At 33.6% G+C, this 144,179-nt stretch overlaps 4 protein-coding genes and 1 long non-coding RNA gene across 5 annotated transcripts; 2 read left to right on the forward strand and 3 right to left on the reverse strand.

Annotated features, from left to right (window-relative positions):
• The first annotated feature begins 18,201 nt into the window (after positions 1 to 18,201).
• LOC123653847 (transmembrane protein 132E) lies at positions 18,202 to 76,127 on the forward strand. The gene is given in 20 exon segments (XM_045589825.1): positions 18,202 to 18,205; positions 62,055 to 62,886; positions 63,797 to 63,943; positions 64,948 to 65,215; positions 67,207 to 67,350; positions 67,979 to 68,153; positions 68,460 to 68,608; positions 69,554 to 69,755; positions 70,682 to 70,854; positions 71,185 to 71,353; positions 71,621 to 71,893; positions 72,280 to 72,414; positions 72,551 to 72,591; positions 73,569 to 73,752; positions 74,212 to 74,521; positions 74,640 to 74,742; positions 74,872 to 74,990; positions 75,130 to 75,425; positions 75,502 to 75,607; positions 75,788 to 76,127. Coding segments are annotated over 20 exon segments (4,170 nt in total).
• Positions 76,128 to 79,326: 3,199 nt separating this feature from the next.
• On the reverse strand, positions 79,327 to 84,850 carry LOC123653599 (39S ribosomal protein L16, mitochondrial). Its single transcript, XM_045589595.1, has 5 exons — positions 84,693 to 84,850; positions 84,529 to 84,606; positions 81,316 to 81,473; positions 80,221 to 80,463; positions 79,327 to 79,594 (listed from the first exon to the last, which is right to left on the reverse strand). The coding sequence occupies exons 1-5, from the start codon at positions 84,721 to 84,723 to the stop codon at positions 79,379 to 79,381; spliced, it is 726 nt and encodes a 241-aa protein (XP_045445551.1). The 5' UTR covers positions 84,724 to 84,850; the 3' UTR covers positions 79,327 to 79,378.
• A 7,317-nt stretch (positions 84,851 to 92,167) lies between these two features.
• LOC123654050 (glycolipid transfer protein) lies at positions 92,168 to 106,472 on the reverse strand. The gene is given in 6 exon segments (XM_045590010.1): positions 92,168 to 92,759; positions 102,356 to 102,506; positions 105,694 to 105,806; positions 106,061 to 106,116; positions 106,202 to 106,256; positions 106,258 to 106,472. Coding segments are annotated over 6 exon segments (612 nt in total). The 5' UTR covers positions 106,324 to 106,472; the 3' UTR covers positions 92,168 to 92,588.
• Positions 106,473 to 109,036: 2,564 nt separating this feature from the next.
• On the reverse strand, positions 109,037 to 111,868 carry LOC123654051 (putative zinc metalloproteinase YIL108W). The gene is made up of 2 exons (XM_045590012.1): positions 111,541 to 111,868; positions 109,037 to 111,244 (listed from the first exon to the last, which is right to left on the reverse strand). Exons 1-2 carry the CDS (start codon positions 111,541 to 111,543, stop codon positions 109,589 to 109,591), a joined length of 1,659 nt encoding a protein of 552 aa, XP_045445968.1. The 5' UTR covers positions 111,544 to 111,868; the 3' UTR covers positions 109,037 to 109,588.
• LOC123654052 lies at positions 111,289 to 111,979 on the forward strand. Its single transcript, XR_006743182.1, has 2 exons — positions 111,289 to 111,375; positions 111,533 to 111,979. It is a non-coding gene; the product is annotated as an uncharacterized LOC123654052 (long non-coding RNA).
• The last annotated feature ends 32,200 nt before the right edge of the window (positions 111,980 to 144,179 follow it).

Here is a 144,179-nt window from a genome sequence, read left to right on the forward strand (position 1 = left end):
CTCGTAAGCTTGTGGCCGTTGACACTGCAGCGTACGGGTCCCGCAGTGTGCAAGTGTGTGGTTGATTAGCGAGCGTAATACGAGGACGTCAGCTGAGTCGCGTAAACACTAACCTGACCAAGATTAACTGACGAGACGATGGCTATGCCTCCTTCGTAATTTTTGTACTAAAAGCATACTCACAGACTTGAGAACGATACCAACATGCGGCGTCTAGTTCTGCTGTTATTGACAGGTAAGAATCGCTATAGCTAAAATTGCTTTTCAATAAATTGATATTTTAATATTTGTATATCATAATTTGTTCAACATTTATTTTTTTATTTTATTGAATATACCTTTTTTATCAAGAAACTACAGAAGTCGTAAAAATCAGCTTTAATCTCTAATAAATATTTTGAATTTGGATGAACCTTAGATCGAAACGATGAAACGTAAGAATACGTATTGTAAAGCTTATGTAGAGACGTAGTTGCGACTAAAACGTTATGATACAAATTGTTTTAAAGTATAAACATAAACTAAAATGTCTTTAGAAATGTCTTGTTGGATAATTGTGTTTGCTCGCAAACGAAAAAAAAACCGACTTCACTTACATCGACGAGTAATACAACGTAGATCGACGAAAACATAGTCAAGTAACTACGCGTTATCAAAGATTACTCAAAAAGTAGTTATCAGATCTCAATAAAATTTATATGTGACCACATGACAAACACCAGCTTTCGATTAAATTAAAATTTATTAAAATCGGTACACCCAGTAAAAAGTTATTGCGGATTTTCAAGAAGTGCCCTCGATTTCTCTGGGATCCCATCATCAGATCCTGGTTTCATTATCGTGGTACTAAACTAAAGATATCTCCTTTCCAACAAAAAAAGAATTATCAAAATCGGTACACCCAGTAAAAAGTTATTGCGGATTTTCAAGAGTTTCCCTCGATTTCTCTGGGATCCCATCATCAGATCCTGGTTTCCTTATCATGGTACTAAGCTTGGAATATATCCTTTCCAACAAAAAAAGAATTATCAAAATCGGTACATCCAGTACAAAGTTATGCGGTATAATACAACGTAGGTCGACGAAAAAAGCGTCAAGTAATAACGCATTATTAGATATAACTCGTAAAAGTAGTTGTTAGATTTCAAATAAATTTAAATGGGACCAATTGACACACACCACATTTCGATTAAAAAAAAATTGTCGAAATCGGTCCACACGGGCAAAAATTCTGATGTAACATACATAAAAAAAAAACAGTCGAATTGAGAGCCTCCTCCTTTTTTGGAAGTCGGTTAAAAATAAAGGTAAAAAATGATAAGAAACTTCAATTAATGACTGTTCTAATCACGAAAGCAGCTATAGTAAAACTGGGCCTCCAGTTTCTGTAAACTAAAACTTTTATAACATAAAAAGTAACATAATACAATGTTTTATATTCTAAATTTTAATAATTACATTTAAAAAATAAAGTAATAAATAAAATAACGTTGTTTAAAAAAAAATCGCTTTTACAGAAAAAATACACATTTAGTACCTATTATATATACATATTATTTACCACATATCCATTACCTATTACATTTAATCATAACAAATTAATGGTAAAAATTAAACGTTTAACACCTAAAACTTTAAAGAATTTCAATTTTAAACCAAAATTCCAAGGTGAACTAAAAAACCTTAACAGTTTGACGACAGGTGCTAAGTGCAGGTAGACTAAAGAGGATTGTTTGGTTGTAATTTAAAAAAATACGCCTACCACATGGCTGGATGTTTTAGCCTTTTGTGTTACTTTTATGAATGAGATTTAAAAATATTTGTCTGTATAAAAAATACTGGGCAGTAAGATCGCAGAATTATGTACCTTTAAAATAAAAAGATTACTGACCTTATTACTTGCTTTACAAAGTATTTAATATTCCGTAAAAAAATATTTCTGGTTCAAACAGCATGATAAGTCTCAAAGTCTTTTTCTTGAGAAAGTTACGAAAAATTTTCCCCTTTGGTTAGCGCCCTCATCAATCATTTTATATTTTGACATCGTTTTATTTAGAGCTGAAGAGGAAACTTAAACGTATGCAGCGCTATATACATACGTACATAATAAAATGTACATGGATGTAGATACATATTTTCATACGAGAAAGACAAAAGAAATTAAATAAATATATCTCGTCATGTCGGAACTCCAGAACAGAGCATTTCAAATCACTCGGCAGCCTTAGAATGACAATTTATTTCTTATTCAGATTTTAAGTAGGTATCTGATATGTATATGTACACCTGATAGCGATCGTTACTCATAGTAGGGAGTATATCCGCCAACCCACATTGGAGTAGCGTGGTGGATTAAGCTCTGATACTTCTCCTACACGGGGAAAGAGGCCTATGTTCAACCGTGGCATATTACAGGCTGAAGCGTATTTGATATGTAGAGCGCATAACCACTCGGAAACAACGATAATGGAGATATATTTTTAAGCAATCTGCACGATAGAATAATAGCAAATAACTTTAGTTTTGTTTTTAGTTAGTCGAAGAAGTGAAGAGAGACGGAAAAGAACTTTACTTACCTACTACTGTGTAATTGTGTTATGGTAATGAATCCTTAAATTAGTAAAATTCAGATTAAGGACTTGAAAACCAAGAAAGATTTTCTTGCATTTTTGTATCTTTTTGACATTCCATCGATATCATCGTCCTTTACTGATTATTTTTTGTTAAAAAAATTGAAAATCAAAAGGTTTTAACGCTTTAAAAACACGCAGAGTCAGATGAATATAACGAACTGTACAAAAAATTAACTAGTCGTTTCGCAATACAAATTACTAGCAAATTCTTAAAGAATGAAAATGAAACACTCAACATAGGTATGTACATACATATAACGTATACTTAGTTTTCAACTTATGCTTATAGCGTCTAACAGGCGGTGTGTTGAGGCGAGATACATAGAACCCGGCTTGCAACTGCCACTTTTTTCTCATCTTAAAAGGCGGATGCTTGACGCACCTGGCCTCTAATATTTTTTTCTCTCAGAAGATCTGTGAACATAAAGTTTTATTTCAAAATGCTTGCATAGATTTATTTCCACTAGAACTTGTATTTTAGAGTATGTATAACACATAAACACATATTATAATAGGTAATTTATAAAATGAGATTGATTAAAATCGGCAAATCGTAGAGATATATGTTTAATTCCGGATAAAAATAACGTTTCCTGTGCTAGAACCTTGCAAATTTGCAAATTTTATCTATTACAACTGCAGTCATTGTAATTAAGTAATAGGAATCCGTCGTCAGTCTCTGGGTATGGAACTTTAAAAACGATATCCAAATGTTCCCACAACCGGTTCATTAAATTCCCATCGACTTATTGTCAGTGCTTAATTCTAAGCTCCTCACAGCGATATTAAGTTTATCCTCCAACGATACTTGACATAACTTCATTGTTAATAGTGTTGATAAATTTATGTTTGTGTCTACCATAAGTAGTAAATAGGTTGCTATTTTATGGGTAATGCATAATATATATAAGATATGCAACTAAATAGAACGTTTAATTAAAATTTATTTCAAATAAACAAACTTTGGTACGTCCTATAATTTATGACCTTGGAATTCTCGGTATTTCGTTATTTTTGTCAGTTAGTCTATTTTGGTGTGCTGACAGTAAGCATACAGAATGGTTTAGGGAAGCGATAAGTAGTCGGGGCGCCAGCTTTCATCTGTGTTGTAGTGTGTGCTTGCACGCGTCAGATTGCGCCAACGCATATTAAGCAGAGTACAGATTGGCGATAGAAAGTAATTTTTTCACCCTGCAATCTTATCTTATATTGAAAATTTAAATTATTAATACATGTTCTAATAAAACATAAACTGGATAAAAACATACATTCTATGTTTTATATTATTAAATGGTTTTCTTTAATAACTACATTTAAAAATTTCTAGTAGGTTTCTATGACAAGTCTAATAAGTTTTCGACATTTTCTTATTGATTCTATGGGTACATAGCTTTACCCGAAAAGATCAAGGGTCTTGGTCGCAAATGGTAGTGACATTTACTGCTTCATTCTTGCTCTCTTTCGTTCATGGGTGATGTGCCGACCGAATGCCTTTATCTTTGCAGATAACCTATTTATTTATTGCTCTTCTTGTGAATATCGTTAAATGTTCGTAATTTATGGGTGTAACCCACATTTAACAATTTTAGACCGAACATTTAACGAAGAATAATAATAATTAGTGTGTTATATTGCCAAAATGTATCTGAATAGGTCTGGATCAATAAGGTTTACCGTATATTTTACTTGGTGTTAAGACATTTTAAAGGTAGCAATATATCTTCTCTAAATAAACTACAAAGTATTCTACGCAAACGAGATTTCCCAGGTGCAAATGAATCTTATTTAATTTTCCCCGACAGCCTGAAATAATCCGGATTGTGTTACATATTACCTACACAACTTCTCTCATTCCTTCTTCACATTATACAGAAGCTTAATGTAAAAAATTGCGTTCACAATTTTATGTTTATGATTTTATTTGCAAACAAATTACTGACATGAATCACTTTCTTTTGGCTAGGTTTAGTTTTTAAGATAATTTGTTAAAATATTTGTATTTATTAATGAAAAGATCGCTATCTTCTAAGATAGAATAAGATATTCATAGCGAATTAAGTTATATTTGTTCATAGGAGAACAAGCCTAGAGACATAAATAGTAAGTGTAAATAGTGTGTGTATCAAAACGACGTTGAATAACGAAAAATTGATCCAATTTAATTTGTTATCATTTTTATTTTTATCCTAATCTTAATATATTCCAACCCCTAAGTAACTTATACTGATATATGAATTATTTTTGGGTTTTCTTATTCAGCTTTTCCAAGTCCCTTTTTTAGTGTCGACGCCGTCGTCGTAAACCAATTAATTAGAAGTATCAGAAATACATTTCTTTACAAAAGTTCTGTTTGAGCCTGACGGTTCTGCCACAATTTTTACTAAAGAATGAACCATTCGATTGAGCTTAATTACCTAAAGATTTACCCGACGGATTAAAATTACTACGCCGGTTGAAAGGGGAAACGATTTAACTAAAAAGAACTTTCAACCATGGGTTTAAATTGTCTCATATACAGGTTGAATCTATGGCAGCTTAAAAAAATAAAAATAAATACCGCCGAAATGTATATGTGTGCATAATTTCCGAACGACTGCACTGAATTGTTTTGTGATATATGGTGGTACGAAGTTCGCTGCGTCATCTAGTACGCATATGAATTTAATCAAATTCAAGTGCTTCGAGCTGTCACTCTGGAACACTACGTGTCCAAATTAGTCGAAACATCAAGTGACGCGAGGGTTAATGAAGTTATGAAACCTGTAACGCAAATTAATATTATAAACGTATTTTTAAGGACAAATTTGTTTATTTTTTGGTAAAATTATTTCATAATGTGTATACTGAAACAACTATGGAAAAAATGAAAAAAATTAAAATATACATATTTACAATTCACAACTTAAGAACTAAATATTTAAAGATAGTTATGGTATAAATCATGTCCGTGTGGAATAAAATGCACCAGCCCTCTTGTCACAAGTGTAGACAATACAGCAAGTATTGTTAAAAAAAATTAATTAGAAATTGTTTTTTGGTTGAGTAGTATTTATTTTAAGCGGCTTCGTAAACGCTCATTTTACTAGTCAATTGAGATACTTCAGAAGCTTTTACGGACTCTACTTTACATATTTCGCATAAAAGATTTTTCAAAAGCTTAGGTTTAATCTATCTTATGGGGAAAATTGAGTTGCTTTTTTGCGCGTATATAGTATATAAACTAAACAAACTTTTATCTGATTATGTTATATTTTATAACAAAATGCTTATTTAACCACAAAGTCGCAAAACCTATATTGCCTACTGAACGAATTATTATAATTTATCGGGTATTAGTATTACAAGTACTGAATAAAATGTATATTTTGTTCACATCGACATAAGCCGTTATAATTCGTGGTATTGGTTTTGAATTTTTTTATTTTAGGTAATAAAAAACGAGAAACTAAAATTGAATACGACAGTTTATGATTAATTAAAAGGAAGATAAAAATATGTCTATACAATATATTGTAGTTATTATTTATAAATTTGTTATCAGCTGCTTTATTAATAAAATTCCTTAATTGATTGTATACAATCGTAGTACAATGCATTGTGTAAAATTAGTATTAAATTGTAAAGATTTCATGAACTATCGTTTGAATCGTTTATCGTATGAAGTATCGTTTACAGTATTTTAATTACAGCAACTAATTAGTTTTTACTTCTACAATTCCATTTTGTAATCGAGTTAATCTCTTAACATCCTATCTCTTTTCAATTACGAAGCGTGTGTAGAATGTGAAAAGTATTAAAACGTTTACAGTCAATGTGAAAAATTAGGTTTAAAGTGTTTTTAGTTAATCACCTTTAAAACCAAATAACGACCAGTTTTAAGTTCCCCATATTATCTGTTATCTTTCGTAAAACGTACTTTCATAAATAGATAAATAATTATTAATACATGCCTATGCCTATACTGCCACCTATGCCTTTAAACCGTTCAAGTTGAAGCAATATTGTTTTTACGTAACAAAAGAAGTCGAAAAGAAAGGACAAAGACTGTGTAAATTATGATTATCGACCTTGACGGCCCGAGGGCTGCTTTGCAAAGTCGGCACGTGCGCTTAGTAAAACGATAATGATAGAGTAGCTGTAGGGGATTCATAATCAACTGAATAACTAATTCAAACCATTGCACTTTACGACTTGCAGAAGCCCTTTTTTGCGGCACCCTTAGCTCTTTTGTGGAAGGGCTCTGGGGCTATGTTTTCATTTGATTGTTTAAATAAAATATTTTGAAAGGTCATTAGTACAATAAAATTTTAACAGACATACGAGTACCTTTTTCTTTGTTGCTTTATCTAAACTGACGAGATGTATGTATAAATGTGGCGCCATTTTAATTAAACGCGAGACTGACATTGAACTTTATTATAAAGGGTACAGAGTGATTGGCCTGATCGAAGATTTACACTTCTAAACTATATTTAACGATATGCGACAGCAAATGTATACAAGAGCTTAAAAATGTAATATATTGCGTGTAATTGGGTCAGGGGTGAAGAACGAAGACACAGCGGGATGGGGAGGATGGTATTCCGCGGTGCGTTAAAATTGGTAGTATTCCAGGCCACGATATTACAACACCACATTTTATGCTGAAAACTTTATGGAAATTTGACTTACGATCACGACCCCTTTGGCAAAAGATACTTGGCTTCATTTTGCTTTCTCATCTTCTTATATATGTACATCTTACCAATAAGATATTTAACAAAATACATTTGTGTTATTCATCAAAATGAAAGCCTTAACTTGGCATGGAATGTGGTGTCGTGTCAATTTAATTTGACCTTTATTTATACAGTACACTAAAAAAAAATAAACGATAAAATGAGTTTGGGATTAATATTGTATCATAGGAATAGGGGTGGAATGGACAGTAATAAAATTTTATTACAGTTGATCATAAATCTTTTTTTTTCATTACCTCACTTGACATCACTGGCCTAGTATCTGGTGTGGGAGACCGAATCCCGATGTTTTGACATACATGCCTGTTGTATTTATGACACACAGCCCGTCTCTACCGATCTGACATGAGATTTATGAAGTCACCATATGTGCTTAGGCGATCGGATTGCTTTTATGCAATGAGCATCCATGTGTTTTACATTATTTAGCAACAGGTTATGAGATTTTTTTAATAGGTATAATCACTAGGAGAAATATTTTAACTATCGTATTTTTGAAGTTTTTTCGGTTTACTCTTAAGAAACGATATAAGGCACTTGGTGATCGTGTGAAACAGCTGACACTGACGCTTAGTGACGCCAACAGAGACGTTTTACAACGCTCTTATCTGTTTGTGTAAAATATTGGTAAATAAATATAATAAATAAATAAATAATATATTAGAATTTACTGAGCCGACACGAATACCGAGCGTCAATTTGGGTCTTCATTAGAGATTTTTATTAAATAATAATTTTAATTTTTATATGTCACGGTAAAAAATTAATACGAATATACCTTATATTGTTTCGTAGTCAAAGGTCGAATGTAAGGAGTAGCTACTTTTACTTAACTAACCATGTCGATGGTTAATTAGCACGATCAGTCCCACACTCATTAAATTTTGTAATTCAGAACAATTATTACCTATTAGTTATCAATCATTTTAACGATATGTCGATGATTAGTGAGTCTGTAGCAAGTTTTCTAAGTTTCAGTTATGTTTCGAGAAACTTAGAAAGAAAAGAGTGACATTTACAATTATTTTTACAATTTTTTTAAAATATACAGCATTCAATAATCTGGCGCGAACTTGGGGAGGCCTATGTCCAGCAGTGGACTACAATAGGCTAGGCTGACTCACTGACTGATTCAATAATCGATTTTACAAGTCAACTATTCATATTTTATATTTATCATTTTATTTGCAATTCTAGTTGTATTTTATCTACATGCGGGGCTCAAGCTTTTTGGGGAGATGCATTAGTGATATACAATTTGCTGACTAACGATAACTGTAGGGGCACCCTTATATTAAACTGCTGTACAATGTAAGTGTGTTTGTTAGGTTAAAGATTTATCGTTTTTATCTAATATAGTACCATTTTATCTCACATTATTTATGACGATACTTTTATTCAAATACATACGAGGTTTTCTCTCTTTTACATATCTGTTTTAATCATGTATCAAAAATTAGTTAAACATCTGTCATCTTTGTAATCATCATCATCATCATCATCATCATCATCATCTTTGCAATACAGAATAATAATTAATATATAAATTATTTAAGATTATCATTATTTAAAAAATTTGAAACAAAAGAAAAATCGTTTTAAAATAAAATACAAAACCGCACATTCTACATTGTTTTATTTTAACATCGTATTATGTTACAATCTGAAGTCAAACATTAATATCCTGCTTGTAAATGAAGTTAATGATTTTCGAAATGACTTTTATTTTTAATACCAATAAAATATTTGAACAGTCAGATAAAATGAAGGAATTATACATCCATGTGTTACTTCCGGGCTGATCGTCGGTCACCGGACGCGCCAGAACATGGAAAGCATTTTAAGCACTGATACCGTCTCGCCCATTGTTCCATTTATTTTGAGCTCGACCTATTGATCCTCCGCAATATCAAAGCGGCGTTTATATCTGTTTTCGTTTAGAGGGCTGACTAAGAGAAAAAACCTACATTTTTACGTACAAATATTACTAGATGTGCCGCACGGTTTCACACGCGTTAATTTGAGGGAAAAAATAGCCTATAGCCTTTCTCGGTAAATGGGCTATCTAACACAAAAATGTTTTCATAACTCGAATTCGACCCGGTAGTTCCTGGGATTAGCCCGTTTAAACAAACAAACAAACTTATCAGCTTTATAATATTAGTATAGGTTTGTTATAAAATTTCAATAGAATTTTATATATTTAAATTAATATAAATAATTAAAATTTACATATATAATTTAGATTAGGATAAGTATCTCGACTTAATTATTTATCCTTAATTATATTGCTGATTTTTTAACCGATTCTTACATAAAAGATTTATATCTATTTCTAATATGTATTATTTTGAATAATCCAATTTTGTGAGTAAGTTAAATTTTGATGGTCATTCTTAATTAAATAATGGTTACATTACTCTGTATCTCTGATAAATAGTAATAATAATCATTTTATTACTGTAAGGTTGACAGATAGATGATTGTCACATTTTTTCCCTTTATGAAAATGGTTTTAATTTTGTAATGTTTGTCAAAAACAGCGTATGTATAAGAATTTCTTTAGTATAATTATTTAAGCTATAAAACTTTAACTCTTAAATCAATGTGGCGTGCGTTAAAATCTCGTTCTATAAAGAGAGGCTTATCTTAATTAAAATAAAGTGAAAAAGTATTAATCGTCCGATAACCCTATGAAGTACACGAAGCCACATAATGCGGGTAGCTCAGTAGCAACCTGATACAAATCTCAAACGAAACACGAAGCTCATTTAGGGTTCGATACTTTAAGAGCCTTAATATAGTTTATCGACGTTTTCCTTGCAGACAATATATAAAATGTCTTTAAATTAAAGCTTGCTTTATATGTTATTATATAAATATCCCATATTTAATACAAACAACATGTACTTATATGCATGACCAAACGTTTCTTGTTGTTTCCCTTGCATTTACAGAAACTGAGCTGCTAGGTAAGGTACATAAATATAAGTCGCAGTGAATTGTCTTTTATCAAATGTTTTTCTATACAGTTTCCTACAAATAGGTAAAGAATAAGTAAAATGAAATCAGTGGCTTCTAAGTTTATTGAAAATAACAAACAATGCTTGATATTAGTATAGTCTATAAAACCATTGCTTTTCAAACATGATTACCTTTAGAAAGAAAAAAAAATGTAGCAAAGGTTCGTGTTTAACCTCACTGATAAACGTTGTGATAACGTTAATGATTATTACATATAGCACCCTTAAATTATGTAGTACGTTGTTGTAAGTCTTCATATTATGTAACATTTATGTAATATGGATGTATAATTTTTCCCACTGGCTATCACAATCTCGTGACATTTTAAAACAGAATATGAATGCTTAAATCACTGCAACGTGACCTACTTCAAATTTAAATTCATATTCATTTCTTATGAATTAAGAATTCAAATCTCGAACGTTTATTGATTTTAAGTCTGTAAGAGTCAGCTGAACGAAGAGGCTGTGAGACAGCAGTATCGGTATTTGGTCCACATTGTCGCCCCGACCGGCGCCACACTGCAGGGGGATTATCCCAACTTCACCCCGCATAACAAATATACTGAATTTTGTGTTTTATTTTTTCGAGATTTTACGACACATTGTCTCTTAAAATTGATACAAAGAATTCTATAGATATATAAATAATAAGTTATACGAATCTAATTTAAACATATGATATTATAAGGGGATAGAGGATTTTGTTTTTAATAAATTACCCGATGTGATTAAGGACATGTATTAAACGCATTCTTAAGAAATAGGTACTAAAAGTGTATACTTTTAAAATAAGGAAAAATTTGCGCTGTTTCAACTTAATTAATTGTATTATGTTTTATTATCAAAAACGATTTATATTTTAATATCAACTTAGAAATATTATATTTACTGTTAATACATAGAACGAATACAAACAATTTACAAATAAAATATTACGTTTATTGCGAAGATACTAAAAGCGATCGAAATTAAGCTTTCGTTACACATAAGTACAGGGACATCTGCGACCTAAGATAGAGAAATAGGGGTGACCCTTCCACCCTTGACTATTTATTTGGTTATCGACTCCCCAAAGTTATTACGAACTTATGTAATTTGTTTTTTCCTTTTGCAAAAAGTTAAAATAACAAAAACGTAGTTAGTAGAAAACGTATAACAGTACTTACTTACTTACTCCTCTGGCTCAGCGACCCGAAGTGGATCTTGGCCTCCGACACCAAAAGTCTCCAGCGGTCCCGGTCCAGAGCCATCTCGCGCCAGTCCGCTGTCACCAGCTCGCGCAGGTCTCTCCGTACCTCGTCCTCCCAGCGGTATTTGGGGCGCCCCACAGGCCTACAACCGTCAGGTTTCCCCAAGTACGCCCTCTTCGTTGCGCGATTGTCTCCCATCCTTACTACGTGGCCGAGCCAGCGAAGTCGTGCCGCTTTGGTTTCTCCGATGATATTGGGTTCAGCCACTAGGTCTTCAATCTCTCGGTTCTTTCTCACCCGCCATCTTCCGTCAGCTTCTTGGGTCGGCCCTAAAATCTTTCGGAGTATTTTCCGCTCTGCCACAAGAAGATTGTTCTCTTCTTTAAGCGTTAGTACCCAAGTCTCGCACCGTACATAAGGATTGGTCTGATCACAGTTTTGTGTATCCTAATCTTAGTTTTTCTGCTAAGTAACTTAGATACTAACACCTTATGCAGGGAGGCAGTACATCGTAGGGCATTTTGAATACGAGTATCAATCTCGAGCTCTCTCGTATTAGTGTCAGTTACAGTGCAACCTAAGTACTTGAATTTATCTACGCCTTTGTAGACTGTGCCTCCCACTACAAGATTTTTGCGTGGTACACGAATGTTTTTGAAGCGCTTCATGTGAAGGTATTCGGTTTTCTCCTTACTTATCCTTAGGCCGATCCTAGCTGCTTCCAGGTCCAAGACTCTCACCACATTTTTGGCCTCCTCTTCACTTTGTGCAAGCAGTGCCAGATCATCGGCGTATCCTATTACACTTTGTTGTCCATTTAGCTCCACGCCGCTAGAAACTGCCATGATTTTTCGTACGACGTGCTCAAGGGCCAAATTGAACAACGTAGGCGACAGAGCATCTCCTTGTTTAAGCCCAGTTACGACGTCAAATTCTTCCGTCAAGTCGTTATCCACTCGGACTCTCATTCTGCTTACACTAGTGGCCACCCGAATCATCCGAACCAACTTGTTTGGGATTCCGAAATCACCAAGGATGTTATACAGGGTACTTCTGTCTATGCTATCATAGGCCTTCACGAAGTCCACGAACACCGAATGGATACTTTGCGCGTACTCCCATCTCTTTTCCATTAACTGTTTTAGTAAGAATAACTGGTCTACAGTACTGCGGTTACGTCGGAATCCACATTGATAATCACCGAGAATTTTTTCGGCATACGGTTCCAGTCGCTTCAACAATACGTAGGAGAAAATTTTGTACGCAGTAGGTAGTAACGCGATTCCTCGATAATTCGTGCACTTTTTCTTGCTTCCCTTTTTATGAATAGAACGTATAACAGTATTTTCATTTTTAATACTCGTATGTGGACTCTGGACACATGATTCTATGATCTTATAATAATTGTTGTTATCGCATGTTATGTCCCTATTCCATCTATATGTGTCGTAAGTAAAAGACCGATATTGCTATAAACATAATTGATGTCACCGAGTTCACATTTATATTTCTTAGTGAATGACATATTATTGCACGTATTGAGATAATGTACGAACGCAATTAATAAACTAACACAATATTAACGTAATTCTCAATGCATCCGACTTTCAACATGTCACATTTGTTGATGAATATTTTCGATAACTAAAATAATCTAAATGTGATTTCATTAAATATTATAACTATTTGTAAGGGAATATGTAATTAAAACACAAACACAAATCATTTAATGAGTGAAGATAGATTTTTAGCGATGTTTAAGCTTGTTACCGAATTTTATAAACTAGAAATAAAAAATGCCTTGTTTTGAAGTCGATAAAAAGTTATAGCTAGTTAAGAAAGAGATTGGCTGTGTTTGGTATTAAATGGCATTATTACTACTATACCTTTTGTTATTACTTTTTTGTGTTTATGATTGTATGCAATGTGTGTATGTGTGTTATATACATTTTAGGTATAAAATTTCTTTTATTACATAATATGAAACATGACATAATAACTTTAGCTATATTTCTATCGATATGTGTTTTATGTTCGCATATGTCGCCGTTTTACATTTTTTGTGTCGTCAATAACTAGCGGGGCATAGACTTTCAACAACATAATGAGGACCGGTTGCACCGGTCGTGGATAAAGTTTATCCTGTAGATAAGTTACCAATAAACTTTGACAGTAGAAGGTAGAATAGCCCATTAGGACCTGTTTCTCCTTAACTAATAAACTACAACTTTTAAGTTCGCATTTGCGAATAAAAAAATAGTTGGATACCGTCATCCGTCAGATAGCATTATCCACAACCCGTAAAACAGACCCTTAGTGTAAGAGTGAGGGATAAAATTATAATCCTTCTTATGGGTTTGCTTTTTTGTAGAGTGAATAATAACAATAATAATAATAATAGTTTGATATAGATTTTTTAGCGATATTAAGTTCCCTAAATATTAGTTTTAGTTAATAATTTTTCGAATATATGAATTTTAAATATACAAAATAAATATGTAAACAAAACATTCTTACACAAGTACTTTTTTGAAAAGTTAAGCAACGCAACAAAAAGCGATTCGTAATAAATGTGAAAGAATTAACTCTTTCGAATAATTTTCTATTAGAGCAGTCTTTTTCAGTTTGTTATTTTTTGAATTGAAAAAGTTCCCTTGTTCTTTCTGGGTCGCAATCATGTTTTCCTACATTTAAAATAATCTCTTGAGGACAACTCGCTCGTAGCTTTTTAACGTTTCCTTTTTTAGCACTTTGTTTACTGTTTTAAGGTACAGTAAATAATCACTTGTAGGTACATATCTAAAACGTAGTGTATGAATAGTTTTTATTATAGCCTACTCGTTGTTAAGCTAGCAATGAGCTACTTATCGAGCTTCTAAATATAATAGTATATTTAATTTAATAAATAATCAAGTAAAAAAAAACACGATGAAATATTTCGATCTTCATTAATTTGGCTTAAATCATAAATTGTTACATTACCACACGTCGTTCGGTCCACTGCATTACAGGCTACATGCCAAAATTAAGAATATACTTCATAAATAAGCTTACATAACATTGACCTCCGCCGATAGCAGTTTTATTAAATAACTTCAAAATGACCATTTATGAAAGAGTTCACTCGTGCGCTTCTGAAAAGAAAATATCTTATCAAAAACGCATTAATTGAGAAAAATTTTGAAACATAAAATGATGTAAAAAAATACGAATTGAGCTTATTATGTCCTTAACAGAAGACCTCGAATTACAATGGGATATTTATATGTATGTACATAGTTTTAGTATATAGTGTATAGTTTCAATATTAGGAAATAGATAACCGTAGCTCAATACTAGCGATTTTTTATGTGTAATGGAGTTAATAATCCAATAAACAAGTAAGTTTTCTGCAATATAATGCTCTCCCGCAAACTGTTATGCGTATCTGGTAACATCGATAAAATGTGATAAGTGTGTTGAGCGCTTTCAAAATTGCAATGTTTGCTGCTTACGCGAATTTGCCTATACTTTGGGATATTATAAAAGATTAACCATACAAAATGACAGGCCAGCAACGTACTCGCAACTTTAATGTTGTAGGTGTCCACGAGTGACAGTAAGCAGTTATTATCCGGTGGAGCTATTTGCTCGTTTGTGCCGTTTTTTATATTTAAATAATGCATAATATTTCTCCAAAAAATTTAAACTAAGAAAAAAAAACTATTTTTATTAGGTTAGACACATATATTGAATAAAAACCAGGTATACAATTGACGTCAGTGTGTAAGAACGTGATCAAACTCGGTTTTTGTAACTATTCAAGTTCAGTCGCATTTAATTCCTGTGGAATAAAATCGGGTCACAGGGCGCAGTCACATGTCTAAGCAATAAACCACTGCTTGCCGCCATGTCTGCCGGCTTTATTGCATTTAGCTGCGATGCAATTTTGAGTCCATTAATCTTCTCCACTGTTTCGGTGTTTCGTTTCTAACTTTCGATGTTAAAAATCTTGCACCAGTTACCTATATAAATTGTAAGTAGGTAAATAAAACAGATAAAGAATAATCTAATAATACCAACTGCGCAAAGTAAAAGTCTCCGTTTTGGATCATGGTTTCGTATCTTTGATAAAATCCCACAAACGATTTAGAAATTATCTGAGAATAAATTTAAAGTTCTTATTTAAAAAAAAAAGAAATTATTACCGAAAACTTAATATTCGGTGGAGGATTACATAAATGATTAAGATGTCGGGACTTAGTGGCTTTCATGCAAGATACTACCAAAATTTGTATAAAAACACAATTTATATTTTTTAAAGAGTGTAATTGCGTATTTTTCCCGGTACTTCTCAGCAGAATCTGCATTCTAAACCGGTGGTAGCTTCACTTTTAACAATAACTAGAATTTTAATTTGTAAAATTACGATTCATAGGTGCTTTTGAGGCGTATTTGAATAAAGCTTTTGATTTTGATTTTTTATTGATATACAAGCATGGACATGCTAAACATATTAATTTATTATTTTAATATTATAATATGCAAAATAAAAAAAGATATAGTTAAGGGGCAGTAAAATCGTCAGAACAGTAAAATAAAAAATATATAAAAAAATATTTATTACTTGTAAACACATAAACTGAAATGATTTAATTATTTGAGGATAAAACAAAATAAGGAAGAGTATATGGAAACTTATGTAAGATATAATATTTCTTCGCTATTAAAGCCTGTCTAAAGATATAGTCTCCTAGCAGTTCCATCACACGACTGCTTGGAAATAAAAAAGAGACCTATAAGAGTGTTATTAGTTATTATAATGTCATGTAACTATCACAGTTCATACAACAGATATACTATTAAATGTAATATCATAGCTCATAATTATCGCTGCACTAAAAGATAATATTAATATTTAAAATTTGTACACTTCGGTCGAGAGAGCAATCAGAAAATCGTCTGCCGTCGCTTTGAAGTGCTTCAGTGGGAAGCTAGTAAGAGCCGATAAAGCGGTTTATTTATCTAATTTATAACCGCGTTAAAGTTCATAACTAACAGTCGTATGGAATACGCACTATTAGTTATTGCTGTAATTAAATATTTAACTTTTTAATTTACGTCGGATTTCTGTTGATATTACCTACTTGAGAATATTCTTCAATATGTCACGTATATGTTTCAGCCAATTAATTAAAATAGCTTTTCTATTGTCTTGCTGGCCCTTTCAATATTGTTGAATTAAACGCGCAAATGCCAAATAGTTGATTGTCTGAACACAATGTATAGGAGTCACTATGAATCACTATAGAATCGTATATATATGTATACGATTATGATTATACATATGTTTCTAGAAGAGATCTCTTCCAGTCAACCTGCGGTACTGTGTAATAGTGTTATAAAGCAGGCTAAGAAATGCACTAGGTACAGTACCTCTTACTAGTTTCAGTACTTTACAATTACTGAAGAAATAATACATAACATACATATACAATTATATATACGTACATGTGCATACACATTACAGGTTACATAAATACATAGCTATCCAATACATAAAAAATACATAATTATCATACATACATATCTATACGTACAATGTTATTACTATAGTTTTCATTAAACTTTTTTTATGGTTTTGTTATGGTTCATATTATATTGATTACCTAGATTATTGAAAAAAAAATCCTAAACACAAAATCGATCAAGTGATGCGGTAGCAATAGAAATAAACCCATGCAACTCAAAGGTGGCATTTAAATAAGCCGATGGCTTAATCACAATAATTCAAATACCAAACTATGCATGTACAGTTGAATACGTTATTCAATAAAAAGGTTATCCGTTCAATAGAACGGTTATTTTAATCTGTTCCGTTTACGCGATTAATCTTTATAGACTCACAGTCATAATACTTTTATATAAAATACGATAAATAAGAAAATTAAGGTAATATAACTAAATATTTTACACAAAAAAATGATTATAACTAATTATGGCATACTTTATAAAATAGCAAAAATAAGTTTTAAATTGCTAATTTGAGTTGGTAATGGATGTTTCAAACTTCCATTTCCTTTGAATTTTTTTTGGTACTCAAGCCTCACAAAAAGTTACTAAGTACAAATGAAAACTTTTGAACCTTGCCTACCTAAAAATACTTAAAGCATAATTCACTTTAAGTAAATATGTGCCTCCTAATGTAAAAATCAATATCGTTTCTTTGAAAGCGGAATTACTGTAAAAGACTTCTCTATACAAACGTTCCCTAGCACGAAACCACAATAAACGTTTCCAATGTGAAGTAAATGTGAGTACGCGTGCCTTAGAATTAAATAGTTTCTTTTGTCGGTTAAACGTTCGACGATTAACTCAAACGGCTGCCATTGTGACCGTTACCTAGGATTGTTCCCGTAAAGCCGAGCGCGATTAATAGCGACTTGACCGTTTTAAAGAAAAAATGTAAGTATTCACTCATTTTAATCTTCTCTTACAATCGAGTATAAATATTATTAATTATTACCACTGAACAGTTTTTACACTGCTTAGCTTTTTAGTACTTCACTTAAAGTGCTTTAACTCAAATTGAGTAATTTGTAAGGCCCAATACTTGAAACTTTTGAACAGGATTATGGGTGAGTAGAAGTTTATACGAGTACGACAACTTATTTCTTGTACTTTTTGTTATGAAAATAATTTTTTTTTCAGCTTTAAAATTTCACGAACAACATTTTACTCGTGTCTAGCTTATGTAAATAAGGAAAGTCTTAAGTACGTACCCTAATGATAAAAGCGGGCGTCCCCTATTTCCTTCCCTTAAAGTAATTACGCGATTTAAATTTATGGCCTTATTTAAATTTATACTGCATTGTAGATTGTACTTGCGATATATGTGCAATCCTACTTAGTCCTCTTTTATAGTTAGTTATATTTAATTAGGTACGGTTGTAAAAAAATTTCCCTTTTGTATCGTATTGTTTTTTTTAGGCCCATCACTTCTTTAATAAACAGGTTTTATAATGTAAAATTTTATTGACAACTCCTGAAATCAGCAACTGTATTGTTCATAGCTTTTTTATATGTAATCTATAATATATATAAAAGCGAAAGGTCATCACGAAATCTCCGAAACTATAACACCTAGAAACTTGAAATTTGGCAGATAGATTCCTTATAGAGCGTAGGCATCCGCTAAGAACGGATTTTACGAAACTCGACCCCTAAGGGGGTAAAACGGGGGTTGGAAGTTTGTATGAAAGTTCTATATTTTTGAAGTAAGATGCTAGATATTTAAAATGTATGCTCTTATAAATGATGAGAAGGTGTTCAAATAATGTATATTTAGAAATCAACTCCCTTTTTGGGTTAAAACGGGGGATGGTAAGTTGACCCACACATCACGAAATCTCCGAAACTATAGCACCTAGAAACTTGAAATTTGGCAGGTAGTTTTCTTATAGAGCGTAAACATCCGCTAAGAACGGATTTTACGAAACTCGACCCCTAAAGGGATAAAACGGGGTTTGGAAGTTTGTATGAAAGTCCTATGTTTTTGAAGTAAGAGACTTGAAATATAAAATGTATGCTCTATAGATGGTGAGAAGGTGTCTGAATAATATATATTTAGAAATCAACTCCCTTTTGGGGTTAAAACGGGGGATGGTAGTTTGACTAACTCATCACGAAATCTCCGAAACTATGTATGCTACAAACTTGAAATTCGGTAGGTAGGTTCCTTATAGGGCTTAGACATCCGCTATGAACGGATTTTATGAAACTCGACCCCTAAGGGGGTAAAACGGGGGTTGGAAGTTTGTATGAAATTCCTATGTGTTTGAAGTAAGAGACTTGAAATTTAAAATGTATGCTCTATAGATGGTGATGGTAGAGGTGGCCAAATAATGGATCGTAATCTATATATATAAAAGAAAAAGGTCTAAAACTCATCACGAGAACTCAAAAACCGCTGGAGGGTCCATCCATCCAGAATGGACACATATGAAATTTGGCAGGGAGGTAGATTATACTTAGTAGACTTCCGCTAAGAACGGATTTTGCGATATTCCACGGCTAAGAGTGTTTAATTGTGGTTGATAGTTTGTACGAAACATATACAGCAGCTATAAGTTCGCTTGATAGGTTATTTATATTGCAGCTCGAAAATAAAACTAAGAATGTGGTGTATAGAGAGGTTTTATAAATACAACTATTAAATTATACTAAATTGTGCCTTTTAAAAAGTTACTCAGTGTTATAAGCATTTCAAGTGACTTAAAAAAAAAAATAATTTGCGTTAAACATCTTAATAGTAATGCATATCTTCATAACCACGCGAACGTAGTCGCGGGCAACAGTTAATGTATTATAAAACAAAGACCCCAAAAGTGTATGTGATCGATTCCCTTAAAATCTACTGAACGGATTTTCATGCGGTTCAAGAGGAAGGTTTATGGAACGGCTAAGCCGATTTTGATGAGAGATTCACTGGAGGTTTGCCGGGAAAACTTTGTGACACACTGATTTCAACGCGGGCGAAGCCGCTGGCACAGCTAGTATAAATATAAGTATATCATTCATACATAATAAAGCCATTGTTCTCGTCAAATTCAGTACAAAAATAAGCTACAAGAAAAAAATAAAAATGATAAATATAAATTTCAACGTCTGGTTATGAAGATTCTTGTAAAAAGTCTAAACAAAAGGTCTAAGGTCTAATTAAAATAATGACATGTAACTCGTTTGGGTAATGAAGCAGTATAGTAAAATACGGTGCCGCGCCGTCTAGTCATTCACATTTCCGACGGCTGCGGTGGCGAGACACGTTACATTGAAGAAGCTGTATGCAGGAACTTAAACAAGTCAAGTATCGTACATTTCGACTACTGTAGAATTTCTAAGAAACATTATTAGTATTTTACCATTGTTCTCGGTAAAAAAAGTCTTTGTATTCCTAAACAATCAACGGTTCTTACAGACGTATAGAGGTGTATGTGCGAACGAATGCTGTTTATACTACGAGTATATCCTAAAAAAGACTTGTTTATAAATTAAGTGTAAGTCTTTCTATATTTTAGTAATTTGAAATACATCGCCAATAAACTTTTCTCCATGTACTCGTAGGTAGATACAATCTTGTAATGTCTGAATACTAAATCAGTTTGTCTTTCGGATTATAAAATAAAGAATCAGCATGATAACGGCAAGTTACAAAGTTAAGTATAGTTATGTTTAATTAATTTTTTAATACTTATAAATGTTAAATTGAATTAAAATTTGAATTATAATGTTGACCTTTTCACTGGTTGTGGATAACGCTATTTCACGGATGACAGTATCCAATAGATAAAAGTTTTTGACACATAAATCTTTTTTATATATGATATTTCTATTCGCAAACATGAATCTAAAAGCTGTGTGGTTACGGCAGTATAGAATATAGCCACCTCTCTTCCCGTGGGTGTCGTAAGAGGCGACTAAGGGATAACACAGTTCCACTATTATCTTGGAACTTAAAAAGCCGACCGATGGCGGATAACCATCCAACTGCTGGCTTTGAAATACACAGGCCGAAGACGGGCAGCAGCGTCTTCGGTGCGACAAAGCCAGCCCTGCGGTCACCAACCCGCCTGCTCAGCGTGATGACTATGGGCAAAAAACATGAGTTCACGCCATTTTGGCGTGAACTCGTGGAGGCCTATGTCCAGTAGTGTACTGCGAAAGGCTGCTGTGATGATGGTGATGATGAAGCTAAAAGCTGTAGTTCATTAATTGAGGAGAAAAAGTTCTTTAATGACTATTTTACCTCCTGCAGGGAAAGTCTCATCATCATCATCATTACAGCCTTTACAGTCCACTACTGGACATAGGCCTCCACAAGTTTACGCCAAAAATAGCGTGAACTCATGTGTTTTGCCCATAGTCACCACGCTTGGCAAGCGGGTTGGTGACCGCAGTTCTGGCTTTGTCGCACCGAAGACGCTGCTGCCCGTCTTCGGCCTGTGTATTTCAAAGCCAGCAGTTGGATGGTTATCCCGCCATCGGTCGGCTTCTTAAGTTCCAAGGTGGTAGCGGAACTGTGTTATCCCTTAGTCGCCTCTTACGACACCCACGGGAAGAGAGGGGGTGGCTAAATTCTTTAGTGCCGTAGCCACACAGCACTAGCACTAGCAGGGAAAGTCTATGTAACTTATTTGCAAGATAAAAAATTTCCACAACCGGTGACATCATCCCTAAGATATGTACAACATTTGGGTACGAAGGAACATAAAAAATTCGTATAAATATTACGTATTAATAAATATATACATATAATAATTAAAAATTACACGTTAGCGGAGTCGGCACTGTTAATGAAATAGTAAATAGTACGCGTTTAATACAAAACACACAATTTTTTAAGGTTTTAAATTTAAAAATTTAAGGTTTTTCTCACAACTATTCATCACAAAGTTGTGCGCTTTATATCAAAAGCTGATTTTCATTGCGTCGCTGCTTGAAGCTAAAGTTTTGACAGTATTTTCAGAAAACTTTGCATCTGATTAGGTCGGAAGCTTATAAGACTCATATAACATTCTATATTATTCAAGAATTATAGTAACGTTACATAGACCATAACTCAGTACTGAAACTGTTATTAATTTTTTTTTCATTTATTACTTGATATAGAAATATACTATTTATTTTACACTAACCCGGAAACTTTAAGTTAGGAATAAACATTAAAAAAAAGTGTTTCTTGGTGAGTTTGAAACATTTTGGTCATAGCCTTATATTCGATAAAAATATACATTCATCAAAATTATAAGCAGTTCTTATAGTAGTAAAAGTTGTATTCATTTGTATTACATTGAAGTGTACAAAATTGAAATAATGTAAGTAAAAAATCAAGTTACATAAAAAGTTTTGACTTGATATTTGATTACAGTATATATTTTACCTCAAAACCTTGAAATTCTGACTTTCGCAAAGTACAGAAAGATTTTAAAATGTTGCATTAACAATGACACGATATTTTACTAATTAGTAACAAATAAGCTAATTTTAATTGAATGTAATTTTCTCAGATTAAGTTTATCCCTTTACCCAATCAGACGAAACTGATATCAGCTAAATACCGTCTCAGGATGCGCAGCCTCTCTAATAGCTGTTAATTAATGCTAATGTTGACTCGAGCCATAACGCATCGCTCGTTTTAATGAAATACTACGATGTAATTCATTATAAATCCAATATAGTTTACATAAACAAATTGTTATTATTATGTCATCAAGCGATCAAACTTCATTTTCGTAATTTGTTATTAAAAATTATTACTATAATTAGTAAACTTTGATTTAAGAAAACAAGAGATATTAATATAGCATGATCTTCACTAAGTATTCTATTTGTAATAATATTACAAATACGCTTCAGCCTGTAATATCCCACTGCTGGGCATAGGTCTTTCCTCATGTAGGAGAAGGATCAGGGCTTAATCCACCACGCTGCTCTCATTCGGGCTGGCGGATAGATAATAAATAAGACTTTTATATTAGTGGTAAAAGTAATTAAAGTTTTAATGCTTTTATATTAATGAAAAAATTAAAAAAAATCTGAAGTGACTTGAAAAAACGCAGAATAATAGTAAAATTTCAACCTCTACCTATATCTTCAGCAACGGATAATAGACATTGCGCTCACGCATTTATATGTTATGTTGAATTGCTACACGTATATCGTTTAAATTTTCTTTATAATTTGATTTTTCTGATGTGAAAATACAATTACCCTGGACAAATACTATACAAATTCAATATGAACACACTCTCGCCATATAATCATCAGGCCGATCTTACGAATGACAGTGGTGTGTAAATTCAATCAAGTGGTTTACAAGGAAACCCTTGTTAATCCTATTACACTAGATTCAATTTATCTTACGTAACTCGATTCCATTTTAAGTGTTTCGATATAGGATTATTGTTCTCGCCTGCGCCGTTTTATCATTACTTGGTTTCTTCAGTTACTGTTTTTAACGCTAACGTAAATATATATTTTTTACGTTAGTCGGTTGATTTTAACTTTAAAATATACTAAGATATTATTTTTATTTTTAAGAAGATGACAAATGAATAGGCGAGTGAACATTTAATATTTACTGTACATATAGTGCTGTGTGGTTACTGCAGTAAAGAATATAGCCACCCTCTCTCTTCCCGTGGGTGTCGTATGAGGTGAATAAGGGATAACAAAGTTCCACTACCACCTTGGAACTTATAAAGCCGACCGATGGCGGGATAGCCATCCAACTGCTGGCTTTGAAATACACAGGCCGAAGACGGGCAGCAGCGTCTTCGGTGCGACAAAGCCAGCCCTGCGGTCACCAACCCGCCTACACAGCGTGGTGACTATGGGCAACACACATAAGTACACGTCATTTTTTGAGTTCGTGCAATAATGTCGGGCGCGATTTTGTAGAGACATATGTCCAGCAGTGGACTGCGATAGGCTGAAGTGATGATCATCATTTCAGCCTAATATAGTAATTTTTATTGTATAATTTATACGCGTTTTATTTTTTTTTTAGCTGATATGCATCAGCACAAAACAAATTTTTAGAAGTTTAGTTGTAAAGAGAGCTCATCTATTATTAAAGGTTTTCACAACTATCGAAACTTTTTCTTTTGTTTAAAACTTTAAATTTTCTATTCGATTTTTGAATGTTTATATCTATTCGATATTTGTGTGAAAATGAGTTATCCTTTGAATTTTTTAAAAATTTTGTTAACGGGATTGCATTTTGCAGTAACAAAAATATCCATAGAACGAGTTCATGATTTAAGTTTTTTTTTACGCTAAGACTTTAGATGGTAGTAATACTTTTATATTACTTTATATTACTCTTATGACTATAAAAATACATATACAATTCAGCATATAACATCTCGCTGCTGGGCCTCTAGAGACCATAGACCTCTTTCTCCCTGTAGAAGAAACACCGGCCCCTAATCCACCCCGCTGCTCAACTGCAGGTCCGGGGATATATTCCCTACTATGAGTACCGATCGCTATCAGTTGTATATGATAACAACCAGCACCAACAGCTTAAAGTGCTTTCCGAAGCACGGTGGGGAGTCCCACAAGGAGAGACAACCGAAAAAAAAAATTTGTACAAATAAAAATATCCATTCCGAGCGGGAATCGAACCCGCAAACCGTCGATGTTTTAGACGCGTATATAGCACACGAAGAACTACACTAGTTCTGTTGTTGTAAAAAATACATCATTATACTTTATGTCAAAGTCAAATCACACATTATAATTTCATAATTCTCTCCTTTATAGTATGAGATCTATCTCGAGAATTATGAAGGAAGATGAAGAAATTATGAAAAAAAATGATATATATATGATATATGCAGAAATGATATATACAGGTTAGAGTTGGGTCTAGGTCTAGGTCTTTTCAGGTTCATACATAATATTAGACTCATCTGTAATAGATTCTTATGACAATTAATGCCTTTTCATCTCCCATTATCTTCTCTTTATAATTTTTTATTCCTATGCTTTCGCTCTGTTTCATTTTACTTAAGGTCAATAAAGTCTTATCTATTTATTTTTATTTTTTGAAATAAGTTCTTCGGACTGAAAACTTATCAATAAAAATAAAACTATCGACCATGATGTTCAATAAAATTTATGTCAGAATTTTCATAATCATTAACTACGCAGTAAAAGAGATACCCCCCTCAAACCTACGAACAAACTCACAAACTTTACCTCTTCACAATATTAGTATAGAAGTATAGATACAGAAAACTCAATTTCAAACTAAATTTGCGGACATACAACTTCCATGACAATCTGATAATATATTATGATAGAGGTGGCCTCACGGTAGAGTCGGTAAGTGGTCATACAAACTTCTCAAATTCTAACTTAACTCTATCGTAATTGCGTTCACTGCATTTACTTTGATTAAAACGAGCCGGATAAGGATTCATCAGATTTATTTTAATGGTGTCTTGGGAAAGGTGTTTTAATTAATTTAACGATTAACTAAAATACTGAATAGACTAACAAACGTTACACAAAGTAAAACTAATTGCTGTTTTTTTTGGAGTGAGTCTTTAGAATCGTTGTGATTTGAAACTCGATGAAATTCTATGGAAGAGAATGAGATACAAAACATTACTGCTCAAAAAGCGTAAGTGACGTATTTTGCATGGCGGTTACAACCTTTTTCATAAGGCCGAGATCATCGTCGATAAAACAAATGGTAACGGCCTATCTCTCTACGAATTTTCAAAAGATTCACTTCAGCCGTGTGTGGATTGCAGACACACACTTTTTTATTTTAATTAATAAATGTTTCAAGAAATACCCTATATATATATATATATATATATATATATATATTTCTTGAAACATTTATTAATTAAAATAAAAAGTGTGTGTCTACAATATCAAAATATTGGGATATGACGAGTACGCAGTAAAAGAGATACCCCCCTCAAACCTACGAACAAACTCACAAACTTTACCTCTTCACAATATTAGTATAGAAGTATAGATACAGAAAACTCAATTTCAAACTAAATTTGCGGACATACAACTTCCATGACAATCTGATAATATATTATGATAGAGGTGGCCTCACGGTAGAGTCGGTAAGTGGTCATACAAACTTCTCAAATTCTAACTAAACTCTATCGTAATTGCGTTCACTGCATTTACTTTGATTAAAACGAGCCGGATAAGGATTCATCAGATTTATTTTAATGGTGTCTTGGGAAAGGTGTTTTAATTAATTTAACGATTAACTAAAATACTGAATAGACTAACAAACGTTACACAAAGTAAAACTAATTGCTGTTTTTTTTGGAGTGAGTCTTTAGAATCGTTGTGATTTGAAACTCGATGAAATTCTATGGAAGAGAATGAGATACAAAACATTACTGCTCAAAAAGCGTAAGTGACGTATTTTGCATGGCGGTTACAACCTTTTTCATAAGGCCGAGATCATCGTCGATAAAACAAATGGTAACGGCCTATCTCTCTACGAATTTTCAAAAGATTCACTTCAGCCGTGTGTGGATTGCAGACACACACTTTTTTATTTTAATTAATAAATGTTTCAAGAAATACCCTATATATATATATATATATATATATATATATATATATATATATATATATATATATATATATATATATTTCTTGAAACATTTATTAATTAAAATAAAAAGTGTGTGTCTACAATATCAAAATATTGGGATATGACGAGTACGTATGCGTGTGTGTGCCTATTTGTATGTATGTCTAAACAGTTAGTAAGACACGAAATGCTAACATGCCCTCGATATCCTTTGCTCATTAGAAATTTCATCAATAACTGGAAAGGAATTAGTAGCCATTTTTCCCTATTATTTTTGTTACATTTTAATTTTTTTTTAATTTATTTAGTGTTTATCTACAGATATGTATCTAGTAGCAAATGTTTCTGAAAATAAATGATTGCAAAAAACTTTTTAACAATACGTTAATCAATTATTCCTACCAATGAAACGTATTTGGTAACGAAACGCAGTACATAAGCACGAGTATGACGTCTGTCCAAACGAATAGTCGTATAAATTCGTTGCATTCGCTTTAGGTGCATTGGCCGCGTTGACATTTAATTAAATTGACTCGTGTCCGCGAATCGCTGACCCGTCTCGAGCTCCTGATGGAATACAATTCCATTTGGTTTTTACTATTAGGTCTTGGAGTCATTTGTATGGCTTAACGAAATAAATAGCTTGTAAAACGGTCGTTTAAATAAATTATGGTAAATTGTAGAGCCATTAAAGTCCTCAGCTGTAAACAGAAACAGTGTAGCACCCACTTGAAGTTTATGATTTTGTACAACATTGTATTTTAAAGTTTAGTCACAAAGTCTTGCACTATTGTCCGCGTCATACAATTTAATGTAACAGGCAATAGGAAATATCTGTTTTAATTTTACATAATATCAAGGATTAAAAATTAAGCCATTTATTTGTTTTCAAATCCGTTTACTTGATTGTTAAAACCGATTCTTCCCGATTAAAAACGTATATAAGTAGGTATATATAAGACTTTTATACTCTTGAAATACAGATATAAAAATTTTTTGTAGTATAACGTAAAAATAACTGTTGCTTCGAGTTTTTAGAACAAACGTTTTTAAAACCATATACACAGTATATGTTTAAGAGTTGTTTTTCACAAACGCACCTCGAGACAATACAAGAGTGCTTTTCGCTCACTAAAATACTGTGCCTATGTATCTTTGTCTTTATTCGGAGTTTTGTTGAAGTTCTTGTTTGGAGGGAGTTTTAAAGTATGATGTATGGTAACATGTAGGTATTCTAAAAACTTTATTAGGGCATATCTTATTTTGAATTGCTGTGAAATAAATGCAAATATTATATTATTTTGTTTAACATATATAAGAAAAAGAAGCTTAATGTTTCAGTTAAGTTTTATAAAGAAGAAATACAGAGTTTATACTATTGTTATATGATGCCTTATTATAAGAAAGCTTTGTTAATAGATATTTAAAAGCAACTATGCTTATTTCAAGTTAAATGGTTTTGTATAATAAAAGGCAGTAATTGCGTTTGCGTAAAACAAAGGAAAATAACAATTAATTCTGTCTGCAAAGGTTAAGGTCAGTGGAACAAAGAATTGAGATTAACTCATAATTTTAATTTATTTTTATACAAATCGTATTGTATTTTATTGTATAAACTCCTTAACGAATGTATTGAAAGAACTATTTATAAATGTATTTGTATTTCAATATATTATGCAAAACGGTCTTTGTTTTAACTAGGTCTGTTTATTTTATGAACAACAACGAATAAATTAAATACTTTCATATACATATGTGTATAATAGAGGGTACAAAGGCTGAGACAACTAGTTGAAATTACCAATTAAGTTGCTGTTTCGTTAGGCAAATGTTTGTGTAATTACATTACAAGGCATTTTTAGAAAATGATATTTATTCTAACCTTATTAAGTTTTTCTTATTTTGTCTTTTGTATTTTTATACGCTTCAGCCTGTAATATCCCACTACTGCGCATAGGCCTCTTTCCCCATGTAGGAGAAGGATCAGAGCTTAATCCACCACGCTGCTCCAAAGCGGGTTGGCGGATATATTCCCTACTATGAGTGACGACCGCTATCAGGTGTACATGATAGCAACCGGGACAGACGACAAACACCCAGACCACGGCAAACACCTGTATGGCCAATACAAATGTTTGTCATGTGCGGGGATCGAACCCGCAACCGCCAGCGCAACAGGTACAATTCATGGCTGTAACCGTTGTGCCAACACGGCGTCATCTCTAGCTGAATATCATACCTTCTAGCTGAGCCTCGTGGACTCACCCACGTTAATTTGAGGAAAAAGCTTATTAACATATTAATTACTTTATATTACTTATTAACATATTATTAAAGCTTATATAACCTATATAATTATAGCCTTACTCTTTAAAGTGCCGATCAACCACAAAAATATTTTTTCAATTCGATCCAGTAGTTTCTGAGATTAGCGGCTTTAAACGAGCAAACAAATCCTTCAGCTTCATAATATTAGTAAAGATTATAATTTAGAGAAAAAAAGACAAATTACATGAAGAAATTATAAATATGTATTACAATTCTTAATTTCCGTTGCAGAAGATAATCCATTTCAAGTACAGTTCATTAAAGTTATTGATAACTATTACTTACGAAGTCATTAAATAAATGCATAACTTCCTCATTCTAATGGTTTACACGCATTAACATTGGTCCATGTAGAACTTGTAGTTGTCAGCGAGCCCGCAGCCAGGACCGGGCGCGACGCACGAGACGCAGCAGATTAAATACTGTCTTACATTGAGATATCTATTTATAATACTTGTAATAATAACAATTAAAAAAAATATATAATTATGTTATAAAAATAAGTTTTTAGGATTTAACGGTCTCTATTAACACTCATTGACTAGACTTATGCTTACGGGAAGTCCTTCTGTGAACATGGCGTATGCAACGCTGCCGAACTATCAAGTATTTCAATTTCATAATTACAATAGTACTCTTTAAATGAAAGTTAATACTCTCTAATGAATTATTAATTAGTAATAAATAAAAAAATGTTAATAATGTTAATAAATGTTAATTATGTTTTCATATCCTTTATACGAAGTAATAAGGGATAATTAGGCTTTCGAGTGTTAGCTCATATAGAATATTTTAATTTAAATTAATAAAAAAAAATTAATTAAATTTTCCGATATTTAATTATAGGTATTAAGTTTAAGCAACAACAAAATAAAATCCTGTCTTGCTTCTTGTCTGCGCTCGACTTTGTACAGAAAGCAGACGCATTCTCACCCATGAGCGCGGGCGCAGGTCAACGGTCGATTGCGCTTGCGCCTGGGAACTGAAGATAAATATTTGAATTTCAACACTAAATATATGTATATACTTAGCAAATTGATTATGAAGTATTCTGGGATCCGCGGTAGATGTTTACGGTAAAGGATTCTGGGTCGAGCTAAAGTGTACATAGACGTCACGTGTATTGAGCAATGTGTGGTTTTTAGAGCTTTTAAACAGATAATCTAGTGGATCGGTTTTATTAACCATACAAAACATAAATTTATAAATAAAATCGCGGCGCCACGTACGAATTTTACTTCAAAACTATATGAAATTGTAAAATTTAAAATGAATGAGAACTAAACGCTTACAATTTATTTGCATTGATTTTGAAATTGGTCTCTTTGTCAAGCATCTATTGTAAAAATCTTTCAGAAAATCCTTATTACATTTTAAAAACAACAAGTAAAACGCATGAAAACAAAGAAAAAAATACATATTTTGAATAATATTTTATATAATCTATATAATATATATTAAATAAATAAAATTGGAGTGTCTGTTTGTAATATTAAAATAACCACTTTTACTAAATGCATATGGATGTAAACACGGTACATATACCAAAATTACATATTTTAAAAATTTTGTCTGTCTAGTCTGTCTGTTTGATCCGGCTAATTTCTAAAACGACTGGACCGATTTTGATGGGACTTTCACTGGCAGACAGCTGATTTAATAAGGAGTAATTTTGACTTTTTTTTAGAAATTTATTTATTTTATAACACTGCAAACTGAACAATAACTTTTTGTAAAATTCCACGCGGACGAAGTCGTGGGCACAGCTAGTATGTAACATCTATAATATAAAAATGAGTCGCTGAATGTGTTTCTAAGCGCAAAACTCGAGAACGGTTGGACCGATTTCGCTAATTCTTTTTTTAAAATATTCCTTGAAGTACGAGGATGGTTCTTACGGAGAGAAAAATTCTAAAAAAAAAAATTTAATTTCCTGAAAAAGTCTAAAAACAACACTTTCCTATACTCCCATACAAAAGATTTGTGATAATACTTAAAAGTCAATTTGAACTTTAATACCATACGATAAAGTTTGTGTTAGGCGATACGAAGTTCGCCGGGTCAGCTAGTATGATAATAAATTTATATTAATGTATATAAAATTATAAATTGTCCAATGCAAAAATTTGCATAGTTAGGATGTCTATATTTTTTTTTTTTGTAATAGCTTGTTACATTTAAATGTATTGTAAATACTCGTAGATGTCCTATCACAGCGCCTTACAATTAGATTCCAGAAATATTTACGAGTGAGTGAACAAATGTGGAAAAAAAACTAGGCATTTTGCATAATACGATAATAAACACGGTGTCGAGTGAATACAAATAATATTATGATAAAATGAAAGAAATGAACATGCATTACAATGAGAATGCATTGGAGATTACTCCTTAAATAAATGTAATATCTCGGCATACGGTTTTGTATGTATTCTTGTCTCTTGGTGATCTCAACTGTGACATAATTCGATTCAACCTCATTGTCCTTATAATAGAGTATTGTCACTGGAAATAACAAGAAAGCATTATTTATTAATGCTTACGTGCTCTTATTTTATATTTAATATTTCATTTATGAGCGAAAAAATTGTCTTCAGAAAGACTTATCGACGCGCGCATTGGTAGCAATTCTTTGACCTACATTTTTAAAAGTTGTAAGGTAATTTACTGCCTGCGGTTGTAACACTAATTGCGCTCATATACACGTTGACCACCAGCAAATGACTGAAATAAATATAGCCATAATGTAAATTTTGCATATAGTGAGTGGTTAGTGGTGTCATTCCCGATTATTTTTATTATTACAATCAGTGCATTTAATCATAACGTTTAATCTTTGTGTGCTTACATAATTTACAATGCTCTATTATTCAAAGCGTGTAAATACATTCATTTGTGCTTATTTTTAAATACTAGTGGTCGTCCAGTGCACCACAATTAATTTAAATTATTAGTTTGAACATTATTAAGATTCTGTTGTCAAAGACTATGTTTCTATAATAATAAACAAAAAAGTATAGGTATATGCGTGTATGTCAAATACATCGTAGTGTGTGTAATGATTTTTTTTTAATTCATTTAACGTATTTTTACGAATAATTTAAAAAAATAAATAAATAGTAATCTGCACACCTTCTCTGTATAAACTAAAAGTGTGCGAAATTTTGTACTCCTACGTCAGCGCAATTTTCGTAAAAAGGAGTACGAACTTTTTGCTTCACGTATTAATAATAGGTCTATAAAATTGCCGATTTTGATGAAAAAAGTTAACGCTCTTTTTTTTCTATATTTTTTATTTTTATTATTAAAAGTAATTACCCATGGAATCAATGCGTTTTTGCCAACGTAATGGTAACTTATTGATGCCTTTCTTGAAAAGCTCTGCTGGACGGAGTCAACAAACTCTTCAAAGGCATTTTGTCCTGCATCTCGGGTAATGAATTTTTTCCCGCCAAAAAGTTACTAAATTCTGGAAAAAGTGGAAGTCTGTACAGGCAAGATCTGGTAAGTACGGTGGATGACGGAGAACTTCCAACCCCAGCTCTTGTAACTTGGAGCAGAATGAGGTCGCGCGTTGGCGTGCAGGAGCAGCGGAGCCGAGCGATTGACCAAAGCTGGTTGGAGACGTGCGAGCTTCCCCGTTACTGTGTTTAGTTCTTCACAGTACACATCTGCAATACTGCTCATGCCATTTGGTAAGAAGCTGTGATGAATTACACCGGCGCTAGACCACGAAACAGTTACCATCACTTTCTTAGGGGTCATACTGAACCAGGATCTAACCAACTAGCTGAGCGCTTGCGATTCTCGAATAGAATCCATTTTTCGTCACAAGTAACAATGCAATTCAATATGCCTTCGTTTATGTGTCTGTTGAGCAGTGCAAGGCAAGTCTCGACGCGTATTTCACGCTGGCGTTCATTCAATTCGTGAGGTACCCATTTATCGAGCTTCTTTACCTTGCCAATTTGACGCAAATGGACCACCATTGACAACAATGACTGTGTGGCTACGGCACTATAGAATTTAGCCATCCCCTTTCATCCTGTGGGTGTCGTAAAAGGCGACTAAGGGATAGCAAAGTTCCAGTACCATCATGGAACTAGCGCAGCTGGCCGATGGCGGGATAGCCATCCTACAGCTGGCTTTTTAAATGCACAGACCGAGGACGGGCAGCAGCGTCTTCGGTGGCACAAAGTCAGCTCTGTGGACACAAACCCGCCTGCCCAGCGTGGTGACTATGGGCAAAAACCCCCATGAGTTCATGCCTAAAGTTTCGGCCTTTAGTTCCTGGCAGCTCCACTATTCCCGGCTACGGCAGTGGCCGCGGTAGCGGTGGGGTAGATGGTGCTAAAAATCACCGGGGTACGGGAGGCTGCCATACAAAACTATACCTGGCTACGTATAATGGACGCACGCTACGATTGGACCATCACCTTACCGAACCTGAAGTTGAACTTAGTCACATTAAGTGGAGCATAATGGGGTTGTCTGAAGTCCGAAGAGAGGGTGAGGACACGATGATCCTGGACTCCGGGCAGTTGTTCTACTTCCGTGAAGGTGATGGGTTTTCCCAAGGTAGCGTCGGTTTTCTGGTCCACAAGACTCTCACTAGCAACGTTGTGGAAGTCAGCAGTGTGTCAACCCGGGTAGCGTACCTTGTACTTAAACTCACTGACAGGTACTCCCTGAAAGTGATACAAGTATATGCGCCGACCTCAGCACACTCTGACGATAAAGTCGAAGCCTTGTATGAAGATATTACAAGGGCCATACATGGCACTACTTCGGCCTTCTACAGCGTTGTTATGTATGGTGTCAGTCCATATGATGAAGTTTAATTTCATTAAACAAGTGAAATAGAATAGCGGGTTCAACTGTATTGTAAAAAAATGAACGATCTTATTATTATTTCGACTGTTTACATTTTTATAACATAACTGTAATAAGTTAACATTGCAACTACATTTAAAATTTAGTTAAATGAAAGGATAAAAAAGAAGATTAAACACGATGTTGGGGTACCTACATATCATTGGTTCTAATATGTAGGTATGTGCGAAACTTTTATTCCGATGTTAATAAAAGATACGTGTAAAGCAAGATTAATTCTGAGCAAAACGTTGAATATTAAAATATATGTATGCAAGTAAAATAAATAAAATAAGCTGAGTACACAGACACCAACTCTTTCACAATACTCGTATTTTTTTAGTTATTCTAAAGGGTATAAAATTGGCCCGAACTTTGAAAATTAAACCTATTAATATTCGTAGACGTTTCCAATTAACTTTGCGATAAGGGCTTCGAGCCTTTTACCAGATCCTCAAGGAAATCTTTTTTAAGATAAAATAATTGTTTTTCGGAAGAAATAAAAATACAACAGAAAATGTTACTAGCAATTTGTTTGTAAATGTAGTAGATAATTTGAGTCTCTTTATTCCTTTACTACTTACTAAACGTTATTCGAGGTTAAATTTTGAAACCCGTCAGCGTTTTTGTTTCGTCGTGAGAGATTTTATATCATATATTATTATGTATATTATATATTTTAAAATGATATATGAATTATTAAAAGCGCATATTTCAGAGTTAGTCGTTTCCCCTAAATCTTTTCTCGTTGCTATAGGCAAATAGGCTAGACTGCAATATTCGTGGAAATTTCCACACAAAATTAGAACAAAGAAAGAAAAATTCATATGTTGAGAATTTTTATTTATTTTTAATAATATTAATGGTTCGACCCTTTACTTTTCAACAGTTTATTTCCACCTTTTGTTCATTTAGATTTACGTATTTGATAGTAAATTTTCTGGAACTCTTGATGTTACTTAAATATGATCGAATTAATTTGTGTAGTTTTATCCTTACAAAATAATGCGTGTTTGGCTGTCGGTAAATTATTCGTCCTGTCTTTTGTATAGCAAAAATAATGTTTTTTTTTAAATTACATTATTGCTCTGATATACTATTTAATAATACATGAAAGAGTTTACTCTTACCGAAAGGTATAAAACTACATACATACATCTGAACTATCTTTGCTCCACAATAAAATTATTTGTAAAATAATAATATTTTATAACATCGCCTTCGTTGTACCTACTGTATACGAATATTTCAACGATTCGTAAATGATAACAGAATTAATTCGTTATATGCAATGTATATACCACTATGGATAGGAAATGGATTTGAGCTAAAATAACTTGAACAGAAAATTGTCGAGTTAATTAGCGTGGTTGCAAGATATGATTTAGGAATGTAGGTGGTAGGTACTGCTCTCCCAGTTCAAACAATACGTGCAGTGAATAGAAATGTGAAAATTATACTACTGTCACTTTATATTAGGTATGAATTATTGAATTCAATTTACCTTTGTGGGCAAAAGAGAAATTTTCATTTATTTAAAAGTCTTATGTGTACTTGTATTTTATTCGAGCACTTCCTTTCCAATTGTTATTAAATTCCTTTGAAGTAAATATAGCATGATAAATGAAACCGTTGATAACTTTATTCTAGCAATATAAAAATATATTTTTTTTTTATTTTATCTATCATTTACTTTTTTTAGGAGATATTCACTGTAAATTTGTTAAAAAATATTTAATTTATTTATTTATAAGTTTTTACGTTTACAACTCAATAATCCAAAAGGTTTATTTCAGTTTATTTCAAAAATGTAAATAGAAAATCTTTTAGTGTAACTTTGTTAAGAATAATTTAGTATTTAAATTATTTTCGCTTCATCTCGTCTGGTAGCTAAAATTGTATAATATTTTTGCTCATTGTCATATTTGAAACCTTAAACTGTTTTATTCAGAAAGGAGACTGAAAATTTTAAATAGCGTAATTATTTTACTAAAACTCTAAAGTTTGATTTGTGTTTACGTAGATTCTCAGTGGAATCACGGTTACTTAGATCTATGTGTACGAGTATATTGTATTTTGAATCTGAATATTCCATTGATGAATCAAGTAATTTATTTGATTTTCTTTCTCGACTCTTTTAGTGTTACTTGTCAAAGCAAATTCATCTTTTATGTACATTCACGTGTTGAACAATGTATTGTTATAATTTGAAAACGTTTTGAAATGAACTCGCATTATATAAATTAATTTAAAACTATTCTCTACAAACTTGTGAACCCTCATTATAGCAGGAAACTCTAGGGGTGTTTTTCCGAGAGACACTTAATTTTTTGCTTGTTTACGTTTTTCATTATTTTACAAGAGTTCTTTAAGCGAACAGTAGATGTCATGTGAACTCATTGTTTTGTATGAAACACCGTTGTGATATCTATTGTTGGAATTCTAGTTTTAATTAGAGTTTTTACGTAAAAAGAAATAATGTACTTAAATACAAAATTTAATTATTAACTAGGACTTATAATTAATTTGATACCTTTACAAATGTGATGGTATAAAATACAATCTATTGTTGGAATTCTAGTTTTAATTAGAGTTTTTACGTAAAAAGAAATAATGTACTTAAATACAAAATTTAATTATTAACTAGGACTTATAATTAATTTGATACCTTTACAAATGTGATGGTATAAAATACACTTTTCAAGTTTTTTGTTTAATATTTGTACGCCGAAAATAATTAAGGATATATTTTCTGTAAACTGAGTCCCAGTTTGCAAAAGGCGAAATCAAACTTAAATCGTTAACTATGTAGCAGTAATTACTCAGAGTAGAGGTATGACGAGGTGCGCGGAACATTTTCCAATTAAAGTTTTCTCATGAAGTTTTCGGTACGCGAACGTGACAACGGGAATCGGGAATGATTTAAAATAAAAATATTGGCTAAGCTGCTATTTGCTTTATGAATATTATTTTATACATTTTTTGGCTTTAGGTTTATCATGAGATATCAAAAATATCTCTAGTTTTCATTCCATTTACTGAATTAAAAAATTACATTACAAATACATTATTTGATTCTATAGTACACTCGAGTAATATATTGCACACTGCAAGCACACCAGCCTTAGATTCAGACACATATATTATCTACACTATTGCATTTTGTCTCTTTTGAGGCCGATGTGTTGATGTGATGATGTGAAAACAGAAACGTCCAACATTATGCATTTACCATTGTAAAGTCTTTAATGAAGGTATACACTTATGAGTGTCAATGAAAATGTAATAATTAATTGCAAAATAAAGTATCTACTCGTAAAGCACACGATAATCAGGACCAATTTTATAAATTGGTGTGATTTCACATGATTAAATTAAAGTCATCAAGACATACTTTTAAAGCTTTTAATTAATCAGAGGAGTTCACTTTTAACTTACATACCATTAAAATACCATTTAAATAATAATTCCAATGTAAAAATGAATATTATCACTTTTCATTAAATCTGTGCCTATGTCGAGTAAAGATTTGCATCTTTATAAGTATAAAGTAGTATTAAAAACAGCAAATTCGTATTCACACAGCAATAGCGTATTCGTTTGTAATCACTAGATCTTTCTCTAACACAAAATCGCTTCCGAAAGCTTAATCTAGAACGCTTTTTGACCGTAATTTTGAAAACGTAGAGTGTATAATAGACATATTCACCTAAGCTACAATGCTAGTCAGCTAGAAATTAACTGAACAGAATCTGTCTGAACCGTCCCACTGCTTAGCAAAGACTTTCTCGCTATATGATAGAAGAGTTAGAGCATAATGCAACATGTTACTCCACTGTGGCTTTGTGGATAAATTATTTTTCATAAAAAAAAACATCGTTAGAAGTCTATGATAACAACCGAGATCGATGTTTTTACGAGCGAGCCATGATAGGAAAACAAATATTTGTTTAAATAAAAAACAGGAATCGAATCTGTGAACGTATACGTCATAATGATTTTTCGCCTACTATACCAGAACGTTTTTTAAACACAAAAGGTTTCATAATAGGTAACATTTATATCGTAAAACAAAACGACATTTTACATTATAGTGCACCCAAAACCGACATTATACATAGAAAAAAAATATAGAAAAATATATCGTAATACAAAACGACATTTTACATTATTGTGCACCCAAAACCGACATTATACATAGAACAAAAATGTAGAAGAATATATCGTAATACAAAACAACATTTTACATTATTGCGCATCCAAAATCGACAATATAAAAAAATATAGAAGAACACAAATATATGTACAAGCTGTAAATTTCATCAAAAACTAAAACATTAATAATACCAGAACGTTGAGAGATTACAAACTTTTAGAAAAAAGTAATAAAACGGTGGAAAATTCCGGTGGAACAGCAATATCGATTATGGCGCGACACGTTAGCGCGATATCATCTAAACTGTGCAGAATGTAGCCTTCATTGCTATGACTATGTTAGGATGAGGGGGACGACGCGGAGGGACCCTAAAATTACATTTAGTCACGTTCTTACACGAAAATTGGATATCGACAATGATATGAGCACAGTGTTACAGAATATCCTAAGTAGTTTTTTTTTTTAAATAGATTTGTATTAATAAATAGAAGGTTTTAACTTATGTCTCTGTTTATGATCATTGCTCCGGTTTTAATAGTCATACCGTGACACTTTAAATCTACGATACTTTGGATAATGTAGCATTCTTATAGTAAAAGAGTTAATAAATCAGTTCAGGTTTATTAAAGGTATCGTTGTAGTAAACTAATATTTGTAGCAAATAAATGAATCTTCTCTCTATAAATACATACAAAATATTTACAGCAATGTCGTTCTAATTTCAGATTTTACGTTTAGCGTTCATGCGATCGTTAATTTATAATTTTTTTTAGCAAACAAGAATTGTTCGGTTTTTTAAGTTTATCTTTTAATTAACATTTTTGTATTTTTATTTATTGCTCGTTTTAAATTAATTGATGTAAAATCAAAAAAGGTGTTTTTCTTATCAATAGTTTTTATGTTGATAAATGGCATCACTAAAGTAAAAGTTTTAGTTAACTACAGACATATTGACTGAAATATTTATAAACCGTTACTTACAATAACGAATTCAGACAAAGTCTACAATCCCTTTTCCGGTACACTCAACACGGAAACAAATCTTTGTTAATTTATCTTGTCGAGGCAGTGTCGAAAACACTCCCCAATAGCAATAGAATCCTGTCATCCTCTCAAACAAGCTCTGCGAATAGATCGGCTAAATGCGTACACAGTTGGAGCCTTCCATTTGCATAATAGATATAGACAACGATCTTCGTACAAAACCTGCTGCAAACAATTTATTGATTGCATTTCCCGGTCACACGACGAATGAATATATGAAGCTATTTAACATTTACCATAAATATACCGGTTGAACTGAAACTTTTTCATATCAGATGAAATGTACTCAAAAGCACGAAAACCATTGTGTACACTTTGTGGAGTCACGCAATTGATGTACCGATTTGAAACCAACCTACTTTTCGAATATCCGTTAACACAAAGCAAAGGCGTGGTTTATGTTTATTTTAACGTTGCAATGTTTTGAGACGTCCGTTGTCTTTCTTGTTTTTTTTTTTGTTTTGACGTGTGTAGAGTAAACTTAACATTTCACAACATTATATCCAAACATTAAACGCTTCAAAGTTTATGGTTATCTTTCAAAATTATGAAATTTGATGTCGGAGCTTGTTTTACACTACATTTTCCATTTTCGTCAGCAAAGGATCGTTTTTAATTTCAAGATAACGATAATCGTATCCTTACCTTGAATTATATAGAGCCGGAATCAATATACACTTACTACACACTATTTTCATGTAACAAATCGGTATTGATTCCGGGGACCAAAAAGTGAAGTAGGAAATACAAACTTATATTAATCACAAACAGCTTTTATTCTGAAGTAACTAAAATACAAACCAAGAGTTTTAACTTTGTTCTTCTAAATTTAATTACAGAAAAGATAGAACTTTGTATAAAGCAACTAATAATAATCAAACTTTTTACTTGAAAGTAAATTGAAACTTAACGCAATAAGATATGTATAGGGCGGGAAAGGTGTTTCGTGCGTCAGAGCAAAACATATCTATGATCAACATGTAATTACGTCTAATAAGTATCCTTAAATCTGTCAAACGTATCTACGACGAATGTATTAATTTCTTTAATTACTTATTGATCTATCGCCACCGATATTCCGATATCGTGTCACGTCGTGAAAAAATAATAATTGTAATTTTAATAATCCACGATCTTAGTGAATCTGTGTTGTAGACGATTTGTTATTAAATGAACAAACGCTATTAAATATAGTCCGGTTGACATTTATGTTTATTGACGTAATCATATAAATTGTCCGTGTCATTTATGTATTTTCTAATCATAAAGGTTATAATTTAGTTTAGTACTTTCAAAATTTATGTTCATCATATTTTGTAGAACGTATGTAAGGACTTATATGCGTGCATGTATATACATATAATGTTTGTATATGTGTGTTTAATATACACGTACACACACACACACACACACACATATATATATATATATATATATATATATATATATATATATATATATATATATATATATATATATATAAGCAATATTCCTGTCTTTATCAGGTTGTCTGGAAGAAATTGATTTTTAGCAATAAGCGCCTGGTTGTACAATTTATGACCATAATTTTTTGTAATCTTAATTTTGTTCTTTGTTTAAATGTATAATAAGGTATATTATTATTAACTTATTCTGTTATTTTAGAAGTAAACCTTTAAAATTTTCACAATTTTTTTATTCTTAATAAGTAATTTTGTTGTATTAAGTGGTAATACCGTTTAAAAAAATACACCTATCTTTTGTTTCAGGTATTTAGTAGGAGCATTAAAACCGCCCCAACCTCAAATTAAGGAAATGGAAAAGCCAATAAAAATTTATTTTCGCTTTTAGTACATTATAAGGAATCGTTTTAGGTTATAATATTACTCGTTTAACTCGTCTCGGAAAGATAATTTCAAATCATTCAGCCAACTTAAATAATTATTATTAGGTCTTTAATAATGAGGTTACTCTTTTACATTTATAAAACTTTCGTTCCATAGAATTATTTTGGAAACACACCTTTTATTGTACACACAATATTTTTTGGAACTTTAAAAGTTTTCAACGTAAGAAAATTGATACCATAGCGTATATTTTTATTGTTTTACGTCGAAAGCTATAAAATGTAACATTTATTATTCATTTTTATGAACTTGCAAACCCTAACAACGTCATTAAAATTTGGTCTCAATAACCACGTCAACCTCTTTTTATTATAAAAATAATACTTTTACTTAGAATTTTTTCCTGTTATTTTGCCTAGTAAGTTTAAGGTTACCATATTAATGTAAATGTAAAAAAGATTCAGTTAGTCAAGTCAGTCAGTTAGTTCAGCCTATCGCTGTCCACTGCTGGGTATAGACCTCTCCATTGTTGCGCCAGATATCCCGGTTTTCCGCAATCTTTATCCAGCCTTCATCAGTAATCTTACGTAGATGGTCTACTCAGCGGGCCGGAGATATCCCACACTGCATTTGTCAACAAGCGATCTCTACTCCAGGAAAAGTCTACTCCAGTGGCTATCAGTCCTACGACACAGGTGACCAGCCCACTGCCACTTCAACTTGCTAATTCTGTGGGCTATGTCGGTTACCTTTATTCTCTCGCGGATAGTCTCACTTCTAATCCTTTTTTTGAGAGAGACCTCAACCACAACCCGTTCCATTGCACGTTGAGCGACTTTAAGCTTGTGGACTAGTCCCTTCATCAGTGTCTACGTCTCGGCACCGTACGTCAAAACAGGCAGGATGCATTGCTCGAAGACACTTGTTTAAGCATTGCATAAAACTCGAAGTGGAGACTCAATGAAGTCTGCCAAAAGCCGCCCAGCCCAACCAAATCCTCCTATTGGCTTTCTTTTCGGAGCTGTTTCGGCCTAGTTGAATGTTATGGCCGAGGTAGACATAATACTGAACAACTTCGATAATGGTACCATCGACTGAAATCGATCACGATATGACTTAGTTATTAAACGTAACTTTCGTTTTGCTCTAATTCATAACCGAGACCGACTCGTCGGAAGGACTCATTTAGGATGCCCAGCAGGATAAATATTATAAATGGCCCAGTTTCTCCAATGTCTCCAAGATGACGATATCCTTAGCAACGCGAAGGAAGATAGATGTATTTGCCTTTGATATTGATGCCTCGTCCCCCCCAATCCAAGGTCTAAAAAACATGCTCGTGTGCAGTGGTAAACCGTTTCGTTGTCTCATCGCTCCTCTTGGATATGGACATACATTTCCATCTTTTGTACAGTCGGTCAAATAGTATAGATATGGTCTAAGGTACTGTAGCCATTTCGAAACCCAGCTTGCTCCGATACGTAGAATTTGTCGTGTTTTGTGGTAAGACGATCTGTATCGACCCTCGAAAATAGCTTATAGACGTCGCTCAGAGGTGAGATCGGTCTGTAATTCTTTAAAAGTGACTTGTCGCCTCTCTTGACGACGACATAACACAGCAATAACAGCTCTGGCTTACTGGTTATACTGGCGGTCGCGGGTTCGATCCCCGCTCACGACAAACATTTGTATTGGCCACATAGATGTTTATCGTGGTCTGGGCGTACGTGCTTGTGTATTGATACCCGACACAGGAAATAATCCTAGTGGGGCCATTGAATGTGAAGCATTGATTTTTTTTGTTTGCACACCGCAACAGCACCACCAAACTCCTGGACCACGCCTCTGGCGTGGTACCCAGTGGAAGAGGGCATTAAAGAGTCTCGCCAAGGACAGGTCGCCTTGCGGCCTTACGGAACTTGGTTGTAACTCCGTCATCCACCCATTTTGGACTGCTTCATTGACTTCAGTGGCGGAAAGTGACCGTGACCCAGTGTACGCATCGTCTTTACCACGTTGTCAGTCATCTCGTCCACATTGCTAGTGATTTCCAGCGAATCAAATCAATTTTAGAGTACCAGTTGAAACTACTCGGAGTCAATAGTATTTGGACAAGTGTAGGCTGGAGAGTATAATTATTCAAGCGGGCCTGCTCTTTTTGGAAGCATATATTCAGATTGCCCAGTAATAGCCAGTGGTCGCTGTCGATGTTAAGCTGATTACCTGTACCACTTTCAGGGAGTACCTGTTAGTGATTTAAGTACAAGGAACACTGCCTTAGCCGGCACACTGCTGCAAGAATTGTACAACGTTCAAAAACGATTGTTATTTCAATATTACAATTATTAAACTACTTAGAAATACCTAAAATGTTGTATACAATGTATACTATAATGAAAACAATATCTTAACGTGAAAGAAAGCCCTTAGCGTGAATTAAAACGCAACTCTTATGAGAGAAGATAAGAATAATTTACTGGTCCTGCCGAAGAATGTTATCAGATACGTTGGCTATCTCATAAACATCATAGGCTAGTTCTTGCTGTGCTTAAAATAGAGATCAAAATGCAAGGGCAACTAAGCTTTTACCTTTGGACCGCCATACTTGGGTCTGTTTTCCCGTACGTCTTAACAAAGTAACTCAATGTATCAAGTTGTCAGCTCGACATTGCTTAAGACGCAAGATGTTACCCAAAACGTTTTTTTGTCACGTAACACGATGCTACGAGTATTATTATTTCGCTCAAATGAAATTTGTGCGTCAAATCTAAACACGTATGAAACTAAAACAATTGGGACTATTATAAATAATTTTAATGAAGTTTTTGCACTATTTAATCTCTAATGGTTGTCGTCGTTAAAAAAAGAATTTCAAGAATTTTTAGTTACTAAATAAAATTTAACAAGGATTAATAAAAATAATTAGCTTCTATTTTAAAAAAAAACAAGTCAGATCGAATTTATCATCATATTTTAATATGGTGATAAATTCGGTCATAAGTTTTACGTCAAAATCATAAGTTTTACGTTAGTCTTGTTACAAAAAATATATGTAATGTCCTGAACGTGTGAACTTGGATAGTAATCGTTGAAGGTTTTTCTCGTTTTCTACTTCATTGATGTGTAAATCTTGTGTAAGGCCTCAGCTTTTTCTGACAGTGCGCCCATTCTACGTGGGAAATGAAATAAAAGTGTACAAATCACGCGTGAAATTGAGTTCGACTCGGCGCTGGAGTCATTGTGTGCCTCGAGAACTAGACGTGATTCGACCTACATATCACCTCACAATCTACCTTACTGACACTCAAATTTACCTAGAAATTGAGTTTAGTCTTATGTACTGTTTTATGACACCTATACGAGTGTCTTTGAGTGCGTTCTGAGAAATAAAATATAATAAATAATCTTGAAAGCTTTTTGACACGTCTTAAATTTATACATTATACGAATTGAATAAAAGTTAAAAGGATACTGCTACATAATTCAAGAGTTAGGAATTCAGACGGGGGCTGGAATGTGTCGCCAAGTTCCAAGTTTTCAGCTGGGACGACACCCTCGAGGCTCATTTATCTGTATAACAATAATTAATTAAAATTACTCTGAAACTTAAACTACACGTATGATTATGAGATGGAATTTTTGAAATACAAAATATTTTTACCGACCAACACGTTTGTCATTATCAAATTTATTAGTTGCGTCGCATTATAGAGATATAAATGACCTAGTTGTATTTGCCAGCGTATATTTGGTTCGTGATTGATTTTCGCCATATGTGACACGACGGAATTATTTGCTCAAACGTTAATAAGCTTCGTTTTCGTTGTGCGCGTATGCATCAACGGCGCGAGATTGAATTCAGGCTGTAAATCGAGCCAATATTGACGAATTCACGTTTAGCGCCTGTACCGTTCCACCCTCGGTGAACGACGGGGTCATTTCCATTTTATTCGTAACACGTCCGGTTATGTAAATAAGGTCTATACCTAAAGTGTCGGCGCCTGTGAGTTCACACGCTACATCATTACCATCAGTATCACCACAAAAGAACCTTTGACACATAATAAAGTATTTTATGATAATTAAATTTTGTTATAAATGAGAAGCTTTAAAAACACTCTATATAATTTTTTGACGAAATGGTAATGAAAATTGAAAAATATAATTATATTTATTCATTAATTCATATGTACAATTGTACAATACAGTAATTATATTGGGTAGTAGATAATATTTGCGTGTATATTATATTTTTAGAACTAAGCTTGCGTTGCGTTATTTTCTAGTAGGTTATTATTTTCATAATATGGTAATTGACATTGTTGATATAATAACTCTTACAAATTTAACGGTAGGATTTCTGATCGAAGTCCTTAATCTCTTTTTTGAGATAAAGAAACGAAACACTTAAAACTTAGACAACTCCTAAATCATATTGTTATGTATCAGAAGGTAAGTGTAACTCGTGAAGTCGTCAATTTACAACCATTACTAGCTAGATAGAGAGCCAAAAAAGACAAGGAAAATCATTTGCATCTAGAAACAAACATTTTTATACTATAATTCTGATGAAGATAGTAAATAAAAGAGCTTTCGTATTACACCTGCTAGTAATTAGTTGTCCGTAGATTTAGAGTTTATTTGACTATTTGAATATCCGAATTTGCTTGTGAAGGAGGTTTATTGACCATAAAAGGTTCATAAAGGTCATAGGAGTAAAACAGAAACTGTGCAAAATTTTACATATATAATAATAATAATAAATTTTTTGTGACATTATTATTTAACACATTAGTATTACTCTGGTTTCGGTATGAATGTACGTTAACGCCAAGCTATTGTGTCTTAATATAAACCACCGAGTGTGGAGCAAATTTTGCTCGTCGCTTAAAACCCATCCAGCAATTTGCATCAAATTGGATGCGCAATTTGTACAAACGACGTTGTTTACATAAGTAAGCCATACATAACGTTCATGCTTGCAATGCAGGCACAGTAAATAATGACTTTGTAGGCGTAAATGTTGTTAATTGGTCTAATACTGACGGCTGCAGCATCCTACGTACCCAATAAAGCCCGAAACCTTTGATAATGGATATGACGTTGTAACATATCTACCTATATGTCGAAGGAAACGTACACCTCCCACAGGATGGGTAAATACATTAACGCCGGTAAAATTTTAGTAATGGCTAGTGTTAATGCCATGTACGATTTTATGTATGAAGTGTACACAAAAGCTATCTAACCAAATTTAAAGTCATAAACACTTTATTGAAAACCAGAAGTTTATTATACACGATGTTTATAAACACAAAAGTATTCCTATCCCGCCATTGATCTTCAAAGTTGAATATTATTTTGGTGGGTTTTATAAATTAATAATTTAATATAAAGTTTAACAATTTATTTACAAAACTCTTTTAGATGCAGATAAGTTTGTGTTTTTCACGAATACCAAGAATTCTTTAACATTATTAGTACATCATTTCAAAGCTAGAGGAAGTAGCTCGCGTATTCTTTTGAACAAATAAAAGCGAATTCTCTAGAGGATGTCCGGAATAGCGAAACGAAGTTCCCGTTTACCTCATCGGCATCACTAATGCGCTCTCAGTTTAATTAAATTACTGCACGGACAATCAAGGAGTGCATGCTGCATCCTGGTTTAAGTCTTTGAAACATTACTTCTACAGAAATGAATTTTGATGTGATTTTAATCATATTTATGAAATCTGATATCATGATGTCAAATCATATGCTTTTAAGTTACATTACGAATGAGTAGACAGATTTCGACAACATAAAATATTATTTCCTTCCTAATTTTATAATACATACATATTAATTATTAAAGTTATTTTTATCTAGATCAGTAAGTAAAAAAATATTTTTTTAAACTAGTTTAAAACTTAATAAAAAAAAGTAGATAGATACTTATTTTCTAAAATCTAAAATAATTATATTTACAATATATTTTAGTCAAATTTTAATAAGTAAAAATACAATGTGAAATTAGAGAAATTTAAAATTTTCATTTCGAGCTAGCCTTGCGACCTGTACAGGCTGTACATATTCAGTCTGAAAGCAAGGAAGACTAACACGTGCATTTGTAAAGGCTTTGTATCCGCCGAGCATCGCGGTGCTACTACATAACGAGCGTATCAGCAATCTTGCTGATGGAGCCAGCCGCAGCTTCTTTGTCGCTTTTGATTTTCGATCTGCGACATCTGTAACACTTTACACATTTCTAATATTGAACATACCTGACGTTATGTACATACTATCGTTTTAATGTACAGTTTTCGTTAAAAATATGTAGTTGTCGTTGTTGTGAAATGTTATTGTTAGAAGAAGGTAAAAGAGAGACGTAGAAGGTGAACTGTATATTTTATTAATAAAAACCTGTATGTTTTTTGTCCTGAGTGTCTTTTGGTTCCTTAGAGTATTAGTCTTTCCAAATAATAATAGCTATAGTTACAGCCTGTTTTTAACTTGTATGTTATCCTCTATTGGGCTCAGATATTCTACTATGGAGGAAAACGATTGTAGTTTAGTCTATTACACTGCGGAAGTCGACTTCGGATTAATAAGAAAACCTTTAGTTAGTTCTATTCGAAATTGCTATTTAGCGAATGAGCTATTTAACGGTTGAAGTAACGATAATATCTTCGCTATCTCCACCGACTCTTTATTAAAGAATAATAATGATAATATAAAAAACAATGTATACATATATAATATAATTCCAAAACAACGTGTACGTGTAGTAAAATATAAAAAAGAATTAATAAATTCTAAAAATTAAATTATAAAGAAGAATTCAAAAATATTTTTATAAACAAAATAAAAACAAGAAATGAGGTTTAATTATTATTTCCATATAAAAAGTGTAGGTAAAGCTATAGATTAAGAAGTATCGAAATATGGGATTTTGGGGGGAAGGAGTGAGGGAGGGTGATGGGCGCTACCTCCGGTACCACTGCCACTCTTCGGAACCTCATGGTTATGAAGATATTATGGAGATATCCATGGTTAAAGTTTTGAGATTAGAATAAGAATTCCGCAGCTTTCACACTATATTTTCACATTTCACACGTTATTTTAACATTTTTACACGTTATTTTAACAAGCGATACAACTGATGTTTAAGGACTGAGAGACTGCTTTAAAAAAAAATGGCGCACCACTTAGCGTTTCGCTCCAAAGCATTGTTTTTGTCTAAATAACTGCAAAAGGCAAAGATATAAGACCACACAGCCTTATTTCATGTTATGTTTTTTACCTAAATATATTTCATTTTTACTTTTTTACTGTTATATACGAAAAATATTCAATATTTCAGTTTATTTTTAATATTTGTTACTGAATAGATGATGTGGTGGAAATAGAACATTTGATACATAGTATGAGCATTAAAAACGTGTACCTATATCTTAAGTCTCTCTATAGTTCAGTCTCTACTTTCAGACACAACACTTTAATTCAAATACAACAGGAATTGCATTTCTCACCTTGACTTTGTGTTACTTTGACGAGCATACCAAAGTTTGAATACATTAACCGATTGTTTATTCCACAAGACGTTATTCCTCACCAGATATCTTTCAAAAGTCAAGGAAAGCAGCCTAATATATATGTCTTCACGTGTACAAAATTTTATAGTAGGTCTATGCGAGATAATTGTGTAATCAGTTTTTCCGCCACCAGTTACCAGTTTTAAATATATAGTGTGCATCGCGAAATTACAGACATTGTATATGTAGGTGTATTGATATGTAGGTGTATCGATGTTGCTGAATATTAGATTAGTGCATTATGAACAATGGCCTGACCGTTAGTACTAAGCATTCTTTATACAACTCCACAGTAAGAAATCTGTGAGGGCTGTATCATGGTTTTGCTTTTAAAACATTCGCCGATGATAGTGGTTAATAACTTAGTTGATACCTTTGTTTGTAATACGACAAGTTTTGTTTTAATAAGGCGTAGTGCTTACTACAGTTATCAGCTACAGTTACGATAGAGAGCTCTAAGGAGATGTGATCTAATATTTAAAGTATTTTTTGCAGTCAGACCACTGTGTTCGGAGATATTTCATATTTTAATTACTTACATTTATGTCGTTGATGTTACATATTAATTACCACTCTCAAGTAGTTTTATGTTCTTGTGTTGAGTAAGGTGGCTGCTTCAAAGGTACGGTACGGTCGACAACACGCTTACGGTGGTGACGGTAAAACCGCTAACCATCAGCAGCCGTGCGCTAGACGTAGTCGTAATTTTTTTTTTAATTATATTAAACATTAATATGTAGTTAGAATTATATTTTAAGCTAATCAATTTTCAAAGTGAAACTCTTTATTCATAACACTAATACCGCCTTTTCAAGAGCAATGAGTGCTCTTTTGAATAATTTTATAAGTCTGTACTTCAACATGATATCGAACTAAATGTTTTTGAATTATCACGTCCTTATTTATATCAACGTGTTTTGTTGTATTCCGCGTATACAGTACAGCATAGCCGATTAAATATTTTATTGTATAATAATATTTATGTTCTGCGTCATAAGATTACTCACAAAATCGTCGTCGTTGCCCTCTGTAGTTTCGACTTTGATTCCCCGCTGAGAGAACGGCGTGTGCGCGGCAGGGGTTTACGTTACTTATACTGTAATTGGTTACGATTACAGTTTTTTGAAGAAAAAAAAAACTAACTTGCGTTGTTGTTTGTGTTTCAACAATATTTTTTAAGTATTAAAATTATAAATTCTCAATTCATAACAAATTGTAGCAGATTTTGGTAAATTAAGCCTGTTCTTAGATTTTGATGAACAGTGATAGATTCAATGATTCAAAATTATTCCTTTGTTAAGGAAATTGTTACAAATTCTAATATTATCCAAGTTAAAAATAAATGGTCACAGCACTGGTTTGTGTTTGTTGCGCTGATGGTTGCGGATTCGATCCCCGCACATGATAAACATTTGTATTGACCATGCAGATATTTGCTGTGGTCTGGGTGTTTGTGTTGTCCTTGTGGGTCGCCCCACCCTGCCTTGAAGAGCACGTTAAGCTGTCGGTCCCGGTTGTTATCATGTACACCAGATAGCGATCTTTACTCATAGTAGGGATTATATCCGCCAACTCGCATTGATATTATTTGTAAGCCTTATTTAATTACAACAAAACAAAAATAAATTTATAATATAAAAAACTATAAAAATTTGGATTTTTCATTTAAAGTTAAAAGTTTAGTAATAAAATTTCCATGAATTACCAAACAAAGCGGTTTTTTATTTATAGCTTGATTAATGGTAGGCTTGAATATTGAAAAGGCCTTAAATTGATGACATCTGCCCTTCATACTTGTTTGTGACGAGGGGCAAATATTTTACGAATAAAACTTTGGAATCATAAATATCTTTGTTGAAAAGAAATATAAAAAAGAAGTGAAATTAAGTTAGAAGTATATATATAATAAAAACACGACTTTTCGATTTTGTTCATCCACAATAATAATGAAAAAAAAAAAAAAAACAAGTGTGCTTTAGACCACACAACTTAAGTAAAACTTACGAACTGTCTCTTTTTCTATCTTCACTAACGTATGTCTCTCTCTCAACTTCCGTTCGACTCGCCCGATCACACTTTTCGTAGCGCCCTCGTCACGCATTCACCAGCTTACTCCCCAAGTAAAGCGAGTCAAAAATCTTGAATTCTGAGTCGCATACCGCAGTGAATTAAAACAAAACTTTATTTGTTGTTTTCACAATTACCGGCTATCGGCTGTATTTGCTATCGGGTTACATGTTCGTTGCACATTTATAGAAGATAAATACGATTTCAATTAAATGAACGTGCAACTTGATGAACGTATGGATTTATTATTAATGTTGTGCAGTCGACCGAGTTTTAATAATTTCAATTGTACATGTAATTTAAAATAAATGTAGTGCATATAAATAAAAATTACTTTGCTCACTTGCGTATATATAAATTATATGTTTACAATGTACTTACTACATATAGTTAGATTTTAGTTATCTTCCCTATTGCGACGTCAATTCTGTTCTTGCTCTCTAAACAATGTAGTGTAATAAACTATGCGACTACTTTTATTTGCGTTTTATATTTAGAATAGTCCGGAAATCGGTTCGATTCCTCCCATCTCTGCCTAATCTCGTTTTCATCCCTCACGTTAGATTCTCCTTATGGTAAACAAAGTTTAAAATATTCGTAATTTACTATTCAGTTAAAAATACACTTGATCGTATTTAGAGTATAAAAAATGAGGTACTCGCTAGAGCAAAATTCAGTCAACATAAGTTGGTATTTCTTATTTTTGGATTTTTTTTATAGTTTCATAATTGATTGAATTCAATTTAAAAATCTTGTAATTCTTTACTACCTACTGTTAGAAATCGTAAAAAAAATTAATTTCTTAGAACAACTGGTGATATAATTCAATAATTAGAAATCCTAACATTAGGTTGACAAGAACCATCATTTCGGGACTTGAAAAAGCTTAATTTGACAATTGCAAATATATAACTATAATGAAACTATTGATAATAATGAATTAATAACCCTATCAAGGTTTTACTGCCAACTTTTCTTCGCTTAGAGACTTTGTGTGTGTGTGTTAGTGAAAGTATAAGCATAATTATTTAAGTATTCTTATTATTACAGGGAAAACAGTATTTATTCACTTCGATTTATTTCGGTGTTAAGAATACTGTAATAACAGGTGAAATTGGCTGATGCTTTAAGCCGTAAGGTCAAGTGCTAATCTTAGATTAAAACAATAGCCCCTTTTTGTTTTAATCTATGGAGCTAATGTATCTTAATAATATTGCGGCTTCATGTTATTCAATGAATTAACTAGTTCTACAAATTAGGCAATATAATAGTCAGTTATAATAAAATTCTGAATTAAATTAAATGTATTAGAAACAAATAAACTTCATTGTTGCCTCATACACAACGGTACTATCACATGTGTTCATCCGTCCGTGTGTCCCTCGTAGTATCCCGAGTAGAAATTTTTTCGTCTTCCTTAGAAGGACCGGACCAGGCATGCCTGATCAGGACTAGATAAAGCATAGACACGACGTCGTCGGGATTGTTCAGAGGTGAGCAGGACAGTCCCCATGAAAGAGAAGTCTGGCCTTTTCGCCGAGGCCAGTCTGTCGCTGGAGGGATCCTGTTGCCTGCAGATCCGGGACCCTCCAATTAAAGCGGCTAAAGGCTCCCGCAGGGGTTTTGGTCGGTAGTGCACCCCCAAGTGCTGAAGCCGACATACGGTCTAGGAATACCTACCCGGGCATCCTGGATATCACCCATAAATGGGTTACCCTGCGATAACAAAAAAAAAGGACTAGATAAACCATGTAACGCAGATGATTGGTCTGGACCTGATCAGGATGAGATGAGATTTCCTGATCGGTCCAGATCAGGATATCTCATCTCATCCTGATCAGCCGGTTCGGTCCAGTCCTTTTAAAAATCACGAATGTATATTTTTGAAAAAAATTGTTTACAAAAAAAAAAAGCGAATTGATATTATAAATATCTTACTTAACATAATTATTATGATATTTATTTCCGTTTATTTTTTCCAATATATTATTTATTTATGTTTTTAAAGTATTAAATATTAATTATTTTTATTTATTTTTATGTTATTAATTAATTATTATTATTAATTAAATTTTATTTATTAACTTCTAATAATTAACTACTAATTAACTATTTCCTATTACTTACGACTGCTCCACTGTGTAGAAATGGACTCCCTGCTAGACTGTCCTGATAACTGTATATATATTAAGTGCGTTTAAAAACATTAATAACGCGATTCAGGCTCAGTTCGCGTAATTTCTTTCAGGTTATCTTGATCTGGACCGGACCGGGTCCTGATCCAGTATGCCTTACCATACTTGATAATATTTTACATCAGGCTATCCTGATCTGGACCGGACCGGGTCCTGATCCAGTATGCCTTACCATACTTGAGTATATTTTACATCAGGCTGTCCTTATCTGGACCGAACCGGGTCCTGATCCAGTATGCTTTACCATACTTGATTATATTTTACATCAGGCTATCCTTGCCTGGACCAGACCTGGTCCTGATAGAGGTTCCTGGATCTGGTATGCCTCATTCTATCCTGATCCGGTCCAGATACATGATCTGGCTGAGCCTGACCTTTTTTCTAGTCGGGATGCAAATCCTGCGTTAGGGATCTGGAAGCACACTCAACGCACAAAGTTTATGTCAACTACAGAGATCTAACCCAAGAATACAAGCAATATGTAGTATATTAAAATAAAAACATTAGTTACTGATATACATGTCCAAATACGATCCCCGAATCTTGTCTAATACTTACTCCCCGGTAGCTCTGAATCAAGTTAGTAAACCTTGCAAATCCTTACACCACAACTAGACAAATGAGGGGTGCGAATACAAAGATCAAGGGGCGTTCTACTCCATTTGCATTTAGATGAGCGAGACAAGATATTGTTGAGCACGACAATTCGCAGGGAGGAAGCGCTCTTGTCGCCACACAATCACCCTTAACCTTCCCGACTATTTACGGGCACTAACAATCTGCCAGAAATTTTCACTGCAATTAAAAGTCCTGGTTCCATGAAGTCTTTTCGAGCTTACGTAATTTTCTCCATTCATTGCATAATCAAATTATCTTAAATGGAATGATGATTAACATAACCAGTAAACTTTCTCAGCGCTTGAAAATTAAACAAACAGAATGCTTGTAGCACATCATATACAAACATACATATGTTGTATACAGTAGTAAATCTTTGTCATCACACACCAGATAGAGGCGTACCGTTATGGACCGGCAGCGAATAAACTTGGACAAGGGCCTACGCATGTATTAACAATGCGAAGGAAAGCGAATGCATCAAACATTGCATTCTTAGATGGATTTGTACATGTGTGAATGGGAAAGGAATGTGTGGGGGCGACGTCTAAAAGGAACGGATGCTTAATTACATGGCAATTATAATGCAATATTGTGTAAGGATAGTTTAGTTGCATTAACCGACTTCCAAAAAGGAGGAGGATACTCAATACGAACTTATATATATATATGATTATTATGTATGTTCGGGGATAACATCGTCGCTTATGAACCGATTTTGATAATTCTTTGTTGTTGGAAAGTAGATATCCCAAATGTGGTACCATAATAAGGAAACCAGAATCCGATGATGGAATCTCAGAGAAATCGAGGGAAACCCTTGAAAATCGTAGTGACGACTACTGCGTTTGTTGATTTTTTTCGTCTACTTGCGTTGTATTACTTATCGATGTAATTGATGTCGGTTTTTTTTCGTTTGGGAGCAAACACATTTTACTTTAGTAGAAGCTAGTATATTTATGCTATCTAGTCAATTTTAAAATTTAATTATGCTTGTACATACATATTTAGTTTTATATCTCTAATATTGTTGTATTCCACATTCATACATTATGTTAAATGTAACTAATGAATACCTAATTTAAATATTTGTTCAAATATAACTTGCGAATATAAAATATTATATAAATATTTAAACCCTTAAAAATAGTCAAAACTGTAGACACACTTATGTAACTTTTCGAACTCCTATGGTACCTAGAGTAGTTGTGATACATAAATCAACTGCGAGAAATGTATTGCGTAACGAAACTTCATAGAAGTGCTCTTAAGTTGAGTGCACAAGAGGTTAACGTCTAAAGTGAGATTCGAGAGTTCACTCCGGCGACATTACTATACTTAGCCCATCCCTATTTTACAACTACACTTGTCATTTTTTGAGAGCGCAGTTATTTTTGAAATAATATATATAATATGACGATGTTATGTATTTTTTAATTAAATAACGATATTATTTTGGACACTTCGTTTAAAGAATTCTGTAACTGGTCTCAAATTAAAATCGATATTAACTAGATCAATTAATTAGATTTAATTACTTTGTTATTAAGTTTACAAATTAATTTAACGAAAATTTAACCTTAAAATTAGTTTGACAACCTTAATGTGATAGCTGAGTTTATTTAAAAAAATTATGGCTTTACTTTCTACGTGACATTGGCGAAATCATCTGTGCTCACTCGGCACTATTGAAAGCCATTAACCGTGAAGATGAAGAAAAGAAGTATAGCTTTACTAATAAATCGTATCGTTATTTTAAAATGACAATGAATTGCTGCCTGGAGTCATGAGTCATTCGAACATTGTTCCACGAAACATCGGCTCTGCTTCGTATCGATAACCACATGGTTCAATTTCCTTACTTAAGAATGTACAGCTGTCTCGTTTACGCTTTGTATAAATGAAAGAGACGATTGGTGATAACAATCAATTAACTCGTGTCGATGTCCAATGCTTTGATCTTAACTTTTTACTGCAAACCAGTATGGCAATCTGGTCACACTCAGCAAACAGTATTGTACATAATTTATATGCGTATGTTTTTGTGTTAACCTGTATTCGTTTTGAAAATCGAGTCAAGCAATATTAAAAATGTCTTGTATGTTTATATTTTATCGGTTTTTTTGCGTAGAATTTGAACCGTTACGGTTTTCTATACAAATAAATAAAATTAGAGTGTCTGTTTCTAATATTAAAATAACTGCTTTTTACTAAATGCATACGGATGTATACACGGTAGATATACTAAAATAACATTTTTACAATTTTTGTCTGTCTGCTTGTTCCGGCTAATCTCCGAAACGGTTTAACCGATTTTGACGGGACTTTGACTGGCAGATAGCTGATGTAATAAGGAGTAACTTAAGCTTTGATTTTAGAAATTTGTTTTTTTATGTAATTCTGCGACCTGAACAATTTTTTTTAAATTTCACGTGGACGAAGTCGCGGGCACAGCTAGTTAATTAATATAACTGTTACTCGTGAAAGCACTAATAGCATAACATTTCAACTCTCAGCTAAAACATTTCGTTTCTTCATTAAATTTATCTATTAGTTGGTGATAGATATATTTACAAGTAAATGGGCTTTACTTTTGCTGGAAGTTCTCTGAAAAAGATACGAACACAAATTTCGGACAGTTTAGTATTCTATAGACTTGAAAACACCTGTAATCGTTCCATTGCTGGGGGAAAGTTACTTCACTATATTTTGCTTTCCTGCCTAACCGAGATTAGATACAAATGTAACAGTTGAAATTCCAATGGTGCCTGTCCTTTGTTCTATCAAATGGATGACTTGTCGGAGCCGCCGGTTTGATAAATTTATCGCACAACTAGCTAAGATTTGTCAAGATCATTAACAAAATAAGAGAGTGTTGCAAAGTAGGTATATGAGTTTAGACATTTTTATGCGCTATATTATCGACGATCTTTCTTATGTATTGTATTATATTTCGGATTTGAATGTGGTGAGTGTCCAGCAACGTCTTAAGAGCATTTACGACGCAGTGCAAAATACTCATCAATTACAATTACTTATTACATTTTTAATTGTTGGCAATTAGACTTCTTACATTGGATAGCGGTCGTGTACAAAACGCTTGCGTTATTGATTTGAATACTTCAAGAAATTTTTGTGACATGTCTGGACAATTAGCATTGTAGTGTGAAGAAACAATTAGCGCATTTTTAATTGCGTCAAACATTGGGGCTAAATTTCGATTGCAACGTGGTACGTTTGTACCAACCGGTGTTGATCATCAAAATTTTGATGACATTCTCGATAGTTTGAATCTCGTCGCTCGTTGACTTTCACTGTACTCATTAGTGAAGAAGGTATTGAGTGATCGAAAACTTTGATGACGACGTCAATGACTAGTAACAAACTTGTTGTGGTACTTAATGAAGTAAATCCTCTCAATTATGCCAGATCAAACATTCACACAGAGAGTATAACATTCGTCAAAATACTACCAAACCAGATCAGGTATTTTTTATTTATTTGTTTCTTACTACCTTTGCAGTTTTACACGAGTTTGTAAAACTGTCTGTTACTGTGTATGAGTCCCCGAGTGATGTTTTATATCGTAAAGTGTAGTTGTATAAACTGTAATTGCACTAAGCTTCTTATAAAAGAGTAACTGCATCTGTATTTTATTATACTAAATGTTTGAGAACCACTGGTGTCAAAGGTTAAAATCGTTATTAAGAAATTTTTGTTTTTATAAATCCTTTAATTGAAAGGATAAGCCTTACTAAGATTTTATCATAGACAAATGTGCGTCTGAAATCTTAGATCTGTGATTAAAATATTATCTACTGTGTAAAGGAGAAAAAAAAATTGCCCTGAAACTGAAACATCCTCTTACAAAAAAAGCCTTCGACCAATACGGGCGAAATCTTCCTTAAATTTCAACATCGTTCGCGGCATACATTCCAGGATGTAATTGACGTTAATATAATAGAATTTAATTTTGTAAATTATATAAAAATATCCCTTGTCAAATTTATAATTCGTTCTTAAAGCATGTGGTTGTTGGGTTGGCTTTCTGAAATTGAAAAAGGCAAACAATTTATTTTGTATCCCTCCCGCCCCTGGTATCTGCGGTGGATAGCCATTATTTTTAACGTTCCATTTTCTTGCCTTAATTATTTTATTTTATTGGTATTTCGAATGATTTTATTACATACAGTCGTGTTTTCCTTACCGTAATTTTTATTTATGAACTAGCTGCCTGAGCAGACTTCATTCTGTTAATAGTAAAATAAATGTAACGATTTCCCAGTGATAACTACATTTTTATCTTTTTTTTATAAAAACCGTTCGCGGGCCTTAAGGAACATACAAAAAATAAATTAGCCGAATTGCTCGAGCCACTTTCGAGTTATGCGCTTAGCAACATTCATTTTTATTTATATAGATATTATTTATATAGATATAGATATATATACGAGTACAACTACAGTAAAATTATGAAGATTCGTATATATTTTAAGTATCGGCACAATATACCGATATTTTTCTCTAGTATGATATTTATTAAAACGCTTAGAATAAAATTATTGGCAAAAATAAAAAAACTTGTGTACTTTATGTCACTAAATAAAATATAAAAGTAAAATCATTTGAATTTTTCATCCATGAAAATCCATGTAAGAAAATCGTCATGGTATTACTCCGCGGCAAACTCATCCCGCTCTCTTTTAACAAACATCAGCCTCCGAGAATAGATATTGATCGATGACTTCTGAATAGACAACACGGTAAAGTTGCAAGCACATTTCCTTTTTTCGAAGTAAAAATTTCGTCGAAAACAAGTATTGCCTATCAGAATAAAACTGTAATCCTGCAAAAATGAAACGTTTACGAATGAAATCGTATTTTACACCCATATCGATTGCTCGATAGAATGCAAATACAGCGGGCGACGGGGTGAAGCTAAGTCTCTCTAATAACTGTCTCACGACTAATCCAAGATAGGCAGGCGTGGCCGTAATTCGATACCAGCCGACTTTATCTTGCTGACCTTTGGAGGGCATCGATATATTCCACCCGCGTTCAATTCGTTTATTACTTGGTTTTTATACCGAAATGTAGGTATACACGAATTATGTCATCTTCCATTAAATTATTTACTTTCATAAAAAAGCTTCTATGAACATTAATTCAAAACGGAGTGTTATATATTTCTGTAGATATTATTAAGTGTTTTAATAAAGGGGAACACAACGAATGTGGCTCTATTAAACCGGTAAATATTTGTTAATTTGTCGGTGTACATGACTCCAGTTGATGGTTTGACGTCATACTGTATATGTGTATATTGCAATGTATGAAGTACTTCCGTTGAAATTTTTGGCAATGCTTGGTTATATTTACTTCATTATTAAATTATGAGATGAAATTATTTTTAGTTTTCTTTGATCTGAATTGTAAATCATTGGTTAAGTTTACTTTCGAATGATACCTAGTAATTATTTTATCTGTGAATTTTAAGATAAACGAATTTGTTACATAACTCATTATCATTTCATAGCTCAACGGTCTTTGCATTACTTAAGTTAAATTGTGTGCTTGTTCATATAATTTATAAGCCTTCCACACACATATAGCATAAAATTTTAAGAGAGCAATTTAAACTTGAGATGTAGATTAATCAGAGAAAGTTTATTATTATGAAAAGAAAAAATCAGAATGTTTATGTTCGTATCATTGGCGAAACTAATGATTTTTTTTAGTGTTTTAATTAAAATTTTATAACTCGATTCAATTCGAAGTAAGAAATTAAGAAGTAATTCATTTGTTAAATGTCAAGAGCAAACCAAGCAGTTATCATTCAAACTAAAAAACGAGTATGCTTTAGACCACACGACTGAAATAAAACTTCGTAAAACGCAACTCCCTCTCTTTCTGTCTTCACTACGTTATATCTTCCCCTCAACTTCCTTTCACCTCACCCGATCACACTTTTAGTAACGCTCTCGTTACGCATTCATCAGCTTACTCCCCAAGTCAAGCATGCGTAAAGAAGTTTTACTTCAATATATATACAAACAATACATAAATAATATCTATAATATTTATTTCTATTAACAAGTTTTAGAATGGTTAAGGACGACGCCGACGGCAATATGAACAAGGTGGACGTCTTAGTCCGCCTACCATTAATTATTTATTGAGCAAATATTTTATATTACTACAAAAATGAAAATAAAATATACTATAAATATATAAAAACAATAAAAAAATAAAATATTCATAAAATGGGTAGAGCAAAAGTGGAATGAAATGAGTTTTGGAGAATTTTCGTCATAACAGTACTCGTATAAAGGTATCATATCTCGCAGAGGGATTGAAAGCTTTGCAAGTGTTCTTTGTTTTAAGTGCGTCACGTGCTGGAAGCTTTTTATTATCCTGCTCTATTCCATGCGCGAGACGTGCACTCTGAAAAGACGTTTTCTTGTAAATGAAGCCCCTTATTGTTGTATTCCTAAAATTTTATACTATATTCTTATGTGTTATATAATTTAATAAGTTTTTAATTAAAATTATTTTTAACAAAAATACCTACGCATTTTCAAAATGAAATCAAAAAATTTGTAAGTATATATTAATTTTACCAGCGTGGTGACTATGGGCAAAACACAGAGTTCATGTCATTTTTGGTGCAAACTTGTAGAGGCCTATATCCAGTAGTTGACTGCGATAGGCTTAAGTGATCATGATGATGATGAAGTGATGATTAATTTTTCATAAATATAGAAATAAGCATGAGTGTAGAATTGAATACATTTTATATTTTAATATTATATATATTTAAAAAGCAAAATTAAAATAATTTCACATACTAATATAAAAAGATAAATGTTGATTACAGTGACAGCTACGTAATGAATTCTGTGAAGAGAGCTTAACACTCATATAGCGGGAATGCGACATGAATCCCTGCAATAACCGAGGCGAATAACGAGATCGTGTATTCATGTCTAACACTCTCCTATACATTCGTTGAAAAGAATGTTCATGCGCTACTTTAATTAAGTATATTCGAAACGTTGCTAGATGTTAAATTCTGACATATATTTTTTCTATAATTGGAAACATTTATGTAAACGTAAGGAAAATATCTACGTTTGGCGCCGTACTTATTTCTTTCACAATATCTTTTATTTTAAACATTTTTGAATATCATATCAAAAATTGACCGCTCCAGCGGGGTTCGAACCCGCGTCTCCGACGTACCGTGTCGGCGCTCTAGCCAATTAAGCTATGGAACGATACACCCGCTCGAGCGAAATTTTCGATATGATAATTTTAAATTACGGTTTAAGCGAACCGTGGCGCCGTCTATAGTGAGCTCTTTACAGAAACCCGTAACTATTCAAAGTTTCATATTACAATGAAAATCTTTGACAGGAGACGACACCGTGCTATTTTTAATATCTAAGATTTTATTTTTGTGTTACCCACATTAGGAATTCTAAACATTTTTGAATATCATATCAAAAATTGACCGCTCCAGCGGGGTTCGAACCCGCGTCTCCGACGTACCGTGTCGGCGCTCTAGCCAATTAAGCTATGGAACGATACACCCGCTCGAGCGAAATTTTCGATATGATAATTTTAAATTACGGTTTAAGCGAACCGTGGCGCCGTCTATAGTGAGCTCTTTACAGAAACCCGTAACTATTCAAAGTTTCATATTACAATGAAAATCTTTGACAGGAGACGACACCGTGCTATTTTTAATATCTAAGATTTTATTTTTGTGTTACCCACATTAGGAATTCTAAACATTTTTGAATATCATATCAAAAATTGACCGCTCCAGCGGGGTTCGAACCCGCGTCTCCGACGTACCGTGTCGGCGCTCTAGCCAATTAAGCTATGGAACGATACACCCGCTCGAGCGAAATTTTCGATATGATAATTTTAAATTACGGTTTAAGCGAACCGTGGCGCCGTCTATAGTGAGCTCTTTACAGAAACCCGTAACTATTCAAAGTTTCATATTACAATGAAAATCTTTGACAGGAGACGACACCGTGCTATTTTTAATATCTAAGATTTTATTTTTGTGTTACCCACATTAGGAATTCTAAACATTTTTGAATTTTGAAACGCCGACACGGTACGTCGGAGACGCGGGTTCGAACCCCGCTGGAGCGGTCAATTTTTGATATGATATTCAAAAATGTTTAGAATTCCTAATGTGGGTAACACAAAAATAAAATCTTAGATATTAAAAATAGCACGGTGTCGTCTCCTGTCAAAGATTTTCATTGTAATATGAAACTTTGAATAGTTACGGGTTTCTGTAAAGAGCTCACTATAGACGGCGCCACGGTTCGCTTAAACCGTAATTTAAAATTATCATATCGAAAATTTCGCTCGAGCGGGTGTATCGTTCCATAGCTTAATTGGCTAGAGCGCCGACACGGTACGTCGGAGACGCGGGTTCGAACCCCGCTGGAGCGGTCAATTTTTGATATGATATTCAAAAATGTTTAGAATTCCTAATGTGGGTAACACAAAAATAAAATCTTAGATATCTTTTATTTTTTTTATAATTTAAGAAAATCTATAACAGAAATTTGTAATGTTTATTTAATTCATAATGTCAGAAAATAAATTGAAATTATTATAATCAATTTTTTGTTCGCAGGGGTCGCGTTCGCTGTGGAAGTTCATTTTGAAAATAAAGATAGTGGTTTTTTTCTGAAGCATACAGCACGATGGAGTGGAACAGGTCCACCGCCCGAACCAATGGGTACAGCTCTTCCCGGTGCTCTTCTTTCACTTGATCGATTTACAGTTCTTCAAGGTTCTGCCCCTGCTTCTGTACGGGCAACGTACGGACCGTTTTCTACGAAACAAACAGTTCCGGCTCGATACGCAGTACCCGATCCTCTTGAACCACCTCGAAGGAATGCAACTTTAGTTGAATTGCAAGATGCGACAGCCCACAGACTCGACGTGTCGGCACATCTTGTATTTCGAGAACTACCAAAAGATGCACCTGTATTAAGAGTTTTATTTCATACGGGTGGAGAGGGAGGTGCTCGACGAGCAGCGGCGAGGCCACGTCGTGTTTGTATTACTCTCCACGCTAGTCTTGGCACTAAAACATTGACTGCGACTTGTGGGCCTGAAGGCGAAGAAGGAGCTTGTTTGGCAGAATTAACTGTTCCAGCTGCATGGTGGCCAGCTGATGGCAAAGGAAAACGTCCGCCGAGAACTATGAAATTGGCTTACAGTGCAGCGGAAGCAAGTAGTGGTGAAACTGGAGAAGGAATATGTGGAAAAGTATCTGTGCAACCAGCGTGGCCTTTGGGCACTGTGACTTTGTCTGGAGCTCGCGCTGGTTACAGAGAAACGCGTGCTGGAGACACAGCACTGTTGTTACCTAGAGCGCCTTTATACCCTCACTTTAGGCTACATTTGCCTTTCGTTATACGACGTGAAACAAGTCCTTCAATAGGCCACGTTGTTATCAGGTCAGTTAGTTCAAAAAAATTTTAATGTAATATATGATTGCCATACCATTTCAAAAGTTATTTAAGAACTTAAAATCGCCCTGAATAAATCAGCTCACATCTAACATTAACATGATTGATTTCATACTTAAAAGTATCTTTACTACGTTTGACGACGCGTTGGCCTAACTGTTACAGCACTGGTTTGTGGCTGTTGCACTGGCGGTTGCGGGTTCGATCCCCACAGAAGACAATTATTTTTATTGGCCATACAGATGTTTGCCGTGGTCTGAGTGTTTATGCAATTCTCGTGGGTCTCCCAACCGGCCACGGAGAGCACGTTAAGCCGTCGATCCCGGTTGTTATCATGTATTGCAGCAGTGGGATATTACAGGCTGAAGAGTATACTATCTTTAAAAACACTAATAAATGTATTCAGTATCTACGAACTCTTGTGTAAGTTATGATAAATATGAATTACATTGCAACATGAAAACAATTCATGAAACCTATGAATTACGTCAATTGAAATTTATACATTTAATTATGATTGATGATCCATAAAAGGCAAGTGTGAAAACCTCGTACTAAATAATAGAAAAATATAAAATATTTACATAAAATGTATAAGTACAGGCAACAATTCACAAGCGTTTTGTTAACGTTGTATGAGGAAATACGAGTAGTCGTAGTATACGATATGTTCAACAATAAAGAAGAATCTCATATTTCTAAGTAAAACTAGCACGTACTTCACAAATTTTTAAGATATATTTCTTCTTTTTAGTTATGAAGCAAAATACCTCTGGGGAATTCCGTGAGCTCAAACGAAAATTTAATACCAATCTTATTTCACATAAAAGTAATATTCTAAAGAATTCCTTTTGAAATTATACCTAAAAATTATCCTCTTTTTATATCGTCTTCATAGGATGAAAGTAAAATCTGGACTGAGGTTGGTGAGTGTTACATCAGCGAGTTCTCACTGGGCTGTGACTGCGGAAGTAAAACCACGCGCTGCGACCGTCACTGCAACGCGTCTTGAACAACCCTTGCGTGATAATGATAACCTTGACACGTAAGTAAAAAGGAATTCTAAAACTAATAAGTTTTTTTTAATTTATTGAAATAGTATATTTATAGCCTATCTGTGATGTACATAATTAAGCCTATTATAATTTAATATCTTGTCATATAAGATCTGCTCTAGATTTGCAATTTAACTTTATATTTCGGTATAGTTTTCAAAAACCGTATCGTATTCGGAAAGTGCTTACTAATATCCCGATTGCAGTATAGTCTACAATTTTTTTTTTCATTTTCATTCACCTTAAAGAGGGTCAATTAAGATGAGAGATTTATATCACGTTTTATTTATTTTTTATTTTACCTCTTACACTTAATTAGATTCGAAAATATAAATTTATACATTGTAGCAAATGATGTCATTTTTGAATACACGGCCGCCAACTCTGACACAAGGTAGCGCTTGCACCAGTGTATATGGTCGTAATCCCAGCGGCAAGCGAATACAAGTGATAGTAGCACCAAGCCTACGACACCAAGCGACGTTAAAACAGAAACGTACGAACCTAGTTTAATGACGAATTTTATCAAACTGCAAAAAAATTAATCCCAAAAAATTCAATAACATAACTCTGATAGACTATGCACTTTTTAAGTAATATAAAGTTACAAGTTATTAAAATGTAAACCACACTAATCTATAATATTTAACCAATTACAAATACTCATCGCTTAAATTCCTGTTAGTACATTCACGCCGCCTCTATAGTGCTATGAATTGGCAAAACGCCTATAGCACTAAAACGTTGTTGAATCTTTTGAAATTTAAAGCGAGCATTGGTCAAGTTGTTCTTGGCTAAGTATCAAAAATTGCAAACGAGGCAAATTCATTTTTACCATTTGGGAATTCAATTCATGCGATTGCTTCAAGAATGAACGAATACATACAGTTACTCTTTGCGATACCCTTATGTGTATTTATTCGAAAGTTAGTTATTCGTTTTATTTATATCCTTTTTATCATGCTAATTTTAACAAATTAACTGTAACGTTCAGAGATGTGGAAGAAAACACTGGAGCTGGGGGACCTGGCTGGGAAGAGATCCTCACTTGGCTGGTGGAAGTTGGTGCGGAAGGTGAAGGCGATGCAGAAGGCTCAGAAGGTGAATCAGGACGTGGAACAGCTCGTATTAGCTGGTCTGCAAAAGTGTCTTCATCGCCAAGCGCTACTTCGACTACTGAAGAAACCCCTCATGAACACAGAGTTAATACAAGACTTGATATAGAAAAAGACGATATTCAAGCTGTGCTTCCTATCTCAAAGGTTTGTTAAAAATGTCATATTATTTTGATTGTTGTTTGTTTTTTAACCGACTTCAAAAAAAGGAGGAGGTTCTCAATTCGACTGTATTTTTTTTTTTTTTTTATGTATGTTACATCAGAACTTTTCACCGGGTAGACCGATTTCGACAAAATTTGTTGTTTTAATCGAAAGGTGGTGTGTGCCAATTGGTCCCATTTAAATTTATTTGAGATCTAACAACTACTTTTTGAGTTATATCTAATAATGCGTTTTTACTTGACGCTTTTTTCGTCGACCTACGTTGTATTATACCGCATAATTTTCTACTGGATGTACCGATTTTGATAATTCTTTTTTTGTTGGAAAGGGGATATCCCTAGTTTGATACCATGATAAGAAAACCAAGATCTGATGATGGGATCCCAGAGAAATCGAGGGAAACTCTCGAAAATCCGCAATAACTTTTTACTGGGTGTACCGAATTTGATAATTTTTAATTTAATCGAAAGCTGATGTTTATCATGTAGTCACATATAAATTTTATCGAGATCTGATAACTAATTTTTGAGTAATCCTTGATAACGCGTAGTTGCTTGACTATTTTTTCGTCGATCTACGTTGTATTACTTGTCGATGTAATTGAAGTCGGTTTTTTTTTTTCGTTTGCGAGCAAACACAATTATTGTATTATTTCTTATTTAGTTGTATATTTTGTTTAATAATTGAATATAAACACACAGCTACAAAATGCATGTCTAAAAATAACAAAGAGTTTACTGTACACTTTTAACATACATACATTATTAATTACTAGCTGGCTATAAACATATGATTCAACACACTTTTACTGAAGAAAAATATATATTTTCAGATAACATGTCTGTATTTGTTATAACATTTGAGATTAGTTAAAAGCAAAGTGACATCACCCATATGTTTAAGAACTGTGAGCTAATTCTACACTTTTGATGTCAGAATATCGTTAACAACACGAAAATAGGACATAGGAAACTGTCAACACGGAGAAACGTTAGGTGAACCCCGATCTCGAAATATTCCCAATTTATCCTCAGTAACGAATAAATAACGGATAACAGATGGTAATAGAGTTAATTACGCATCCGATACTCACGCGTTAATAATAGTTCAGAAGCAAGACAATAGTAATGGAAAAGATTCCCTTAATGTTCATTTTCATATAAATCATTGCAAGTTAAATAACCTATGTATAATAGAAACATTTAAGAAAACGAAATAAGTTTAAAAACAAATTCTTTAAGCTAAAAAAATCAAACTCATTTAATAGATTCTTTTTTTAAACTTTTTTTAAAGGAACCATTAACAAATATTTTATATTTATAGCCATTAAGCTCATAAAGTTACAAATAAGATAAGGAACGGCATTTTCATATTACTTCGTTGATGGACGAGCGCTTAGTTCTGAGCGGTTGATTGAGATATGAAATACCGTTTACATTGCGTGTTACCAATGAGAGACATATTTAATATTGCCGTAATTAATTGTGTGTTTTCGTTGTTAGTCTCAGAAATTCTTATTCAAACGAATTATTCGTCGGGAACTGTAATAATTTAGTTCAATTGTCAGTTACTCTTTGCGATACCCTTAATTTGTGTGTATGTAATCATGTAGTGATGTCATACTTTAAACACTACTGTGTTTTATGGTTTGCTTAATAAATTCAGCATTTATGAATTGGGTGCTTAAAAATTAAGAAATCTTATACCTTTAAAGCTAATTATAAATGAAATAAAAATGCGTAGACACGTTCTTGAAATATTTTGTAACGGTTTTGATGGATAATAATTTATATTACACTCCTTCATTTAGCTCTGTAATGCTCGCATTACAATAAAGGATTATGAATGGCACGTAGAATACAGATAATTATTACTCTAAATATTTCAGCGCTTTAACATAATTTTTCAAATAAAATACGCTAGATTTTATGCTTCGTTAACAATTTATAACATTTTTTCAATTTCCTGTTTAGAATTGGGAAGTGTTGAATACGGCTGTGTTAACCGGGAGACAGGTGTCGCAGGCTATGAAGGTGTTGATCGTATCACAGGCCGGTCAGGTGGCTGACGTCACGCTGCAGAGCTCTTGCCATTCCGAAGACGAGAGTGTACTTAAGGTTAGTCGAGGCTTTATCAGATGTTTAAGCGATGATATTATAAAAAAAATAATGGTATAAAAATAATGATTTTCTTAAAAAATTAATATTGTGTGTACTGAATGTAGTAAATGATTAAAAAAACTTAAGTAAAATCGTAGCTAAGCTTAAATTATTTTCCTAAAGTACCTTTTCTTTAAAGAGGGATCTTAAATCTGGGAAAGGTTAACCATTACTATTCAGAAAAAGCGGAAAGTAACCCCAGAGAATTTGTTTGATAGAATAAGGTAACCCTAAATAGGGAATGTTTTAGTCGTTATTCCAAATTAAGTGTACTTTGCATTGAATTAAAAACCAGTTAGGAGTATTGTTTGTGATAATGAGTGTAATTACTTTGGTAATTACTATTAAAGGTAAAAAAAATTAAACAGAAGTGTACTTAAAGATAATTAGTCGTATTAACGAAAATAATATAATATTGCAATGGGTAGTATTAGATTAGATCTAGAGTTACATTTAAATATATTTGTTTTAAAACTTCTTGAATCGGTCTTACTGTAAAACATATTATTTGATTGAACAGATTATTTGTTACTTTATTTTTTGAAAACGAATATTGTCCTTTATTTAGTTCTCGTATAACATACAGGTATCATCGTCGTGCAGTTCCGTGTATGTAGATGGATCGGAAATCCGAGGCTCCTCAAACGCTTCCGTTATCGTAAAATATGGTACATACACTGGCTTGGCGAGATTTACAGTATGGATGCCGGAGTATCCCCTCGAAATTGATGTTGACGATAACAGACTATCACAAATCAAAGGTAAATAAATGTCTATGTTTTTCCAGCGAGAGTTGCTTCAGTAATTTCGAACATGTTATACGATACATCTAATTCCCCTTAATGCTTTAATGAGGAAACCTTTACTCGAAACAATTAACCCTCTTAAATAAAAGATCAAGTATCGAGCCTAAATGAAAAAAAAATGTCCTTTATTATTAATGGATTCATTATAAAAGCGGATACAGCAATTTGTGATTTAATTAAAAAAAAAAATATCTAGTACCATTTGATTGGACATTTTCATTACTTTATTTATATATTGACCTAAATATGTTCGTTTGAAAGGCTGGAAAGTATCAGACGAGTCGAATGCTAAAGACAGATTAAGAAGGTCTGTGTCGTCCCGGGGGTGGGGCGGCTCGAGGCCCGACGCCCCCAACTCATTGACGGATCAGCGCTCTTGCAGACTTAGATACCAACAAAGCAATGTTGAGGTTTGTATAGAGATTGGTTTCTTTGTAAGTAAAGTAAGATTTTATAGATGTATACACGGTTGTACAGCTCTAGCTTTAAATGGAAATCGTGATTAGAGAAATGTCTTTCTATTTTATTAAGGTTTTTCCGTATTTTTAGGTAGCCACGGTCGAATAAGAGTTTGAATTGCATTATTATTTAACTATCGTGAATTTTACTCGTTAATTAATAAATATTAAATGTCAATAGTGTTAAATAATTGCATGTAATTTACTATGCTAAAAAAAAAAACTACTCAACAATTTACTAACATTTTAGCAGTTTGCGTTGTTAAGGAAGTTAACCATTAATTAATAAACTATGTTACCGAAGCACGCCTGGATGTTAGCCAAATAGCAAGACCTATAATTTACTAATGTAACACAGGTAGCAACATTCGACATTTATAAATGTATGAAACATAAATACAATTGTATCAAAACTAATTGGTAGAGCAGTAACGTGACAAAACATGTTTGTATTAAGATATAAGTTAGAAAATATTGCACGTACCAAAACACAAGTCTCACCTAATAATACATACATAAGTACTTACAATATTATAAGTGAAATAAGACGTTGTTTTTCTTGTTAAAAGTACTGAAATTGAATCAAAATTATTGTATACGACATCGCACTGATATAGTAATGCGTGTAGTAGACGTTTCAACGCCACCACGCGGGTTCGATTTTCGCTCATGGTGGCTGTTTTCATCTTTAAAATATTTTTGTCTGGTCTAGACGGGGTAGTAGTAGTCTTTATGGAACTTTACAGCGTGATAACATATCTTCAAAAAACACGTAAAAATTTCATGTAAATATTCAGCACACTAAGTTTTCCGTGCTGGGTGCATACAAGTACTGTATTGCGGGAAAATACACCTACAAAATCATCAAATTAATAACAGCAAAATTAATTTGGTTAGGTATACGCCCGGTTCCTCGCGAAGGATCATGACTCTGGACGTGTATCGTACTTCGTGTCTCGACGAACGTGGCTCAAGGTGACGGAGCTCGTGCTCTCATTGATGCGTGTGTCTGATCCTCGTATTGCATCCCTACGCGACCGCGTGCTTCAAGGTCGCAGCCCTGGCCGCACGGAAGTACAAGTACTCTCACCTATTACTGGTATGGTATACTTAATTATCTTATGTATCTATCTATCTATACTATGTAGGTATTATTATTTATTTCATTTACATCTAGCTGATGCTACGGATGTTGTCCTGTCTTGTTTTTTTTTATACAACTAGGTCGGCAGACAAGCGTACGGCTTACCGTAGCTTACCTATAGACGCATGCAATGCCAGAAGAATCGCAAGCGCGTTACTGAACCTACCCCCATTCTCCCAGGAGCTCTGGTCAGCTTACTCACTACAGGAATACAACACTGCTGGAAAGCAGTATTGTTTAGCTGTGATCTTCTGTAAATTCGAGGTACTTCGCCTCGAGGTAGTCGAGCTGCTGTAGATTTTGAGCAAGATATTTTCCGCTGTGCCCTACCTCAGTTTAAAATTGTCTCGTAAATTGTCAAATGCGCGAAGAGGAAATAATCGTTACGTTAAATTTTGTTGGCTTATCTTTCCATAAGAGCCTTCTACAAAAAATAGAAAACAAATCGCCGAATTGATCCAGCCGTTTTTTCGTTCGAGTTTTTCGTTTAGCAACGCATTTAGTGATTCATTTTCATTTATATAGAAAGATTGTTATTGAAAATATGAAATATTTAGATATTACTAAACAATAAACTGTAATTTTATTACAGCTATTTTAACGACTCTATCTCGCATTTATAAAGCTATATTTTTCAGCAATAAAATAGACCATGCAACGGGAAGCTATTACTCATAGTATCGAACAATAGCTGAAAATATTAACACTGATGAAAAATCTAGATATGTCAGTTTTGAATATTCCACTATCCGTAAAACCAAACAATAGATTTTATATATTACTTATTTAAGTAAAAATTATAGTTAATGACAATTTATTCTAAGCTGTTAGTTTAAATTATTCGCAGAAATAAATTAATATGATTTTGTCTGTTTTAACAGGGCGAGTGATTGGTCTTCGCGAAGTACGTGTAGTTAATGATAAAGTGTCAATATCTCGTCTGTTAGTCCGCGTTATCTCTGGTCTTCAATTAAATATATCGCCGGACACAGCTATTGAAAATGGCTATGTTTCTGAAACAACAGTGACTAGACGTTTAACAGCACAGTATCAGGTATAGTAAAATATTTATCTTTACAAACTTCTTTCAATATAACGTTTTTAAACATTTATATATAGAAACAGATGAAACTGTTATTAAATTTAATGTTAACTCAAAAAGCGCAAATATTACGTCACTTATTTAATAAATACTACCCAGTCTTGTAATTTATTTGTCCAAAATAAATATTCGTAAATCTAGTAATGTTTATTGTGCCCTTTATTAACCTTTGAACTTTAGACGTCCTCGACATAAAGGCTCGAACATTGAGTTTCCAAAGTTTTATTAGGAGCCTTGATATGGGCTGGAGAAATTATTTAAGCAAAGTAATTACTATTTCAGGAGGGTTTGTTGGATATAGATATTGAGTTTTCCGATGGAAGCCATACAGCTTTGCGGGACGTGGCCGTATCTGACTATTACCTGTTGGTAGAGAGTTTGGACACAGAAGTTGTGGCCTTCGCGCCAATGTTAGCTTCTCGCCATCCGCGTGTTATTGCTGTTGGAGAAGGTGCTTATTATCATTTATTTTTTTGTTATTTGCGAATGTAAAAACGTATGTTATTAAAATCAGAAGACTGAGTACATTAAATACCTACATATTTGCATTTTACTCTTTATAAAAAAAAATTAAATTTTGTACAAAACTATACCAAAAGAATACTTCTGATACTACAATACAATCACAATCATATAAGTACATACAACTGCAGTACATTATATTTATACCTAATGTAGAATTTTCCGTTTGATCAATTGCTAAAAAACACTTTTACAGGCAGCGGCGAACTGCTCAGAGTAACGCTTCTAACTCCAGAGCAATGTCGTTCTGGTCCGCTACGTCGAGTCGCTTTGCCGGGTAAGGGCGATGCGAAGACTCCCGCAAACATTAAGAATATACCGGGAGCTCTGGCGACTGCGGCGGCCGGGGTCGACGTGGACTTCAGCGGGGGCGACGCGCCGCAACGCCCCGATACGCCACAGAACGACGACATCATGGCGCGGGGCGGCGTCCGCACGGGCATGTCGGACCTTAGCGACGTTCTTAAAGGTTTGCTTTATATGAATATTATTTTTTCTTGCTTTATTCCTTAACTTTTTCTAAATTTATTTGTCATGGGTGAATCCGATTTTATTATGTATCTCGATATAAGTTAAATAAAAGTTTGAAGAATAAACTCTGCAGTTACGTGTGAAATAACAACAAAGCTTAATTAATTTTTTAAAGCAATTTTAACTTACAATTCATAACACTATAATAATTGTAGATAAGAGATTGCTCTGTAAGCGCTACTCTATTATTATTATTTTTTTATCATTACTACTTGCAATGAGCTAATCTTAATACTAATATAGTAATAACATAGGTACTAATATAGTAAGGTAAATAATTTTCCTCCGTTATTACAAGTAATAAAAATTTTCTATTCGTTTCAGGATTTTCTCCGTTCAAAGATGAAAACAATCACGAGCCTACAGTACAAGCGCAACAATACGGTTCCATATTTCGAAGTAACAACGTTCTACATCCAAGGCAGCCACCTCCGAACAATATGTCACAGGTTGAAATAGGTTAGTTTCTTTATTACGATTCACAACAACACTCGGTTATAACAGCGAAAGTACCAAATTTTGTTTGTTTGTTAATTTATTGAGGCTATATCGTTATATATAATACGGTAATGTAATGTAATATTTTCGTTTGCAGGCATGTTCGTTTTGTTGGGAGCGTTCTGCTTTGCAATAATGGTAAGTATTTAGTTTCAAAACATCTACGTTGTTTGTTAAAGCTCTGCCTAAACAAGATTTTTTTTCGTTTATTTCTAGACTTAACGCTTGTTATGATTTGACTATCCTTAGTCTTGACTAAAAAAAATCAGAATATTATAACACGATCGGTCGAAAAATTAACAAACGCACTAGTCGTTACTACGATTTTCTGGGATTCCATCGTCAGATCCTGGTTTCCTTATCATGGTACCATATTGGGGTATCTCCATTCCAACAAAAACAGAATTATCAAAATCGGTTCATAAACGACGAAGTTATCCCCGGACATACATAATAGATTGTATATATATATATATATATAACCGAATTGAGTAACCTCCTCCTTTTTTGAAGTCGGTTAAATATACGAAATAGTAGTCCAGTAAATACGCATTATTTGAGATAACTCAAAAAGTACTCGTCACGTCTCGATTCAATTTAAATGGGACCACGCGACAAGCAGCAGCTTTCCATTAAAAAAGTAATCATCAGAATCGGTATACCCACTAAAAAATTATGAAGTAATACACGAAAAATGCAGTCGAATTGAGAAGCTTCTCGGCTATTCTAAAGTCGGTTAAAAATAATCGCTTCAGCCTGTAATATCCCACTACTGGGCATAGGCCTCTTTCCTCATGTAGGAAAAGGATCAGAGTTTAATCCACCACGATGCTCCAATGCGGGTTGGCGGATATATCCCTTACTATGAGTAACGATCGCTATCAGGTGTACATGATAACAACCGGGACCGATGGCTTAACGTGCTCTCCGAGGCACGGTGGGGAGACCCACAAGGACTGCACAAACACCCAGACCACGGCAAACACCTGTATGGCCAATACAAATGTTGTGCGGTGATCGAACCCGCAACCGCCAGCGCAACAGGCACAATCCATGACTGTGACCGTTGCGCCAACGCGGCGTCAATAGTCATTAGTAATGTAATTAATTCCCAGATATTTGTGGTGTCCTGCGTGGTGTACGCCTACCGCCTGAAGCCGGCAGCGGAGGGCGGCGCGTGCACAGCGGCGGAGGGCCCGCGCCTGCCCGGCGCCGGCCTCGTCGGGGCCTCGCTCGGCCTCGCACGCGACAAGCCTTCTCGAGACTCCACTACCAACGCGCACGACTGGGTTTGGCTTGGTACGTTACACAATTCTAACTCACACATACAACTTTATTAACATCGAGATTAGAATCAAATACGTCCTAAATAGCTCATAGCAATAGTTTCTAAGTCTATGATTTTTTTTTTGTTTTCTTAAGTAAAATAGGCACACGCTCTGACGTGCCATCGAAATAAAATACTAAATACACTATTATTACGAGTTAAAAATTTTGTATAACCTTCAATTTATTATTATATTTTTTTAATTTCATTGTGTATAAGGTTCTCTGGAAGAGATCGCTACTGAGCGATAATACCGCCTTTGTGCATTACTAACTCTAGATGTAAATAACTGTTTTATGTAAATCTTTTTTGAGTGGTGTGCAATCCTTTCACTCCAAGCTCTTGACGATAATTTTTATTTTTACTTAAGGCTCATTAACGCAATGTGCACATAATTAAAAATATATATATAATCATATGTTACATTTTAGGACGTGCAACTATTGAAAGAAACGGTAATCGTCAACCCACAAACGCGGACCGAAATTCAACTCACCCCGTCGACAAAGGCAACAACAATCGAGAGATGAGAATCACAGCGAACCCTCTAAACTACAACTATGTAGACCCGGATGATGCGATACGCGAGAATGGAAACGTAATGGTGACCAGTTTCGACAACCCTAATTCGATCGAGCTTCCATCGCAAAACGAGAAACGCGAACGAGTTATTGACTCCACGACGTACTGCAAGAAATCTGCAAGGCACAATCGTCAAAACTCCGGAGACGGTCATTGGCAGTAAGATTATCATTGTCATCATTAGTTGCATCTTTCACAAAAGCCATACGAACATTGAAATATTATTGAAAATTTTATAAATTGTATTTTAGTCTTATTTATCTCTTTTCACTTGTAGGATGGATACCAGCAACGAAGGCGACTATCGACCTCCCGTACCTCCCCATAGAAACTCTTCAACGCCACAACCTCAAGTCCCTGTACCACCTCGAAATTCCAAAGTAAATATTATCCGTACTATTATGTTTATTTGATAGTTTGTTGGGTTTAAGGGCTAATCTTTGGAACTGCTGAATCACTGGTAAAATCATCAAGTTACTAGTCATATTTATTCTTTTTTTTTCAAACAGATTTTGCCAGAGACCGTTATGCCACCTAGCCGACGAAGCCAATCCAGAACTCATCACAAAAAGCACGACCGCGAACACGATTCCAAACGCTCTCCGGAAAATGGCCGACGCTCAGACCGGTAATTTATTATACTCGTGTTAGAGCCCTGATACATTAATACTTGAGCTTCTGAATATAACCTTTAAGAAATCTCGAAATAAATAATTTGTTGTTATTGAATTTATTGGTAGTCTTATAAAAGTATATATTATTTCCAGAATTATTGATTTAAACAGAATGGATGCTCCGTATATGTCAAGTCGAGATATCAAGGATCAATACAAACGCGACTCATACCCCTTGCAATTACGAAACGAATTTGACGATAACCCCGTAGAAAAACTCACAAACAAAGACGACTGCGCTAAACTATTTGAATTTGATAATGACGCTCCACTTATCATGGAAAACAAAGATTATAGAGAAATCGTGGGACTCAACAGAGGAACAGATGATTCACGGCGTACTTTCGTAAAACCCGAAAGCCCTGATTATATGCATGACTCTGGAATCGGTAAATATACTTATATACATCATTTAACAAATTTCAATTCTTATCTGGTATGATGAAAAAAAAAATACTGTTTCAGGCCTACCAGAAGTACAAATGAGACATAAGTCAAAGAATAAGGAATCTAACACTAAATGTGACTTCGTCGAACCTCCAAATCAAACAAAAGGTAATTTGACACACATGTTAATCAATTTGCAGTTTTTATGCCTACAACAAAAAATATTGGATATTTTTTATTTGTAGGAGCTGCAGCGTAATATACTAATTAATATGAAAAGTATGATCAAGCTAGAAAAATTTTAGTTTTCATTTTAATACTATTTTATTAGACTTTGTGATAGAGTATTTTAACTTAACATAAGTTGTAATTATCTCGTTAGGTGGCAGTTCCCCAGAAGTGAAGCGTGCAACAATCGTCGGGAACCCGATGTACTCCCGCAGAGAAGGTGAGCTGCGCCCCGACGCCCCGGTGGAGTCCCTCGGTCTCGACGACCTCCACATGGACTACGATCAGATCATGCACTATTTCCACAACCTCAAGGTATAAATCGCCACACACCGTCCCACCATGCTTCTAGCGTAGACGTTGCTGTGTCGCTTGCATCGATACCCGCTCGAGCACCGGCCAAGACACAAATTATATCATATCTTTTATCGTATTTCGATGTTTCGATGTACTCTCTTATGAATGATATAGCCTGAATTTTGATGCATTTAATATTATATTTAGGATAGTATTTTATATAAATACGTTTTATACAGATATTATATAATATATACCTAAATCATCAAGTATTATAGCCATATAGGTAGGTATACCTATATATCCTCATTTAATTTTTTCGGATTTAGTCTAGAGCGTCAGTAAATTAAGTAGATGTCACGCCTAAGGACACAATTCGCTCGCGTTTCCAAATAAACCATTTATATTATTTCATTAAGTAGAAAGCTAGCAAGCAAATTTTTTCTCACTAGTTTTTAGATCCAATAGAATTTCACAACATTTTCTCTTCACAGCGTATAAAAATGACGCTTAAAACTTGACTTATGTCTATTTTGAAATTTTTCGCAGGAATCAAACGCCTGAGTAGAGCAGATCATTGCAAAGATCCGGCAGATATTGTCTACGTTTAATTATCAGCATATCATCAAAGCTCCTCCAATCGACGTATTCAATGCACCCATCGGTTCAGCCGGGGTAGAGGATAGTACCGTTGACGCTTCTGACAGCGAGTCGCACATATACGAAAACGTTTCTAACGGTAATGTTGCACCGACTAAAATGCTTTGCGACTCGATTGCTCATAAAAACAATTTCATGAAAAGACAACTGAAATTCTTGTTGGAGCACTTGAGCGAAGCATACGAATAAAGTCAACGTATTATCCTCCTCACAATATGTGTCTAAAAGTGGATCCTTGCAGTGATCGAAAACGAAATATAAACGATGATGACGTAACTTTTATACTTATTTAGCGTTAAACGTATTTATTTACTCTAGTCATCTACAGTTGCACACATTCAAATCAACCCACGGTTATTGTGTGCACGTAGTTAATTAATACTCATATGTCAATGATTATGATATTGTAGATAATAAATTACGCGCGTTGGTTTTATCTGTAAATTAAAATTGATATATTTACTTCTATTCACGGTCTAATCTATATAACAGAGCTATATTATACCTACCTATACATAAGCGTAAGTTATTTAACCTTCAATATGTTATTACTATTCCAACTTAATCTTAATTAACCCTTGCATATGTTCTAGTTCTGTAAATATTTTCCATTAGAGACAGTAAAAACGCTACCTCACTTACATATGTCTTAGCTTAGCCAATATCTGTATCGCAAGCGAAATGTACAATTCGAGCTAGTACCTATCTATTTTATAAAATTCTTATAAAACATTACCTTATCAATGAGCTGCATATAGAGAGCAATTTTAAATTTTTATTTTATCCCTATAGCCTCTTTTAAAATAAAGGTAAGACTACAAAATGCCAGTGTTTAGAAATAATTGTAGTTTAGAAATGAGATAGCATAAGGCAGAACTAGTCAAATAATTTAACAAAGGGCTAATTATTTGCTCAAAATATAATACTGTTTATGCTTAATTTTAAATGACATATTGTGAATATATTTATTTTTCTTTACGTTCCTTGTAATATACCACCGCTATTTAAAACCGATATTAAATTTTTTTTAGTTTTGTACTCGGCCTAATTTATACATTAGTAGTTTAAAATTCGCAAATCGTTTCAAAGCTTTAATTATTCCATTACCCACTTAAGTTTTGAAATGATTTAATCGATATGTTTGTAATCAGCAAGTTTGATGATGAGAGATGGAATCAGGATGAATATTTATTATGTGATAACCGACTGCTATGGTTAATTGAATGCAGTCATCTTTATAAATAAAAAGCCATATCATATGAAATATAGCGCTTGTATTATATAATATGTAAACACTATTATTAATTTATTGAAAATGTACATTGCATTGACTTGTAAGTTAGGTTTTTAGGCTTTGTAAATATTGTTATGACGTTATATAATTTATAGTTACTTGTGGAGATGAAACGATGGATATAGTTAGTAAATGTGGTAGAGTTGCTTGACATACTATAAAAAAAGAGTAGTTGCACTCGATTTTAATAACGAAGTATTACGTGTCTGTTACAAATGTACACTGAATAGTAAATGTTTTCATCTTGTAATTGTATTATTGTGACCCTGGATATTATTACATAAGATGATTAATCGGCAAATGCAATTATTTGTTAGGAAGTAAGTTTGGCAGTAAAAAACTTTAATGTCGCTATATAAATATGTTTTCAGGATATTGGATCTTTACTGTTGGGCTTGAACTAGAAAACTATTGTAATACTTAATATTCCATAGCCTAATGATAGGGTGGTGTTTGGCTTTTGTCGTTAGGTTAGACGAGTCACAGAAACTATATACTGCTGTAGTATTTGTTATTGTATAATTTGTTTTTGTTGAGTTTTGCCGTATTATATAAAAGAGGAGTTTATAATAATTAATCAATGCTACAAAATTTATACATGTATGCAAATTGAGGCTTGTCACGAAAATCCTTTCATAAGATGTCAAATATAATAAAAAATTATTAAATACACTGATCTTTCATTATTATCCTAAAACGTAATAAATCCTACGCTGAAGAAAAATTTCTTTACTCATATCGAAGCGAAGGAGTCGTGTTGGAAGTAGTGGCTGCAGACTTTGGATAGAGATCTCTGGGGCAGGCCATAACAGGTAGTTCGTAAGAAGCTCCGGGCCTGGGCTCCCCCTCTGACCAGTAACCTGCAGCCACAGCTCTTAGAGCAAGTCGTACAGTCCCTCTTTCCTCCCCAGCTTCCTTGCAATATTATACGGTTATTACTTGCGGCAAAAAATTACGAGATATTCGCCGAAAATACTCTCCCCTACGTGAGATTGAGATTTTGCTCGACCCCCTCCCCTCCTAAACATGGCACGTAATTAATGGATGCCTCCTAAACCACTGAATACAAAAACACTTTGGTGTAATTTTATACACAGATAGGCAGAGAGAGAGAGAGAGAGAGACGATTTTGTAAAAGGGCACAAGCTACCTTTTATCGCAAGAGAAGTTTGAAGGAGCTGGTAGCTTGAAGGAGTGGAAATAGAGCATTAAAATTTGTATGGGAGTTCGTCATCACGAAGCTTCGTATTTAGGTACTCGATAAGATGTGTTATTTGCAAAACAAATCCAAAAAAAAAACAGCTGCCCAAAGAAACTTTCATGCTGACGAATTCGTGGGCTAAGGTAGTTATAAAAATTAATTATAATTTATTATGAATTGTTTTTTTATTTTTTATTAGAGGTAAAATAAATAATAAAAACAATTATATAACAACTACTCATTTATTTAACGCAAACAAGTGACAGCATCACAAATTACACATATTTACCGTACCATTTATGGTCATACTTCGAGATATGCCTGTGACATCCTCCCATATTGTTTTGTATAAGATATTTTAAAGTGTATTTGTTTTGGTTGTTTTCCTCCTTCCATTTTTCATCGGCTGCCATTTTTTCCATAATAGTTTGAGAAACAGGTATTGCTTTAAATGGTAATCTCTCTGCTATAATTCTTAGCATGTCATACACCTGAAATTTTCGAAAAAAAAAATTATTATTATTTTATTATTCTTACTGTAATTCTATTTATGTGAGTTTTAGCAAGAAAGAAATTGTTTAACTTATTTCTTTTTCAAAAATATCTTCTTTCATTATTTAACTTTTTTACATGCCCAACGTTTCGGATACTTTTACAGCAACCATGGTCATGGGAGAACGAGGACGGGATTCTTCTTCTTTCATTTTTGATTTCATTGTATTAATGAAATAGATATGTAATGACAAATATTTTTTTTTTACTTTGGGGACTGTCCATAAAATATCTTTGCAAATAACGGTCTTTGCTTAGCGTGATGAGATTTAACAAGGGGGAGACCTTTTAATGTCTTCACCATAAAAAAAAACCATGTTAATAATCTGCATGCAAATTTAATAACGAAATCATTGAAGGGGGATTGGTTTAGCTTTTGTGACGTAATATTTCTGAGGGGGTCACTGAAAGTGTGACTTAGCGTGACAAGGGGGGGGGGGGGGGTTCGCAAACGGTAAATTTCTATATGACGAATTTTACAGTAGGTGTGTGTCTTTAAGACCTACTTGTGTAAAAGTAGCAACACAACTATACAATGTACTTATGTGTAAATAAAAATCATTACCTCGGCATATTCACATTTACCACTGACTTCGAAAATTATTCTTCCAGCTTTGACAGGAGTAACATAATGATCAATGGCGCCTTTTCCTCCACCCATACGTTGCCCTTGACCCTTTTTCGTAACAGGCTGCCACGGTGGGTCTACCCTCCAAATAGCAAACATCCTCTTCATATCCAATCTTCTAGCCACTTGTAGACGTACCATTTCAAAGTGTTCGTGACGCAATCTACCACCACCTGTGGCCTTAGGGAAATTTGCATTGTAATATAGTTCGATCAGTAAGATTTTGTTTTTTATATTACCACACAACCGCTCTGGTGTAGTGGTGTGAGTAGGTGCCTAAAACACCGACGGTTTGCGAGTTTGGTTCCCGCTCGGGATGGATATTTGTATTTTTCAAATATTTACTTACGGTTTGAATGTCTGTCCTTGTGTGTCTCCCCACCGTGCCCCGAAGCACGTTAAGCCGCCAGTCTCGGTTATTATCATGTACAACTAACTGATAGCGATCATTACTCATAGTAGGGAACATATCCGCCAACCCGCAGTAGAGCAGCGTGGTGGATTAAGTACCAATCCTTCTCCTACATAAAGAAAGAGGCCTATGCCCAACAGTCGGATGTTACAGTCCGAATGCGATACAATATATTAAAATTGAAATTATTTATTTTCTTTTCTTTATCTATTTAACTCTGGAGTATTAAATAAAACTAATTCGAGAAGTAAGTAATCTATCAAAATAACTGAATTAAACTGAACTAGAAAAATTGTATAAAAATCCTGCTACTTGGTGACAGCGTTTGAGCTTATTGTAATTTTACATGTCGTAATTTGTGCACGTTGGAGAGACGCAGAGCGAGAGGAATATGACAGGAGCGGATGGAGACGTCTCACGAAGGCCTTCTGTACCATTGGGGTATCAATAGGTCAGCAACAACAATGTGCGCACGAGTGGTTACGTTTATGGCTAAGGTTCACAAAATTAAACTAACACAAACAAGATAAGACATCAATACAATTTTATACCAATTTAAGTTAAATTATATTTAAGAATGAACAAAAGCCGACGGCAAAAGTATTAAAAATTATATTTACCATAACACCATATTGCTTCAGTTGCAATGTGTTGTGCAAAAGTTCAGGTCCTCTCATATAACGCAGGCGTTTTTGCATTTTGGGTGGTTTTAAATTTGATGGATAAAGTGGAACTTTATCATATATTCTCAGCCTCTGTCGTTCCGGTATTACAATATCTGTTTTCAAATTTTAGCTTATTAAGTCATATCGATTTATTTTATTAAAAAAAACAGCAAAATTCTAAGCAGTATTAAAAAAGATAATTTAATATGAATTTAAGCCTAGACTAAAAATAATTTATATTTTATAACTAGCTAGGCGGGAGACACGCCCCATATTGTAACATGGAGTATCCCTACCGGGTAAAAAACCACATTGGATTTAATGTAAAAATGGAGGTTTCTAGTAAGTATTTCATAACCTTTTTTTTAAATAATAGTTTTTTTTATGTCACTAGGTCGGCAAACAAGCGTACGGCTCACCTGATGGTAAGCGATTACCGTAGCTTATAGACACCTGCAACACCAGAAGCATCGCAAGCGCGTTGCCGACCCAATCCCCAATCCCCCCCCAATCCCCAATCCCCCCCAGGAGCTCTGGTCACCTTACTCACCAATAGGAACACAATACTGTTTAAAAACAGTATTATTTTGCTGTGATCTTCTGTAAGGTCGAGGTACTACCCCAGTCGAGCTGCTCCATATTTTGAGCAGGAAATTCCTGCTGTGCCCTACCTCAGTTAAAAATAATAGTATATATTTGTTAATGTAATGTATTATTTTTTAATGAAATCACAGTGTAGAGTTAAATACTTTTTGCACATGTCTTATAAAGAAACATAAATTTGACTCTAAACATATGAAATAAAAAAGGAGTTCAATATTAAAATGACATAACATCTTACTTATGATAATAATCGTAATACGTAATTTGGCATTTTTTTGAAAAAGAAACATTGGAAATCTATACTAATATTATAAAAGGCTTTAGATTAAGAACTGTCGAATTATCTAAGCTCAAAATTTGACCGTTTACCGGCACAATTTAGTGATAAAAAAAAAAATACCCTATCCTATCTAACTACCAAATTAGACTGTTTATCGACATAATTTGGTTACAAAAAAAAAATCCTAACCAATCTAACTTCAAAATGCGATATTGTGGAATGTTGTGTACTCCGTAATGGGATACATATTAGATAATAATGTAATAGTGAATCAAATATAATGATTTATATGTATTCTGTGGATGTACCTATAAAATAAAATAAATAAATAATTGTGTAGTGAAATTTAAGTAAATAATAGAAATAGATAAATTATAAATAGATAAATATAAATAATAACTATAAAAAATATAAATATAATAAACAAATATATATAAGCAAAAAAATACGTTACTAACAGTAACATAGGATAAGTGTACATTGTAAGTAGAACATAAGTGTAACTACAGATAACATATATGGTAACTAGGAAATAAGTGTACATATATGATAACTAGCAAATAAGTGTAAATATAGACATTAGATATGAAAAATAATAATTAAAAAATTAGAAAGGAATTATGTGTATACTTCCCCATAAACAGTATTTAGTGAGGAAAAGAAAAAAAGAAAACTGTCAGCGTCAGATCACGTCCTAGTTTTACTAGGCAGTCACAGGACTGTCGATCTGTAGTAATAAAGAAAAATCGCCTGTGGTATTATTATAATGCATGCATGATTAACAAAAGGCACGGGCATTTTGAGCGCGAGGATTTTTAAATAAAAAAAAAAAATCAAAATGCAGTTCTTAATCTAAAGCCTAGCGCAAAGAGGAAAGATTTGATTGTTTTTTGCATTGAATAGTCTCCGAAACTACTGAACCGATTTGAAATATTCTTTCACTCTTGGGAAGCTATACTGTCTGCAGGTGACATAGGTATTATATTTTCAAAAAAATTAGGGTAAAAAAATTATTTTGAAATGTTTGTTAAATACCCGTGCCGGGTTGCTAGTATATCATAAAAATTTAGCCCTTTTAAGAATTTACGGCATGTTGATAATATTTTGTTTTTACTTTTTGACTACATTTTTTCTTTTAATCTTCAATTATTTTTATTTTTGGTCATTAATTATTATGAATACGTTGTGACATTTTGAAAATATTATGTTTGTGAATTTAATGTTTTTATTATTATTTTGTTGTATGAAATTTATAATAATTGTGTAATCTATTGAAATATGGAGGGGTTCTCTTATTTTTGTAATGTATTATAGTTTATTCTGAGATTTTAGATATTTGTTCTTGTTTATTGTTTTTGTTACTAATCAAATAACTAGAGTTGTTCATTTATTGACTATGTTGCACTCTGGATCTTTTCTGCATTCTCAATTTGTTATATTCATTATTACGATTTTTTTTAATCATTGTCTGAAAGACCTAAGAAATTGTTAAATTATTAAATTACCCCAACTGTAAATTCTTTTTATTTTAGAATAATTTTATTGTACTAATATAATTAACAAATGCGACATTTTGATACTTTGCTAGCATTAGTGTACAATCATATTCAAATGTGACTATTTGTAAAAATATGTAGGTATTACTATTTGATTGATTATTCCGAGCGTCATTATTGTAAATGCTGTACCCATAAGTGTAATTTAATGTGTAAAATGTACGTACGCTAGATAGTTTGCTGTGTACCTTGCGTTAATGGGCCTTGAATGAATAAATAAATACATTCTTCAGAATCATGAACGGTTTGCTTTCTAAACATCTTTTTATGACACAAATTGCAATTAATTATAGTTTATCGATCCTTTTTCCAAGATACTGCATGGTGCTGCATATTGTGATGCAGACATTTACTAAAGTGGATGCAGGTTTCTTTCTTGTTGAGTGCGACTAAGATTGACATGACAATTCTATATATATGTTACCTAGCCAATAACTTGTTTCCAACATCCTATCACAGTAGCACAGTTTTTACTTTCTTGAATTGGATATAATAATAACATTTGCATTGTCATGGAGTAGTTTTATCATTTGATTTTAATTATTGATATTATATTATTGAGGTTAATTTAACAGGTTTTATGTAAAGCAAAGGCACGTCGCCACATACTGACAATTTTTTATATTTATATAAAGCTATTACAACATTACCTAATACCCCATTCTCCATTTTAATCAATTAAAATTTTCACAGTTTATGTTAAAATATATTAACATTATAAATATTTACCATCGTAATTTTTTGGGGGCGCAAAGTATTTAATGCCTGATGATAATGTTAACTGTAATTTTTCGGGTCGTAGAAAACCTAAAAATAAAAATTAATAATTATTTTGATGTGAATACATGAAAACGCAGTACGTTTAATTTTTATTTTTATTTTTAATAACATACCTACGAACAATTTCATTGTACTTGGTATCATTTTAAAAATTACGTATTAGTAAGTGTATAACTAGACGGGTTTTCTTAAAAAATTTAGTCCTATATAATACATAAAACTCATAGGTTATATTATTTCAATAACTGACAACTGTCACATTGACGGAAATAGGGGTGTACAGTATATACACTTTTCTTCGCTATCAGAACAGAGTGAATATAAAATTTGTAACCTAGTCTTTTTTACACATTAAAGAATTTCTTGTATAATAAAAAAAAAACTTTTATCTATACATCTATACAAATAAATATAATTAGAATATCTGTTTGTAGTGTTAAAATAACTGTTTTTTAATAAATGTATATGGATGTATTCACGATACATATATCAAAGTAACATTTTTTATAAGTTTTGTCCGTCTGTGTGTCTGTCTGTCTATCTCTTTGTTCCGGCTAATCTCTGAAACGGCTGGACCGATTTTGATGGGATTTTCACTGGCAGATATCTGATATAGTAAGGAGTAACTTAGGCTACTTTTATTTTTGAAGTTCATTTATTTTATTTTATGCCTCTGCGAATAAAACAATAATGTTTTTGTTAAATTCCACGCGGACGAAGTCGCAGGCACAGCTAGTTTATTTAATAAATTTATATTTATACCTTATCAAGTAAAAACTGTATAAAAATTATTAAGAATTTAAATTATTCCGATTTATTGTGTGACAAATCAACTCTGGAGCTATTACAAAACATAATTTTATTATTATATAGCATTCGATATTATATTTAAGCGATACCTACAAGTACATGTCATATAAATATACTAGCTGTGCCCCGCAGCTTCAACCGCGTTAATTTGAAGAAAAAAATAGCCTATATAGCCTTTCTCGGTAAATGGGCTATCCAACTCAATTAGATTTTTCAATTTGAGCCAGTAATTCCTAATATTATTCCTATATTATTGTAATTCCTAAATAAATTCCTAATAAATAAATAAAAAATTAAATAATTTCGTACTTAAACTACGTAACTACGTAATAAAAAACACAGTAAACACGATTTTTTGCTTTAATTTGCACTTCAGTGTATAGATGTATAGACGAAAGAACAACTAATTATAACTTTTGTTAATTTCCAAATATCTTTGTTAAATTATTAATGGTACACGTGAATAGATTTTAAATATATTTGCTACGTAAAAATCGATAAAAATTGTTAGATGAGTTAGAGAATTGCATATTTCAAAAAAAAAAATGTATGTTTTTTTTTTAAATCGTATTATAAAAAATATCAATCATTTCTTTCAACTATTTGTTGCCATGACAACATAACGTACAACACGACACAATAACAATAAAAGTATTAACACAGTACTTATTTGTCGATAGTTCAAGAATGGAATACAGCGTTATGTTGTGCTTACAAAAATGTTTGTTTATTAATTTATATCTTTATTTTGCTTGGGTGGGCGTTAATTTTTATTTTTTGTATTCAAAGGTAAGTTATCAAATTAAATTAGGTATGATATATATAACTAACTTAATAAGTATCTAATTAATGATCAATTTTAAAGTAAATAAAGAAATATACTGCCCTATATTTTTTATCTATACATCTTTTGTCTTCAGCTGTGTGGATACGGCAGTTAAAGAATATAGCTGCTCCAACTCTAGGTGTCCACCGTGGATGTCGTAAGAGCCGACTAAGGGATACACAGTTCCACTACCACGTCGGAACTTATAAAGCCAACCGATGGCAAGATAACCATCCAACGGCTGGCTTTGAAATACACAGGCCGAAGACGGCACGACAGCAGCGTCTTTGGTGCGAAAAAACTAGCCCTGCAGTCACCAACCCGCCTGCCCAGCGTGGTGACTATGGGCATCACATATGAGTTCACGCCATTTTAGGCGCGACTTGTGGAGGCCTTTGTCCAGCAGTGGACTGCGATAGGCCGAAGTGATGATGACTGATATCCATTCCGAACGGGAATCGAACCCGCAACCGCCAGTGTGTAGTCGCCTACCCGCCATAGTTCACACGCGCCGCTATGTCAGAGAGGTGCCTAAAAATAGTATTTGAAATATAGGTTTAAAGTAATTTTGTCCTGAGATTTGTGACAGTGTAGAATATGACTAAAATTTTATATTTAATAAGCCCATTTAAGGCTGATATTCTCTTATAAGTTTTAGATGAACCAGTTCAATTAAAACTAAATTTTAATATTTATTTTTAGCTGGAACGACTTGGACATCTTTCAAAATACTTGTCAGTTACTGTATTTATATTGTTAACGGTATTAGAGATTATAAGGCTCTATCTAGGTCATTATGGGAACTTGTCTTGCAGAGTAAGTTAAAATTCTCTGAAATTCAATTTTTTATTTGTAAATATACTTACTTACCTAGAATAATTTTTAATGTTTCATTTTAGGTACCAGAGCTAGCAGGTTTCCTGATGCTAACAGTGTTGATGCAAACACCTCTCGTATCATTTTTCTTATTTAATCCATATTTAGAAAATACGCCAATAGAACTCATTTTGCATGCAGGGTTGTGGACAATAATAATCATTGAAACAATGTATAGTTTTTTAGTGTTGAAACAAGCATCTTCCGTCGCAAAAACAATTTACTTATCTTCTAAAGATTTAAGTATAAATGAGTAAAAAGTAATATTAATTTACAAATTAAAACAATAAAATACTTTTAATTTTTTTTAATTTTTTTTAAAGCTTTCTCACATTAGTAAAATTATAATGATTTTTTTATGGCTACACATTATTTTTAATGTGTGTAAATTGAATATGCATTAATTTTTAATTAATTCTTGTTTAAAAATATGGTCATTCTATATAATACAAAAATATTTGATTATAGACTCATCAAATTAAATAAAAGCACTTGAATATTTCTAGAGTTAATACTAACATCATTAAAAAATAATTATCATAGGGCAGGTTTTTAGGACACGATAGAAAAAAATGTTGAGAGCACCAATGTATCTATTGCCAATTCTCACTTAAACTTAACATTAATTAAATACTTGAAGTATTAAAATATTATATACTCTTAGGTGTCTCTTTCCATTTCATTTCATAAACTACATTTTATTTTGATGTTGTACATCTTACATATCTAATTATTTTTGCTTTCCATGTTACAAAAGTCAATCAATCGACGCTAATGAAACAATCATATCATTAACATTATTTTAGACTGTGTGAAAATATTCAATGAAAAAATAAATAAAGATTAACATCATTTTTATATATGTTCATTAATTTTATTTGTAGTAATATATAGGTCACGGCATATAAGTTGAACAAAAATGGTTGTCTGCGCATATACTATTGTAGACAAAAGTGCTAAGTCGAATCCTCCGCGAACCTCTGCGGTTGCCCGCAAAATTCAAAATATATTATAAAATATATTGTTTGTCAGCAAATGAACATTTGCATCGTGTAATAGTAATAAATAATCTCTGTTTCAGGCGCTTGAACCAACTGTCACCGTAACCGCACAACGACTATCGGATCAAGTACGAGCCATTCAGCGTTGTCACCTCCTGGATGAATCAGTACTTGAGCGGCTGCGTACAAATTTACCACAACTTAATACTGTTAGTCATATTCGTGCTGTACAAACATCACAAAAAGAGCAGAGATAGGTTATAAATTTTAATTTAAATCATATATCTCCTATCCGTGTTGATTTGTCGGTAAACGAACAGGATAATGAGCCTATGAGAGCTTTGGAGGATTCTATCTTGAAATATAGATCCTTGCCAACAAATATTAGGCCACAGCTACCTCATTTCCCTATTCACAGACGTAATTTGGCTTTATTAAGTGTTATGGATAAAATTTTAAAAGAATATTTAGACAGCACTCAAAATTATCCGATACTCACTCGCTTCTGAACTGTGAAGCTGCAGTTGTGTGTAATGTAGCTAATCTGAAGTTAACATCAAATAAAAATACTTTACCATCCTACATGGCTCCAGCTTGGCAGGCCGGTGTCGAGAAACGAATAAATTTAACCAGAACATTAATAGCCAAATTAACATGTTTCAGGGCAGGTAACAGGCGTCCGAATATCATGCGGTTTGTAAACCAGGCTTTGCGGGTACAAATATAACATCCAACGAGTACATAACATCAATCTCAGATCGTATTGATTTTCGGAAACAAAAGCTCTGTGCATGGGCAAAACGCATTAAGAGGTATAAAAAACGCAGGGATAGGCAGGCATATTTCAAAGCGACCAACGAAAGGTATACAGGAATTGGGTACAGTGCACTACTACTGTGGTCAATGGTGATTTACCGACCCGAGAAATGATAAATAATTTTTGGCGAAATATTTGGTCGAACCCCACTGACCACATTGAGAGTGATTGTATGGATGGTGGCAGGAGGAGGTGCAGCTCACTTCCACCAATAGAACAAATAAAGATTAATTTAGAAGATATAATTTATGCAATCCGTTCAATGTCGAATTGGAAATGTCCTGGGGTGGGCGGATTGCATACTTAACTTTTTGCTTAAATGGTTCCATAGTTCGCACTCCATCCTGGTATCACAATTTCAAGATGCAATTTTTAATAATTCACTACCGAAAATTATGACGACTGGCACCACATTCCTGTTATACAAATCAAGATCTACCGCTGATCCAAAAATCTACTGCCCTATAACTTGCTTACCCATCATCTATAAGCTACTTACATCTGTTCTCGTCGCAAAAAATGCAAAACATATTATTACAAATAATATTTTGGCTACGACCCCGAACGGATGTCTGGTAGTCGCGGTACCAAGGTACTTCTCCTCATAGACATGTAGCGATATCTATCGAGCAGCATACAAACTAGGGAACTAGAGAAAACTGATGTATTCTACACCGCGCTATGAAAGTTATCAAAGTGATTGAGTATATATACAAGAACCCGACAACAACCGTCGGGGCATTAGCCCACCAGACACAACATCCGTCTGGTCGGAGGATCCTCTCTTTGCAATGGTTGATGAGGAATTCAACACCATGTTCCTCACACCCCCATTCATCACAGCCATACCATTTGCCAACCATATGCCAACAGGTACGTCGAAATCGGAAAAACCTGGCTGCTGCTTGGATTAACCTATCGATAAGAAAGCGTATGATTCAGTGCCTCATATATGGCTTATGAAAGTAATGGAGCTTTACAAAATTGATGCTTCTTTGTGCTCTTTTCTGAGTACGTGTATAAGACAGTGGAACACTTTTTTACGTCATCCGAGTGAGGTCGATGTTTCAGGATCGACTGAAATGATAAGGATTATGCGGGGTATTTTTCAATGTCATAGTTTGAGTCCATTGTGGTTTTGTCTAGCTTTGAATCTTTTAAGCATTTTATTAGAGGATTCAAGGTTGGGCTTTCACCTTCATAGAGGGTGCAAAGCAATATCTCACCTACTACAATGAATGATTTGAAGCTTTTCGCATCCAAACTACCAAACTTATACAAGTTGTTAAAAATAACAGCAACCTTTAGCACTTGTATGTCATACATGTAGAAAGAGGTAGAATTGTATCATCAGAAAATTTAAAACTTACGAACTCTTTGTCTTTTAGATTTCTCAACGAAGGTGAAACCTATAAATATCTCGGAATGTCCGAGGCATTGGGCATTGATGACGGAGCCATGAAACAACTGGTAAAGGATCGATTCTTTGGCTGGCTGAAAAAAGTTCTCAATAACTTTCTTTCGGGCGATAACAAGGTACGTGCCTTTAACAGCTGGGTTATGCCCTTAATCGTCTATACCTTTGGCATTTTGAAATGGACTCAAACGGAATGAGATCGCCCTTATCTCCAAGTTCATAAACTGTTAACAGCGTACCGAATACATCATCCTCGATCGTCTCTCATGAGATTACACATCCCACGAAAATGTGGAGGTCGTGGCTTTTTAAACGCTAAAAATCTCCACATTCGTGAGGTGTATAATCTCAGAGAGTACTTTTTAAATATCAAGAGCGATATGCACATGGACGTTGTTGCAGTTGATAGGAGCTTTACTCCACTGTCCTTAGGCAAAAAGAAATGGCGTAAGCCTATAGTAATGCGTACAGTTGACCGCATGGCCGTATGGAAGAGCAAGGAATTACATGGCCGGTTCTAAAAAGTTCTGTCACTGCGCCGCTTCCCACCCTCTGCATCGTGCTTGGCACGGGGGCGCTCCGCGTGCCTCTCTCCACCCGCAAGCCGCGGGGTGGAGGGTGTGCCCTCGTGGCGGGCGCGATGCGGGGGAGGGGGAGGGGGAGGAGGAGGCGTCGCGGGGCGCTCCTCCACCCTCCGCTTTGTGCTTGGCGCGGGGGTGCTCCGCGTGCCCCTCTCTGCCCCGCGATGACGTGGAAGCGCTCTCGGTGCCCGTGAGCCCTCTACAATCGAAGGCGGCCTGCCCTGCACTGGCAGGCCTACCGTCGGGGGCGTCACGATTGCGTGCGTTAGCTATCCCGTGGCGTCCCACAACGACGACGAGGGCACCGCTGGTTTTTAGTGAGTAGTCTGGCATTGTACCTTCCGCCGGGAGCCTCACACTCCCGTTGCCTTGTTTCGCTTGCCGTAAATGCATTTTCCAGCATTAAAAAAAAGGTTACCACTTCGATTGAGATCCGAAAATCTGCTACTCTGCGCTCAAGATTTTTGTTCAACTTATGCGCTGCATATTATACAAAAGGTTCAGATTTATAATACCAAGTTTAAGCATTTTGATTATTCAAATTTAAAGTTATTGACGTGACAATGTCTAATAAATCGATGAACGCCAGCGGCATGTACGAAAAAGGATGACTCATTGCGTTACGTTCATTGTCCCGTTACGGTCAGTGATAGATGCGGCTTGCGACGCATTTATTTATATTCCATATACTCTCTCTATATACTCTATACTCGATTGGCTTATACGTCCGAAGAGATATTTTGTTATGACGTTGTCTCGTTGAACTATCGTATGTAAACCAACTTTACAGACAACCAATTTTTTTTTTCTTTCGAATGTGTCTGAACATGCTCATAAATTAGCAAACCCTATTGTAAAAACTATTTAATTATATGATTTACATAAACTAGTTTCAGACTTTATAATTAAAATTATTTAGATAATTGTAATAATTAAATCTATAAGATTTGAACTTGTCAACTAAAATATTGCTAATTTAATTTTTTACTCAAACTACTTTAAGTTAGTCCCCGTTTTTTTAAACTTTTACCTGTTTCTCTTAAATGTACGACAGTTAATAAAAATTCACTTCTAGTTTCTTGTTATGCAACTTACCAATACACTTATCCAATTTTCAATAATAAAGGTTTTCTCGTACTTGTAATAACGTATTATGTTTCAAACTAACATATACACAAGAACAACATTATTTTTATAAAAATATTTAGATATTCATTTTTCATTTCGACTTCTATGATTTTTTATTAATAAACTAATACATCTGATAGGAAAAATCTCATTTAATGAGAAACTAATACTTTGGTTGCATAGCCCTTTACTATTAATACCTACATATAAAAGTACACTAAGTACTATTAGCCTCTATTGTTTGTACGTGTCCTTCCTTTCATCATTTTGATTAAAGGTGATAGATAAAGCAGACATCATTCCTTAAGTATAACCATAGGTATATGAAAACATTTACATAATGGCTCATACCATAACAAAAGTAAATAAATGGAATAGATCAAAATAAATTTGTTATCTAATCAAAATTTTGGAGCACTTTTGATGTACACTTAAGATTAAATTTCAAATTATAAAGTCCACATTCTGTTTATCAAGAATTTAGAATTTAGTCTTACTTGTCGTTTGTGTGAATAGCTTCAATATTAATTTAACTAATTTTAAATAAAAATTTCTATGAGTCACTAAATAAGTTTCGTTCCTTAAAGAAATCATCTATCTTTGTTCTAACCGAGTGTAAGGTTGAATTAAAATTTGTAAGTTTTTCTTCAAATTGGTTTAGATTATTCTCTACTTCAAATGATTTCAATATTTGAGTGAAGTTTGGTGCCACTTTGCAGATGAGCTGGAATACAAAAGTTTTTAATTATATTACATTCATTTGTAGTATTAAAATAATAAAATATTAAAGACACGGCCTGTTAATTTCAATTTAAATTGGAATTTCCTGTTTTTTAAAAAAAATCAGTTGATAGGAAAATCTATTACTCTGAATTTACACTGATATATTTTTTTCTTAAGAGGAAAGGGTACCGGGTCTTTCTCCATACAAACGTAGTCGACTGTTTTCTCCCTGGATAATGACACTAGATCAAATATTTTTGTGACATAGAACTCTTTGCTGCCATGACCATGCCCCTATGTTTTGATTTTTTTCATATTCTTATTATCATAGGAATTAGGAGACTTCAAAAACTCAAAATACTGCATAATTTTTTGTACATTTTCAGACACTCATTAAAAAATATATACGCATATTTTCAAAAAAATGAAAACATAGGGGCATAGCCGAAGTCTTCTTTTATATTCTAAAAAATTTTTTTTTAAAAAATTGCCATGTTTTGAGGAGAAAACAGTCGACTACGAAACACTGTTTTGGTTAAAAATTATATACCTAAAACGGTCTGAGCTGCAGTTGTCACTTTCTTGCTTTTTGGGGGATAGGTCTGGGGGAGGGAAGGGTCAAAGCAATACGTATATACGCCAGCGAAGTGATGCCTCATAGTCGACAATTATATCGATACACTAGTGATGTAATTTTTAGTCGATATTTTCTAAAATTCGTATTAACAAAATTAAATAATTTCTCTTTTCATAACTACAATAAAACCGTATTTGTATATGCGGTTTTTATTGTAACACTGTGCAAACCTGGGCTAACGAAGGGTTTCGCTAACAAATAACAATGATAATTATGGTAAATAACTGTGTTGTTTGTTTTTGGTATCAAATTAAAGGGCTCAATACAAGGATTTCAAAAAAGTATATTATGATTATTATTACCGTAATACTAATAAAAAATACAATAAGAAAGTTTAAAAAATTAGGACTCTGCTCTTTTCCATGCCTATGCCAAGCAAGCTGCGAGCCGCGCTTCTTCCTCGCCTCCTAGGCGAAAAACAACTTCGGGGTTTACTCTTTCCAATATATATATTTTTTTTATCAATTTCGGAATACTCTGTAAAAAGCTATGCATAGTCAAACATAAATAAATATAGGTACGTGGCGACTTTAGAACCTCTGTTTTTTTTTCATCGGTAAAAAATTGCTTAGTTGTTTTCTTGACATAACTGAGGAGCAGATTATTAAATTTGGTCGAATCTATGTACCTATGCAATTCGTATTTGGACTTCGCAAATAGAATCATATTTCTGGATTGCGTAAAAAACTCAAGTGGCACCACTGGCGTAGCATTCCTTGGAACCCCGGGAACCTTGGGGCCCTGTATCAAAATTAGTGGGGGGGGGGGGGCAGGCAAATGATGGGTAAAAAAATGCTTGCATTGAATTAAAATAAATATTTATTGATTATAAGTTATTACTTCCTCCTAGAATAGACAATAGTGAGTGTAGTCTGCTGTAGCTGTTCCTGTTCCATCGAAATCCTTAGTTAATTTTTTATCAGTTTTAGTTTTGAAAAACATCAAGTTAATACCTCCGGAAAACTGGATGCAAGGTTATTGAATTTTATCAGTAATAATTCCATGAGTTCTTTAATGGAATGAATGTTTTGAATTTCGGATTTTAAGCTAAATTAAAGAGCTTGTAGTTCCAAGTTGGAGAGTTATTAGCCTTGACCTGCAGCAATAGATGCGGGGGATCGTTCGCTTCAGCCTGTGAGGCCAATACTATTAGTGAATTCCTATGAATCTTCCGCATCTATAAGGGGGATTCACAGGCGCATAACCTGAAGAAGAGATTCAACGCTGCCTCCAGGTCTTACAGGTAGTAAATCGCTAGGGCAAAGTTCAAACACAGCAGAATTGGCGAGAGACTATTGGGCTTTCCAAATGGAACCCGTGCCTTTTGTTTCTTACAAAAGCTGTCGAAGGTAACGTTTTTTAGTCTACACTTCCATCATTGCGCGAACCTGAATGCTCTCTGGCACATTATGCGAAAAAGTAAGCGAAAATTCTTTGCACTCTTTTTGCGTCGAATTCAACTCTTGACGATGAGGGAAAAGCACCATCGAGCATTCCACAGTGCGAGCACGCGATGCGTAATGTGCACTATGAGCAGTGTCGTTTGTCGTGTTCTGCATTCTTTCGATGCCAAGAAGTCTAGTGGTGCTAATAGTATCCACCAGTGGTTTGCAACCAATGTGTGAGCTTCGTGCGCATTCTTTCCGCGTACATTCAAAGTGTGGAATGACCTTACTAAAATTTGGGGGTTTTCAAGCGTCTAGTGTCTACATCTTTTCTCTAAAGGCCATGGGCGACGGTAGCCGTTATAAATCAGATGGCTTCGTCTGCTTGTGTGCCCCATTCTTATATAAAAAAAGATTAATTCATTGTTCATAATGATTAACTGAATCCCGAAATAAACGATACAGAATGTTATCCACAATTGGGCGCACGCTTGACTTGGATAAAAGGGGATTGCTTTTCAGACTTCAGTCATTTCTGAAGTGAAAACTCTATAGGTATGTATGCCATTTTTTTATTCTTTTTTCCAGGAAGCACAAGATTAAGTGACATTGTGGATAATATTTTACTAATTTTTGCTTACACACCTTACCTGTAATACCCTGTAAATAGGGGGCCCCGTATCATCGATACGGCTGATACGGCAGTAGTTACGCCCTGAGTGGCACCCAATTCCCTACTGCGGGAATACGTATATTCTCAACTTACTTTACTCTATTCATTTTAACCCTGTTGTACCTGCTTATCTAAAACGACGATTTAAATTTCTTAGTGATTCCAATGAACGCAGTCTTCGTTCTGAGGAAAGCTTACTTCTTGAATTTCCCTCTCACTCCTCTTTCTTTTATACTAAATCTTTCACTGTTCAAGCTTGTCGACTTAGGAATTCTATAGACGTGTAAAATCGGTTTCTATTTTTAACCGACTTCCAAAAAAGGAGAAAGCTCTCAATTTAACTGTATTTTTTATGTATGTTACTTCAGAACTTTTGACTGAGTGGACCGATTTCAACAAATTTTTTTTTTAATCGAAAGGTGGTGTGTGTCATTTGGTCTCACTTAAGTTTATTTGAGATCTAACAACAACTTTTCGAGTTATATAAATAATACGTTTTTACTTGACTATTTTCGTCGACCTACGTTGTATTATACCGCGTAACTTTTTACTGGGTGTAACGATTTTGATGATTTTTAACCGACTTCCAAAAAAGGAGGAGGTTCTCAATTCGACTGTATTTTTTTTTTTTTTTTTTTTTTTTTTTTTTTTTTTTTTTTTTTTATGTATGTTACATCAGAACTTTTGCCCGTGTGGACCGATTTCGACAAATTTTGTTTTAATCGAAAGGTTTTGTGTGCCAATTGGTCCCATTTAAATTTATTTGAGATCTAACAACTACTTTTCGAGTTATATCTGATAATGCGTTTTTACTTGACGCTTTTTTCGTCGACCTACGTTGTATTATACCGCATAACTTTCTACTGGATGTACCGATTTTGATAATTCTTTTTTTGTTGTAAAGAGGATATCCCTAGTTTGGTACCATGATAACGAAACTAGGATCTGATGATGGGATCCCAGAGAAATCGAGGGAAACTCTCGAAAATCCGCAATAACTTTCTACTGGATGTACCGATTTTGATAATTCTTTTTTTGTTGAAAAGGGGATATCTGTAGTTTGATACCATGATAAGGAAACCAGGATCTGATGATGGGATCCCAGAGAAATCGAGGGAAACTCTTGAAAATCCGCTATAACTTTTTACTGGGTGTACCGATTTTAATAATTTTTAATTTAATCGAAAGCTGATGTTTGTCATGTGGTCACATATAAATTTTATTGATATCTGATAACTACTTTTTGAGTAATCTTTGATAACGCGTAGTTACTTGACTATTTTGTCGTCGATCTACGTTGTATTACTCGTCGATGTAATTGAAGTCGGTTTTTTTTTTCGTTTGCGAGCAAACACAATTATTAATTTAATCAAAAGCTGATGTTTATCGTGTAGTCATATTTAAATTTTACCGAGATCTGATAAGAACTTTTTGAGTAATCTTTAATAACGCGTATTTACTTGACTATATTTTCGTCTACCTTTGTTGTATTACATGTCGATGTAATTGAAGTCGGCTTTTTTTCCTTTGCGTACAAGTCGAACTCGGTCCACCCAGTCAAAAGTTCTGAAGTAAAATATATACAAAAAAAAAAAGAAAAATAGTCGAATTAAGAACCTCCTCCTTTTTTGGAAGTCGGTTAAAAATCATTTTGATACGTATTATTATTTTCTGTTGGTGTACAATAAAGTGTATTGTTATGTTATGTCATGTTAATCAACCACTCTTTAAAAAAATTGAATAGATTACGTAATTTGCCTAACTAAAAAAACATAAATAAAATAATAATTGAAAAAGCCGCCTTCATGATTTTTGTGAGTGTACAGTACATAATGTGTGAAATTGTTGTGATTTATTTAGCTATCTTTGTGTAATTATTGAATTTTTATCTTGTTCAGGCCTTTTTAATTGACTTTCTAATAGTTGTTCTTCACGCAGGCGGCTTTTCTTGTTTTTTTTTTCTTTAATTATAATATTATTTTTAACCATTATTATATCGCCGCAATTATATGTTAATTAATACATATAACCTATACCTATGTACTAATAACTGCGACAAACATGAGACATTACAAATTATACAGGTACTAAGACAAACGTTTTATACTATGTATGTACTACATTACATAATATATATATTATTCTTACACTTATACTATATACTACATGTATACACTATAATTATGTATGTATCTCAATACCCATTCTTACACACACCTCAACCATGTAATTACATACCTAATTCATAAATAAAGTACCTAAGTATTTCGATAATTACCTACAAAAATATAGTAATGTATCAAGTCACAAAGAGTAACCAAGTCAAAATAATAAAACATAATAATAAGTAGTTTACGAAATCCAATAATAGTAAAGCCGATTCACAGCAATACGATGCAGAACAAATTCAATAAAACAAGCCAAATTCAGAAAAATAGCACTATGCGCTATATGTACTCGTAGTCAATAAGAAACGAAAGATGCGAATACTCAAATATCGTCAACAATTAATAGCTGAATAGCCGGCGCACGCACACTAAGAACGCGACAGTCACACGTAGAAAAAACGGAGCGGAGATGGTGCGGGGCGCGGTAGCGGCATGCAGCGCGACAGAAACATTTTATTCAAATACCTATTTTTGAAAAGTCTCTTCGGTACCCTTTCCTCTTAAAAAACTCCTTTGAAAACGTAAATATAACTTTGTTATTAACCAAATTATTGAAGACTTCAGATTATCTTATACAAGTATACTTTTTATTTTTTTTATATAAGGTCGGCATACAAGCGTATGGCTCACCTTATGGTAAGCGATTACCGTAGTTTAGACATCTGCAACACCAGAATCATCACGAAGCATCATAAAAGCGTTGTCGACTCTATCCCCAAGTCTCTCCTGGAGTTCTGGTAACCTCACTCGCCAAAGCATTTTCATCTTATATATAAAAATGAATCTTAAAATGTGTTCGTAAGCGTATAACTAAACAACACCTGGACCAATTTTACCAATTCTTTTTTTTTAAATATTCGCTGAAGTCCAAGGATGGTTTTTACGGCGAGAAAAATTTAAACCCTAAAAACAGTCCTTTTCTTTTTCCCATACAAACGTTTTCTAACTAAAATGTGGAGTCAATTTGAACTTTATTAACCGACTTTCAAAAAAGGAGGAGGTTCTCAATTCGACTGTATTTTTTATTTTTATTTTTTATATATGGTACATCAGAACTTTTGACCGTGTGGACCGATTTCGACAATTTTTTTTTAATCGAACGGTGGTGTGTGTCAATTGGTCCCATTTTAATTTATTTGAGATCTAACAACTACTTTTCGAGTTATATCTAATAATGCGTTTTTATTTGACGCTTTTTTCGTCGACCTACGTTGTATTATACCGCATAACTTTCTACTGGATGTAGTGATTTTGATAATTCTTTTTTTGTTGGAAAGGAGATATCCCTAGTTTAGTACCATGATAAGAAAACCAGGATCTGATGATGGCATCCTAGAGAAATCAAGGGAAACTCTTGAAAATCCACAATAACTTTTTACTGGGTATATCGATTTTAATAATTTTTAATTTAATCGAAAGCTGATGTTTGTCATGTGGTCACATATAAATTTTATTGAGATCTGATAACTACTTTTTGATTAATCTTTGATAACGCGTAGTTACTTGACTATTTTTTCGTCGATCTACGTTGTATTACTCGTCGATGTAATTGAAGTCGGCTTTTTTTTCGTTTGCGAGCAAACACAATTATTGCTACCTATTCAATAAAGTTCATGTTAAATAATATATTAGGGCCCATTTTACGTAATTTATTAATGATTAAATAGATCTTATTCGTAGACCGCATTTTACCTAGCTATTTCACATTACCTATTATATTGTTACAGGGGCGTTAGCAATGCACGATCCGCTGGCGCAACGGTTGACGCACTGGCTGTTGCGCCAGCGGTCGCGGGTTCAATTCCCGCTCACGACGGACATTTATATCGACCATGTAGATGTTAGTCGTGGTCTGGGCGTTGTGTTTGTGTATTATATGTGTTTCCGGACCCCCAGTACAGGAGAAAATCTTACTGGGGGATCCGTTGAGTGTGTAGCGTTTAATTTAATTTAATAATTAAAATGGAAAATTCCCGTTTTTAAACTATCGACTCCAAATTTGGTACGAATTTCCTATATGTGATGTAGAAATGATCGATGAGCGGATTTTAGGATAACTCATGCCCAATAAGGATTACGTGGGCGTTAACAATGAAAATTTTAAATGTCTCTATTGGACTCGGTAGGTGGCGCTGCTATCTGTATGTAGCTCTGAAACTACTGAATCAATTTTTATCAAATTTTGTAAGCATCTGTAATTTTGTCTATCTTGGAAGATATGTTAGTTTTTATCTCAATTGGACCCGTTAGGTGGCGCTGCTATCGGTATGTAAGTTATCAAATTTGGTAGCTGTTTTCCGGGCAGGACAACGCCTGCCGGGTCCGCTATGTATTATAAAACAAAGTCCCCAAAAGTGTATGTGATCGATTCCCTCAAAATCTACTGAACGGATTTTTATGCGGTTTCACCAATGGAGAGAGGGCTTCAAGAGGAAGGTTTACGGAACGGCTAAGCCGATTTTGATGAGAGTTTCACTGGAAGTTTGCCGGGAAAACTTTGTGACAAACTGATTTCAACGCGGCCGAAGCCGCGGGCACAGCTAGTAATATATATAACTAGCTGTGCCCGCGGCTTCGCCCGCGTAGAAATCAGTGTGTCACAAAGTTTTCCCGGCAAACTTCCAGTGAAACTATTATCGAAATCGGCTTAGCCGTTCCGTAAACCTTCCTCTTGAAGCCCTCTCTCCATTGGTGAAATCGCATGAAAATCCGTTCAGTAGATTTTGAAGGAATCTTTCACATATACTTTTGGGGACTTTGTTTTATAATACACTAACTGTCGCCTGCGACTACGTCCGCGTGGTTATGAAGATATGCATTACTATTAAGATGTTTAACGCAAATTATTTTTTTATTTCAGTCACTTGAAATGCTTATCAAACTGAGTAACTTTTTAAAAGGCACAATTTAGTATAATTTAATAGTTATTTTTATAAAACCTCTCTATACACCACATTTTTAGTTTTATTTTCAGGCTGTATATGTTTCATACAAACTATCAACCCTAATTAAACCCTCTTAGCGGTGGAATATCGCAAAATCCGTTCTTAGCGGACGTCAACTAACTATAATCTACCTCCCTGCCTCACCTTTGTCCATCCTGGATGGATGGACCATCCAGCGGTTATTAAGTTCTCGTGATGAGTGAGTCAGTGACCTTTCTCTTTTATATATATAGATTATGATACATTATTTGGACACCTTCTCGCTATCTATAGAGCATACACTTTAAATTTCTTTTACTCTTAAAACATAGGACTTTCATACAAACTTCCAACCCCCCGTTTTACCCCCTTAGGGGTCGAGTTTCGTAAAATCCGTTCTCAGCGGATGTCTACGTCCTATAAGGAGCCTACCTGCCAAATTTCAAGTTTGTATCTGTTATAGTTTCGGAGATTTCGTGATCAGTGAGTCAACCTACCATCCCCCGTTTTAACCCCAAAAAGGGTTGATTTCTAAAGATACATTATTTGGACACCTTTTCATCATCTATAGAGCATACATTTTAAATTTCAAGTATTTTACTTCTAAAATATAGGACTTTCATACAAACTTCCAACCCCCCGTTTTACCCCCTTAGGGGTCGAGTTTCGTAAAATTCGTTCTTAACGGATGTCTACGCCCTATAAGAAGCCTTTCTGCCAAATTTCAAGTTTGTAGGTGTTATAGTTTCAGAGATTTCGTGATCAGTGAGTCAACCTACCATCCCCCGTTTTAACCCCAAAAAGGGGTTGATTTCTAAAGATACATTATTTGGACACCTTTTCATCATCTATAGAGCATACATTTTAAATTTCAGGTCTCTTACTTCAAAAACATAGGACTTTCATACAAACTTCCAACCCCCGTTTTAACCCCTTAGGGGTCGATTTTCGTAAAATTCGTTCTTAGCGGATGTTTACGCCCTATAAGGAGCTTTCCTGCTAAATTTCAAGTTTGTAGGTGTTATAGTTTCGGAGATTTCGTGATCAGTGAGTCAACGTACCATCCCCCGTTTCAACCCCAAAAAGGGGTTGATTTCTAAAGATACATTATTTGGACACTTTCTCACCATCTATAGAGCATACATTTTAAATTTGATGTCTCTTACTTCAAAAACATAGGACTTTCATACAAACTTCCAACCCCCGTTTTACCCCCTTAGGGGTCGAGTTTCGTAAAATCCGTTCTTAGCGGATGTCTACGTCCTATAAGGAGCCTACCTGCCAAATTTCAAGTTTGTAGGTGTTATAGTTTCGGAGATTTCGTGATGAGTGAGTGACCTTTCGCTTTTATATATATTATAGATTATAGATAACTAGCTGACTCGGCAAACGTTGTCTTGCCGCTAAACGCTATTTAAAAATAGGGGTTGATCATAGGGGTTTGAAAATTTAGGGTTGTATGTATTTTTTAATGTTGTATCATAAAAAAATAAAAAATAAATAATTTATCTAAAAATTAAAAAAAAAATAGAGGTGGATTACCCTTAACATTTAGGGGGATGAAAAATAGATGTTCGATTCTCAGACCTACCCAATATGCACACAAAATTTCATGAGAATCGGTCAAGCCGTTTCGGAGGAGTTTAACTACAAACACCACGATACGAGAATTTTATATATTAGATATTGTTGCACTAATCTGCATATTTTAGATTTTATAATTACATTTTTAACAGTTTTATTTGTATTATATCTATTACATTTCAATTATTGGCTATTATATCAAATATTTTGTAACAAATCAACATACCGCAAAAAGTTGTTGAGTAATCCAGTTATGGTACTTCTTTACAGAGCCTTCATATGCCATATTATATATTTTGTTCATGTCCACTTCATTATTATTTGTTTGTAGAGAGACAATAATTTGTTGAAATATGAGTTCAAAGAATAGTAATGCCCTGAAATTATACATATTGTATTATCTAATTAATAAATGTCCATCTTATAATGTAATCATTATTAAATTGCAGTTAATTAACAATTCTCTTTCACTTATAATATTTTTTTTAGGGTAATAATAATTCTTAGTGATAATTATTTATTATACATAGTCTGGCCATAAATACTGTTACAATTAAAAATAAACAAAATATTACATTTGAATTTGAATATGATTGTTCATTCATTCATTGTGTTTTCTCAATTTTGTGCCAATACATTGCAAAATATTTTGTGATATTAAAATGGAGTGGGATGATAAAGAGAACGGAATTGCTGTGATTGCATTACGTAAATAATCATTTTAAAAAATTTCAATTAACCGCAGCTTAAGCGGCTTAACTCACTATTGTACTGTCAAAAACGGACCCTGTCTACACTAATACACTTTCAGCACTTGTCATTGACAAAATCATCGGCGAAAAGCTGATGGAGCCATAGTCTTTAAAGAAGAAGAAGATTGCATTACACAAAGTCAGCATGCCAAATACAATTATTAAAACTCTCCACACACTTGGTATTAGTCAAATGTTTGTGTATCGGGATATTGATAGGTACAAAAAAACCTCTGTTTTTTCTGTCACGAAAAAGATCTGACCGTGATCAAAGCAGCAAGGGAAATAATTTGAAGAAATCCTGTCCGAAAGCAGAAGATTTTATGTCGGGAGATGAAGATAGCACCTAGTACCATGACGCGCATAAATTTTTTTTTTGGGGCTTTCAGTCTATAAGAGACGCACTGGTCATTTCTTAACTGATAATTTAAAAAAAATAGGGTGATAAAATAACTACTTAAACGGAACGCAAGAGGAGATCACAGAAAAAATTTGTTTACAGATGAGAAAATTTTTACAACTGAGCAATATTAAACGGTTTTATTTAGCTCACCCCGTTTGTTTTATTTTTTATTTATTATTTATTCTTGGGTCAAATTTAGTAATTCAAATTTCACCCTCTTCCTGTCAACCGATTAATCTGAAATTTTGTATACACTTTGGATTTTGGTGACAATACAATTATGTTTATTCATTATCATTATAAATTCAAGATGGCCGCCGTTACAAAATGGCGGATAATTTATGTTTTATTAATCCCATCAATATGGGTATCAAATGAAAGGGCTCAACAAGCAGAATACAATATACTATAAAAAATTGAAATCCAAGATGGCGGCCGCTACAAAATGGCGGATAACGTAGGTTTTATCAATCCCATCAATATGGGTATCAAATGAAAGGGCTCAACAAGCAGAATACAATATACTATAAAAAATTGAAATACAAGATGGCGGCCGCTACAAAATGGCGGCTAACGTAGGTTTTATCGATCCCATCAATATGGGTATAAAATGAAAGTGCTCAACCAGTATAATCAATGTACTATATAAAATTAAAATCCAAGATGGCGGCCTCTACAAAATGGCGGATAACTTAGGTTTTATCAATCCCATCAACATGGGTATCAAATGAAAGGTCTCAACAAGTAGAATACAATTTACTATGCAAAATTGAAATCTAAGCTGGCCGCCGCTACCAAATGTCTGATAACAATTTTTTATCAATCCCACCAATATGGGTATCAAATAAAAGGGCTTGACAAGAAGAATACAGTGCACTATACAACCTCAATATTTAAGATGGGCCTTGCAATAATGAAGCACTAAATGAATTAAACAGAATGCGAAATAAAAACTAAAAACTAGAAAATAAAAATAGGTAAAAAAACTTTTTAAGTTAAACGGTTTTATGTTAAACATACATTGCAATGTTTAAGATAAATGTACTAAAAACCAAAAAATAATAAAATAGATACAGTCGTGGGAATTATAAACATATGCATAGACTAGACTAAAATAAAACCGTGGGGCACGTCAATTGTCTACAAGTTGAAACATCTCTTTTATTTACATGGAGTGTATAACTATTGGATTTTCCATGAGCAAGAAAATAGTAAGTAATTTCCTCACCGTCTGCGGGCCAACTGCCTATTTTAACGACGAATTAAACGATTCTTCTATCGCACATTAAGTCGATAATTTGTAGACAATTGACGTGCCCCACGGTTTTATTTTAGTCTAGTCTATGCATATGTTTATAATTCCCACGACTGTATCTATTTTATTATTTTTTGGTTTTTAGTACATTTATCTTAAACATTGCAATGTATGTTTAACATAAAACCGTTTAACTTAAAAAGTTTTTTTACCTATTTTTATTTTAAAAAACAAAATGGTTGTATTTATGTTCAAAGCTCTAAGAAATCGTCCCAATTAGCTAACAGAGTACAACTTGAGCATTACCCTACTTCAGTGATGGTTTGGTGGGGTGTTAGCTATGTAGTGACAGAGCCATATTTTATATTGTGAAAAAGGTATTAAAACATCAGCACAAGTGTATCAAGATGCCATTCTTGAGAAGGTAGTTAAGCCCCTTAACAACACCATGTCCAATAACAAACAATGGTCCTTTCAGCAAGACTCGGCGCCGTGACATAAAGCTCCATCCACCCAATTTTAGTTAGAAACCAACATTCCGGACTTTACCAGAGCTGAAGACTGGCCCTCTCTTCCCGTGGGTGTCGTAAGAGGCGACTAAGGGATAACAAGGTTCCACAACCACCTTGGAACTTAAGAAGCCGACCGATGGCGGGATAACCATCCAACTGCTGGCTTTGAAATACACAGGCCGAAGACGAGCAGCAGCGTCTTCAGTGCGACAAAGCCAGTACTGCGGTCACCAACCCGCCTGCCCAGCGTGGTGACTATGGGCAAAACACATGAGTTCACGTTATTTTTGGCGTGAACTTGTGGAGGCCTATGTCCAGCAGTGGACTGTATAGGCTGTAATAATGAAGACTGGCCATTATCTAGTCCTGATCTTAATCTGCTGGAATATGATTTCTGGTCAGTTTTAAAGAGTATGGTTTGTTCTAAATGCATGATCTAATAGTAATAAATGGTACATGCAATAGAAAATATGATTTGTTCTTTGTAACAATATTTAGGACAAGACTATGTACCTAGTCTGTGAAACATAAAAACATGAGTTTAAATGATTCTTAATAACTAATAAAAATTTAACCTATACTTAGTAGAAATTTATTATACAGTCAGTAATGATAATTTTATATAAAATTTATAATGCTCACCTATTTAGCCACAAAATACCTTCAGCAGCTTCACTTTTCCCTTTACTGTGTTCTTCAGCCATCAATTCAAGTAAACAAGAGTTGTTGTCATATTTATAATACTTCTTAATTTTCTAGATAAGCAAATACATAATACAGGATTACAGTAATATATATATAAAAAGAAACTGTAGACAAGGCATTATAAGCAGCCACTGTTTACAAAGACTACTTGAAACATTCAACTGAAACTAGATTTTAAGTGAAGAGTTTTTTTAGTTACTGAAGTAATAAATAAAATGTTACTGAAAATTAAAAGTTATGTATGACTGTAGAGCTCAATATCGAAATGTATGAATGAACACTTTTAAATCCATTTTATATTTACCTCCACATTTCCTTCCATATCATATTTAACAGGTGCAAAAGCTTTTCCAAGACGTTCTGGAATTAAAAATAATTCTGATAAAACAGAGATATTTGTACCTATCAGTGACAATATTGTGTACATTATGTACATACTACATACCAATAACCTTAATTAAACTTGATGTTGCTTCTAAAAATTCTATTACGTTAATTTTTTCCGTTTACATAAGAAAATGGTTTTAAATCTTGTTTATTCAAGTTCTCGGCTGTGATCGTTTCCATTTTTGGGTCACTAAAATATACTTCTTACAATAAAGCAGTTATCATACTATGCAAGTGATTACTTTATATAGGTTCTAGATTATCGAGTTTTAATCGGATTCTTATCACCAGGAATACGTGTATTCTTATTATTCGTTAGGGATTGTGGTAAACATGTCATCTGAAAATTTATAAAATAGGTCATCCTTATTCATCTTTAAAGGGAGACTTCTTAATACTTAGTTTAATGAAATATTAATTTTATGTGATTTGATGAGAGCTACTTTTGTTTACTAAATGACATTACCTATCGCTCGTTTATTTTAAATAACATTAATAAAACATGAATAATATTTATGTATACATACCTACTGTAAGAAGAATAATTTTCTGATACATGTTGCATTTTATTTAAAAATAGTTTACCATTTTATGTATGTAATGTAACTTTTAATATATTTGTTTGTAAAAATTATTTCAAAATTGACAGTATTCATTTTAATAGATAGGTTTTTAAATTTTCTTAAAACCAAATAAAACAAGAAAGTCCAAAAAATGAAACTATCGTCCATCGCAAAATTCAGAGACCAAAGAGTATATTAGGTAAAGGTCCCTTAAGGGGCCTACTCAAAGCACTGCCTGCAGGGCCTGCTTGCAGTTACTGCCGCAGAGGATGTTGCTCCACAAAGCACTGCAAATCATTTACGCGGCATACGTTGTCGTGTTCAGTTGTGTTCTCTTTGTCCTTGCCTAAATTCGTCAGTTTTTATAAATGGCTCCTACATTATTCAAACACCAAAAAATAGCATTGGGTTTGACTGTATTGAGTACTTGTAGCGTTCAAAAAAAAAAAAAAAAGGAAGCACTGGTGTAAAAAAGTTTAATATTTTTCATGTAAAAGCGACATAGCCTGCGACCGCATATCTTTGTTATGATAATGATCGTGGTTAGTTTTCCAAAGACATGGCAAATCCCTATACAATTAGATTACGTCCCTCCACACCTCTTTTTCTCGCTGGCTCATTTTTCTTGAAGAAAACAGAGCCAAACAAATCTTTAATATAAAAATGAGTCGCTGAATGTGTTGCTAAGCGCAAAACTCGAGAACGGTTGGACCGATTTCGCTAATTCTTTTTTTTTAAATATTCCTTGAAGTACGAGGATGGTTCTTACGGAGAGAAAAATTCAAAAAAAAAAATTTAAATTTCCTGAAAAAGTCTAAAAACAACACTTTTCTATACTCCCATACAAAATATTTGTGATAATACTTAAAAGTCAATTTGAACTTTAATACCATACGATAAAGTTTGTGTTAGGCGATACGAAGTTCGCCGGGTCAGCTAGTAATATAATAAAACCAAACCAACTAACCACCAACTAACTGATTAATTGCTAAATGACAACCACTGACAAGACAAACCCCAGGTCAAATAGAGTAGACAAACGTCGCAATGTACCGACGTAAACAAAATGGTGGTCTAAATCGGCCCGACCGAGCTACACATGTCCCTGATTGCAGTTTACGGAGTGGGGAGATCGTGTGTCGGGCTGGCAGAACGACACTGCGGCCCTGCGACAGGGTGAACAATTAAAATATCGGCCCTGCATGCATACATACAATACGATCGGCAGTGGCACTGCAAGCAGGGCCCTGCAGGCAGTGCTTTGAGTAGGCCCCTTTAGGTAAACTAATGTTGTAACTCGTAATGCGTTATCGTTTTGAACTCTATGGTTAAGATATATTAGCCTTTACACACTTGCAAGAAAACTATTCATGTAATTTTTTTTATTATGATCAAAACTCGATAATTATATGAAAATAATATTAATCACTAAATTACATTCAGTATAAAAAATAACAACGATAAACGTAATTATTGAAAAAAAGTTTATAAATCTGAAAGCTTCATCTCTTAATTTTTTTTTGTTATTTTTTATTTACTAATATTATATTATTGTTATTAAAAAAAAAATTAAGCAAAAAATTGAACATGTTTAGCCGGTAATAATGTAAGTAAGAGAAATCACCTAAATTTTTTTATCAAGTAAATATTTTATGACACTATATGATCATTTATAAAAAGGGAGATATGAAATAAGCGGCAGTCTGAATTTTTGAACCAATTGGCATCAGACTGATTGAAAAAGCGAGACAATGAAAAACAGAAACTTCAAGCGTAGGTATATAATTATTAAATATATTATTATCAATATATTATCATTCGCATTTTTGAGTTTTCGCGCGATATCATGTTTGGAACGAGTACCAAAGCTAATTATCAGCTTAACTTGACTTTAGCATTACATTAGCAGTTTAATTTTAGTAATTTGCTGTGTGGCTACGGCACTAAAGAATTTAGCCATCCCCTCTCTTCCCGTGGGTGTCGTAAGAGGCGACTAAGGGATAACAAGGTTCCTCAACCACCTTGGAACTTAAGAAGCCGACACACATGCGTTCACGTTATTTTTGGCGTCAACTTGTGGAGGCCTATGTCCAGCAGTGGACTGTATAGGCTGTAATGATGACAGTCAATTGTTCATTTTTTTTTCTTGTTGTAAGTTTGTTCGTGATTTCGATATTTGTTTATTTCCTTTTTGAAGTCAATATAATAATTGATAAATATTCATATAAACTTTTGTTCTTACATTTACGAAAATAATGACAAAGAGTTTCAGTCGACTATTTTTAACGAAGGTATTTAATATTATTAACATAAATAAATTGGACAAAATGTAAGGGCAAAAAACTTAAAAGTATAATAGAAATTTATTGTAAGAGCAAGAAAATAAAAGTGTTAAATAATACTGGTTTAGGTTTTGTTTAGCCGAAAGTATAAGTAGGAATAAGTGATTAGGAATATCAAGTCATAGTCGTTTTAATCTGACTTTAATATGAAATAATTATAACACCTAAATATGTTTTATACATAAAGAAAAAGAAGCATTTTAAAAGCTATTGTATTATTTATAAGTACCTTTTAAAGTGATGTTTGTAGAAATATCCCTAGTTGTGTTCATAACATAGAATTGTTTGGAAAATCCATCGAATGGAAAAGTTTTCGACCAACATGTAATCGAATCAGTCTTTTAGCTAAATTACAGTTAAGTTTTTTGTTATAAATACAACATCAACATTTAGTCTTCACTTTTAGCACGTTTATTATTTAGAACTTTGTAAGATGAAATTTTGAGTTTTAGATAAGTTATGAAAAATAACACTTTATAGTCAACGGTGACACCAAATATCTTTCAATTATTTAAAGTCTTAGTACTACACTTTAAAGTTTCAATAGGAAAATGTTTGTTTTAATACATTTCCTAGATCGTCTTCAACCACAATGGTTAACACTTTCGTTTTTGGCGAAAAAGTAAACGGTACTAAAAATCGCTTTTCTGGCAGTGGGTTTGTGAATTCATACGAATCTAAGACCATACCATTAGAATCGTCTCTTACTTCAACAATACGTATACCGGCGGTCGATATTATCATCATTTTATTTTTGTCAAATTTTAAGTATCTTGTTATAGCTTGTCTCTCTCTGCCATACTCATTGTTAAACCAACGATGATAAGACAAAAGTACTGCACAGTTCCTTGTCCAAAATGTAGAATCGTTCCCATTATTGCGATTGAGGTTTTTCTTGGACTCAGAAAGCCTATTATTGGTAATCGTTGAATAAACACTAGATGGCCTTGTTATAGGTGTGACGTTTGGACTCCGTCTTACAATATCAGACTTTGACATCGATGCAAAATTACCTAATGTAGTTTTACTTCGTGGGCCTAAGACTCGTAATGGTTCTGCTACATTCATAGTTACACTGATATTACGTTGAAGAGAAACCGTAGAATGTTGAACTGGTTTACCATTATAGTTATTCATATTGTCTTTTATTACAGTTGATTTTCTTTCTCCAACAATAAATACGCGATCGAGATTGTCAAAACCTCTTCCCATAATACCATCTTTTGTATGACCAAGGTCGAACGTATGGCCCAGTTCATGCAACACAGATCCTAAAGTTGTAGCAAAACATCCACCTAATGTTCCTCTATATCCACTGTCATCCATGAAGCGGCGAGAATTAACGGGTGAAACGTCAAGAAATCTTAGAGTTATTTCTTCAACAGATGTGGGCCACGTATACAAGCAAGCGGTGCCAAACAATGCTAAGCCACCTCCACCTAAAGCTGCGTACGCTTCTGTCAAAGAAACTATTTCATCGTGAGTCATTTGTTTGTCTATATCAGTACCTTTAAACCTAGTACATGAAATAAACCCTAGGAATTTTCTTTCATTGCTCCCTAAATCAGAAAGCATTAGTTCTCTACCAAAATGTGACCATAATTCACCTTGCCTCATTTTTCTTGCTTTATTTACGTTCAAATTGCTTCGAAACACAATACATTCTGGTTTTCTTGAGTTAACTTCGTATTCAAGCTGAAATGTTTTTCTTCCATATCCACTTTCATAAAGTTTCTCAGCTGTGATGCTCTGTATTAATTTAGCTCCAAGTGATATACGAGAGCAGGCGCTTTCAATTGAATTATCAACATCAGAAGGACTTTGAAAACATCCGTCATGTCCTTGACAAATTATATATACAGGTGTTACTTTAAGATTTGTTCGCCTAGGTTCATATACTAAAAACAATGTCTTTTTTTGTGAAGAAAATTCTATACTGACTTCATTTTCACCTCGTTTTAATTCAACTATTATTTTGAACTCTCTATTGTAAATCTCCCAAAGGGATTCATTCTTATTTCCGTTGTGCGAAACAGAACATTTAACTTTTTCTTTATTATTGCAAGCTCCGCTAGTTAATAGCCCCTTGATTAGGATAAGGGAATAGTTAACTGTCTCTCCATTTTGGAAATTTGTGACAAATATAGCCGAGTCTTGTTCATTTTTATTTTCTTCATTCGTTCGGTTGTCCATTACCTGAAATTTTTCATACATATACTGCACATTAAAATCACGAGTGTCGGTTGATCTTTGTTGATTGACCTTGTTATTATTTCGTACCAGTGCAAGTCTCGAAGTTATACTTTTCATATAATTAGGTTAAGCAGGTAATATTATTATCTTTTTCTTTGACGAAGACTGTTATCAAAAGTATATTCCAAACGATACTATTGCAATTATTTATCTGGCTATATTTTTATTAGTCATATTTAAATATTTTTGTCACTAAAAGTCGTCGTAAATGAATTGTTTCGCACTGAACAGTGACTCACCATGATGCGGTTAACGTGGAGCGCGCAGAACCGGCGCGGCGGGAGGACTGCGGGTGAGGGCGGTGCGGCGCGACGGCGGAACGGCTGCTACTCGCCAGTGTGCAGCGTCAAATCTCCTCACTTCCTCCTGAGCCGATTGAACGGTTTGTTAGAGTGCGCATGCCCAGCGATGCAGACCGACGCGCTTTGTAACGATTGCGACGCCCGCCGAAGGTTCAGACTTGCTGTCTCCGGCGCCAAGAGGGAAATTTAAACGATGCGATGCAGCAAATGTAAACCTTAATGCGTCATCGTTGTTAATAATTTATTTCTATTGTATCACAACATTACTTTCATGACTTGTAAGTCATAGAAGTCTTCTATGACTTTAAGTACACTTTGTAAGCGAAGTTGCAATAATGAAAAAGGCATATTAAAATTTTAAGAAACGTGTATTGTACTTTTATGATTTTTTTTTAAATATAATACACTTTATTTATGAAAATGTATTATGAAAATTTCTCTTTTTTAAATAACTTATATATAAAATTCTCGTGTCACAATATTGGTTACTATACTCCTTCGAAACGGATTGACCGATTTTAATTAAATTTTGTGTGCATGTCGGGTGGATTTCAGAATCGACCAACATCTATTTTTCATACCCCTATGTAATAAAGAGGGAAGATTAATGGGGTCAAACCCATATATACAATATGACAAAACAACGTTTGCGGGGTAAGCTAGTATATATAAATATAATATAATATAAAATACCTAAACGCTAAATACATTTAAACATAGAGCGACATGGATGCTCTTTGCTTTTAGATCATTATCCATGACAGTTCCGTATTCAATGGCCTTAACTAGGATAGGACGTGTGGATAGGTCTTAAAAAATACCCACTAACACCTAACTATAGATAGTCCTATAACTCTTTTGACTAAAACAAATAAGTATTAATATGGAATCGTATCACTACACTAATTTCTTTAAAAATGAATATTATCCGCATATAACGTACATTACTTATGTACAAATATTGTAACGCCTAATGGGTTTTGGTTGTAAATTCTTAGATCGTTAATTTAGTTGATAAAAAAGTGAAGGAGAATAATAAATATTTATATTGGACTAGATGTACGTACTCCTCGGTTTAACCCAACGTGTGTTAAACCGAGGAGAATTTAAGAAAAAATTGTACTAAAATATTATTATAGCCTTTAACCTTCCTCAATAAATGGATGGATAATCCTATCTAATACTGAAATAATTTTTTAAATCGGACGAGTAGTTCCTGAGATTAGCGCGTTCAAGTAAACAAACAAACATGAAAACAAACTCGTCAGCTTTATAATATTAGTATAGATTGTAAGAATTTTGATAATATAATAATTTTTACGAGTCAGATGGCGCAGTTCGTAGTGACCATGCGCTCTGCTTCGGGGGTTATGGGTTCGATTCCCGAAAAGAATTCTTTTTATCGTAGAATGTTTTTCATTGTAAATTGTAGCCGTGTTTATGCGCTCACGTAAGGTATCATCATGAGGAACAAGTCAATCAACGTAGCAACAAATTACAACATATTACACCTACATAACCCCTCATCGAAAGGAACGCAGTTAGAACAATAAAGGCTTTAAGTTTAAAATTTGTCACAGTACGTCTATTACTCATCTAAAGCTTATTGCTATTTCTAGGGCACTATCCTATATTACATTAATAAATAGTAACAAATTTGTCATTTTAACTGATTCTAGAAGTGCTCTTCAACACGTGGCTCGGTGTTCCTCTTATTTAAGAGGTACTTCGATAGCTTACGAGATTATTAAAACTAATGAAGATTTAACCTCTCATTCAAAGGAGGTAATTCTACAATGGCCTTCCTCTCATGTTGGATTGTCTGGAAATGAGGAAGTAGACATATTGGCAAAACAAGCATGTACTGATGGTGATATTGTAAACGATATGCCTTTCTTCACCGACTGTTTGCATCTAATTAAAATATACTGTTTTGATATGTGGAAAATTTATTTGGATGAGCGATCAGTGGAGAAGGGCATATGGTACAGAACCATACAGAATGATCTTGGAGAATACCATGGCTTGATAAATGCAAGCTGAGTAGGAATACGTTAACCATAGCATTTAGACTCCATTCCGGTCACATTACTTACCTTAGGAACAGTTCATGTGTTGATGTTATAGATAAAAAAAATGTGCATAATTTACAAACGGCACTCGGCAGAAGTGAAAGTTCTGAAAAGTAGCCTACGTGAGATCTTTTCAACGAGATTATAAAATAATGTATAATATATTTTATCTCACTACTATAGTTGTACATTACTATAGTAGCACTATACATTTATGTGTTTGTTTCTTTTTTGTGACGCATTTTCGTTTCATCGAGTTTTAAATCACAACAATGCTCAACAAGTTTCACTTTAAAATATTGGTTATATTAATATTTGACGAGTACTTTTAATACGATGCCTACACCTTTTAGTTTTTTGTTTTCGTTGAAGTTTCGTTTCGTTTAAGTATGAACTAAAGTCTAGAAAATAGTTAAAATTATGAATACCATCTACAACACATAGTTAAGCTATGACTTAATACTTTTAAATTTTTTTCTGCGTCATACAATGGACTAAAATGAATAAGTGTCTTTTATATAAATTTTAATCAAAGGCATAATAATCACGACGATTTATTATACATTAAGGTTATCATTACACATTGGATAGTAGATGCAATTTAGTTTCCTATAGATAGCATACGCGCATGTGTTGTGAGCGCATCTATCTTCTGTCACAAATATTCTCAGGTCAATTTTCTCTCGTGTCATATTTAGCCTATATACCCCGAGATGGTGTTTGGTTCTTATATTATCTTCCTTGTATGATAATTAATTTCGTAGTGATTACGAAAATTGGATTATTTGATTTAAATATATAATTATAAATTGTATTTTTTTAAGTTTGATTAATGACTTAATTTAATTTTCAGTATATCAACAGTCCAGCAACATACATAAAAAATTCCACGTCCTAATCGATTGACTATACATCGCCGACTGTAAACTGCTGAACCTATAAAGGAACGGCATACCGTATGCATTTATTAGGTAATAGTGTTTTATGAGGTATCTATAACGTCTACTGTAATATAGGTAGTACATAATATATGGGTAATATATATATGTATATGGGTAGTTTGTCGTACGATCATTTCGACTAAGGGCTTTTAAAAATCAGTACAATTAGTTAAGAGAGTAAAGTATTTAGTATACTAATACCAAGTAGGTATCCTTATCGTTTCTGACTGTTACTATAAAATTAGATGTTATACTTTGTGATGAGAATTTATAATTTGATTATTTTATTCTTGGACTTTTGTTGCGGCGATATAAAGAAATAAACCTCATAGTAATTGATAAATATATAAATATGTTTACACACACCCACAAACACACACACACACATACACAAACGTAATATGTACGATAAATATGTACAGAAACTTATTACACCCAAACTGAGTGTGGGAATTAAATCCCCAGTCCTTGTGCGGAAAGTAGGGTCTATCCCAAGTGCGAAACGAACCAGTCGCCATATTTCTTAACGACGTAGTGATGTCACTACCACTCTGGATATTACTATATTTCAATACAGTTAAAGGTTCCCTCATAATTAACATAAGCTCAAATTGTAGGGGTTGACGGAATGAATTTAATAAAAATATTTCTGTTTGGTCTGGGTGTCTGTCTTTGTGAATCTCTCCACCGTGTCTTGGAGAGCACGTTAAGGTTATTATTATTAACATCTGGTAGCGATCGTTACTCATAGAAGAGAATATATTTTAAATAACACATTTTATAATTCTGTACATTATTTTTAGTGCAATAAAGTATATAATAATATATCCGCCAAACTGCTGTGGAGCAGCGTGGTGGATTAAGATCTGATCCTTTTCCTACATGGAGGAAGAAACCTATACGGAGCAGTGGGATGTTACAGGCCGAATCGTGATCAAGCACTCAGCCATCTCGGTCAAAAAGAAAGATTACTTCGACTTCACAAGAAAGGACTTATACGTTACTAATCGGTATAAAAAAAAAATACAAAACCACCATAGAATTCTTATATTTAACAGGACACGCGACTTTTTCGAGTGTACAGAAGCGACCTAGCAATTTGATCTAAGATTCTCCAATTTCGTAAGGAAGACTTACGTATCTAAAAAGCAGCATTTATACGCTACAAGATTAAACGTAGCTTAGAAACCTTGTATCAAGTGCATTATAAGGTCTATACCTAGTAGTATAAGTTAACAACTGTACTTGTCTGTGTTTCTAGATACATATGTAATTTTTTTAGAAAATGTATTTCAAGTAACATTGTAATGTCCTATAGGTAGATGAAAGATATGATGTAGTTGTTGTGGATAAGATTAAAAATGAAAATTTAGTTTATCAAAGTTAATGAAAGGTTGCCGGTGTCATAGCAACTATAGAGTTGTACTCTTGATTTTACGGAAATAAGTGATTTTACCATTAAGCTATAGCAATAACAGCTAGACATTGAAAAATGTCTTAAGGTATCTACATAGATCTATATACTACAAGATCAGTCAACGTTAATTATTATCAATATGCGTACGAATATTTTTGATACATTATGTTAATATATCGACAGGGACAATCACCTTGTCATATCATTGATTATGTTTCTAACTTATTGTAACATACTCATGGGTACATACATATGTGCAGTGTCGAAACAATCTGTTGCGCAATATCATATTGTTGTCGATGGTTTATTTCAGCTATAAGCAGTAAGTATTACAGCTTATAACCTTCTTAGATACTTAACTTCAAACACGTATAGATTTTTTTTAAATTAATCCAGTAGATCAGCAAAGACTTAGCAAGCGTAAACGTCATAATTATGTTTCAGGCGAATTGTTAAACTATTTTTTTTTAATCGAACACATCTTATCTAACTGGTATTTGTAATCGTATAATTAGCTGAACATGATACTACGGGTTGTTTATATTCTTAGAAATGCAAACCTGCAAGTCGATCAACATTCCCATGAATGATATGTGATGATGAGTCGGGTGCATTAAGTTGAGGACAGTTTGCAGGAGTCGGTCGTTGTCCCAGTGAACGCAGCACTTTCGCTTTTATCGGCGAATGAACCCGGCCCATTACTATCGCGCTCACGCGTTTACACCATTACGCAGCTGGTCGCTTTTGGTGCGTTACCGCGTCGGTATGCATGCTAATCTCCATTTTTTTAGGGCTGTGGTGTTTAGATTTCACTAGGCTATACTGTGGTTACGCATTTCTATTTCGTGATTAGTAAAGATATTTTATTTCTGAATTTTAATTACGCTACGGTAAATGTACTTAACTAAATTATTATATCATTAAATTTAAGAGAAGAAACTAGTATAATACGTGAACTCATGTGTGTTTTCCATAGTCACCACCCTGGGCAGACCGGTTGGTGACCGCAGAGCTGGCTTTGTCGCACCGAAGACGCCGCTGCCCGTTTTCGGTCTGTGTATTTCAAAGCCAGCAGTTGGATGGTTATCCCACTATCAGTAAGCTTTATAAGTTCCAAGGTGGTTGTGGAACTGTGTTAGCCCTTAGTCACCTCTTAAGACACCCACGGAAAGAGAAGGGTAGCTATATTCTTTACTGCCGTAACCACAAAGCATGGGATGAGCACGCTTTGTGGCTTCTTTGCAAATATAATACTTAACAATTAAGGATTGATAAAAGAAGAAAGTGCCATTTCCACTAACATTTTTTAAATTATTTAAAGTTAAACCTCGCTTATGCTATGTGAAAGGGTCAAAACTTCATAATTAATGAGTAATTATTTCATTTAAAACTTTTAAACAATGTTATTTTAAATTCCATTTTAGCGTCAAAATAATTTTTTATCTTTTATCACGTTCTCTTTAAAATGGCATGTTAAGTGCAGGAAATCTTCATGCTGTTAGGTCTGGTTGCATTCGGCTTGCATAGGTGGGGTCGAAATTTTTTCGTAGGTATCTCTTCCATTCTTTTCAGTCATCTGTCATCTGGCATTTTTATATATTGTCTGTTGCTCTCATTCTATCATACCTCTACTAAAATTGATATAGTTCTCAATATAAAATTTTAATCCCCTTGATAAATAGATGTTGATACAATAATAATCATATCAATACTGATGTCTGGCTTTATCTCCGTATTTGCCAACCGTTAAATTTTGAATATTCATTATTTTGTAACTTTGTTTGAATTTTTTATGGTAATTTAATATTTTATGGTTTATTATAAGTTATTTTATATATCCAAAGTAGCTACAGAACTGAATTATATCTGTTGAGCAATCAATAAGGATTGACAATAGCGAACAAAGTCTTGTCAAGTGTGTATATTATTGAACAAATAAGAGAAAAAGGGAAGAGAATATTTACTTGAGTGTAAACTTAATTAAAGTTGACTCCCCAAGAAACCAAAATTAATAATGTTTTCTTTAAATATATGACGTACTTTTTAATTATTTTTGAACGATATGTAATAAATATGCCATATATCAAGCATGAATATAGCACTAATAGGAGCGAAACAGTAACAGTAAACGCATATGCTCCATTGCTAAGTCGAGCGAGAGTAAAATATCGAACACTAGGGAAATAAAGATTTGAATTCCCATTTAATAGTTCGGTTTCACCCAACTAAGGAGTTTTCTTCAGATAAAGAATAAAGCTTAATACGGTTTAATAAAATAATTAAGTAATTAGGTTATTTGTATAATCTATATAAAAGCGAAAGGTCAAAAGGTGAAAAGGTGTCCAAATAATGTATTTTTAGAAAGCAACTCCCTTTTGGGGTTAAAACGGGGGATGGTAGGTTGACTCACTCATCACAAAATCTCCGAAACTATAACACCTACAAACTTGAAATTTAGCAGGTAGACTCCTTATAGGGCGTAGATATCCGCTAAGAACTGATTTTATGAAATTCGACCCCTAAGGGGATAAAACGGGGGTTGGAAGTTTGTGTGAAAGTCTCATCTTTTTGAAGTAAGAGACTTGAAATTTAAAATGTATGCCTCATAGACGATGAGGAGGTGTTCAAATAATTTATCTTTAGAAATCAACTCCCTTTTGGGGTTAAAACGGGGGATGGTAGGTTTACTCACTCATCGCGAAATCTTCGATATTATAACACCTACAAACATGAAATTTGGCAAAAAGGCTCCTTACAGGGCGTAGACCTTCGCTAAGAAGGGATTTTACGAAATTCGACCCCTAAGGGGGTAAAACGGGGGTTGGATGTTTGTATGAAAGTCCTATGTTTTTGAAGTAAGATACTTGAAATTTGAAACGTATGCTCTATAGATGGTGAGAAGGTGTACAAATAATGTATCTTTAGAAATCACCTCCCTTTTGGGGTTAAACGGGGGATGGTAGGTTGACTCACTCATCACGAAATCTCCGAAACTATAACAGCTACAAACTTGAAATTTTGCAGATAGGTAGGATTTTATGAAACTCGTCCCCTAAGGGGATAAAACGGGGGTTGGAAGTATGCTCTATAGATGGTGAGGAAGTATCCACATAATACATCGTAATCTATATATATATAAAAGAGAAAGGTCACTGACTCACTCATCACGAGAACTCAAAAACCGCTGGATGGTCCATCCATCCAAGATGAACAAAGATGAAATTTGGCAGGGAGGTAGATTAGTAGACATCCGCTAAGAACGGATTTTGCGATATTCCACCGCTAAGGGGGTTTAATTGGGGTTGATAGTTTGTATGAAACATATACAGCAGCTATAAGTTCACCTGATAGATTATTTATATTGCGGCCTGAAAATAAAACTAAAAATGTGGTGTATAGGAGGTTTTATAAAAATAACTATTAAATTATACTAAATTGTGCTTTTGAAAAAGTTACTCAGTGTGATAAGCATTTTAAGTGATTGAAATAAAAAAATAATTTGCGTTTAACATCTTAATAGTAATTCATATCTTCATAACCAAAAATAAAACAAAGTACCCAAAAGCTTATGTGATCGATTACCTCAAAATCTACTGAACGGATTTTCATGCGGTTTCACCAATGGAGAGAGGGCTTCAAGAGGAAGGTTTACGGCACGGCTAAGCCGATTTTGATGAGAGTTTCACTGGAAGTTTGCCGGGAAAATTTTTGTGAGACACTGATTTCAACGCGGGCGAAGCCGCGGGCACAGCTAGTAATATTATATTTATACTAAAGACTCATCTAGCGATTTTATCTGCTAACATGCACATGTTGGTGGTTGTAACTTTATATTGACTAAGTACATATAATTCAAGGTTATTTTCTATAACATTGCCTTGAATTAGCTAGCAGAAAATATCTTTGTTGTAAGCATTGAATGAATATTGAATACATAATGCCTAATCATAAGAAGCAGTTTTGAAACTATTTCTTATGACAATCGATACATTTATTATAGCGCTCCGGACAGAGTTCGTTCTATCAAAAGTTAATAGCATTTTTTTTTGTATAAGTAAGGTTTTAACCTTCCATGGGTATTAAGGAACATACAAAAAATTTAAAAAAAGTATGTTAACTAACATTGTGACACGAGTATTTTATATATAAGATTTGTATATCACGTGAATATTTATTTAAAATAATTAATTACTTACATCTATTAACCTATATTAGCTGTTATTATATGTATGGATATATATAAAAAAAAAATACATAATTAACTGTTCATTTTTAAAGTTTACAATAAGTTATTATTATACGTTCAAAGAATTAATTGATTATAATGCAATTATTAATTCTCCTTCTCGTAGCCATGTTCGTAGTTCTCCTGTTTGGCTTTAAATGTAGGAGTATAAAGATGACAAACGCCGATAGCAATTAAATAAACGATACATCTTCACGTAAAGATTGAGATAACTATAAGCTATAACATTTCATAACAGAAAAAAATACGCTAATTTTTTAGATATTCCGAATTTCTTAACATAAGCGGTTTAAATTTCGAAACTGCTTCTAATTCTTTGCCAAAATTGAGAAATTATTAATCATGTTTAGTATGGGTTTTACTATGATTCAAAATTTAAATTCTACTTTTACTTTCCTGTACAAAGAAAAGAAAATATTTTTTAAATATGGTAATCTAAGCCTACTTTACGAGTATATCCAAACATGACCGTTGGTGCAGCTTAGTACCCTGCAGTGCTTCCTTTAAAAAGTAATGTCTACCCTAAACTAGAAACCAATATGAAGTATGAAAATGGTTGTTTAAAACTTACTTTTAACGTCGGTGCATAAAATGGTGAGGCAGATCCATAGCAAAACCTTGTCCCATTAGGAACTTGATGTTGGTGATTATCTGTCCATAGGCGATGTTAGTTAAGGTCAGAAGGTACTATTGGTGAAAGAAACAAAGCTCAAGGATAAACGCTGAAAGTATAAATTAGTGAAAAAATAGTGTCAACTAACTGTATGAGGCGTGCATAAGTCTCAAAACTTCACAATTTTCATTAATAGAACTGAAAAATTAAGAACATAGGTAACAAACATGTGTTAAATAAAACGATTAGTTACAATTTTAAGTTATTACTTTTTACTTTTATATTTGCAAATATTTACTTACAAACAAGTTTTTTAAAATATATATTTTTTATTTACATTTGTAATTTAGTCATATAAAGTGTGTAAAATTGTAATTAAGATTTTATCCAAGGAACAAATTAATTTTACAAGTGAAGTAATTATAATGTAATATATAATTGTTTACATTAAATGATACCAAAAATTGTATATAATTTTTGTATAAATATTTTTAGTTAGCATAATAGTTACAACTGTTAAAACCTTGTAGTGTTTGAAGGTTTTTAAGGTTTTGATTTTTTTTTTGTCTAAAGGGCTAATTGGCTGTACGTTTGGTTGATCGGTTGCTTAGAACCTACACTTATCTTTTTCAAAGATAATTTCACACTAATGAAACTACAGCGATTAAGGTCCTTTACTAACTTACGAGGTGTTCTGTATCGTAGAAATAAAGAAAAGCAGATATACATATGTACCTATTTATATAAGATAGAAAAGATTATGTACGGTTAGTCACTTTTAGTCTATTTTTTCTATGGTGCATTTTTTATATTACCAATCCCTCTTTAGTATCGATTTAAAAGTCGTAGGCGAATGGAATTACCCACAATTAATAATTCATAATGCAGTGGCCTACTGTCGATTCTTAAGTAGACAATTAATCAGAAGTAGTTGGAAACAGTTTTATTCGGTTTTATCAGATTCGTATTATATGTTGTTTATATTAAATAGAAAATAAACACAATAACATAAAAATAAATACAACTAAGCATGTATAATTAGTATAGAAAATCTTGACAGTAAACACTCTTTTAGATGTGTTTTTGTTATTTGGTCACGTTAATCAACAAGTAGGTTATCACGGCTAGCATCTGTTTAAACTGGACAAGATAAAATTTAGTGTACTGCGTTACTATTGGCAACATATTTTGGCTATGCCTAAGGGCTCGCGCGTAGGTACTTACGTATCCAATTTCGACACGCAGGGCTTTGTTAATAATAATGAAGATCTGTGTAGTTTCATCACAGTGCGCTCGTTGAATAATAACGTCCGGTTGAATGAACCATTGCATCGTGTCCTTGTTTTCTGTGATTTTCCATGGCAAATAGCGGCGGCACGTGCGATGTCGCGGGAGGTTTATATCATAAGTTCCAATAGTTCAAATTTTTAGATAGGCAATATCTTTTCTGGTGGTAATAACCGAGACAAGATATTTTTTTTAAAGTAAAGCTAAGTTCAATGGTTATAAAAAATAATTCAATAATAATTGTGTTTGCTCGCAAACAAAAAAAAAAACCGGTTTCAATTATACCGACAAGTAATGCAACGTAAGAAGATTAAAAAAATCAACAAACGCACTAGTTGTCACTCGATTTTCGAGGGTTTCCCTCGATTTCTCTGGGATTCCATCATCAGATCCTGGTTTCCTTATCACCTTTGGGATATCTCTTTTCTAACAAAAAAAGAATCTTCTGTATATTAATATGTTTTTTCTTTATATCGAAGACAAATCTATTTATCTGGAATCTGGAGAATCTGGAACTTTGCGATTTATTATTACGGAGTGTACAGATAATACCCAACATCCAGCTGAATACGAGCTGTATTCAATAGATATCAAGAAAGGCTACCTCTACTACAAATTTGAAAAACACAAATAATAATGGAAAAAAATTTATAAAAATTACTTGTTACAAGTGATAATTAATTTTTTTTTAAAGAGAATATGTCCTTTCGACTGTTATGATGAAAATATATTTAATTTTGAAATACACATGCATTAGTTTACATGCATTTGGACTTATGTAATATTTCTTTGTATAAATCAATACTGAATCAAATTAAATTATGTTTGTTGATAGTAAGTATTGTTTGAAGGCATAGTGGTTTCGTGGAACCTCGTTGTTAAGCCGCTCTAGGTGGCATATTGAATGTATACTATAGGTGTTTTGGCTCATGTGATGAAAACTATGAGATCCTATAATACTTTGAATTAAGGGTGCTGCGTGTGATGTGTCTTACATTCTGGAATATTCTTAAATTAGGGCTATCTCAAGTTTAGGCCGGAGCGAGTTAAAAGGCGAAAAAAATAAAATAATCTAGAAAATTAAAAAGATGTATGTTCTTGCACTTAATCACTTCAAGTACATTTCCTAAAGAAAACTATTATTCTATCACAGATGATACCCGATATATAGCTTATTCATCGAATATATTTTAAGATAGCTTAAAAATACATATTATAACGTAACCTTGTGCTCTTTAACTCCAAATACTATTTAGACGCAAATATATAATTATGATGATGTCAATAACCGGCTCTTTTTGGCAAGGCTATTTAGATATAGTATCTAAGATCAATTTATAGTATAGTTTTTTTTATTTTACTTATGTTTTAGTATATTTTATTGTTGAATGTGTGATTTGTCATGAATAAGAGAACTGTTAAAACATGTTATTACCTAAAATTTATATTATAGATATATAAAAAAGAGTTGACGTTCTTGCATAAATGTCTTAACGTTTTCTTAAAGGCGGGAATAGTTGAAAAATGAAGGGTGATGAAATATGAACCCGGGATCGTTTAAAGTCGTTTCACGTATTTTATTTTATAGGGTCTTACAGTAAATATTATAATTGTACTTTATATTCCACGAATATAAAGTAAAAATTGTCGTTCGTATTAATTTCAATGATAAATATAATACGTATCTGTGTTTTAAGATTTATGTTTTTAACGCGCTCGAAAAGAAAGATTGCTCCCATTTCGAATCTACTTATAATAATTCGACACAGCCTCGAGGCTGTTCCGTTGCTATGCTCTTTGTGGAGCAGTGGAGCGCTATTCTGTTAGATTTTTAATACTGTTTGTTTTTTGCTGATGTCGTTTTCAAGTGTCAAGCCCTTATGTTGAAATCTCTTTGTTAACAAAATACTTTAATGCCGAAATTAATTTTTAAGCACAGAAAGTACAAGAAATTTATTAAATAAAACCAAAACTTACTTATTTCGTGAAATTAGGACCATGTACAAATTGTACATAATGATTGCATTAATGATAACGAATAGAAATTTTATTGTGATTTGTTTTGTTGCATAAATCGAACCTATAAACTTCTTTCCTCATGTAGGAGAAGGATCAGAGCTTAATCCACCAGGCTGCTCCAATGCGGGTTGGCGGATATACTACCTACAATGGGTAACGATCGCTATCAGGTGTACATGATAACAACCGGGACCGACGGCTTAACGTGCTCACCGAGGCACGGTGGGGACCCACAAGGACTGCACAAACACCCATACCACGGCAAACACTTGTATGGCCAATACAAATGTTTGTCATGTGCGGGGTTCGAACTCGCAACCGCCAGCGCAACAGCTATAAATCAGTGCTGTAACCGTTGAGCCAACACGTCGTCTTTTTATTTGTAAATTATTGGAACGAAGTTCCTTACGGCAGGCTTGACATTTGGATGGACGACCGAACGGAAAAAAATGTGATACTAAAACTGTAAGAAAAATATATAACGGAAGTGACGTAATATCAGTCACACGAGTGTATTATTATGACGTTTATAAAACTAAAATATTACTAGTTAACTTTTTTAAAATTATTTATATAATTTTATACTGTCTACGAACCTGCTATTAGTAGAAAGATGGTGCGAGGAGCATAACCTATCCATAAACCCGAACAAAACAGAATTAGTTATGTTCACGAACAAACGAGACTTGGGAAATTACACCCTACCTAAACTCCTTAACTCAACCCTGAATCTAACCTCAGAGGTAAAGTATTTAGGTGTAATACTAGATAATAAGCTAAGCTGGTTCAAACACATAGAAAATAAATTAAACAAAGTCAGCATCATCTTCTGGCAATGCCGCAGGATGATTGGCAAGAGTTGCGGACTTACACCCAAACTGACCCTATGGCTCTACACTGCGGTCATTAGACCCATGATCAGCTATGGAGCTGTGGTGTGGTGGCGCAGAACACTCCTCACCACAACGCAATCCAAGCTACAAAGCTGGCAGAGGTTGGTGTGCATGGAAATCACGGGCAGCATGAGAACCACACCAACAATAGCAATGGAGGCCATGCTAAATATTCTGCCACTTCACCTATTTATCCAACAAGAAGCTGCAATTACTGCAGTAAGACTAAAGACTCACAAACTACTGTGTTCAACAGGCATACCACATATAAAGATTCTGGAAGACATAGCCAAAGACATTCCGTTCATGGAAGCAACAAATGACGGAATACAGATCAAATATATTTTTGATAAAAAATACAAAATACAGCTGGAAGAGGGAACTCAATTGGGCGAGACCTGAGTATCTTCACGGATAGCTCTAAAACGAAAACAGGATCAGAAAGCGGTATCTTCTCCGAAGACCTAAATATTAATATATCACTACCCATTGGTACCTATAACACAGTGTTTCAAGCAGAGTGCTTAGGTATACTTGAGGCAGCCAGAACAATCGGGAGGAGGAACATAAAGGATTCCCACATCCGTATATTATCGGACAGCATGTCAGTACTACAGGCACTGGATAGTAAACTCGACCACGTCAGGTATAATCTATGAATGCTATAACACCCTGATGCAGGTAGGTGAAAATAATGACATCACACTGCAATGGACTAAAGGTCACAACAACACATGCGGTAACGACAGGGCAGATGAGCTAGCAAGAAGGGGGTCAAGTATGACGGCTATAGGGGCCGAGCCGATTATGCCATTACCTTCTTGCTGGCTCAAAGGCCAAATTCGACAACGCATGAAATGCAAACATATCACACTATGGTCCGAAATTGAGGACTGTAGGCAAGCCAAGTTGGCGCTGCCAGAAATTGATGCCAAATTGGCAAGAATTCTAATAAATCTGGACAGACGCCAACTGAGACTAGTAACTGCGGCACTAATTGGACACGGTCCGTATAACAAACACCTATTTAATATGGGCACTACTGACAGTCCCCTGTGCAGAGCTTGCATGGGAACAGAAGAAACGGCTACGCATATACTTCTTTACTGTCCAGGTGTAGCGGGTTACCGGGCACAACACGTTGGCACCCTGAAGACACTTCCGGAGATCTTCAAGAAGCCAAAAAAGCTTCTTAAGTTTCTGGAGGAGCTTGGGTAGCAAGAGTGAATCGAATCACTCCCACACACGCAAAATAGGCGCAAAGTCGTCGATTTGCGGAAACCAGCCCGTGTTAACTATAACATACCATACCATACTGTCGACGAAAATAAATAATGACACATGTTTTTTTATTTCACTTAACAGTTTGAGTTATTATTATTATTATTATTTTGTTTGATTTATTTTATTTTAAGGTATTTGTTATTTTCTAAAATACTTAATTTCCTAAATACTTTTATGTACTTAATTAAAAACCAATCAACAAAATTAAAAGAAAATCAAGAACTAAAAAATATATATAAACTTCAACATTTTTTTTTTCAAATTGTGTTGCTTCTATACTATCTGAAGGAACTTCGTTCCTAACTGGTGTCCCATGACACCACATTTTTATTATTATTATTATTATTACTAGCTGTGCCCGTGACTTAATCCGCGTAGAATTTAACAAAAAAAGTGATTGTTCAGTTTGTAGAGTTATAAAATAAATAAATTTCTAAAATAAAAGTAGCCTTAGTTTTTCCTTACTACATCAACTATCTGCCAGTGAAAGTCCCGTCAAAATCGGTCCAGCCATTTCAGAGATTACCCGGAACAAACAGACAGACAGAAAGACAAAAAGTGTAAAAGTTATATGTACCGTATGTTTTGCTATATGTACCGTATATACATACATATTGCCTACTCGCTATTTTGCCTACTTGTACCTTCGGCAACATACTTTATTTATTAATCCTGTTTTTTTTTTTTTTATTAAATACTATTTACATATACTTTGTTAATGCTATATATGTTACTATATCTAGTTGTTAAATGTAAATCTAACGTCCTGTGCTGGCAGCATTTGTAAAGGTGCGGGCTGAAAAGCAGCTATGAGCTGAGCCTACGACCTTTTCACCAGCATTTTTTTTTTATAAAATCTCTGTAAATTAGACTAAGAAATCTTTTGTTTTTTATGCTTTGTGAATAAACGTCTTTATTATTATTATTATTATCATTATTATTATTATATGCAATTAGTTAAAAGCGGTTATCTTAATATTACAAACATACACTCCAATTTTATTTATTTGTATAGATACCAGTACTTGCATACGTGGTTATAGTTAACAAAATGCATACGTACGTCCTCACATCAGTTCATAGTAACAATAGCTACTTGCTCACTACCTGACCTAATCGCATCGCCCATTCAATATCCGTTCAAGAAACTGACCACACATACTGAATATGAAATGCACGCAGTTTAATGTGTCGCTTTTTGTCAGAAGTAAGCATTTTCGAGTTCGGTCGTTGACCCTAAAATTGCGTAGGCTTGCTACTTTCTCTTGAGGTTGGGGCGAGGCGGGGTGCGGGAAGTGGGACGAGAAGGGGGTCCTGCCAAAATAAGTACGTGAAAGGCGTAGTAGTTCCTTTGGTCAGGTAGGCATATAACTATTGTCAGTTGTAAGTGTCGTTGAGTATATATTGCAACTTCGTATTCAAACAAATTTACGAGCCTTGAACATTGTATTAAGTGATACAAAAACATTTCAGTGTATCAGAGGTCTTAATCTATTTTATAGTAGTTTAGCGGAATTTTGGCACCAGCACCCACAAAAGAGTTTCTTTATTAGTAGCATCGAGGTCAGTGAACTCTGATGCTTGAAAGAACAATCACAAATAAACAGACATTTTTGGTAGCTCGAGTCCAGGGATTGCCGATTACGCGCGTTTTTAAAGAGTTGTATAAGCACTTTGACACTTTCTACGGCTTAAAATCAGAATAAGCAAAGAAGTGAGTGGAGAAATTGTCATCGTACAACGGTACAATCCACTAAAAAGGAAACAATAAAACAAGAACAGATAATGTGAAATAACAATTATCTACTTTTTTTCTTTCGTTTCTGCAAATAATAATTAAAGAGCGAATGATATAATTACAAACCTCTTTATTGCCATTACTGTGAGATAAAAAAAATTCAATAAATAAATTATACGTTTTAATGTTACAAACTTCAATAATAAGGTAAAGTAATGAAAATACGCATTATCAAAGATTACTCCAAAAGTTGTAATCAGATCTCGATGAAATTTAAATGTGACCACATGATAAACATCGGCTTTCGATTAAATTAAAAATCATTAAAATCGGTACACCCAGTAAAAAGTTATGCAGATTTTCGAGAGTTTCCCTTTTCCTTATCATGGTACCACACCGCGGATATCTTCCTTCCAACAAAAAAAGAATTATCAAAATCGGTTCATAAACGACGAAGTTATCCCCGAACATACATATATATATATACACGGTCGAAATAATTAACCTCCTCCCTTTTTTGAAGTCGGTTACAAATAAAAGACAGATTTTATTTGATTATACGTGGGTATGTTATAATTATGTAATCATGCCCCCCATGCTTAAATACACACATAGTCTAAAAATGACTTAAAATCCATTTGTATCCTATGTTTGATCTGATCAGTTGGATGTATGGGTCTCACGTTACATTCACTCGTTGCGCTGCAGCATGGGTTACGAAAAGCATACACCGGCGCCACGGGAATACCAATTGGGCTGAATTGGGCGGCTTACAAAGGTCGAAGGCAAAATAATTTATAAAAAAATTGCGAAACATCCACATAAAAAGAGTTGGCACATTGGACGTGCTTACGGCACTACGTTCTCTCTTTTGAAGGTTATATGGCAGAGCTGTGCGTGTATGTACCGTTAAAATAAAACTGTCATAATTTGGAAGACCTAGTTTATTAAAACTATGTAACTGTATCTAAAAGTTGATCAGTTACAGTCCCACTTGTTTGTTAGTGCGAAACTTGAAATAGACGCCTAGTGATTTTCAAATAAATCTGTATACTATTTTAGCTATTCGATGTGAACACAATATGTTTAACAATTTCTTTTAAATGTATTAACTTAAAACCATAAACGCTAAAATTAGTATAGAATATAAAAAAATCGATTATCAGTAAGTTCTACGCGACGTAGTCACATCGTCTACGCATCAAAGTCAGGGGGTACGGCGCAAGAGTAAGCGGCAGCGGCCGCGCCGCAGCGTACTACGCAGGAGAGGCACGCGACGGCCCAGGCGTGCGGTTGCTCGGGGTCGAGCGTTGTATTTCTAGAGCATTGAACCTCTACAACCTTGTGCGTTGAGCCTGGCCGCTCTCCGTGTGTTGACGCAACCGTTTCAGCCCCTTCCTCTCTCCAAAGAATCATATAATTGCTCCTTTAGGGCAGATATATTCTTAAGCTGCCACAATGATTTTGATACGAACTAATCGATTCATGAAAGGTTGAACTTAATTGTAAACGATAAGATGAGACAATATACAATGTTTATTGTATTTGATTTATAGAGATCTCAGTCTGTTGGAATTAATATAAAATTACTAATGTCGTATACTCTGCCGTTACCGATAGCATAAATTTAGCAATCTACATTGTTTTAGTAGTTTGTATGTTCCAACGTAATGTGATAAATGGTTTTAGAATAGTCCAAGTGTTAACAAGGCGTCCGATTTGCGTACGCAAATAGTCCGCGAGAAGTGCGAAACAGTGGCGGGGCTACAATTGGCGCCTGCCTGAGAGCGTTGCGAGGCGACGCTTACGTAAAGTGCTGACATAACCGAGTCGACGACCGCTCTTGCGCAACTATCGTCAAACCCGCAACCCCACGCACCACACCTCATCTTCTTCCCCACCACCGATGAAAATTACCTAATTGTACCAAAAATGCAGCTAAAGGACACTAGTTAAGCGCTCATGTTACGAAACCGGCAATCTTTAGAGCAACAGCTTCCGCTAAGGACAGAGCTTAAACATCTAGCATGAATTCATTTCGATCAATATAATAATACCCTATGTAATTTAAATTACTGTATATATTTTTCTTATACTACTTTTATTAAAAGTTGCCTGGAAGAGATCGCTATAAGCAATAAGGCCGCCTTTGCATACATTATTTGTTTTTGTATCTAATCGTTCTATATCTATATGTATCTTCTTTTTTGTGTGTGCAATAAAGTTTAATAAATAAGTAAAATACTGTGCTAATGAGATATGTTTTTACTGAAACCTCCTTTAAAAAGTTTCTAACATACCTATGACGATATTTTGAGTTATAATGTTAACATACTGATTTGGTAACAAAATGTTTATTGTTATACTAGCTGACTCAGCAAACGTTGTCTTTCCGCTAAACGCTATTTAAAAATAGGGGTTGGTGGTAGAAGGGTGAAAATTTAGTTTTGTATATATTTTTCAACGCCAAATCATAATAAAATAAAAAAATAAATAATTTATTTAAAAAATTTTAAAAAATTGAGGGGTGGACTACCCTTAACATTTAGGGGGATGAAAAATAGATTTTGTTCGATTCTCAGACCTACCCAATATGCACACAAAATTTCATAAGAATCGATGAAGCCGTTACGGAGTAGTTTAACTACAAACACCGCGTCACGAGAATTTTATTTATTAGATGTATGTATAATGTGATTACAAATTCGTAAATCCTAAGCGAGCTGCCGGAATTACAAATTGGTATCCGTCTCCGACGGAATTGTGAGTGCATACGCGAGTGACGTATAGGTATGGTACAGTTATCCTTAGTGAACGAAAGTGAAAACTAAATGTGGGCTTGGTCATCGACCCCGGGTGGGTCATCGACCGCGCTGAACTGCAAAGGCCGTTTGTGAGTGCGGAGGCCGTGTACGCGACATTTAGCTCCGTGCTGCTGGACGCATCCGCTAGCCTATTCAGCCCGCGTCTGCGACCGTGCTGTTATTGCACACAGCGAGCTATTAAATAATTTTGCTATCAACATTATTATTAAAAGCGAAATTGTATTGACCTTCAACAAATTAATCTCGTATCGAAATATCTACGAGTATATCAAAATAATCCTGACGGACGACGACACAGAAAAACTGTTTCACACACAGGTGTTAGTTAATGTCGTAATAAACTGCATTTATCTTTTTAAACTATTTAAATTGAATTTTAATTTGTCTTTTGAAATTATGTATTAATATACTTTCTAGTGCCTAATATATTTATGAAAAAATAAAAATAAGAAAAAAAAGTAAAAATAAGAAATATATTAAGAACTTAAGAACCGAAAAAATGAAATTTAAAATTAAAAATCATCAAAATCGGTACACCCAGTAAAAAGTTATGCGTATTTTCGAGGGTTTCCTTCGATTTCTCTGGGATCCCATCATCAGATCCTGGTTTCCTTGTCATGTTACCACACTTAGGATATCTCCTTTCCAACAAAAAAATTATGCCGTGTGGTGTCGGTCGAGTAGAATAGCACCACCCCCTTTCTTCCTGTGGGGGTTATAAAAGGCGTCGAAGGATAAACCTGGCCCAAAATCATCAGGATCCTGGAGAAGGAAAACTTCATTTCAATTAAATTTCAAACACAAACCCGGAATGGGGTCTCCGCCAGGCATTCGTGGCATAGCTCTAAAATGCGAAAGACTCCTGCAGCCGAACTGGCTCCACACGTATCGACTCGTCGTTCCTGTGGGCCTAGCCAGTGAGGTCGAGAGGGTGGCGCAGAGCTTAGGCAACTTTGCGTTTTCCTGAAGAGTGACCTAGGTAACACAGTGTCCTTCTGACACTGTCTAAATCGTTTGCAATAGACGGACTAAGGCCAATAATCAAAAAAAAGATTATCAAAATCGGTTCATAAACGACGCAGTTATCCCCGAATATACATTAAAAAAACTTATAAAATAAATAAATTTATGAAATAAAAGTAGCCTCAGTTACTCCTTGCTAAATCAACTATCCGCCAGTGAAAGTCCCGTCAAAATCGGTCCAGCTGTTTCAGAGATTAGCCGAAAAATTGTAAATAATGTTATTTTGGCATATATAATGTGATACATCATATGCATTTAGTAAAAAGCGCTTATTTTAATATTACAAATAGACACTGCAATTTTATTTATTAGTGTGGATAGTAATATAAACTACTAACAGTCCTACGATGAAGTTTGGTTCCTATATACGTCAGGTTTGTTGTCATTGTTAGTCAGAATCGCTCTATAGGAGCCATACTCTGTAGATGTAAGGCCTGATCTCTTAATACGATATAGGTACATAATAAACATGTTGTATTGAGAAAATGCCACTGAAAAATGGATATAGCATAGGTGAGGTGTGAAAATAAAATATTGTGAATATATAAAATATATTATTATAAATGTTTGAACCATATATTCGTTTTTTCGTAGTACAAAGATTCGTTAAAAGAAAGAGAAATGTTAATACTTTCTCGTGGAAGTGTTCAACTTTCTTCGACAGAATAGCGTATCAGCACACAGATTTACTGATTTGTCGGAGTACCATTGCAAAACCCTATAAAACAAAAACTACTACAAAATCTAATTAAATAATAACACTTTATATAAAATATTCTTGGCAATAATTAAGAGTAAAATTAAAACTAAATTATATCAAGGATTTATTCGCGACACACTATATATTATTTTAATTGATCTAGTGTAATAAAACGTTTATTTCATTGCGGTTTCACAAAAAAAAACTTATTAAATATTTAAATATTCTGTTCCAAAATATTTATAGTTGTTTTAAGAGCATTTTGATTTAACAAACTATGATATAAGGTCGAGTTTAACGAGCGGACTACGATTAAGTAATCGTTGGGAAACTTATTATAAAAGTTTCTTTTATGATATTACTAGCTGACCCAGCAAATGTTGTTCTGTTATATGGATAGGCCATAGTCACCTAGAAGTATAAAAAATAGCCTACGACCAGCCTACTCAGACTTACCAAATATACAAAAAATTATATTCGTAAAAATCGGTCAAGCCGTTTCGGAGGAGTTCGATAACATACACTGTGACATGAGATTTTAATAGATTAGAATTAGTAAATACCATCTCTATTTAATACACCATTGGACACCTAAGGATTGAAGTAATTTTTAGTTTAGGCGTATTTCATTTTGCTATTAGTTTTGTACTAAAATTGCAAAACTCGTGAACACACTTTTCCAGACTTACAACACATTTAGTTTCACGCGTTCGTTTACTTAGAATAATTTTTACGTAATTTCATTTATAAAGTTTTATTAAATACCCGTACCTGACTATGAGCAACGCTATTAAAAAATAAAATAAAAATAAAATTAAGGTTTTTAAGCTTTTGTTTTCTTTGTCTAGACATAATGTTATTTGTAATGGATTCAGTAATTTCCGCAGATTTTGTTGTATTTCTAGTTTCATTTTATCGAACAAAGTTGGAGTTGTTTCCATTTTGTTATGTTTACGTGAAACGATACGTAATATTAAAATGGAATAATTTTTTTTCAACACTGGCAAGTCGATGCATCGGGCACTGGTCAGTCGATGGTTATCAGTAAATTACTATTTTTCTTGTATCTGTGGCAAGTTATCAATACTTCACTAGAACTAATCAGAGACGAAAAAATATCACTTGCGGATTAGTTTATGATCTACCCTCAAAACTTTGCTGATGTAATTTATTCTTTGCTGCGGCGTTATGTGCAAATTACGCGTTCGTTGATATCTCAAGCCCTCTCAAGCCCTCTAAAGCCTCCTTTTTGTTGTAGCATGTTATTAATACGTATCACATATTGCGTAAAGTAGGGTTTTACGTCTTAGTGATAACTTGCTAGTTTTAACTTCAAAATAGACACGGAGTTCATAGGTATGTTTTTTTTATTTTTCTTCAATTTTACCCCAATTTACAAATTTCACAATATTTAAAGGTACAAAACAAAAATGCTTGATTATTTTCAAATTTTAAATATTGTGATTAAATAATCGTCACTTATCCAGTGAGTTTTATTAGTTACTAAATATAAGTATAGACTTCTTTCGTCCATCATCATTACAGCCTATATAGTCCACTGCTGGACATAGGCCTCCACAAGTTCACGCCAAAAATAACGTGAACTCATGTGTTTTGCCCGTAGTCACCACGCTGGGCAGGCGGGTTGGTGACCGCAGTACTGGCTTTGTCGCACCGAAGACGCTGCTGCCCGTCTTCGGCCTGTGTATTTCAAAGCTAGCAGTTGGATGGTTATCCCGCCACCGGTCGGCTTTTTAAATTCCAAAGTGGTAGCGGAACTGTGTTATCCCTTAGTCGCCTCTTACGACATCCACGGGAAGAGAGGGGGCGGCTATATTCTTTAGTACCGTAGCCACACAGTACTTCTTTCGTTAATAAGTATTAATGATAAGCTTATTACAGTTCAGTCTGTAATATCCCATTATTGGGCATAGGCCTCTTTCCCCATGTAGGATAAGGATCAGAGCTTAACCCACCACGCTGCTCCGATGGGAGTTGGCGGATATATTCCCTACTATGAGTAACGATCGCTATCAGATGTTCATGGTAACAACCGGGACCGACGGCCTAACGTGCTGTTTGAAGCACGACAGGGAAACCCACAAGGACTGCACAAACACCCAGACTACGGCAAACATCTGTATGGCCAATAAAAATGTTTGTCATCTGCGGGGATTGAACCCGCAACCGCCAGCGCAACAGCCACAAACCAGTGCTGTGACCATGGCGCCAACGCGTCGTTATCTTATTAAATATCGTGGAAATATTGTTATAGGATGATTTAAAAGTGCTGAAAAATTTTGATTTCATTCAAATTAATCATCATAATTGTATATTAATACGCAAAGGTTAAGAGGTTTGCTTCCCTTTTTAGAAAAAACCTCACAATAATTCCACATAAATTATATATCATTTTATAGATAAATGCTTGCTCTACTGGCATCAACAACTAAAAAAGTTATTATTGCTTTTGATTTTGTAAATTAATTAATTGTTAAAATTATTTATATGAACGCTTTAATTTTGGAAAAAAGCGTCAACATTATTGACGGTCGGTAAACTTTTTGTTCAATTTCAAATCAACTCACGTATAAATACTTTTTTGTAATTTTGTAAAGTGATAATTATATTATTATACTTATTTAGTGCGAATTATATAAACCATATTAATCTAAAGTACCTGGGTGACCGAGCTTAGCTCGGTATTTTTAGTAAATCATGTTTTTTAGGAATCATATTTAAATACGAATTACATATTATAAAATATGAGTAATATTTTCCGATTTTACCGACATAATAATAAAAAATATGAACTGCTTATTTAAATAAAAATATCATGAATGTAATTTAACCCGGCTGATTTCCTGTCTGAGTTATTACAATTTTATTGACAGTCGCGAAATTTACTTCGTATTCTAACGATGTTGTAGCCATTTTTTCATTGCCTAAAAACAGGGATAAAACGACATTTTCTAAAACAAATACGAAAAAGTTAATACCCATTAATACCCCGAAGTTGTTTAAGAGATAACGAAGAGATAGCAGTTGAAATTACAGATTATTTCATTATTATTATAATGCGCTATAATTTAATTACTAATCCCTTAAAATTATGTCCATAATAATCATAGTATTTTCATAATGATTACATGGATGATAATTGAGTTAAAATGTTAATCACGTGGTTTTTTTTACCTTGTAAACACTTGTTCGTAACTTAATGACATGCGTTACCACTTAGAATATTATCTTAAACTTAAGATATGCGTAACAGGTAGGGCTCAAAATACTTTTCAAATGCACTGGAATGGAAAAAGTATTTGATCAAATCTTAACGATTTTTACCGAAAAATTTCAGTCCAGAAAAAGTCCAAAGGACTAGGTATATTCTAATACGCAAAATCAGAATCTTAATAATTATTAAAAAAATGAGCCATATAAAGTAATATTACAATGTATGAAATTATACAGAAAAAAATATATATATCTAAATTTGTTGTTGATGATATCTGTACTATTAAAATATTATATATGTCATATATATAACAATATACCTAGCTTCTGCCTTCATGGACAAGTTCTGTTTCTGTTCACTTCTTTCTTTATTTCTGACATCTTTTAAATACGGAAAACTAAAAGGTGTAACTTAATTATACTGCTGGGAAACTTACTCATTATATTTGTGCGAAGATGTAGTGTATTATTCGAATCACATACAATTCCATCGTGTTATAATTGTCTTTACTAGCAAACAAAAAAAGAACCGCTTTTCTTATCATTTTATCATCCTTGTGATATCTACTTCCTAACAAAAAAAAAATCATCAAAATCGATTCATAACCGACGAAGCCCTCCGCGAACACACATAAATATATTATATATACGGTCGAATTGAGAAATCCTCTTGTCCTTATTTTTTAAGTCGGTTAAAAAGTCTATATCGTTGATAATTTTCGCATAAATGAATGACTATTACAGGTGTTAGGATACTTAATTGTATGTTGTTAGTAGATACTTAAAGTTTTTGTTATTCCAATGCATAGTTGAAAGCTTAAAGTTTGAATTGCGGTCGGTTTCTTCAACACAACTAGGCCGCGATCCAAGCGAACGGGTCTCGACTTTTTGTTCGTGATGATGCGGAACAGAAGAGAGAAATTTAGCGAGATAAAGCAGTACTTGCTAAGGAGGACACGGTCACGAGGAGTCATCGCCTCCAAATTCATTGAATGTAGAGCAAGCAAAGTGTTTCTTCTTGGGCTACCTGTCCGCCATGTGCTGTGACTGAACCGGGCCAACTACAGTGCTAGTTCTTGGACAACTCACTAGATGCCACAATATTAACAACGAATGACTTGAAAAAATATCGATTTGTATTAAAAAACCGATTTCAACTTTATTAATTAGCTAAAACGTGAAAAATATTTACAACTTCAATTTATTAGCATAAGACACTGCTGATGGGAGTTATTTTTATTATACAGCGCCGAAAAAACTTTAGATAGCAGAGAAATGGACAAAATAATAGAATACATTTTCGAAAGCACCTCCGATCCTTATGTAAGAGTTCAACGTGACACTTCACGTGATGCGGCGTGCGGCCGTTCAGCGCGCCACTTTCTTTCAGCCTAATATTTGGTTAACTCCTTACCTTTTATGTTTATATCTATTTAAGGAGCTATACACTATTGATGATTTTTATGCCCAAGTATTTTAATTTTAACACAGTTCTAGATAGTAAAGCTCTTAAAATATGTTTTATAGAAAATGATGCAGCGCGATTGTATTTAAGTATCGAAGCGGAACGTGAACAAATCTAAATTGAAATTAATAGGTACATTAAATCCCCAGAACAAGTATCAGATTTACAGACCACCTTTACATAGGTTTACATTGTTGCGAGGAATAAAACCGCAGCTTGTGGATATTCTGATAAATTTACTTTCTTGGCTATCAAAATGTCTACACGAGAAACAGTAACAAACTCTTAATATAATCGGATTATGAAAAAGAATTGACAAAATATATATAATGTGTATATATATAGCATGTATGCATGAGAAATAGCACTAAGCATATTAATCAATCATAACCTCGGAGTCTTAGGTTACTTATTAACAATAGACGTAAACATAAAATATCAGAAATCTTCTGTGTATATGAATTTATGGAAAGCAATAACAGTAAATTTATCCGCCAAATACATAATCCTATTTTCTCACAAACAAGTACCTTTTACACAACAACAAATTGGAAAAAAGTGACACGGAGACGAAAATACAGAAGAAAATGGACTGCAATATTTAATATAATGATCTTTATTCTGAAATTCTATGTTATTTTTACAGGCTCAAATAACATGTAGGCATTAAAGTCGATTGAAATATGAAACGTTAAACAGAAGTCAATAGAAAGAGTCAATTTGGTAGGTCACTAGTGAATTTTGTTGCAAACCACTAACGTCTCTCCAATTATATAATGAGTGTGTCTAAACTAGTTTTGACCTCGACTGGCAAACGAACTTTAATTCCAGACTTCTTCTAAATACGTTCAAAAAGATACTTTAAGAGCATTTAATTAATTGTTTTTCTTAAAAACTTGATGAGAAAGTACCTTCACCACTATAATTCTCAAATTATAACTACAAAAAAATATATCAGACAACAATTTATTGTACGAGCGAAATTAGACACGGTACCAAACGTCATTGTTTTCGAAATGCCTATACTTATAAATTACAAGTTACTGATTGTATAAGTGTTGTCGGTTGTATAGGATCGAGTGTCATTCGAAGAAGAATCTCGCTTTGACAGCAGCTGTAATTCGTACTACTGTAAAGGTCATTGACCTCGAGCTACGCTTTACATTTGGCGAACAATGATTTGGAGTGGCGAGGTGAATGGCCGCGCTCGGAGGGGCTGAGCGTGGGCAGTTATTGACCCATATTGGAGGTGAAATGTAGATCAGTGGGCGAGAGCGGCGAAATTCGCCGTCGAGAGTCTGCGTACGGAACAACCATCGCGCACGTATGCGTCTTCGCCACCCTGGCCTGACGCGAAAGTACAATTATGATTTTAAAGCCTTTGTAATTTACATTTATTTTAATACTATTTAAACCTTGTTTTATGATTTAAGTGTATGGAAAATTACATTTAGAATTTTATTTACTTGAATCATTCTGGTCAAGTGTACCTAAATGTAATCAATTTCTATTACATTAAAAATTTTTTATTTAAAAGGCTTTTTTTTGTAATTTGTAAACCTAATTTTATTTGATTTGATTACAACACGACAAAAAAATATATTTTTTAATTTATCTCCTATTTCGTTAAATTCTCACTAATTCACAATTCATTGTGAAAAAATTTATGATCCAAAATAATTTAATAAAGAATAAATATTACGAAAGTGTAGCGTATCACTTAATTAATTTAGTCTCGAACAATTGCTTCAAGCTGAACTCTTAAAATAAAATTGTTTTGATGTACTAGATTTTATCGCTAGTGAAATATGAGTGTCACTTTCGCACTTGACCCAAACAGAACTATAACTCGGGAAATGAAGCCAAGTGAGGCTTGAGGCAATCTAGTAATTTATAATTTAAATTTTTATCTATCAATGTTACTGCTAGACTGGAAATTAGAATTAAAAAGATCTCTATAAAACTAAAGATTTACAATATCAACAGAGTCAAATTACTACCTTATTAAAACTTTGTGTAATTAACACATTAATAACTATTAATTAAAATTAATAACAACATACTAATTGCTTGTCTAAATATCAATACTCGTATACTCGTAATACGCGATGCGTTTTCGTACATAAAATATACCAAAATAAGTTATTTTTATTAAATTCTTAAGATGTACATCAAATTACGAGTAAAAATATGTATGATAACGTCAGAACAAAAACTTCTAGGAAACCGTCATAATAATTAAACCGTTTTTCTTTTTTATTTACTGTAAATGCCTTTAACCCAAATGAACACGTGTGCGGAAAGGCTACGAGAAAACAATGAAAAACCATTTTATTTCACATAACAGTTAAATGATTCTTTGTTGCCTTCCAGACATAAAAGTACCAAACTTTCGAAGGCTCTGTTTTATAGCTTACGGTTAACGGTTTCTTTGTTGTCTGCAGGAATGATTTGAGTTTCAGAGTCCAGAAGAGAAATCATTGTACAACATAACTATAGTCCAACAGCATAGCATTAAAGTCAAACTACACTTCCCAGTAAGTAAAAATTTAATAAGTTAATAAACTTACGTTCCGCGTTCTTAAAATTGTTATAATTATTTTTAAGACTCGAAAAGTACGTGTATATAGGTGTAAATAAAATGTCTTATTTATTGTTTCTAGCCAGCAATTGATTTTATCTTTGTTATTGCAACAACTTCATAAGTCGTCAAGAATAATATGCATATTGTTGTTGTCATAATGTGAGAATAATTTTAAACGCCTTAAAAACAAATATTAACACAGTAAATTTGTAACAAAAAAACAAATTGTATTTACTTTTTAACCGACTTCCAAAAAGGAGGACGTTCTCAATTCGATTGTATTTTTTTATGTATGTTACCACAGAAGTTTTGACTGGATGAAAAAATTTCGATAAAAAAAATTGCATCGAATTTCAATCACCACCTTTCATGTCATTTGGTCCTATTTAAATTTATTTGAGGTCTAACAAGTACGTTTAAAGTTATATTTAATAATACGTTTTAACTTGACTATTTTGTCGTTGACCTTTTTACTGGGTGTACCGATTTTAATGATTTTTGATTTAATCAAAAGTTGATGCTTATTATGTGTTCACGTTTAAATTTCATCGAGATATGATTAAAAAATTTTGAGTAATCTTTGATGGCGCGTATTTACTTGACTATTTTTTCATCTACCTGCGTTGTATTAATTGTCGATGTAATTAAAGTCGTTATTTTTTTTTTCATTTGCGAGCAACACAATTATATTTTTTAAATAATCGATTTTATTTATAACTTCATTCGAGGGACGTTTGTGGCTCTAAATTAAGTACGAAAGGTCTCTCGAACAAAGATTTACTTTGGAAGCATATATAATATTAGCATACAACTCTAACAGAACGTGGATCAGTAATGACCCCACTCGTGACACATTCTGTGATTTCCGCCCGATACGACAGGAGAGAACTCGTAATTCTTAACTGTAACTTATTGTGCATTAAATTGTGCAGAAATACCGATTCTAGTTTTATCTATTGCTTATATTTTCTCTTTAATAAGTTATAAAACTAGCGTTTAAATTAAACAAACATTTGTTACTTTTGAAGTAATGAAGTTACACAACACTTAAGTACAATACCGAATTCTTATTTTTAGAATTAAAACGTAAATGATGAATTTCACATAAGTAGTAACAGAGATTTGTCAAGTTTACATTACCAACAAATAAATATTAATTTTAACATTGAGGGTACTTCTCACGGTGTGTAGAGGCGCGGCTGCATTGATAGCCATTTCCAAGAACGGTTAAAATACGACGGACAGTTCTAATTATAGTGCGTATCGACGCAAACACCTTATGTCACGTCGCACAAGGTTACCATAGCGAGGAAATTAGTTCTAGGCTACTTTCCGAAAACGGCAAGAAGAAAGTACTTTTACTCGGAGACGTACACCGCGACACAGTTTCCACGGGAGCTAACTCGTGTCGTCCACCGGCGTTTTATTTCTGGCTTTCCAACTACTTTATAAATTTAACAAACATGCACTTGATCGGATACGGATTGGATCAATATACGGGATTAGTGTAATCGTTAATGTCAAAGTAGTTGTATCGATCATGTTGGACATTTCCGACTTACACGGTGAACGAGTACGGTGATTAGAGTAAATGATTTTTTAACGCCAATATATCAACCACCAATATACCAAAACCAATAATATTGATTTTTAGTTGACAAAAAACTGAGGAAATTTATTTATAAAATTATTATTAACTAGCTGTGCCCGCGACTTCGTCCGCTTGGTATTAAAAAAATCTTGTTCAGCTCGCAGAGATACAAAATAAAAAAAATCTAAAACACAAGTAGCCTATGTTACTTCTTATTACATCAGCTATCTGCCAGTGAAAGTCCCGTCAAAAACAGTCCAGCCGTTTCAGAGATAAGCCGGAACAAACAGACAGACAGACAAAAATTTTAAAAAATGCCATTGTGATATATGTACCATGTATATACCATGTACCATATGCATTTAGTAAAAAGCGATTATTTTAATATTACAAACAGACACTCCAATTTTATTTATTTGTATAGATTTACTAGCTGACCCCGCAAACATTGTTTTGCCATATATTTTATTCACCTTCTCAATCCCCCCCCCCCTATAACTTAAGGGTATGAAAAATAAATGTTGTTCGATTCTCAGACCTACCTAATATGCACACAAAATGTCATGAGAATCGGTCAAGTCGCTTCGGAGGAGTTTAACTACAAACACCGCGACACGAGAATTTTATATATTAGATGTACTATAAATAACTTTCGGCGGGTTAATAAGGTTTAGATGTTAGTATTGAACAAAGTATATTTTCTATATTTCTTTATTCTAAACAGAGTAGAGTAGGTATAACATCTCCTTTAAAGTTTAAAAGGGCAACATTTTTATTTTTAAACATTTCAACAATCAATTTTTATACTGAGTCAACTGATTGAAATTATTGTTTTTTTCTTTTAAACAAAATTGTTTGTACCTTGTCTTAGTTCTATTTATATAAAATGATATAAAAAAACTAATTCTAGATGTAGGTACTCGATCAAACAGTCAGTTAAGTACGCATTATTAGAGATAAATCAAAAAGTAGTCGTCAGATATTAGTTAAATTGAAATAAGACTACATGAGAATCACCTGCTTCCGATAAGAATAAAATCATCAAAATCGGTACGAGCAGTAAAAAGTTATGTGGTAAGAAACATAATTGAACAGTTGAATTGCGAGTCTCCTCCATTTCTTGAAGTCGGTTAAAAAAAACTGCAATGTTTTCCATCACATTTAAACTTTCGACATGACGACATTTAAGACCACTTTTATTATTTGAATAGCTTTGCGATCTTCGTTTCATTTGTGGTGTACTCAGTATTGTGCCTAATGAATTTTCAAAGTCGAATTCAGCTTTTTTCTTTTAATTTTAGCTTTCGGTTTATTAATTAGTTTTATCATATTGTACCTAAAGTGTTCAAAATATAATGTATATAAACATAAAACAATAAATATGCAAAGTAATGACTTTATACTTTTTTTATCAGAATTCATCAGAAATAACTTTAAGGTATCATAATTGATTCGTTTAAAGTCTGAAATCCAGAAATAATGTAGTTACTATGCGGTTGTCCATCGAGAATGCGATAAAATTAAACGTGATTCACAAGCGTAGAGCCGATGACGGAGCCGCGCAAGGGTTGAATGGATAAGTGGCGCCATTGGTATAATTACTTTTGTATGACGCAAAAGACTTCGTTGTGAAACAGAAGCTTTTCCTTTAAAAGTTTTTTTCCTTTTAAAATTAGTCACAACTCTTTAAATCATATATATTTATGTACACCTATTATCTTATTATTATTAAATTTCTACTGTGCTTTAGCTATGTTACACAGAGTAAAAGCGAAAAATTCGCAGCAAATCTTTGGGAATGACATAACATGATTTAAAAGACAGATTACACATTTCCATTTAATATTATTGTTACAGAATGTTATAAGCATCAGTGACGTAACATGTCAAACAGCAACTTAGTATGGTTATATTTACTTAGAAACTCTACAAACTCTTTGTTTGCTACAAACAACGGGGTTTATAAAGTTGTTAAGACAACGCTCAGTCAATATCATGCGAAATTTTAAGATGAAGGCGCTATATTTATTTTTTATATCAACTATTTTAATGTAAATTTATAAATGAATATTGATTGAGCTAATATGAGACTTGCATGGATAGTCATACATTTTATTATAAATAAGACCATAACGTAAAGCAAACACTATCTGATCTATTATAAAATCAATTTATTTACAAACACTGTTCAAATAGTAGTTAAATTAACGCAGACTTTATTTCCAAAACAAATCTATACCTACTTATTTTTAATGATAGCATATGTATATTATTAATGATAATTTCTACTCGTGAATCAGCGACGTATACAAATAGTAAAATAATACAGGATGAGGAAAATGTTTAATCGAATACGTACTGAGATAAGCTTTAAGGTCCGGGCTTCTTCCATTCTTTATTATCCTGCATGACGTCATGGCAGCAGATTCACTATACCGTCTAAGGATGTTGGAGAACTGGTTCTCGGAACGCTCTCACGTTTCCATGAAATATATCTGTTAAACACCTGCTCTTATTCGGTCCTCCCCATTTAATTGTGAGCGTGTAGCGAGTGCAGCTATCAATTATCATGACAGTTTATTTTTATATTCAGTCGACTCGTGAGTAATGACTTGCAAGGCGCACCGGCTAAGCCTCAACGTGT

This window comes from Melitaea cinxia, chromosome 5 (assembly GCF_905220565.1).
Source record: "Melitaea cinxia chromosome 5, ilMelCinx1.1, whole genome shotgun sequence".
In the NCBI taxonomy this organism is placed as follows: domain Eukaryota; kingdom Metazoa; phylum Arthropoda; class Insecta; order Lepidoptera; family Nymphalidae; genus Melitaea; species Melitaea cinxia.

Coding starts and splice junctions, on each gene's coding strand:
- LOC123653599 (XM_045589595.1), bottom strand. CDS start 84,723: ATGATACCAAGTACAATGAAATTGTTCGTAG. Junction 84,607..84,692: donor TACAATGAAATTGTTCGTAG/GTATGTTATTAA, acceptor TTTTATTTTTAG/GTTTTCTACGACCCGAAAAA. Junction 81,474..84,528: donor GCCCCCAAAAAATTACGATG/GTAAATATTTAT, acceptor ATTTGAAAACAG/ATATTGTAATACCGGAACGA.